This window comes from Stegodyphus dumicola, chromosome 10 (genome assembly GCF_044657685.1).
Source record: "Stegodyphus dumicola isolate Sdum_Otavi_A_Nest chromosome 10, ASM4465768v1".
NCBI lineage: Eukaryota > Metazoa > Arthropoda > Arachnida > Araneae > Eresidae > Stegodyphus > Stegodyphus dumicola.
Window position 1 is genome coordinate 151,840,103 of NC_140777.1, and position 121,896 is coordinate 151,961,998.

Sequence of the window (121,896 nt, forward strand, 5' to 3'; positions counted from 1 at the left end):
TGAGTTTAAGGACATTCCATTACCTCAGTTTGGGGTAACTGTAAAAAAAGCGTTTGCTTCAGTCAAAAAAAAAAAAAAAAAAAAAAAAAAAAAAATTATGAAAATTTTTATACCATTTGCTACAATATTATATGAGTGAACGAATTTGTTCTCCCAGTCATAATTTAAAGAGATTATCACTGAAGAATTTTGATCATGAATTGGGAGTAACTCTTTCGATAATCTAACGGTAGATCTAGGTATAATATTAGATTAAGTTATTTGAATGTGGTAAAACAAATAAGGGTTTTATCTGCCCAGGAGAAGGGACGCTTTCGTGGCGGACTTTCTAAGGGAAACTAGCTTGTATTCAAGTTAAATATTGGGAAAATCGTAAAAATCAGGTAGTCTGTTTGCTTGGTTTTCAACAGGGAACGAGATGCAGTATTCAGTAATCTTTAACTGTTTAGTCACTAGTTAGGTAGATCCGGCTATAGAACCCCAAGGTATTTATCTCGCTGAAGTCAAAAATGTGTTATCCCGTTTACCATGGAAGTTGGCTGCCATTGAACCATTTAAATTGACGAAAATAGCACCAAAGTGTCATTCTGTTGGAACCGACGCCTGTTTATTTAATAAACTATCAGTATTCGATCCGCTTCGTTTCTAGGCTTTGTAAAAAGGCTTTCGTCATTTTCTACTATTTTGTCAAGGCCTCCCATTTTACAGAAAATGATGTTTAGAACTATATGAGCACGAACTTCCTGCCCGATTATTCTTTCAGACCATTACTGTTTTGTCGGCTATACTCAGCTGATCATATCGTGTCCATTAATATACACTTTCTTTGTTAATAGGATTCTATAATTCTGAATATAATCCACTGCTTGCTGTTCTCTAGAAAGCAGATCCAAAATTTTAATCATTTATTTCAAAATGCAAGAAAAAATATAGTTACAACAATTAATTTACATCCTTCTTCATAAAAACTTAACTTAGTTAATATAAAATCAGTCGGCTTTATACCAAACGCAAGCACATATTTATGATTGTGTTGGGATGTCACACTTATCAATAACTGGAGCTAAATTGAGCTGGAGGCATTTTCACTGTCGACGGAATAATACGTAAGTACCTAAAAACATAATAAATCCTTCTGCGTAGCAAAGGAATATTGTAAATATCTGTATTAATACTTAAAATATTCATTTTGTCCTTATATTTATCTTATTATATTATAATGATAATTGGCTGTCGATAGACGAATGGGAACCGGCAGTTGATCGTTATAATCAAGATGCCACTGATATTAGGAAATTTGTGCATAGCAGTAATTCTTTTCTGTGTAAGTAATTTTGCTTTTGTATTTTACATCATAATTTTACAAAATAAGTGTTCTGAAGTCAAAGTTTCACTCCGTCGAGTCTGACAATTTATTTCATGGATGCGATATAAAACTACATCAGCTATCAGTCACTGAGCATATATGGATTAGGTATCTTCCTTCCATTTGTTTCGTATTTATGACTGCATAAGAAGCCTTACCTGAAATGAATGTCTAGCTGGAAAATGTTTACATTATAATGCAAAAATATTTCTAAGAAGGATCTTATTAATCGGACCCTTGGTATGAAACAGAACGATAATCATGTTAATAGAAAATATAATTTTCTGTTAACATGTGTCGTCATATTATTTATGCTTATTTGTGCTTGATATTATTTTATTTAGGCTTCATAATGTGTCGTGATATTATTTATGTTTGTAAGGTGTGCTGTGGTGGGAAACATGTGGGAAAGCAACTGTTCTAATTAAAACGAAAGTGATTTTTAAATATTTAACATTCGAGAGTGAGACAATTATAATTCTTGTAGTGGAAAATAACTGACTATTCAAACCATCGGCTAAATACGAAGAGTTATCTCTACTTGTTTGCAAATTATCGCCCTTAAGTATTATTTGACTGTCAACCCAAAATGCAAGTGAAATTCATGTAGCCCTTTCTGTTATAATTGAAACTTAATTGGCCACAGTTTCCCTTACTACCAAATCCTTACTAGCAGCACTGCAATTACCTAAGATTTAGAGCAAGGGTTCCCAACGTAGTCGGTATTGACTCTCTGGGGGTCGATGAAATTTTTGAGAGGGTCAATAATAATTGGCTGTCAATAGACGAATGGGAACCGGCAGTTGATCGTTATAATCAAGATGCCACTGATATTAGAAAAAAATATTAACTAAATTGATAATTATTTATTTATTCATAGAAAGCTACATCATGCAAATTCTTGTTTAAAACACATAGGTGCACTAAATTTTGGAATATAAAAGTCATTCCAGAGAACCGAAACAACGTTGCTGACTTTTCCCTCTTCTTCAACTAGTATGTAGAAACAGAGTTTAGTTAATAATTTACTATGGAAAACAAATACAAGTAAAATATTTTCATCAGGGTGATGTAAGACTTAAATTAGGCAATATTATGCCAAATATTAAAAATATTACATCAATACATCAAAGGCAACCATCGCATTAAAGTCGAACTTTTGTGCAATTAGAGTATGTGATTTTATTTCCGGAAACATGTTTATATTTGTAAATTTTAAAAATATAATAATACAAAAATTATAAAACATAAATTTAAGAAACCTTTTTTTTTTCCAAACCTTTTTCTCATATTCTCAGTACAGTTGTTATCTGTAAGTTGTTGCATGGAATTATTGGCTCGTATTATGATTATGTTGTAGGCTGCATATTATAGAGGAAACGTATAAGGGGTCGATGAAGAAAACCATCCTTTTGAAAAGGGCACATGCAACAAAAGGGTTTGGAATCTTTGCTTTAGACATTCAAAAATACAACAAAAACTAATTCTGAGATTCAGCGGCTACCTCGCGAACGTTCCAATAAGCCTCTTAAGATTAAACTCTTACTTTTACTATGCTAAGTGCCATTAAATTCGCACAAGTTTTGTTGTGAGCGACTATTATGACAGGAGTTAGAAGGGATAGGATAGGATTTAACTGATATCTAATCGTAGTAAAATTGGGAAGTATGATCATGATGCACTGAGTTTCGCTTTAGACGGAAATAATTGAAATTTTAGTGCCCAATCACTACGCTAAGACTTATTTAAAAAAAGAAAATAATAACTCAGAAAAAGTATACAATACAAAAATAAGGTATGTCTAATACAAAAATAAGGAACAGAGCATGTCATAGCCTCAACGATCTGTCGGAACTGAAATCTATTGCTTCGAATATAAGGAAACCCCTCAAAAATTCGAAATTTACATTGATTCTATATAATAAGTAACACTATGAACTATACCAACAATTTTATTTACCTTAAAAATTAAAGTTCAGCAAATAAATCTGCAAAGAATATCAAATAAATAAGTAATCTTTAGTAACTAAATAAGTAATCTTTGGTAAATTTGCAAATAAAGAATATCAGCAAATTTACTAAAGTTGAAATAGTAGATTACGTAAACGAAATATAACTATTTGGATTTTCTCATTTACACGAACTGCACAAAGTACCTGGTTCTAAAACAATGGATTTATGGATCGAAAATGGTATTAAAATTGAATTAGAAGTATTTATATTATGACTAAGTACTCGTAATCTATTTGGTTGAAAGAGATGAATTCCTTTGTGGAAGAATTTTTAAGGGAAACCGGTACGCATTCACGTTACACATGGAGAAGTCACGAAAGCTTCATGAATTTGTACAGGTGATTGCACTTTATTTGCCGTTCATTTTCACTTGAACAAAAGTGTAACAACCAGTGTTCAGTTGTTTTACCGGTCAGCCGTTAGTGAGAGGCAGTATTTCGAAATAATAAAGAATGAAATTTGGTAACGAAGGGAATAAAGCTTTGTAAAGGAGGATGTACAATTTGTGCTCAATTAGATTCACTGTAAGCGTTTCGTTTTCAAAAATAATTCAAATTATGTCACCGAAAAAATTTGCCGGTCCTTTCTAATCATCAGCACCCCACTTTATGAATTTGTGGAAAACAAAACGGTTATTTAGCTGCATTTAGCTTACTGCTCTGCTCATAAAGAATAATAAGAGATGCATTTTATAAAGCAAAAGAAAATTTTGAGAAAATAAAAAAGCCAAAAACCGATATAGCAAATACTTACATTTTCAAAGCCAGTGACTGTACTTCATCAACAGAATCTGCTATAATCTACCATGTACCAAGCACGTGAGTGATATACTCAATCGCAGATTGTCTATTACCGTGTGTATGCTCGAAAATACGCCCACAGCACTCTACTTACGTTTAAACCCGGGGTGCGGATAATCATATAAAGTACAAATGTTTCTAAATTACAACAAAGATATTTGAAATTATTTTATGCATCATTTCACCATAATTCACATGAATTGAAATATTAATTTAAAATTACTCATAACTGTGTAACACATGTTTCAAAATAAGCCTTAGCACCCTAATATTTTTTATATATTTATTTACATATTCGAGTGTATCAGTTGCATTAAGATCGAATAGATAAGACACTCCGCACGAGCTATTCGATTTAAATTATTAATTTTTAACCAAAGCAATGTCAATTTCGGATGTTAAATTCATTTCATCTGTAACTGATCAACATTATCATATGTTTACTATGATTTAGCTGCCGAGAATATTTAAAGAAAAGTTGCTGTTCACATGAAGTTTTTTTCACCGTGTTATTTAACTTCCTCGTTATCAAAGTTAACAGAAATAAAAAATATCGTTCTTCATCAAGGTAAAACTTGCGAGAAATCAAGGACATTTTCTAGACAAGAATATGGTAAACTAAATTAAGCAAAAATTGTAAATAGGCTGATTGCAATTTTAACACTGTTTTGGTCAAAAAGAAATCACCATAAGTAGCATTTCACTTGTAGGTTGAAAACTGAAGGATGCGCACAGAACATGCAATAGGTTTTGAAGGTCATTTTCTCTGAAGCGGATGTCGATTAAACAAGATGTGAAATATTCAACAGACGTTAAAACAGCTGGTGAACAAACAGCAATTATATACGTACGGCAACGAAAGGAATTAATCGTGAATTTCTCATCAGCTGAACAATAGAATGTCCTCTAGAAGTACTTTTAAACAGAGCGTATTTTCCTCCTACGATAGAATATTTTAATGCAGAATCTTTTCAGACTATTCTTAAACTTATAATGAAACATAATCGTTACATACATCTTAAAATATGTTTATTAGATGTTACAGACATATTTTAAGCTATATTTAACGATCAAAAGTCGATTTAAGTAATGATATCAAGTAAAAAGTTTAAATATGAACATTTGAATAGTTTGTTTGCTAATTTTAATTAAACAAACCGCGAAAACGGACACGCTGGCAGTTATTTCTTCTTTCGCGGTCTTCTAAGTACCCACTCACCTAGCTTTTGTTTGTACGAATTGTAAACTTATGAATATACATAAAAGTCTGGAATTGTATTTTCTGTTATTTTGCATAAGAACTTCAATTTTTCTTCAGAGAATACCAAGGAGCTTAGAATAGAAGGAAGGAAAGTTCAACTCAACTGAATCCTCGGCGGCCATATTTCTCCCACATATATAATTCATCATGTTAATATATATATATATATAGATACATTAATTTTTAAAGAATCGAATATTGCGTTGCATGTGGATGCATGAATAGAACGCCTAAAGAGATCCCTAGGACTATTTTTTTATGTAATTTAGTAAACATATTTTAAAATATACCATGTCATGTATTCGCTATTCCAAGTAAAAAAAAAATCTGATGTGGAACACCACATGACATTATCAGGGTCAATGTTCCTTCTAACTTTCTTCGGGAACATACAAGGACCTGACTCGGAACAGAGAGCTTACTAAAGCTATGTTCACTAATTGTGGTAAGTAGACAGGATACAGACGAAGGGTATACAAAACCCTTTATTTTTCTCTATATACAATAACTTCCGTACTTTGGAATACACTGACCCGCCACTTGGGGTCTAACCTAAAAGTATAAAAATAAAACTAAACTCTAATTTAACTTTAGAATAATACACGTGGAAGATTGGCCTTATAATAACAGGAAGCGTATGTAGCACAGAGACTGTGAACACTACAATACGTTTAATTTATCAAGAGGATTAAAACCTCTGGCCTGGAAGGCAAACAGCAACTGCGTAACTTCTAAGGTAAGCGGCCTGCTTTGACTCAACTGCTTCCTCTCTCTCGCTTGGCAAAAAGCCACAACTTAAATACTTGACGTTCGCCAGACAACTTTGCATAAAAACCTTCACGCTTATAATTCTGGCCGGAAGTAGAAAATAAGAAGTGATAGTAAAGATTTAAAATAAAATAAACGTTAGTAAAACTTAAGATCCTTACATACTTCCCGCAAGAGTTAATTAGTTTGAAACTGAGGTCTAAAACGACCTTGTTGAAAACTTTTAGCTCTAGAATCTAACGCGAGGCCAATCCTTTACAAACATACTTCGCTAGAAACTAGAAATTTAAAAGAAAGAAATTTGTTACAATAGCAGCTCCCAGGATATACAACAATCTTTTTTCATCTGTACTGCATCTAAACAGGAGCTTTTATTCAATTCTGGTTCCTTCCAGAGATCTGGAAGGAAAACTAGTTTAATGAAATTTTACACAATGAAATGCAAGTAACATATACAATTATACTTCTCTTAACATTCTTATTTCATTCATGACTATTTTAATTATCTCTCCCCGTGCTCTCTGACATGTGTTGTAAAAGAACACCAAACACGAATGTGTTTCTGTCTACGTGTGCCACACTTCCTCCTACAATCAAAACACTAACGTGTTAAAATTCAACATAACGAGACCTCTTAACACACCCTAATTTCAACTCTAAACCCTGAGGTACTACTCTAAAAGTGGCTAACTCTAAAGTGTAGCGTCAGAGAGCCTAACTACATCATTCAACCTTTAACACATATTCACCATGATCTAGACTTTTTACAGTCACACCAATAAAAAAAATTTTTAACATTCACTTTTACAATATCACGGTATTTCTTAACATTTAAAATAACAGTTCACATTGTATATAAGAACATATCAACATGCCGTTAATTTTACACATTTGAAAACATACATTAGTAGTACATTGTTAACTTCTATTCTTTTCAAAGCAAGTGCCAATTCTTTCTACATTGAAATAATACATTTCAAAAAGTCTTTCAGACTAAAACTTCTCTCTTGCTAGAATGTTTTAAATAAAATTTATACAATAACTTTTTACAATATTTAAGTCTTTACACAACGCTATTATACATCAAGTTTAGTTTTACGCGCAAGTAATTGAAAAACATAATAAGAAAATCGGTCACAACTCATTTCTCGCCCTTTTGGCGATAAAGGTAGACCTCGCATGAGGTAAAACTTCTTGAAATCTGCCACTTGCAGTAAGAATGAAAGATTAACTTAAGTTTGCAAAGTAACATAAAATTTTACTTATCTTTGTAATATTCGGACATCCTTTTCTGGGCCCAGTCCTTAAAGGTATTGCAGATAGTCGTTTGATTTATCCTCCTTCTTGTACGAGCTCGCCCTTCAGTGCCTTCCTCTGGAAGCTTCCTTTTTTCACCAGTTCGGTCACCCTTGAATACCTTCTTTTTCTCCTCTGCTTGTGGTCTTGGCCGTTTGATGGCAGCTGGTCTTGGCGGAACCGGGAAACTTCTGTCGTGTTCCTGCTTGGACCTCGTTGTTGGCCGTTCAAACTTTCCTTGTAACTTTTCCTCCGCCGCTGATGGCCCTTCCGCAGGTCGGCTACATTTACTGCGGAGAGTCCTGTCGGATGAGTAGATCTTCCGTTTTAGAGCCGGGTTATAGTTGCCGTCATTTCTCCTGGTTCTCTTCACATACGTCGTCCTTCTCCCTTCTTCATTCTGGGGGTGTTCGTGAACTCTCTTTTCTGGACGGTGGAACGGCTTCTTTTTCTTGTTACCTTTAATTTTTCCGCGGGGAAATTTTCTTTTCACTTGCTCCTGCCTCTTATTGGCTTGCCCTTGTACTTGTCGTTTTTCCACCTCTGGAGCATGTTCCCGCGGTGTCTGCCGTGCCGGATCCTGCAAAAGATCTGAAAAGATTTGCATTTTATTACGATCGAAGTAGGGCTTGATTTGATCAATGTTTGCGGAACAGGTTTCACCATTTCTGGCTTTTAACACTACTACAGCGTGAGTTATTTTTTCTATAACATATGGTCCTTCAAATCGTGGAAAAAATTTGGCAGTTTTATCTTCTGGTGCTGAAGAAAGTGAATGCTTAATTTTTAAAACTTCATCCCCTACTTTATAAGTTACTCCCCGTCGTTTCAAATCATAATATAGCTTCTGTTTTCTTTGTGCTACTTCCGTATTCTTTTTTGCTTCTTTTATTAGTTTTTCTATATCACCCATTTTAAATTCTGGGGCTCTTTGCTGCACATAAAATAATTTATCTAACGGTGTTATAATCTTTCTTCCTAGAAATAACTCAGCAGGAGTTTTGCCCGTTGTATCATGTTTTGCGGTCCTAAGGGCGAAAGCAAATTCATTGACATAGTTATCCCAGCTTTTATGAAAATTTTTAACATAACTACGGATAATTTTCACTATATTTCTATTTACCCGTTCCGCTATATTTGATTGCGGCCGATACGGGACCATTTTTAAATGACGTATGCCCAGTTTTTGGCACATGTCTTCAAATATATTACTTACAAATTGAGGACCATTATCCGATATAACTTTTAGGGGCGCCCCGTATTTTAAAATATATTTATTTAAAATAGAATCAGTAACTAATTTTGCGGATCTCGTTTTAAGGTAACAATTTCGGTCCATTTACTAAAATGATCAACCATAACAAGGAGATAGCCAGTTTTATTTAACTGACTTTTTGGGAAAGGGCCCAATAAATCGATGCCAATTATTTCATTTGGAAATTCGGATTTAATACTATTTAGAAACCCGGCCGGGCGGAAATTAATATAATTAACTGCTTGACATGTTGGGCAGGACTGGACATACGCCCTTGTTAACTTTTGCAGTTCAGGAAAGTAGACTGCCTCGCGTACGCGTTGGATAGTTTTTCGAATACCAGCATGAGAAGCTAAAGGGCTGTCATGGAGCTCCTGCAGGATATTTAATCTAAGACTAGCTGGGATAACAGGTCGAAATTCGTTGTTGGAATTCGTAGTTTTTGTATAGAATAATAGACCATCTATTAGTTCGTAATGGGCCGCCCTATTTCTTATCGCCACAATATCTTGCTGGCTAAAATTTTCAGGATCCTTTAAATACTCATAAATGCTTCCAAACTCAGGATCCTTACCCAGTTCGGTTATTACAGTTTCTCGGGAATTTATTGTACATGCTGTGAGCATTGCCACCTTTGCGGTATTACCTTGTTCATCTATTTTAATTCTTGATAGGTCATCTGCTACGATATTTTCCTTTCCGGGGGTATGCTTGATTACCAGATTATATTCTTGTAGCTTGAGTGCCCATCTTATTAACCTTGGGGATAAATTTTTCCCTGAGTACAATCTAGTTACCGCCGCATGATCAGAGTACACTGTTATCGGCGCCTTTCCAAAATAGACTCGGAACTTTTGCACTGCTAACATAACTGCAAGTGCCTCTCTCTCGGTCGCGGAATAGTTTCTTTGTGTTTGATTTAAAGTTCGGCTAAAAAATGACACGTGCTGCTTATTTTGCGAAAGTACCGCTCCTACCGCATAATCCGAAGCATACGCTGAAATTTCTAAATTTTCATCCTTTTCAGGAAATTTCAACACAGGGGCTTGTGTTAATGCTTGTTTTAATTTTTCGAAAGCACTATTGGCTTCGGCCGTCCACGAGAATCTTGCCTTTTTCCTTTTTAATTTTAACAATGGTTCAGCAATAGCTGCAAAATTTTTTATAAAGGTCCTATAATATGAACAAAGTCCTAGAAAAGAAGAGAGCTTCTTTGCCGTGTTTGGAGTCGGATACTTTTGTACAGCGATTATTTTTGATTCATCTGTCTCGATCCCTTTTTGAGATATTTTGTAACCTAAATATTTTAATTCAGGGGCTGCAAATTTGCACTTTTCGACATTAACTTTTAGACCGGCCTCATTTAATAAAGAAAACACCTGTCTTGAATCCTGTACATGTTGGTCGAGATTATCACTAGTAATAATGATATCGTCTAAATAGATAAATGTGGACTTTCCAAGAACAGGTCTTAACACAATGTCCATGCATCGCTGAAATGTTGCCGGGGCCCCTGAAAGGCCAAACGGCATACGCAAAAATGCATAAGTGCCAGACTTGGTTATAAAGGCACGTCCTCAGGCCTCACCCCTATTTGAAAATAACCAGTCGTTAAGTCTAAAGTCGTCATAAATTTGGTTGATTTTATGTTCCTTAAAATTTCTTCTATGATCGGTAACGGATATACCGGATATTTAGTTATGGAGTTTAATTTACGGTAATCAATAGCGAATCTCCACCTTTTTGGATGCGTCAAAGGATAGTCATTATTTTTCTTACATAAAACCACTGGGCTAGCATAACTACTTGAGATGGGCGCTATGATCTTTTTACGTAGCATATCGGTAATATGCCATTCTATAATTTTTTCCTTATTCTTATCATACCGGTATGATTTTTGGCGAACTGGCATTGCATCTCCGGTGTCAATACTATGGTTAGTAACCTGAGTAAATCCTGGAATATCACTAAATAACGAAGCAAATTCACTTACCACTTGTCGGATTCTATCTTGCTCGTCATTAGGCAGGTGGTCAAATTTTAACATCGGCGGTTCAGCTTTTTCAGTACGAACTGGTTTCATTGTCAACTTAAGGGACGCTTCATTAAAATCCAGCGTAGCTTGGGCTTCTGAAAGAAAATCTATTCCTAAAATTAAATGTGCTTGCAGATTCTTTACTATAAAAAACATCACCTTTATTTGTTCGTCCTTGATACGGATATACAAAGGTACTTTACCTACGCACTTACATTTTTCTCCTTGCGCCGCTAACACTGTCGTATTATCCGCATTATATATGCGGTATTTGCGAAAATACTTCCTAAAAAACTCTTCTGCCACACAGGAACACTGCGCGCCGGTATCTAGGAGTGCGGTGGCTGGGATATTATTCACCAAGACTTCAATCTTCGGAAGAGTCAAATTTTTCACCATTACTGTATTTAACTTGTAGGAAGAGGGGTTTTCGTGGCCTTCGGATTTCCGCACACTCTCGTCAGCAGAAATCCGTTTTAGTTTAAATTATTTTTCCTTTCCGTGCTTTCCTTCTTTTTCCACTGGCCTTGAGACTTTTTTCCTGGGTTGCTATTGAACTGTCGACGTTCGCCGGCTGTTTTTGAATGCTCGGGTTTCCTTGCCCACTGATTCGCTTTTTCTCCGTAGCCATGTGCTTGAGTTTGCTGTAGTCTTGGCGTACCAAATTAGTTTCGCTGTTGATATTGGCGTCTTCTTTCGACGTCCGCCGTTCTTCTACTTTCAAACTGGATTGCTAGCTCAAATAACTTTTCCAGTGTAGTCGGATTTCTCAATTCAATAAAGTCTTGCACTTGGGGTAGTAACCTTGGAAAAATCACTTGAATTATTTCAGGATCCGGACGGTTTCCATACAAGAGCTTGAAAACGTGAATTTTTCTTAAAATAAAGCTCGAGAGGTTTTCGATTCTTTGTTGATATATACTAAAAAGTTCCTTTTCTAATTTCGCACGATCCCTTACAACTGGGAAGGCTTTTAGTAGGGCAGTCTTGAAATTTTCGTAAGTATAGGTGGGACTTCCTGCTTGACCCAAAAGACTTCTGCCTATACATTTGAACCAGTTAAGCGCTTGGCCCCTCAAAGCGCTGGTAGCTAAGGTAACTTTTTGAAACTCGTGCACGGGGTAGAGCATGAAGTGGTCATCCAATTTTTCCAAAAAAACTGGTTACCGGTGAGTTTCCATTAAATGTTGCTTCTGGTTTCATCGAAGCGCGCATGGTCTGGACGATATAACCAAATCCTTCCAGGGCGGCAGCTGGCATTTCTGGATTCTGAGCCGTTTCTGCAGGCAGCACAGGTTCTTCTTGAAACTCGGCCATGGTTATTCTTCTTCGTTGGGCGCCACTATCAGGTTCAATGTTCCTTCTAACCTTCTTCGGGAACATACAAGGACCTGACTCGGAACAGAGAGCTTACTAAAGCTATGTTCACTAATTGTGGTAAGTAGACAGGATACAGACGAAGGGTATACAAAACCCTTTATTTTTCTCTATATACAATAACTTCCGTACTTCGGAATACACTGACCCGCCACTTGGGGTCTAACCTAAAAGTATAAAAATAAAATTAAACTCTAATTTAACTTTAGAATAATACACGTGGAAGATTGGCCTTATAATAACAGGAAGCGTATGTATCACGGAGACTTTGAACGCTACAATACGTTTAATTTATCAAGAGGATTAAAACCTCTGGCCTGGAAGGCAAACAGCAACTGCGTAACTTCTAAGGTAAGCGGCCTGCTTCGACTCACTGCTTCCTCTCTCTCGCTTGGCAAAAAGCCACAACTTAAATACTTGGCGTTCGCCAGACAAACTTTGCATAAAAACCTTCACGCTTATAATTCTGGCCGGAAGTAGAAAATAAGAAGTGATAGTAAAGATTTAAAATAAAATAAACGTTAGTAAAACTTAAGATCCTTACAACATATTACATTATACACGCATGTATGGCCTATCGAATTATACACATTTTTGCTGTATTTCATTTAAACTTATTTCTTCGAATTTCATTAGAGATATATTTCAAATTCAATTACTTCAGTTCTTACTTCGCGGCAAAGCAAAAATACATAAAGACACAAAACATCTTGTTCAAACATCAAATCTCAAACAAAAATTGTAGAATACAGAAAAACATGAAACATAAAATGCACTTAAAATAGTTAAAAAATCAATTTTGACAATTAAAATTAGAATTTCTACACAAAACAAGCAACTTGGCCAGTTGATTACAACCAGTTGAGGCAAGAAAGCAGAATTTTTTTGGCGCGTAAAATTGAAATTTTACTTTTGACCCCAATCGGCTAAAAGACATTGATAGTGCAGAAACTGACTTAATTCACTATTCTGCTGAGTTTCAAATATAAACAAATGGCGGTTCGTTAGGCTTAACTCGCCATCTAAAGTTTTAAATTCTTGATAAATCTACAACATTGCATGCAAATTAACTAAAGTCATAAAAACCTTAACCAGAACGTAAAAACTACATAATTCAATCACTTTTCAAACAAAAAATGCACAATTTATCAACATATAAGAATAAAAAAATAAGCTCACCGAGCCGAGTAACAGAATGGGAATATATATATATAATATAACTTTATATACGATTTGCGCAGCTGAATCCAAGGAACAAGGGATGTGCACAGCTACATATTATAGCAGTCCCATATACGAAATTTCAACCTTCTACGGCTGCTCGCTTTCGAGGTATGCTAGATACCTACATAGGTAAGTACGTCTTTACATACGTCTGACGTCGCCTGTCGTACGACCATACGTATGTATGTACAGATGTCAAGAAAAATTTCTTCTGAAACCATTTTACAATAATTTTTTGCAAAAACATACCTTTATTCTGAGATGTTACGCAAAAACATCGTTAAATGGTTTCGAGAGCGGTTAAAATGGATATTTTCACTGAAATATGATAGCTGAAATTTTTCACGATAACAATACTTCCTTTACTTCGTACACGGAAGTAAAAAATGACTAATCAAATTATATTAAACACATTTTTCTGTTTCTAATTACAATTAATATCGCTGTTTCAACATGCAATGATATATGCTAGGATTTAAACTGTGCTATTTGAACGCTTTGAAGAATTTGTGGATTATGTTCATGAAAAGCAAGAAATTAATTTTTACTTTGTAGAGACATTAGGTATTTTTTGGAAGCAGGCAAGATGAAAAATGAGCAACAGCTTGGTCGGGAATCAAACCACGGACCTCTGGAATACACGCGACTAGCGTGCAGACCACTACACAGCGAAGACATGCTAAGAAAGCGGGAGAAATACCTTACATACTCCCCCTTTTAAAGGGCAACTGGGGTTTTCAGGGGACCCATTCGCCAAATCCTGGGTGAGGAGAATCATCACCCAACACCCTTTTAGTTCGGGCGCCACTGTAGAGACATTAGGATTATTTTTGGAAGCATGCAAGATAAAAAATTAGCAACGTCTTCTGCGGGAATCGAACCACGGAATACAAGCCCAGCGTACAGACCACCACACTTAGTAGGCATGCCAAGAAAGTAGGAGAAATACCTTATAACTTATTTTATGAATCGTAAATATACTAACTATACTAATTTTTATTTTTATGTATTACTTACTATTCAGTTTTATTTACTGAACTATCATAAATGTAATTTGTGCTTTTATTCAAGATTAACTATCTTACAACAAATACCAAAAACTTAAAAATAGGGTAGATTTTATTGTAAATTAAATATATTTTTAATTTAAGAATATATGAATAGAACATCCCAGAAACAAATGTATATGCATCAATGTTTTTATCATCAATGTTTATCATCAATGCATCAATGTTATGTTAAACATGGCCGCAGTTTGTTAAGCAAGGTTTTGAACAGTAGAAGGAGCTGAGAGCCCTACCTGTTTCTATTCTAACATCCTTGGAGAATTTAAGCAAGAAGAAAAAATTCTACGCTACTCAGATATGAATACAACGGTGTCCCAGTGTGAGCGTATAGGTTCTACCCCCGCCGCACACACACATAAAGGTTACTGATCCGAATGGGCGCCATTTCAAAATGAAAAATAATTGCAAACTTTTATCCAGTGCTTTAATTATCGCATTTAAGGTACCCAAGACCTTGATCAATGATAGGTGCAACCACCTTCCTTCTTAACAGCAATGAATTCATGAACCTGATCTACGCATTCATGATGATATGATATGGCCACCGTCACCCACCTGATCAGGACAATTAATCGTAACAACAATAACAGCAGTCAATTTTATTTTCAAATATCAAAACTTCCCAAGCAACATATTTCACTACGCAAACAATCCACGATGTGCAAGGAAAATTAAAGAATTTCACAGCAGGGGAAATCCCATATAATGAAGTTCCACGATATCGGGAAGAGAGATTGGACTGAATTATTTAATTACGTAAAATTACAAAATAGCTATCTACCTAACAAGATTGATGATTTCATGGAGGACTTTATAAAGGAAAGTGGTTCAATATACTACGAAAGTTCTTCTGCAGTCAGAGATGAGTGGGCCACTGACACCACCAGTGTTCTGGTTTAAAGGCGAGTGGATACTAATATTTCTATCCGGGTCCGAATCCCGAAAAACGGGCTGACTTATATGAAATTTTGTAGCTTTCTCCATCGATACCAGCCACTTTTCTTTTTAAAAAGTCCTCCACGAAAGTATCCTTCTTCATAGATAGTGCCCCAATTGTTTTCCATTGATCAGTTAAACCTTTCCAGCACGCTACCTTTTAAAGTAGGAGTTTTGATTAAAAAAAGGTAAGCAGTCTAATTAGGCGTAGAGGAGTACACAAGTAAAATTTTGTGAAGTTAGCACTTATCTTTTAATTGTGTGGGTGTGCTCACAGTGGGCCCACTGATTGAATAGAGCTTCGAAAAGAATGCTGAAACGAGCATCGTTGTCAATGAACTGACCCATGAGATGCGGAGAAACAAAGAATACAGGCTCTCAACTGTCCTAGATGATCGGTGAGCCTGGTCTGGGCACACCTAAGGTTCGCTGTTTGATTTTAGGCAAGACTTCAAGGTAAAAATTTAAAACTAATATAGAATAAGGGGATTAGCATACAGCCAAAAAATAACATTGAAATTTCTTTTCAAAAACAACTTTTATACCCTAAAAAAATCCGGCAGATTTATTTGAAAAATGAGGGTCTTAAAAAACTGAACATGTCTAAAATATATGGACTGGTTTGTGTTGAGCTGCCATCTACTATAAATAAAGAAGGTTCAGAGTAACCTATAAATCCTTTTTCATTCAATTTTTCTGTGCGTACAGGAAATTTTTAGGTGTGTTCAGACCGAACACACTGTGCCGCAAAGGGTTAAAATGAAGCAAGTCGAACTATCAGTATTCTGCAGTCTGTCCACCACTGGTGAACTCGATGAGATCGGAATATATTAAGTAGCGAAGCAACTATTCCTCAGTAGGAGTCGAGGAGAAAATTAAGTGAGATGTGCTTTGGGCAAAATGGCTAATTATAATCAGTCTATGAATTAGATGAGACGCATAATGAAAAACTTGTTCACGAATGTTGAATACAAAGGTGTTTTGCAAGAAAAAAATGACTTTTCAGAAAAATGGGTTTGAATGATATTAGAATATTTCGCAATTATATAAATTGTTTTGCAAACTGAGTACTTGAATTACGAAATTAAAAAGCATTAATTAAATGTTGTCGGTCTAAGTGCTTTTAAAAGAGCCTGGAAATGTCACAATTAATTGTTTTGATATTAGCAGCAATTGTTAAGAAGAAATGTCACCTGATACTTGTTTTGATTTTCTTTGAAGATAACTGCACAATCTACGGGAATAGTTTCCTTAAAAGATATTTGACCATTTCTTAGTTCTATGTACATTGTCGCAGATGTAGAACTTGAAATACATGTTTGACAAATTGCTAAAGGAGCACGTTTTATGAGCACGTGGATTTTTTAAAGTTATTTGGATATAGATCATTTTAAAGTTCTATTGATATATATCTGTGCTAGAAATTTTCTAATATATTTTAAATATGACATAATATTAACCTATCATGAATTTATTATCCTCGTGCTTTGGAAAATACTGTCATTGCGGCAAACATTAACTGTTTAACTGCCTGCCACTCCGCCTCGCAAACGATCAATTTCCGAATGCTGCCATTCAGTAAAGGGTAAGATTTTTATCTTTCATATTATATCAAACTGTAAATGCTTTAAAAAAAACTGAGCAATAGAAACTTAAAAAATGTGCTTAATAATTTGATTTAGAAATATCTTAAATCCTTCATATTTTGAACTTAGAAACATGAGGTGTTTTTTTTTTTTCCTCAAAACGTAAGATCTCTCACCTGTTTTCCAGATAACATTTCGAGTGACACAAGATGTTTAATTTACTTCATACGTTGTAGCTGCTTGACATAATGAGCGATTTTAATAATCTGATTTATCTTTTTTTAATAATTAACACAATATATGAAATTTAAAATATTTTAATTTACAGTATATTCCGCTGATAATCACGAATAAGTGCAGCATTATGTTTACTGAGTATTCATGATATTCACGATTCATGAGGATTCATAGAGACGACTCAGGAGTGATGAGATGCTGAACGTGTAGTACGTTTTTGGATATGCTCTGATACTTGAGTTTTTGCTGACCCAGTCAAGTAGGCGGTCAGCATTTTTCTGTTATTTTCTTTGCTAGTGTAGTTATTCTGTACAGTACTGAAATATATATACTGCGGCTGTGCCTTCGGGTACATTAAAAATGTCCTTTTTTAGAGCTCCGACTGAGGATGAAATGAGTGAGAAGGACTCGTTAAGATCTTTTATTTCGACGGAATCGCAACCGCTCTCGAGCCGAAAAGAAGATTTTCTGAGATCCCAAAGGAAAAAAGAAAAAGGCTAAACAGACTTGCAGACTCTGGATGCCGTATCGCAAGAAAACAGACCTGGTGGTACTCTCTCGGATGAAAACCTTCGTGCACTCATTGCTACTTTAGCACCGGATAAAATTATGGAGGACTTTGGTGTGTCTGGAACCCATCCAGATGCAGAAGCAGAATGACCGGCGATCTGAGGTGCTTCCCCAAAACGGTGGCGATCAAGCAAAGAAAAAGTTAAAACCTGATGAAGAACTTACAATGAAAACTGACGATCCTGACGAGAAATGGAAAAAACCCAGGAATCTTACCAAACAGCTAGAAATTCCTGAACCCATGGATGTACCGCAAACGAACAAATTCGAAACGCTGGTAGCAGGAGATCCCGGGCGGAGCAAGTGCAGTAGAAACACACCCTCCCTTAGTATTCCCAAGCGAAGTGACTGTTTGGATGCAAGCGTGAAAAACAGGAGCATTCACGTTGATGTCAAGAACTCAACGGATTAGAAGAATGTTGTGAAAGTGTTGCGCGATAAATCTATACTCTTCCATACGTACCTACTTCAAAGCGAAAGGAATATTCGCGCAATTTTAAAGCACTTACCGTCCTCTTTGAAGGAAAAGGCAATTTACAGTGATCTTGTGAGCAAGAAGTTTCCTGTTGTTAAGGTAAAACAGTTTGTCAGATCCAGAAGAGGGGTACAGGAAAAGCTGGCCACATTCTTTCTCGAACTAATGCGAAACGAGGAAGGTAATCAGATATTTCAGTTCAATGACATGTTTAGTTTTCAAGTATGCGTGGAAAAATACAACTCTAAACGGCCAACGCAGTGCTTTCGTTGCCAGGCGTACGGACATTCGCAACATTTGTGCAACAATCCGGAAAGGTGTGTCAAGTGAGGAGGCTTATATCTCAGCAACATATGTTTAAAGAAACCAGAGGATAATCCCTGCTGTATTTTCTGCAGTAGGGAACACGTCAGTAGCTTTCGTGGTTGTGCAGTTTACAAAGCGAGATACGAGCAGAGGAGGCAGGAAGCACAGCGACCACCAGCTCCTGAAGCATCGCTTGCTAACTTCCCAGAACTTGCAAAAGTGGACGACCAGCCAGCACAGAATTCCGGCAGACCTCGCTACAGCGATAAAGGGAAAGTCCAGAGCTCCCCCCCCCCCAGTGCTTTAGAGGAGATAATTTCATGGATCTTCGGTACTAAAATTCAGGAACTTTTTTAAACTGTTTTAGAAATTTTTAGGTTTTTCCAGAGCACCAACTTCGTAGAAAAAGCGAGTTCCAGCCTTCAAGCTATCCAGAAACTTATGTAATGTGCTGGAAGAGATTAAATTCCGGAGATAATGACAGTTATTTTTGTCACTCTCCAGCTCCACAGCCTCTGAGCTAGCAGTTTTTCGTTCTTTCTTTACCAATAATAGTTAAAATTTCAAGTTATCTTTTAATTTACCTTAAAATTTTTATTTCAGTCAAAATTTACTTAATTATTTAAAACATGTTGTTCGAGATATCAGCAAGTTATTTTTGACTCAAAATTCGCAATCACATATTTCTTCTACACGGGGTAGTGCATTTGGCACGGGCACCCAGATGTATTAAACACCGTTCTACTGAAGGATTATTTTTAACTGATAAAAGGTGTTTCTAATTCCATATATTTGTATCTTAATACAAATTCGTTTAATTTTAGTCGATATTATTTTAAATGATTTAATTTGGGATATATCCAATTAGTAATTTTGTGGACATTTTCAGCAATTAATAAAACTTGTTTCTAAAACCATACGTTATGTACCTCTGTCTGTTTTTTTTAAAATTTATTTTGAATATAATCTCACCTTTGAAATTTTCCATAACTTATAGTGGTGGTTAGGTATATTAAAGTATTTCCATTATATCTTCATTTAAGTATAGCCAAACTGTAAGTGTAGGATCAAATTATTCTAAAGAGAATCTCGCGCATCTAACGAATGCTTAACAGCTGTAGAATAGTTTAAATAAATCACTAAGAGATCTATTATGGATTAAATAATATTTAATTAATAACAAAAGAAATTATACTCGTAAAGAGCTAGAAATCAATATTCCTGCGTCGTATGATCGCGCCCACAATCAAAGGGAGAAAAAAGCAAAAGTTCTCTTCAGTTCACTTCTTTCACACTACTCGAAATGAATTCACTAATCGCTTCACTTCAAATCCAGTGGAATAGTGAGGCTCGTTTTTAACTGCAAGTTGAAGCTAAATTAAATGAACATAAATATCAATTGATCCATAATTCGACATAAAAGTCTTTAGTATAAATATGCATATTAGTAATCTTAATCATATTAGTAATCTAAATGAAGCAGAAATTAATGTGTATGCTGATGTACATTTTAGAAATATTTGAGCTTATTTGATTGTATTTTGTTTTTTGTGTACTTAAAATGTTATGCATTATTTTTATTTATTTTTTATTTGGGATATTTACATAGTTATTTTAGCGTGCATTTTTAAATTAGTGTGTGAATCCGTGGCTGTTTTTGAATCCGTAAGTATTCGTTTCGCAAACCTCCAAGTTTTCGCATATTATGTTACAGATCTTGTACCTGTGAATCATCGACGTTTCAGTTGTGAAGGTAGCTCAGTTAACCTCTTAATGCACTAATGATTTACAGCAAAATTGTTTCCACGCACACGAGTAAATGCGTTCAACAATTTTTTTTTTCTAGATATACAACAGAATATGTGTGTGTGTGTGTGTGATTATGGCAAAGCCTCGAGGGCTATCTGCCTTAGAGGAGGGATACCTTCGTGGAGGACTTTCTAAGGGAAACTGGCTCGTATACACGTTACACATGTATACGAGCCAACATGTATACGTTACACATGTATTTTGGGGAAAACCACGAAAACGCCCATGCAGCCAGCCCGTTCGCGGGATTCGAACCTCGGACCGAACTACCAGTGTTCAGCGACTTTACCGCTCGGCCGCTAGTGGGCCAACAGAATATACCGCTACAGTTTTGAAATAAATAAAATAAAGAAAAATGTTAAAATAGTTTGAGCTAAAATAAAGAATATAACAAAATTAGCCGAAAAAAAGAACACTTTAGTGTTTTTTTTTTTTTGGGGGGGGGTGCATTAAGTCAAGACATAAGTAAGCATTCTCCTTACAGGACTTTGATAACATTTTTCGTCGCCAAGTTAAAATATGTTTGAGATTTCTCGCTAATCTGAGGATATTTAGAAAGTTTCCACAAAATATTATTTCAAAATCTTCAGAAAGATTTTTGCCGAAGCTTCCAGAACCTCTAGACAACAATAAACATACGTTTGCGTTGAAACAGAGAGTCAATTCAGTTTCATAACAATTAGTAGAGTAATTTAGTTCAGATTGGTCGTTCACTGCATTAGAATTTACTCTGTGAAAGTTATCGGCAATCTACGAGATTTTTCGCGCGTTAAAGAGATAATGTCTGTTTTTCTCCTTGAGGTATTTATGGCTGCTTACTTGTCGGCGAGCTTTTATTTCTTTGAATAAAGTTTGAAAGTTAAAAATTTGAAATAGAAACTGATTCGATATCCACTAAGGCCTTCTCTTCCTTTATACAGTTAGCCCTTGCGTTATTTGCCATAATGAAAGAAACCAAAAACCAAATCAAAACTAAAAAACGATATAAATATCTTACATGACCAAAACATCCAGATTATTGCTAGAGTTCCGAATGATACGCGTGTCCAAAACTGGGAGAATTGTGACAAACTATTGCCGCCGAAAAGAGCCTTTTTTTCTACAAAGCTTTTACCCCAACTTTTCAAAAGGAAGTGCGGTCGAGCGGTAAAGACGCTGAACACTGGTAGTTCGGTCCGAGGTTCGAATCCCGCGCACGGGCTGGCTGCATGGGCGTTTTCGTAGTTTTCGCCATGTGTAACGTGTATACGAGCCATTTCCCTTAGAACGTCCTCCACGAAGGCATCCCTCCTTTAGGCAGATAGCCCTCATGTGCTTTGCCATGATTAAATAATCCAATCCAATCAAATGGAAGCTGAAGTTATAATGGCACTTACTTTCATCTCATTTGATATTTCTAGCTGAATTTGACTCTCAGTAATTCGTAATTTTGGCGATATACGACTATATACCGATAAGAATTCGTTCCAAAAGGTTCTCCATCCGTTTATGCTATATCGCCAATTTCGTCACCAAATATCACCAAATGGGCGATTTCTGGCCAAATGTGGAAACCATAAACCCGCTTTGCGGGGAAGCTAACTTACCGCGGCGGGCATTTCGTAAAAATAGATATTTATCATAATGAGAAACGTTATCATGCTTCTGTATGTACCTAATATTGTATGAAAATTGAAGTAGTATTGTAAGTTTCCGGAATTTTAACCGTGTGATTGTACCACTATATATGCAGCAGTAATTTTCGATGAACGAATAGGAAAGCTGAATTTTAATAAAGGTTATCCGTCCGTTGTGGCGCAAGAAATGATATGAAGTCCAAGCAGGGCCATAAATCCAGGCAGCGTGGCTCCAAAAATCTGCGTATAATATTAGGAATAAAATCTTACAATTAAATTATGCAATCAACCGTATATCTCTATACTTTCAGAAGCAAGCTACCTGAAAAGGGTGAACGAAAAGTAACGTTCATAATAAAAAAATATTTTACTGAAAAAATCTAAAAACGAATCAAACTAAAAATATGAACTAAATTCACAGAAAGACTATGAGATTATGAGAAATAATAACGAGAAAACTTTAAGCATCACCAGCTTAAAGTTCAAGTGAGCTTTTCCTCGAATACAGGCACGAAAGCGTTTCAGGCCTTTTTCTTCAAGGTGCAAACGCTTTTTCACTTCCTTGTACGAAGTACGAGTAAAGGAAATAAAGGAGCATTCAATTTCTAATAAAAATTAAGTTCAAACTTCAAAGTTTAATTGAAATCCACAATTTAAAAACTTTTTTAAAATAGCATCTTTTTCCTCTAAAAGAGATTTTATCTAATATCAGCTTACATAACGCCCTATACATTGAAAAAAGTTCTAAACTTCAGCTTTTAGATGAAAATATTTTCTTGTGTTGCCAGTTCGTGAATGATAATATCAAAATTAAATTATTGATAGAGAAAAATAAAAATACTCTGATTTACATAACACTCCTTCCCCCATTTCGATTCCCACTTTTGATTATAGAGCTCATAATCAAAACAAACATACAGTTATACTTATATAAAATTTAACGTCAGCAATAAATCAAAAATCTACAATTTAGAAAGTTACTGGATAATTTTCTAATTTTCAGATACGTAAATGTAAGTTTTAAAACAATTGCTGTCCACAGTAAGGTTCTTTGAACTAATCTTAAGTATCTCTAAACTTTGCTGGTCATCTAATAGTTCTGCCACTTCTGGTGGTTCTTTTCTGATGGCAGATTCTTTTTTAATCATCTTGAGTACGCTCTATACTTCAAGTTTCGCTAGAACTCAAATCTGTAGAGTGAGAGCTAATTCTCCAAGGATAAATTCTTTTGGCTGGCCGTATTAATCACATCTTTTGAAGTCTTTAAACGCACAACACAAATGTTCTCATTTTTCCTGGATATATTTCAACTTTTGTTAGATGCCAGAGAATTCTCTTTGAATCACTTTCTGTGAAAACATTACCTACGTTTAAATTTCAGTAATTATCTCTTTTCTGAGGTTGATTTAAAATACCTGAAAACTCGGATCGAAATCTCTTTCTTGATGTTCTCTCAGAGTCTGTTGATATGTACCCCCCTTTTTTTATATCAATGGTCCAAATGATCAAGATCGGGAACTCTCATCGTCTGATTATTCTGTATAAACATTGCAAGGGTTAACGGAATAAAAACATCTGGCTCCTCGGACAAGTAAGTCGATGGTCTTGAATTTATCAAAGCCTCACAATCGTAAATGATGCTATTCATTTCCTCATGTAAGCTATATTTTAATTTTATTACAGTCATTTTAATTCTGAAACCGTTTCCTATTAGTTCTTGTTTCCACTTACAACTACCGACCAGAATGTGTCTTAAAATCGCGTTGAATGCAAATGAGTTAGAAGAAGAATTTAAGGAAGGCTCAACAAACTTCGCTAGAGAGTGCTAGGAGTCCTTAGCGGCCCGTGTTTGCCTTTTAGCGAAGTCACTTGACCGTATTGTTCGTGCCTATTGATATTCGCCAGCTAGTTTAATTTAAGGACAATTTCGTTAGATATTTGTGTCTAGTTATATTGTAGTTTAGTGGGTTTTTTTTTCCCCGAGTTAAAACTAGAGTAGAGGCTTTTCTGTAAGCCCTTGAAGGGGCCGACTGTTATTCATATTTGAGTGAATAAAAGAGCATTTTAACCCGAGTCGTAGTTGTTCTGAACTCAACGATAAGTCTCTGCATAGTTTACTAGGTTTCTCGACATTTTATCTTAGGCAAACGGCGAGGAATCCTACATCATAAAATGGAAGCATTTCCTAAAACGCGTTGAAGGAGTTGCTTAGTCTTTTGAACCATACGCTCTCAAAATCCATCCCTCCATGAAGCAGAAGGATTCCAACCCTATCAAGCTCTTGCCGTTATCATCATGCATTATATAATCATAAACATCTTTTAAAACAGATTCATCTCAAGGTCAACAAAATGCTTTGGTGATTTAAGGAAGCAAAAGTGTGCTTATGCAACCCTGAGACAACTGCATACATTATATAATCATAAATATCTCTTACGTCAATCACACATTCAACGCAAGGCCCAGAAAAATGCGTCTCTTTGACAATTTACGCAAGCAAAATTACTCTTATACGCTGCTGAGAACAATGTCAGTCCACTGCACGTTCCTCCGAATCAGATCTGTGCATTTTCAACAGTTCAGAGAACAGATCTACAGGGAAACTAAAATCGTTATACAGGGTGGATCCATTCACTGGCAGCTTTTTTCAATTTCAACACAATTATCTTGACCCAGACAGTTCAATAACTCAACTCAATGGCCAATAGAAATAGTCTAAGTTTCTTGTTATCAAAATTTAGTGACCCATAGTTCAAGACAAAGTATTAATTGACGTACTTGGTCACTAAAAACCTGTGGTTTCACTTTCGCCAAAATCATTTTTTTCTTCATACATTTCAATATCTGCATATTCTTCTTCTCCTTTAATTCCATTTAAAATCTCATTACCTATTTTTAAAGCCTTTGAAATTGAACTTCCAATGTGGCCCATCCGATTAATGCAAGTGAAAGAGATGTAAAAGTACTATTACACCTTGCATTAATTCTAGTTACACTTGATCTAAACTCTAGATAACCTTTGCACGCTGTTAAAAAGAACTGTCGCTTTTTCTTTCACTTAGAATCCAATAATAGAAAGTTGTAATAACAATCCTAAAATCAACTAAAAAATTTATTTATCGTTCTGCTTGAAATAACAAACAATAAAATTTTAATATCTTCGAACTGATAATACAACAGAATTTTAATTGTTTACAAAACAAAATATCAAATGAAAGACTAAGAACTTAGCTACTGTGCTAAACCAACATCTGAGATAACTTCAGCACAGCGCAAGTTACCACTATTTTCTAAGTTTAGATTTTTCTAGATATTGAAGCTAACTCCTTTAATTTGCATTTCTGGTACAGTTGAGGGAAAAAAAGAAGGGCAGGAAATTAGTAATGTAAAAAAAAGCAACAAGGTGTTAATTGAAATCAACATTATACAGAGAACACAATTTCAAGAGAACTGATTGATTACATTTAAAGGAAAAGAGCAATATTTTCACATTAAACAATTAATCGTATCGAATCCCAATCTCTTTAAATATAAACAGCGATAAAAAAAGATGTTTCTGGAACGACCTACTGTTCATTAATGGATTAAAATTAAAGTTTGTAACTGCTCCCAAAATTTATGCTTTAATTATACGCTTTACTTTAAAAGTATAACAAACGTAGTGTTATTACAAAATCATGTTTTTCACATTCATTTATAATTAAAGTAATGCGATAACTTTCGCTTTTCTAGTTCAAATTTTACGGGTTTGTAAATAACCTTGGCATTTTAAGGTATAAGCCTTGGCAACACTTGTTGCAGTATCCACGCTTTTGATTTTAAACAACTGAAATAAAATATCATTGGTTTGAGACGATAAGAGATTACAAAAGTAATTTTTTTGGAATATATCAAATTATAGATAAAAAATTCATTTCACAGCATGAATACACGCGCTTATATTTTTTTCTTTAATTTATTAATTTGAAGCACTGACCTTGCTCTTCATTTAAGGGTCAACAGATAGCGTTAATGATCACTCTTTCTAAAAACAGTATAATTTATTTTAAAATCGAATGAATTTTAAGTTCATTATTGTTCAAGGAGTAAAATCAAAATCTCAATTTTTTTTACAAAATTATAATTTACGAACGAAAATGATCAAATCGCGATTTCCACAGTCATTTTTTTCTGTGACAATCTCTAGCATAAATAACTAAGCCCTTAGAGTGATGATCAATAAAGGAATGACTATTAAAATATCATTAATTTTAGACAAAAAAATTCTTACAAATTCTTATTTGTCGCAATTCTGTTTCCGTAGGGTACAGATTTTATTGAATTAAAAATAATCTCAAGCCTTCAACTGTTTTAATTTCATCATTATAATAAAAACGTTATTGTTTCATTTCTGGTCGATAAAAACAATTAGTTTTTGAAATTTCGAAAATTATATTAATAGAAAACAATCTTAAAGTGCATTATAAAAAAAATTAAAATTCGGAACTTCTCAATAGAATTGCAGAAAAATATCTACAACTTTTAAAATTATTTTAAATTAGGCAAATTTCAATATTCTAACTGACACTGCTTAAAAAAATTCCATACATTTCAACAAAGATTGGCACAGATTTCTTTCTTGAAAGAGCAAAAGATACTTTTCTTCCGTCAAGAGCCCACTAGCGGCCGAGAGGTAAAATCGCTGAACACTGGTAGTTCGGTCCGAGGTTCGAATCCCACGAACGGGCTGGCTGCATGGGCGTTTTCGTGGTTTTTCCCATGTGTAACGTGTATACGAGCCAGTTTCCCTTAGAAAGTCCTCCACTTAGACGAAGGCATCCCTCCTCTTAGACAGATAGTCCTCGAGGCTTTGCCATAATCACACGCACACACACAAACTCTTCCGTCAAGAAAGGGAACCCCATTCAATTTTCACTCAGTATATGTATTTTCTGTAAAACCAGCATTAATTTAAAGTTGAATTTTCCCTAACACTAAAGCTCAAGTTGCATGTTCTGACCTATCCTTGTTTCTAGCAGGGTGCTTCATATTAAAGCACTGAAAATTAAGTTTCCTCAATTTTTTCAGCCTAAGGATTAAAATTAATTTTAAGAGTTTAATACTTAATACAGTTAGATTTCTACGCCAATGATACAAATTGTAGTTAATGATTATCAAAACCCCCCCTCTTCTGGTGCCTTTATTCCCAGCAGCACAACAAATTCATTTTCCCAGATTTTCAAAAGAGCTTGGCAAAATGAAAAGAAACCCAAGCGTGGTCGAAATTTTGGAGAAAATATCCGTTTTTTATTACCTGACATTCATCTGTTCTATACTAACAAAACATTATTTTAGATTCAAAGCATATACATGTTTCTTTTTTTTCTTCTTCTTGTAAATGCAATTAATGTTTGCAAAGGATCAAAATATGTAGTGAATTTTAAGGAATCCTGTAATTTTTCGAAACCATTACCCTAACAATAAGAAGGTAAAAACCAAAGAGAGAAACGCCTTATCGTAATATTAAATTTTTTAATTAAAATATTAATTTTTTTAATTAATCGCTGAGGAAATAATGAAAAATTTGATACCTGCTTTTAACAAAAAGCTGTTTGAGAATGGAGGTAATAAAATAAATCTAAATTTGTTAAGAAAAAACGAAAATTTTAACGAAAGAAGTATTTAATTAAACTCTTGAATGAGGTTTTTTTTTACTGTTTTGTTTATTAAGTCCTCTTTGTTTGAAGTTCAAGACAGAAGTCTGAGACTGTAAGAAAATATGGTTCTGAATATTTCTGTTAAGAATTTTCGTTATCAGAAAGTGAGCCAAAATATATACTTCCGTACATTATTTGTCAAGGCACTTTTGCTAACAACTTAACTGATGCCATTTCTAGTACCAAATCATGAGAATTGGAAAATAAACGTCTGATATTTTTAAAAGACAGGAAACTGAATTTAAAACTGGTAAAAATGTCTGGCTCTTTCGTCTGTGGGACAGTCAAAGCACCTTGAAGCACTGTCTAAAATTACTTTAAGGTTATGAAAATGTAAATACTAAATTTGAATTTATAAGATAACAGCAAAGTTCATTAGAGCTACCTGCCCTAGCTTAGGGAAGCCATCTTGAAGAATTTTCCTAAAGGAAACTGGGTAGTATTTGCATTACACATAAGGAAAACCACGAAAACGACCATGCAACAAGCATGTTTCCAGACTTAAACTACAAGTGTTCAACTATCTTAATCGCTCGGCTAGTGGACTCCACAAAGTTTAAAAACTTCACTTTGATCTAAGTCACATTCAATGCCTAGGAATAAAGAATAGGTGTCAATATGATAGGCAAGTATAGAGCAAGTACAACGTTAAAGAACAATATGGGATTGTTCTACAGACGAAATTCAACCTCTTCAATTACGGCCCCAACAGTAGCCGAGTTATTAAGACCACGGAACACTGCAAGTTTGATACCAGGTGAATAAGCTGTCTGCATAAATTGGCTTTGGGATTTTCACCAACGTGAATAGGAACCTGTTTTTCTTAGGAAGTCTTCCACGATGTCATCCCTTCCCTCAGACAGATAGCCCTCGTGCTTTTTGCCATATTTTTTTAAAACACATATAATCCCTCCGTGCACCACAGATGTACAACACGGGGCTCACAAAAGTAAGTTAACTGAAACATTAAATATTACATGCATAAATAAGACGAAGAAAAACAGAGAAGAGAAGTCTGAACTTCACGAAAACAGATAAGTTCAATGGTCAAGTCACACTGAACTTTTCCAAATCGTTCTGCAAGCATAATCTAGGGTCATCGAAGTTAGGGCAGGAAAAAATTTAATGTTCCACATCTCGAGGTACTTTTTTTAACACGCACATAAATTAATTGATCTTAGATGGAATCGAAACAGGTAATTTGCAAATTTATGATCAGATAAAAACTGAGTTACTTTAAAATTAATAGAGAGGAAAGACTCGGAATGCAGTCTATGGTAAATAAAAGGAAAGAACGTTTTGTTGCCCTCAGCATTACAAGATGAAATATATTGATCGTTCTACTTAGCTAAAAGCTTCTTATAACAATAGCTCTTTGGAATGCTGGGTAAATTTAAGGCATATTTAGCTAAGGAATCAGCTCTTTCATTTCCATGGAATCCAGAATGAGCACGCACATAAGCAAAATGGATATCAATTCTCTATTTTTCTCAGCGAACAACACAGTTAATAGAACTTTGATTACTAATTTTTCGCTGCTGGTAGTACTGTTCAAAAGGTGAAGAGAGAAAAGAGAATCAGAACCAATAAGGTACCTTGAGGGGCTTCTCCCATTATTCTTGATCCATTTGACGGCAAGAAAAATACACAGAAGTCCTGCTTGGAAAACTGCACTTTCATTCTGTATACGGTGTTTAAAATAACAAACCTCGGAATGGCCTTCAAAAAGAACAAATGCAAGGCCAATCTTGTTGTTAATTTTGCTGCCATCTGTAAAGAAACCTCATGTAAAAACTCATTTCAGTAGTCTCTTTATAATCTCAACTCAAACTCCAAGTATCGCTATATGCCGCGATTAGCTTACATTATGCAAACTGCTTTCCGGCTGTCTTAATATATTGTCCTTCTATGAGAGCTTGATGTAGATTCGTCTCTGAGCGTAAATCCAGAAGAACAGCTTGTAGGTGAGAAAAGGGGGTGACCATGTGCAGAGACGTCCTCGCCCAGCTCTACAGCTCTTCCACGAAGAGGCTCTTGTTCTAGGCTGTAGTTCTCGTCTCGGAATTTCTGAAAATAATCATTGACACTGGCTTATGCTTATTGTCCGATCTCCGTATACCTCATTAATATTACTATTGATAATTCTTTAACTTAACTTAACTTTATGGAGCATTTGTTGAATATGAATATGTTGAATATCCTTCTTATGATTTCCATTCAGCTTTGAAAAAATAACTATTAAAATCAAATTGCACTCTTCAAAACTTGAATTAAGAATATGAGCAAGGTAAAATTACTGTATACTTTCAGTGACATGATTCGAATAGTTAATTCCATCTGCCTTCGACTTACCGTTCAAATTGAAAAACAAAATAAGTAAAAAAAACAATAATGATCAAAAGCTAACAAAATAACTGAAAGCTTTCAAATTTTATACTACGCTCAAAGGAGCTTTTTTTTTCACGTTTTGTGTAGTTCCTTTATTTATTAAATATCATATTCTTCGCCTTTAAACCACACAAAATTCAATTCAACAGCAATATCACAAAATATTTAAAAACAGCATATTTTCAGAATTTCTGATATGCAGTCTAGCGCGCTGAAGATAAAAATGTTTTTTCCATACAGTGTTACCACTGCTCGGTTTGAACTTTTGAGATTTTAAATCAAAAATTCATTAAAGTTTTACAAAATATGAAATAGGACAAGAAAGTCCAAATTCGTGCATTCAGGTGCCCATGTTCGGGTGGAGGGCTGCGTTATTTAAAATCTGATTACTCTAGGTTCCGTCGTTTTTTCACAATGCGAGAAACACTCATAAATTCATACAGATTCTTCATCATTTAATTTCTTTAAATATAATACAGGGTGATAATATTTGGTGGCAATAATTTGAAAAGTGATACATCGCATTTAAGTGATTTGATGCCGTTTCACAAAATGCCGTTTCGAGACTAATAGCCCTTCTGGGCTAACGACCCTTAAGCCCGGGTAACGACCCGGCTTAAAAAACCATATTATTTATGGATTTACCCAATAATCTGATAGTTTTGTTAATAAGAACAGGAACATTTGTCAATTGCAAGAGTTAAAATATTATTTTGTTATCAGAAACAGTAAATTTAGCATTTTTGAAAATTTTTAATTGTCTTTAATTTTCCATTAGATGAAAATGAACAACAACCAAAAATCTTTTATCGCAATTTTCCTTGTTTTTTCGATGAAGATAGAGGAAGAGAGGTATGCGACCCTCTCATTTCATTCTGAAGGAAACCTCCTACCCATATTTGGATAGAACTCAACCAGAAGCTTTTGTGCACTTTGCCTGAAACAATAATAATAATCTAACGCATCTCTTTAACAATGGTAAATTGATCCTTTTTGTTAAAATCAATTATAACTTAATGTTATTTACAGATACTTTATTTCTGTTTCTCGAATGATGTTGATAAAGAGTCCTACAAAGTATTTTGTTTCATTCATTTGCCTGAACAAAATATGATGAATACTACGGATTTTATCTGTTTCCTGTAACTAAATAATGAATAATCTGTAATATGTATGTATGCATGTCAGTGTCACAAAATCGCTGACTCGGACATTTGAAAGCTAGGATGCTTAGTCAATTTTTAATTTCTTTAGGTTTGTTTTTGTTTTTCGTTTTATTTATAGGGAGAAGAATATAAAAATGTTTTATTATTATATTAATTATTTATAATTACTATTATTCATTATATTTTTTACTATTAGTAATGTTTTGTTATTATTTTTAATTTGCTTTGTTACTATCTTATTTATTTATTTATATTTTATCAAAAACGTTGAATGAACTGATTAATTTCTTTTAAAATTAATACACTACTTTTCTTTTAAAAAACATTTAAAAATAAATTAAAAACTGTAATTTTCTCAAAATGCCGCAAGTGGGTAAATGGTCCAAACTTCCATGGAGCATTTGGTTTCAGTTTGGACTTGTTTGCCCATTTTCGCCATTTTGTCTTTTTCTTCGCCATTCCAAGTGACTGCTGGAATCCTTTATAATTGTCTCGGTTAAACTTGCACAAAATTAGGAATTTTACCTCTTTTATTGTTGATTTTCTTTAATATGTGCAGTTATTGAATATAAAATAATATATATATTCATATTCAGAATTTGTTGACTTAACTTGAATAATTAAAATAGAAATTTAAAACCTTTTAATTGAAACTGTCACATTTACTTTACAATAAATATTTGCAGATTACAAATTAAAAATTACAATTTTTGCCACTCTTTGCCTTGAGATAAGTTTAAAAGGGTTTGAAATTTATTCATCACCCGTTAAAATAAAGTATTCGCAAATACTTTTTGCAAACTTATTTTATTTCATTATAATTATAGAATTTCCATGAAAAGCAAACAAATAAATATTTAATCCGGTTTGATTTCTTTTATTCGACTAAGGCAAAGCACTTGAAGGCTATCTGCCTTCGTGGAGGGCTTTCTAAGTAGTTTGTAGGGTGTTATTTATTTTTACTAATAGTTATTTTAATTTTGTGAGACTTTCCTGATTTCTCTTATTCCAATGGCGTTTCCTCGCCATTGGAAGATGTAAATGAGTTAGGGTGAACGAGAGTATTTAAACTGTTGGAAAGAAAAGAGTCAGAGCGTGATTTTGTTATTATGAGCGCATGTTACAGTTTTCTTCCAAATGTTAATCTTAATATCGGCCACACATTCTTGCCGCCGAGTTATTATTCTGCTGGTGGTCTGAATCAGCCTGTTAGTTTAAATTGAATTGTGCAGGCTTGCACTACTCTTTACCTTTAAATTTAATGTTATATTATTAAGTTCTCACCGCAGGTATTGATATTTGCAAGCATGTAAGTCCGTACCGTCTGTAATTTATATTGTGTTCGACTAAAAGGGTCTTTTACATCCTTTCCTTTTTAGTTGTGTTTATCTACAAGCCTACGCGAGAATTCGCAAGGATCAACACTTAGGTAGATTAGACATTTTATGATAGCAAAGAAGACTAGATCTTATTAATTAACCTGGACCATGGATCTAAAAACAGGCTGTTAAACACTGTCCTGTTAATAACAATGATGTATATTCCTGGAATAATTCAGAGATTTAAAAGTGAACACTATTCGAAACATAGCAGACGCCATTTCCAGAGCGCCAGACGTTTACTACTCGCAAACTGTTAAGTTACTTATTTATCTTTCAATTTTAATCAGTAAACTCGACTAGTTCTGTTGCCACTGCCTTAAAAAATATTTTTATCTTCCATGAGCCAGTATGCAGGCATTCGGTAATGTAAGTCAAATGTAAGTCTATTAGTGAGTCTATTAGTGAGTAACAAACAAAGCGGTTTAAAAGCAGCAAACATAGTTGTTAAGAATATTTCTTCTACTTCTTTTTAATCTGACCCGGTGATATGTAATTAGAAATATTAAACATTATTATGAAATTACGTTAGTTGGATCAAGATTTTAAAAATATATATATAAATATATTTTTTACAGTAACTATTTTAGAGGCTAGTCCTTTTTTAAAAGATTTCAAATCTTTGTACATAAACTTTGTTTATTATTGACGCAGACTTATTTCAAAAATTGCAGTTTCTTTTTTTAGCGGGTGTGGGTGAGTGTGTGGTCCGATTTATTTTAAGAGTCCAGAGATATGGTTTCCGTAAGTGCGTACTCCTGTGAGATACTCTTCAGGCTGTTGACTCGTCAAATAATTCTTTTGTAACATTTTCGGAGTCCTTTTTCGTTTCTTTATTTTTTATTCATTTATTGGAAGCATTCTACAAATGTGTAAACAGTACATGTTTGTGCTGACTGAAAACTAAAAACATGAGAATGACCTTTCTTTTATCATACAAGGATTTCTTGCCGTAACTCCACTCAGAATCTAATTAAAGAGGCTTTTCAAATTTTTTCTTTTAACTTATAATCTACAATGACCCAGATAAAATTTTATCTACCTAATATAGAAGAGCTATTAGAATGCATGTGTTTTTACAATATTTACAGAAGCTTTCTGAAAAAAATGTTTTACATGTTGGATCAATTTATGAAATTCTACTAAATTTTTAATAAGTAGCCTAAATTTTTAAAAAATCAAATGAAATTATAAATATTAGCTTTCCCTTTTTATTGCATTGCTAACTGAAATAGCTCGTCAAGGGTTACAAGCAGCACTACAAGACTGGATGAAATGATATTACACACATGTCATGGCAATCAAAAATTGAGAAAGCATAGCAATACTACGTTGAGAGGAATGTACATAAGTATAAAATAAAATTACTTAGCTAAATATGCTTCTAACGTGAAATTCTGTAATTTTTAACCCAACATTCTGCCTTCAAATAACACTGCAATGAAGCTCCTAATCAAGTAATAAAATTTCTATTAAAAATCCTTTAACCATCGAAAATTTTCAGAGTATTATTGAAAAGTGTCGCTATTATTTCAAATGACCGGACACTTGCAGCTTCCTCTATTCATCGGAAATAGCCGATACCCGTAGGTCATTTAACTGTCCTCTCACCAATAAGGTCCTCCAAGGTCCATAACAGAGGGAGACTTATTTTACACTTACGAAGACTGGGAAGTTCTCTCCCAATTTTAATTGAGAGCATCCCGCGGAACGCATTTCCAAGTGTCTCCCACCCCTCCTTCTCTACCACCAAATAAACCTCTCAAAAGACCTTCGGTCCACCATTATTTTAAGTGCCTCCATGCGGCACAGATATTATACGCTGACAACATCCAAACCTTCTATAAGATTCAATCCCAGGAATAAACATACGGCTGCCATCAGCACCAACAACTATACCTATCAGGGCGACTTATTGAGAAGCGTAATAGTTTCTAATTTGCTGTCTCTGCTATACTGATGAACTATGTGCTGTTATAATTTCAGTAGATGAAGGACGGGTCCAACCGGCAGAAAGGCACACCGATTCTTTCCAAAAGTTGGGGAAAGCCTGCTAGCAACAAATGGAAAGCTCACTCAGTTCTTCACAGGACATGGCCAGTTCATGACATATCTACATAGATTTGGTTTAAGCGAAACAGATAATTGTAGATGTGGAGAGGTGGGGGACCGGACCATTATGTTTTCACTGATACAAGTTCTCTACATCAAAAGCAGTCAAGCACACAATATTAGTCACAGTGGTCGGACATTATATTGAAAAATAAAATAACCAGCGCAAAGCTGAGGGTATTAGTTAAACATTGGGCAGTTGTGAACTCCGCTATCAGTAATGGAAAAGTAAGATTACAAACATCCAACAAGAATCAATAATTGAGAGTTTAATAAATGGACAACTAGGGTATCAGTGTACAGCCCTACTACTAATGGCATTGTTCTTTATAAATTAAATTCCTCACAGTACTATGAAACTACATGTTTGCTAGGTTACAGTAATTTTTATTTTGTTACAAAGCAATATGCAATTAGCAGTACAGCTGGCCTTGTGCAGCTTATGGTAAATTAACAATCTATGAACTCCAGAACGGTTGCAATAATTTAGCGATGCAATAAGACGTAGTAATTGTACTTTTTTAGCTCGCGTTGCGAGATTGTAAGAGACTGTACGCCTGCAACAGCAATTAGCAATTTTTTAGGATTAAAATTACTATTGTACTGAATTTAGTAAAAGTATCACTAGGATATTGATCAGTGTGCTGTCTGGTATTCTTCCGTCTGTTTGGCATTATGTTCAATACTATTTTGATATCCATTAAGAAATCGCTTTAATTCCAGTTCTGTTTATACTGGTATTAACCAGGCATTGTATCCTCATATATACTTACTCTTTTTGTTGCTGTAAGACATGTGTTTCTGTAAAGATAATAAATGCACCTGTTCATAACTGTATGACGAAAGGGTGTAAGTACCAATTTATATATAGAAGTGTATAAGTGATTGAATTATTATTCAGTAATTGAAGGTTTTGGTTGCTATCTCCAGTCTAGATTTATGTTGTCTGTACATAGTTAATTTAGGTAATTCTTTATGTATATTCTTAGTGTTTATCCAGAAAGCGCTAAGGTGTATGCAATTTTGGGTATTTGTCTTGTAAATACTTGGTTTAACATACGTATTCTGTAATAATTATTTCTGGATTGCATCAAATTTTTCTGAGATTGCAACACCACTTGTGCTACATCTTAGCAAAATATGTAGTTGTACTATATTCAATTTCCATTCCTTGCCAGTGATTATTAAGTTGGTCACTGTACATTATTAACTATACATCATGCTCAACATAGGCAACAAGAATGCATGTGTTTGCACTACATTCCATTTACTATATGTACATTGTACTGTATGTACTGTATGTACATTGTACTGTACATATGTTCCATTACTGTCCTGTTCCATTGTATTAGATTCTATTCCATATGTAATTGCACTATATTCCATTCAAATTCCTTGCCAGTGATTATTAAGTTGGTCATTGTACATTGTAAAATATACATCATGCTCAACATAGTCAACAAGAATATTATGGTGCATGTGCCATAAATGCACTTGGGTGTAACACAGGCATTCTATAATGACCACATTTTGAATGTATCCGGGTATAACATTTCGTAGTTAAAAAATAGGCTTCTAATATAACTTTCAACGTAAGCGTTAATATATGTTTTAGGTAGTATGACTGTAAAGTTTTGCATGCAGCTTTATGCAAAAGTGTCACATTGGAAGGCGGGTGCTACACTTGTACAGTAGTCTTACTATCTATTTTGCATTTTTCTGTATTCAATATTGCATAAAATTAGGTGCTAATGTTAGTAGATTCTATAAAACTTGCCCTTTGCATATTCTGTAAGGTGTAACTAATTTGTATTTAAAATAAGTAGTAAATTCTTAGTATGTCCTTATGTAACCAAGTCTTCAAAGTAGCAGGAGCAATTTATTAACATTGTAAGCAAGAGTAGTTATATTTATTCAGGTAGGATAATCGTATGTACTTTTTTTTGTCAATGTAGTTTTTTATGGATGTTAACTGTAGGTAGAACAATTGTGAACTAGGGCTGATCGTTTCATGGATTAGTTTCTTCTTGGCTATTTATGACATAGGACTTGCAGCTCATACTTAGGCCACAGTAAATTGCATGTAACTGTCTCTTTACATAGCCTGGAATTGTGCAAGTACATATTACTTGTAAATTGTAACAAAGTTGCATGTTTAAAGTATGTAGTAATATTGTATATGTATTAATGTAACTAAATCTGCAAACATAGTAGGTGCTACCTATTAATAATGAATACTGAATACAGCAATTATTTGCATGTAGGTAGGATAATTTTATATATTTGATTTGTCAATGCATTTTGATATGTAAGTTATCTGTAGGTAACACCAATGTATACTGGGGCACTTAGTCTCATGGAATAATATCTGCATGGTTCATTACACCATAGGGCATGTAGCTGTACCCATACCACATTGTGCAAAATTGACTTAGTATCCAGCGACTCTCAGCACCTTCCTTTCTCTCTTTTTTTAAGCAATTTGTACATTTCTCTTCCCAGTAATTTTGTTTTTAATTACCATTTTAACTTCGATTTCACATTTAGAATTTGTAGTGTGCACAGACAGTGATTCCTTTAGTGATGACGTTACTTTTATAACTTTGTGCTCTTTTTTTTCCATAGCTTCAGTGATGTTTGTTCTGTGGGACCTCCTGCAGTGGCGGCGCAACAGTAATAGATGACAACTGCAGAGAGGATGGTAATGTTGTAAGGCTAATTATAGCTACAGGGACAGCAGTCGTCTTTTGCAGTGTAACTGCATCTGTTATAATTTCAAACACAACTTAAAAGTATTCATCCTGTACCTGAAAATGGTCCCAATTTCAAATATCTTAATTACCTATTTTCAATACCCTAACAAATAATTTTTTCGATTACTACTGGAGTTGAACTGATATTAAAGCTATATGCTTTAAAAAACAACATATTATTAAATTAAAATTTATGTGTACTTTAAATTTCTTGATTTGTAAATAACAGAAATTAAAAATTTCAAAGGTAAGGATTTCCTCAGAAGTATTTTTAAAATCGAATTTGTATTATTATTATATTGATGGAGGAAAGTGATTATATTATATTGATGGAGAAAATTATATTGATGGAGGAAAGTGAAAAATATGCAGTGTCCTTGATGGAACTCCAACTTTAAGCCTCCCGCATACGCGTCGAGCGTGCTTCCAGTTACACCACGAAGGCATGAGGAAAGGAAGAAGTAATACCTTAAACACTGCCCACGTAGAAAATGCAACATCATGAAAGATTTGGTAGAATGGGATGTCAATTGATACGCAGACAGAGCATGCATATGTAAATAAATTGTGCTTTTATAGAAAGACAAATTTTTACAGTGCTAAAATATACGTGGGAATCAGTAAAATATATGACCACCACTGGCGGCTATGCAAACTGTAACACTACGAGGTACAGATAGTTAATGCGCGGATACTGTCCTGAGGGATGGAAGCCAATATGCTCTGAACCCTTCTCCAGTGTTCGTCCTCTGATAACGGCTGGTGCCGACAAACGACGGCCAGTTATATCTCAGATATGCTAGATCGGGGAAAGAGGTCATCACAGCAAGCCTAAAAAGCAATCGGACTGGCAAGACTTGTCGGCTAACAAATGCTTGTGCGGTATCGCGTTGTGCTGCTCGAAAATACCATTTGCAGTCGCTGAAGGTAAAGTATCACAACCGGCCACTGCACCTCATCAGCGTATCGTCGTGCCGTCAGTGTGCCTCTGATGTGTAACAGGTATAATCTGCTATCATAACTGATTGCACCCCAAACCATTATGCCGCGCTGAAGAGCAGTGTGGCGTTCAGCAATAGTAGTCGGATTGGCTTTATCTTCCCCACGCTTCCAATCTCTTAACCGGTGACTATTATCCGACAAACAAAACCGAGACACATCGCTGAATAGCACATTGTGTCATTCAGATGTCCAAGTGACACGTTGACGACACCATCGCAGTCTTTCGCGTCGATGGTTTGGTGTTAATGGTAGCTTGGGCGTAAACCGCTTTCAGGAAAACGTCAAGAAACCTCTCTCCCAGATATTGAAGCATCCAAAGCTCCCTACACATTTCGCAAAATATTCATGGTAATCAATTGGGTGGGGAGGGGGCCGCAACCGCTTATCTTCGTATGCGTCGATCTGTGCGTTCTGAATTACGTCTAGTTGAACCTGGTCTTTAGCGACAATTTACATTTAATTCATTGACCCATCTAGTCCAAATTCTGTGCACAATGGATATACCTACGTGTGTGTTTCAGCAGCGATATAACAGTAAAACCAACCAGCCATACGTAAGTCTACAATTTGATCCTTCGTAAAATCGTCCGTTTGCCGGAACTGTCTACGTTGTCGTTGTCCACGCATCTCTTCATTCATATGTGTCTTCTGGACGTTAAACTTCTCGAAATTCTGGATTCCATAAGCAGCAAAGAGTAGCGACTGTTGGTTCAGCCGCCGTTTCTGTCTCTTTTACCTTGCCTTATAATTACGTAAAAAACTTGTATCTTACATCATCTGCATGGCTTGTCCGCTACGTGTTCTCCTAAATTTTCATATTTATACGATCAAATGTTCGTGGTGTTGCATTTTCTATGTCGAGCAGTGCATACTTCCCCTTTTAAAGGATAACTGAGAATTAGTAGATCCAGTCGCCAAATCCTGGTAATGACAGCTTATCGTTTTACCTCCTTTTAGTTCGGAAGCAGCTTGTAGAGACTTCTTTAAAATTTTGAAGGGGCAAAATTTTTTCGAATTCCGGCGAGGGCATTGCGTATTTTAAAAAAATACGCAATGCCCTCGCCGGAATTCGAACTCCGGACTTCCCGAATACTCTTCGAATGTGCTTCCAGTTACATAACGGAGACATGAGGTAAAAAATACCTTATAAGTTTTTGTCCGATTTCTTGCTGATCAGCATACTATAAACTTACCAGTTATTGTTTGACTATTCTGATAATCTCTTTGATGTGGAAATAAACGTTCAGAAAACTGTATTCCACCAAGAGAAACAAAAATGTATCCAATGAATATGGATAGTGTATCTGAACAAATCTTTCAATGGCGTAGTACTCCCGGGTCATTATACTGAGCAATTTAAAGCAAAATTTCCCCAAATTTTTCACCTAAAAAACCCCTCTAATCAATTAGAATGTTTTGCGGACCACCTTACTCTTGTCCCCTTCTTGATTTTTACATATGTCACTACCGGTATACTTTTATTTTTTAAATACAATCCATGAAAGTTCGTTTAATTTCCCATTAGCATTAAGTCCGTAAACTGGGAGAAGAAAATTTATATTTGTTTTTAATAATTCAAGCGTTTCGATAGTCTTTATAACTAGAAAATAAATAAATATTGGTACTCACAATTAATGAGATGCCTGGCGATTCTTGCATAGCTGTTCTAGATTTGAATGTGTTCTGGTAAGGAGTATCACAGTCAAAGTGCTTTAGTTCTCTCTTTTGTTGCTACAGTGTGAAGTCCCTAGGTAGGATAACCGGTCATGAATTTCCTAAAATTATATAATAAATAATTAAATATGTGATTGTAATGTGTAATTTCCAAATTATGAGATTTTCAGCCATGATGTGATATACGCAGTTAATTGAATTTTATATTATATATCTATTTATTTATTCGTCTTTTTTGTTTTATTTAGAAGGACCACAAGCATAGACTTGTTGTTGTTGTTGTTACTTATGCTCACTTGTCTGACGTAGTTAACTCAAGCCCACGAAATTCCTCGTGGCAAGGAGCGCTAGATTACGTCTGCCGTTGGCAACAGCCTTGAGCAAACAGCTTGACAATGCGATTTAGCTCAGTTCCGCCCCCAATTTTTACATCACAACACCTGGGGGATGACAGGTCTGAGAATCTCCCACCTCTCTCCCCTTCCACCAAACCACATGAGAGGACTTTCGGCTCGTCGCATGGTTAGAGTGCCGCTATGTCGCACCGACACTGCACATTTACAGACATCCATGTCTTCTCCGGGTTTCAAACCCGGGCCCTTCGGCACAGCAGCGACGCTAACCACTGTACCAGTTGGGTGGCACAAGCACAGGCTTAAAGGACCACCTTGTAATCTGCAGGCCACAGACTGAGAAACTTTGATTTAAAATATCTGGGTGTGTCTAGATTCAGAAATCGTGAGAATTGAATGAGTTATAAATTGAAAACATTAAGCGGCTTGCGGATTGGTATTTTTGAAGCCAAAATCACCCTTTCCTGTTTTTATAGCCTCTAAGCAATTTATTTGGCCTTTTGGTATTTTCTTAGTTTTTACTGCTTAATATTATTAACATAAAAATTGCACCCATTTTTACTTCTTTATACGAAGTAAAGAAAATATTCCAATCGCGAAAAATTTCAGATATCTTCAACGGAAGTACTCATTTTGACCGTTCCCGAATCCATTTGGACAACTTTTTTGCATGACATCTATGTACGGACAGACTAAAGATCTCTTTTTTCCAAAACCAATTGTCAACTGGATTTAAAATGGATTCAGAAGGGAATTTTTTCGTAATATCTGCACGTACACACGTGCGTATCGCAAATCGCATATCGCAAAAAAGAATAAACCGTAGAGCGTTGGAATTTTGTATTATGGGACTGTTATAATATTTTGATGTGCACCGCACCTTTTTTTTCTACTGCAATCACAGTACCAAACATATATACACACACATACATTTTACTCGGCCTTTATTTTCGCAATCGTTGGTCGTAGTTATATCTTGCCAATAACAAAAGTGTTTTAAATGACGAAAATATTCATGTTTTGTCAATATCAAATTTTTAAAAAATTAATTTTCGTCAAGTAATGAAATCTAACCAATGAGTAGCAACAGTTTACATTGGTAGCTTGTCTAACAATATTTAATATCAGTTTACTGTTTTAAATATCTAAGAGCATTTAATATCAGTTTATAGTTGTTGCACTTTGATTCTAAACTAATAAGTGGACTGTATAGCAAAAGAACTAACTAATTTATTTACAGTAATTAACTATTCAGATCTAATACATGCTCTGGCATGATGCTTAGCCGAATCCAGATGGCCAAGTGAGAGTTTCTCTACTTATCCAATAGGTGGCGCTGTATTTTAACTTAACATGCCGCCGCCCGTTGAAATTACAAATTTCAACATACAAATTACTAACATACATACAATTTAACAATCAAGAAAACTAATTCTCCAATACAATATGAAAACTAATAGATAATCTTTCATCATGAATATAATATAAAATATTATAAGCATTTAAGAACATTAACATTCACTATGCTACAATCGAACTTATTCTTTAAAACAGTTCCATTTTTATGTAAATCACAATTTCAATAAGAACATAATAATGTAAACTAAGCATTATTATCCTGGATAGGTAATAAACAAATTTTACTAATACATCGAATATACACACCATTTGATGTTTTCACTTTAACAACTCTGGCCTTATTATCTTTACCAGGTAAAACTTCTAGAATTCTAGCTAAAGACCATTTAAATGGGGGAAGATTATCTTCCTTTAACACAACTAACATACCTGCCTTTAAATTTTCTTTATTAATAAACCATTTGGTGCGTTGTTGTAGATGATTTAAATAATCAGTTTGCCAACGTTTCCAAATAACTTGAATGAATTTGGTAATAACTTGCCATTTAGAAAGTCTATTATCTGTAAGATGAGACAAATCTGGTTCAGGATATGAAGTAATGGAATGTCCAATTAAAAAATGACCTGGCGTTAAGGCTTCAAAGTCATTCGCGTCTGTTGATAAACATAAAATTGGACGAGAATTGAGAATACCTTCAGTCTGTGTGACAACAGACCAAAATTCTTCTAAAGTTAATTTATAACTGCTAATTGTACGCTGAAGATGGTATTTAAATGACTTAATACCTGCTTCCCATAAGCCACTGAAATTTGGTGCTCTAGGTGGAATTAGTTTCCAATTTATACCTTCAGATGTTAAGAAATCTGCTATATCAGAATTAGATTTAAGGACTAAGCTATGCAATTTTTTCAGTTCTGATTTTGCACCAACCATATTAGTACCGTTATCTGACATAATGGTATTACATTTTCCACGTCTAGCAATAAATCTTTTAATAGTAGCAAGTAATGAATCTGTGGTTAAATCAGTTACTACCTCTAAATGTACTGCTTTAGTAGCTAAACATATGAATATAGCAACGTAGACTTTTGCATAATTACCCTTTCTCTGATTTTTATACTTGATGAGGAATGGACCAGAAAAATCGAGTCCACAAGTATTAAATACAAACCCTGGGTTAACTCTTTCACCAGGTAAATTTCCCATAAGTTGTTCACATACAATTGGTTTAACCTTAAAACATCTTACACATTCATGTACAACCTTTCGAGCTATATCTCGACCATTAATAACCCAAAATTTACTACGAACCTGATGCAATAGTGCTTGAGCACCAAGATGTAAATATTTAACATGGTAATACTGAAAAATTAATCTAGTAACTACATGATCTTTTGGCATTACATAAGGAAACTTTTGGTTGTAATTAAGATTACTATTGGCAAGTCTGCCTCCTAATCTCAGAAGAGAATCATTATCTAGAAATGGACATAAAAATTTTAACTTACTTTTGGAAGAAACACAATTCTTATTTTTTAAAGATAGAATATCCTTGCTCAAATGTTGTAACTGTACATACCTGATCATGATTTTCTCAGCGTCATCCAATTCTTTAACTGTTAGAGAACCTATTAAATTTTTTCGCTTACAATTGGCTATAAATCTACAAACAAAACTTAATACACGAATAATACGAATATAGTTATTACTAATGTTAAGAATATGATCTAAAACAAGGGAATTAGAGTTCACATTTAGATTAACTAAGTCATTATCCTTAAGTTTGAGTTCTTTGACATATTCCACATTATCCATATCAGATGAAATTAATTCACAAGGATTAGTCAAAAACCTCTCCTTAGTCAAGAAAGTTGATCCATACCACCATAAATCATTATGAAGAAGATCTTTAGGTTCAGCTCCACGTGATATCAAATCAGCTGGATTATTGTGAGTGCTAATATGGTACCACTCATGAACAGCAGTCATACTTCGAATAACAGATACTCTATTAGCAACAAATGTCTTTAGTTGATACGGTTCCTTCTTAATCCATGCTAACACTATTGACGAATCAGTGAAGTAATACACCTTCACTATAGGCAGCTGAATGGCCTCTAGTATTCTTTTCATTAGTTTTACCAACAGAACTGCACCACAAAGTTCCAAACGAGGAATGGTAATTGACTTCAGAGGTGACACACGAGACTTGCTGCACAGAAGTCTTGATGAACATTCATTTGAAGATGACATACATTTCACATAAATTGCAGCACCATAGGCTTTCTGACTAGCATCACAGAATCCTATAATTTTTATTTGTTGTAATCCATTGGTTAGAACAAATCTAGGGATGCGATAATCGTTGACTATTTTGAGACTATGCAGAAATGCCTTCCATTCTTCAGAGTAATTTTTAGGAAGAGGTGTATTCCAATTTAATTTTAGAAGCCAAAGTTTTTGTAGAAATATTTTAGCTTTTGTCGTAACAGATCCAATTAAACCTAACGGATCAAACAGGCGACCTATCGTTGATAAGACATCTCTTTTCGTGCCTGTTTCTTCAAAGTCAGGTATCTTTAGATCGTAAGAAAAACAGTCTGTAGACGTATTCCATGACATTCCTAAGGCTTTTGTAATCTGAGGCTTATCCGTAACTTGAAAGGAGTAATCCTGAGTAGCACTTTCTTTATTCTTCAATAGTTCTGGATTGTTTGAACATCATTTGTGTAACTGCACTCCACCACGTTCTAGAAGACAGGTTAACTGTGCCTGCAAATCCTTGGCTCCTTGCATCGTATTAGCTCCAGTAATAATGTCGTCCACGTAACAGTGCTTCAGTATGGCTCTTAAGGCATGAGGAAAGTCTGTCGCTTCATCCATTGCTAACTGCTTCAGGACCCTTGTTGCAAGGAATGGTGCACTTGCTGTTCCGTATGTTACAGTCCTTAGACGGTAAGTCTGCACAGGACTACCAACTGATTCCTTCCACAAGATCAACTGCAGGTTTCGTTGAGATGGTTCAATAAGTATTTGTCTGTACATCTTCTGAACATCAGCTCCTAATGCATAGTTGTACTTTCGAAATCTAATAATAATAGAGAATAAATCTTCTTGAGGTATTTGCCCTTTCATTAATATTGAGTTCAGTGACTTTCCATTGCTAGTAGCCGCGGATGCATTAAACACAACGCGAAGCTTGGTAGAGGCTTTCTCTGGCCGATAAACTCCATGATGACTAAGATAATTGCAAGTCGATGTTTCAATTTCTTGAACTTCTTCCATGTGATTTAGATCTTTATATTCTTTAATAAAATTCTTATATAATGTTTTCATATTCGAATCCCTTTCTAGTCGATTCCACACTTGATGCAATCTTTTCTCAGCCAGCGTTTTCGATTCTCCTAATTCTACACCTTCCCTTATGGGTAACTGAACTACGTATCTTCCATCATTTTGTCTATAGTGAGTACGCTTGAAATGTTCTTCACAGTATTTTTCTTCTTCACTCAAAGCATCCTCGATATTTTCAATGGATTCAACTTCCCAAAATCTTTGCAAAATTTCTTCAACTCTTTCTTCACTATTTAGAACTAAACCACAATAATTTACTTCTGCGTTACTCTTGCATGCACCAGAGGCGATATATCCAAAAACTGTTTCTTGAAATATCAACTGTTGATTTTCTAATTGAAATTTTCCTTCTTTTAAAATCTCAAAGAACAAATCGACTCCTAATAACATATCTATTTTGTTAGGTGTTCCAAATTGCGGATCCGCTAATTCATTATCAATGGGAATATTTAATGACTGTACATCTATACACCTTGATGGAGTTACATTGGTTATTTTAGAAATAACTAAACAATTAACTGATCTTACATATGTTAAATCCTTATTCGAAATCTGTACATCTAGTTGATAATTAATATTTATAACGTTCTCATTAATTCCGGATACAGATGTATAAATTCTTTCTTTCCTTATATTTAACAAATTAGCAACTCCTTCACACAAGAAACAACTCATGCTGCCGTTATCAAGTATTGCGCGAACTGGGATTCTTTTTCCTTCGGAATTGCAAATATATATTATTGCAGTCGCCAATAAGACGTTTTTTATGCGTGTCAAAAGACAACTTGATTGATTTTTATTAGAGACATCTGCGTTCTTGTTTATAATTTCGTCACTCGTTGCTTCCGTTTTTGTTTTGTCTAATTTATGTTCGATGGCTCTATTTCTGAGCAGGCGATGAATGGTGTTTTTTATGGCATTCCGAACACCTGAACTTAGAATTGCATTTTGCGATTAAATGTTCGTTACTGAGACAGTTTAGACACAGTTTATGTCTTTTAACTATTTCATATCTTTGATTTGGATTTAATTTTAAAAATGAATCACATTTATGCAGTGGATGATTATTATTTTTACATATAACACAAATCGAAACACTATCGGTTTTAACCATCAGAGCCTTTGATTTCGAATTTTTTTCTAACGGATATTTCATTTTATTAGCATTACGGTTAATGTTATCCAATAACTGACATCTTTTCTCTAAAAACGAAATTAATTCATCAAACGTAGGAACTTCCGTAGCTTTAATGTTGAGTTCAAATTGTTTGCGCGTTTCAAAATCTAGTTTCTGAAGTACAATATTTAATAACAGAATATCCGATAAATTATTTTTCTCATATTTTAAAACATTCAAAGCCCTAGCGTTTTTAGTAACATTATCTATTACATACCTTATTCCTTTAGACGATTCGAGTGTTAAAGTACGTAAATCCATTATTGACTTTATATGCGTCTCAACTAATATTCTTTTATTTTCATACCTATTATGAAGAGCTTTAAATAGAGAATTAAAAGTATCATCAACAGTTTCAAGATTTTTTGCTTCATCAGTTAATGCAGCCTTTAAATAGTAGAGTTTCTGAACTTCTGTCAGTTGCATGTTATTCGCTATGATGTTTTCGAATTGAAGCTTAAAATTATTCCATTCGGTATATTTACCAGAAAACTTAGGAATTGGTAATTCTGGCAAACGTATTTGTACTTTAGGATCAATTTTATTACAATCATTTTCATTTTCAGAATGTGCGATAGATGATAGAATTTCCATAATTCTTACATCCAGAACTTCAGTTCTATCTTCCATTTCGGCGATTTCTTCATCAATAGCTGTGACATCTTTTTCATCAACGCTTTCGAAATATCTATTCCTCAAGTTTCTAATATCCATTTGAATGCTTTGAAGGGATCTATACTTTATTTGAATTTCATTCTTATTCGAACTATCATCATATTCCTTCACTACATTTTCTAACCTAGTTAGTTTCGCTTTTAACGAAGTTTTGTTTCTATCTAATGCCAGCATTTTGTTCATTTCTCCGGCTCGACGGACCATGTATCATATTTTAAAACTAATAAGTGGACTGTATAGCAAAAGAACTAACTAATTTATTTACAGTAATTAACTATTCAGATCTAATACATGCTCTGGCATGATGCTTAGCCGAATCCAGATGGCCAAGTGAGAGTTTCTCTACTTATCCAATAGATGGCGCTGTATTCTAACTTAACAGTTGTTCTAAAAAGAATATTTAACAAGCCGTACAAGGAAGTCATGTGGTGTATATGTCAGTTTTTTTATTCTTCTTCTTATTATTATTTCCATCAACAATTTAATTTTTCGTCTTTTAAATAAAAGTTTTCTCTAAAACGAAGTGTTTTCAGCTTTATAATGTTTGCTGCTTAAATAATAAAAAGGAGGACTTCGTTACAGAGTACCTTGAAACGCGCAGATTTTTTTCATGAAACCGAATTCAAACTAAAGTTGGGTACGCCTAGATTTCAAAATTTGAACTGACAGTATTTTAAATGCTGACTGCCATATCATTTTGCCCAAGTTCGAATCCCGTGAACGCATGGCTGTTTTTAAGTGTATAGTGCCTTTGCGGTATAGAGGCACTCAAAATACAAATAAGCCGAAAAACCAGCTAAGTAGTTTGGCAGTAGGCGAAGAGAGGTGGAAGAACCTTGGATCCAACATATTCTCTTTAAACAATGGGCAGAGCTGCACAGTAACTGCGGTGGGCCTATATCTGTACGACCAACGGTAAAATTCTGGTGTTTCGCCCTCTGCTGTCTGTATTTGAATCCATAAATTTCTACAAACTGCATAAAAATTAAATACTTATTAAAGCTATGAACTTCACAATAACATGAATTGTATTTGCTATTCAACTTAAAAATTTAAATCAAGATTTAATGAAATTACGAGTTATTTGAATTCGAAAATAAATATTCCAACAAGAAAAATAATCATGGTAATAAATAATGAACTTATAAATTTTAAATATAAATTTTAATAAAAATTAAAGTAATAAATAAAATAATTCAGAAGTCATTGAGTGCTTTTGCTTTCACTTCTTTCTTAATAGTGCGTCCCCAGATTTTGTTTGTTTTGGACTTCGTTCAGACATAAATTCAAAAAAAAAAAAAAAAATGTTTTTATAAGAGTACCACAAATAAATATATATCTGAATTTGATCCCTTTAATCAAAGCTCAAAGTCTGTTCGCAACATTAGCATTCAGCATAGAAATCGTTGATAAAGGGGGCAAGTGATTTAAAACAGATACAGAAGCACGGACTTAACTATAACCAATCATTCTAATTGGATTTCTGTTGCTATGTGGAATCGGATCGGATGCGCGCTGCTTTCGCAATTCTTAAAAAAAAGTACTCTGTTTTGCCACTAGATGGCAATAGCAACAATTTATGACGTTTTTATGACGTAGGGCAGAGAGTGGAGCATGTTTAACTGAACGGAACCGTCTTCCTTTTTGCCTTGAGCTGCACAATTCAAAATGATCTTGAAACTATGATGTCTTCCAGAATGGCTCCAAAATTTTTATATTTTACCTTTTGCGTTGACCAGCGTTGACTGACGTTTTGTTTACTTATTTTTATTGTATTATTATTATTTTTTTTTAATTCAAGTGTTCTTCCTTACAATGACATATGACATGTCTGAGATTTTGGATCTCCATTTGAAACATTTAGTAAAAGTTAAAGTGAAATTCATCAAAGTAAGTTTTACTTTTTTTCCTCTTAACATTATTCTTAATTCCTTAAACTTTACTTTTATATTAAATTCAAATAATTTTGCCTTATGTTTTGCAACTAAAAGAATGCCTTTTGAGTTCCTGATATGCCGGCTTTTTCAATTACCGGTAAAAACATAAGGCGATTTAGAAATTTTTCATGGAATCATTGCAAAAAAAAAAAAATAATAATAATAATAATTTAAAAACTGTTATTGATAATGTAGCAATTCTACGTAGCGTTAGAATTTTTTTCCTCTGTGTTTTGTTTTATTTTTATCCATGTATTTTCCAAGCATATTAAAATTTTCCGAAATATAGATTTTCATTTTGAATAAGAAACAAAAAATCTGATTGATATTTCAAACTAAAATCCCATCAATATAACTATATCAATAATCTGACGAAAATGTTGTTTCGGTAGAAGATTTAATATATTTTGCACATCGTAATTTCTTCCAGATTTTTATTCAGTTTTATGTATTTATAACAAGCGATTTTCATAACAAGCTTTGTGAATTTAAAATGTAAACATAAAATGCAATATGTAGTTAAAATGTATTCTGAATACAATCCGAAAAATGTAGCATTTGAAATGAATATCATTACCAAATAGTTGGAATTATCAATTTTATTAAAGCATTTTCTAAAATCTAAAATTAATCGCGTGTTTTCGAAGAATAGAGTTAAGTTTGATAGTTTTAATAACCTTAAGATACATTTCGCATTTATTCGAAAGCTGGAAGTCAACTTAAAAGACGTGCGATAGAAGTTTCGAAACTGATCTTTAATTCAAATTATAGCAGTGCTTTTTGAGATTGTATGAAAGGCTCTTAAAAACTGTATTTTTTAAATATATTTTTTAAAAATATATATATATATATTTCTTTTTTATTTGATGGAGATAAACATATTTCAGAATTTTGTCACAAAAGAATTTATTACATGGCTAGCCACGATTTTGATGAAATAATGTAGTGATAAATATTCCAGTAAAGAATTTTTAAACTTTGTGTAACACTTTTCTAACAAGTAAAATTTTAAGTAATTTGCAGAAGGATTTTGTAAAACGATTGTATGTTATAAGGTTAATGAAAAACAACAAATGAAAATTCAACAAATGTTTCAGTAAATTCAAATTTTAAACGTTTTCATTTTACTTTATGAAAAAATAATATATAACAATGATTTAAAATTTTCACTGACATGTTGTCTATGATAGTATTAAATAAAATGATGAAACAATTAGTCACTGTTGTTAAATGAAAGGAATATTTATTTCTATTCATATAACAATTTCTTCAGCCTTGTAAATGAATATCTATATTTTGTAGATTATAAGGTTAAACACTTTTTTAAAGTGGGTTGTTATAAAACCTTAAATAGACAAAATGCAGGTGTTTTGTAGATCAAACGTAATTTAGTTTTATTGCTCATTTTCTGATGTTAATGAAGAATAAGTTACAAATGCTTTTAAAGTTTACTGATTAGTACATTACTAATGCTTTTATATAATTATGTTATGCTTTGCATTTTATAGCTAGCAACAATATGAAAATCAGTTTATATGGGCCTTTAATTTTATAACGCTTAGCAACTTTTATAGGCAGCATTATCTGGCTTTTTCATTTGAAAATACATGCATGATAATTTTTTTTATCTACCAAAATCTCTTTAGATTTAAACGTTATTGGTTGCGTGAATCACTTAAGTGATAATAATAATCTCTACGACTGTAGTTTTATTAATTCAATTATCGTATTCGGCTAATACGTGAAATCATCCTCTTCAATTACGCTTATCTAAATTTAATCGGCACTAATTGTATTGTAATTTACTTAATAAATTAAATATAGACAGCATGAAAACGAACGAGTTTCAAGTATTTTTAAATCATGTGAAGACTATTAGGTAATTTATTATGATAAAATAATAATTATATTCTTTTGTGAAAACAGAAGTTTACTTGAAACATTTGGTTTGTATTACATTATATGCTAGATTATTGAATATGATTTTGTTATTTGAATATGGCGAAGCACACAAGGAGAATTTTCTGAGGGAAACTGGCTTATATTGACTTTATTGATGGGGAAAACCCTCAAAACTAACTATGCAGCCAGCCCGTTAGCCTGGAAATCCAATGCGTGCTGAACTCCCAGTACTCAGCGGTTAACCAATCGGCCATTGAGCCTAGAATAAAATATAGCATATGAAATATATGCTAGGATGAACTACAGCTTTCTCACGGCATACGATAAAATAAATTGATAAATTGAATTGCAATATGTTAAGTATACTGATAGTATTCTTACGCAGCCATCCTACAGAGCAGTAAGTTTCAGTAGATTTTAGATTTATACATGCTTAAAAAGTATCTCTTAACAATGACTTCATGTAAGACTTATTTTTATCATGCTTCGGTATGATTTAATTATTCAATGGATAAAATAATCCCTCCCCCCCCCTTTTTTTTTTTTTTTTTTTTTTTGTTAATTTAAAAATGTGCCAACTTCGCGTTTTTCTCTAGTATATTGAACTTGCAAATTACAGGAAAATGAAATGCATGGTTAGGTTTCATTACAAATCTTTGCTCTGTATATATTTATTAAATTAATAAATATAATAATGGAACGAAAGATTATATTTTATAAGTTAACGTAAGTACTCGATGCCAGTACTAAGTTAGATTGAGAGTAATGTGTCTAACAACAAAGACAACGATCCCATTATAATCCTTCTCTAATAACGATGCAAAAAATACGATTCGTAGTCATACACTTTTCAGTCTGATGCGATATGGAACCCACATTAATTTTTTTGTAGGAAAACGAACTAATTCTCTCTCATTATATCAGCAACAATGGCACGTAGATTCTAATGATTTTCGTCTTGGTTCAAATGGTCGTAAAAGCTCAAGTTCCATCCAATATTTCACGTATATTCAATTTTAGTCGATTATATGTGGCAAAACATTAATCATAATTTATCAGAAATTGTTAACAAAAACAAATACACAGACAGACATTCTTTTTTACATGTACAGATTGTATAAAACTTAGAAATTTTCGATTAGCAAATTCTACGATTTGAAAGCGAGCAGTAGCAACGCTTTTCGAAATAAAGAATTTTTATCCCCAACGCGCGAGATTGTGTCCACTCGGAAAAATAAGTGCGAAAATTAGTGTTTTCAGAGGTTTTAATTAATATCTCGGCTGATTAAAGTCGTACGAAGATGAGAACAGCCGAATGACTTCCCACAAATTTTTGGAAACGGGTATAAGGTATTTAATGTTTGGCAATGCTAATTTTCTTTCACTGTAAAACTTAGAAATTTTTATTTACAAACTCTACGATTTGAAAGCAAGCAGTGGCAGCAAGCAGTTTCGAGAAATTTACACTTCTCGAAAGCAGAATTTTATCTCCAGCGTGGGAGACTGTTGCCACTCGGAAAACTGAGGGCGAAAGAAAATTACGTTCAGAGTTTTTAATTAATATCTCTGATTTGGGCTTTTTCTTTTTTTTTTTTTTTTTTTTTTTTTTTTTGAAAAAAGTGGACGTTGACCTTTTTCAGAACCCAGAAAAAAAATTGTAGAAAGTTTGTTGACGATAGCTTATAATAGTGACTGAGTTAATCGCGAAAAAACACGCATTCTTTTTTATATACATAGAGAGAGAGATTGTTTTACTATGTACTTATAAATCAATTAATTTTCTTAGAATATATGATTATTTCCGAATTTTTTCATAATTCACCAAAGCGAAATTATTTTAGCTTATGTCATGGACATAACATACGTTGTATACCATATACATATAATACAAATTACAACAACTTGTGTCATGTTGTAGCATATTGCGGCTTTCTTCAGATGCGCATGTACAGTAGAACGAAAACTCAATAATAATTAAAGTATTTTAAATTATCTATATAAAACTTTAAGGACTTTTTTATATTCTGCGCTTATTAATTACTGAGAAAATATTCATTTTGCAACCAAAATCAGCAGTGACGAGTGAAACCAAGACCGATGAAACCTGGTAATCCGGCTTCGTTCATAAGCCTGCGAAAGGGTGACTAAGTGGCTATTTTCGTGATTTTTATCCCATACCTAACGTTAACATAAAGCAAGGAAAGTTGGAAGATATGCACAGCTCTTACGGTTTTTTGATGCGTCCAACTGAAGTATTCAAAAACTACCTTAATATTGTTTGCTTCGTAAAAAACTGTTGACCGACCTGTGTCAAAATAAATATGACCATTAAAAACCAACACTCTGTGTTCACATTTACCCCAGATTGGCTTCTCATTAGAGGAATGCGCTGATCGCATGGCTCCTCCCCCAAATATAATGTTAATGCGAGCCAGTTTCCCACGGATGTATCCCTTTTAATGCAGCTGACCGCGACCGAGCGGTAAAGTAGCTAAACACCACTAGCTCGATTCGTCTTCGAATCCCGGTGAACAGGACTGCATTCCAGAGTTTCATAAGATTGTACACGGAAGTTTTCATGTTTCAGATATAATGCGGGATACAAGACAGTTTCTCTTAAAATGCTCTTCACGAAGCATCCCTTCCCAAAAGCAGATAGCCTTCAACTTGCTTTGCCTTAATCAATTATCCTACTCTTTTAATGCAGATAATACTGAAAGTTTTTAATTCTGTAATAAGTGAGCCTTCGAAAAGGGACTACCTTTACATACAGTCCAACAACTGGATAAGACCACTGAACACTGGTAGCTTGATCGGTTCGCATTTCAGCAAGCAGATTGACTGCATAGGCATTTCCATAGTTTTCTTTGCGTGTAACGACGAAGGCATCCCTCCCTTAGGCAGATAGCCTTAGTGTGCTTTGCCGTAATCTCAATAAACCAAACCAAACCTTGCGTGTAATGTGAATACGAGCCAGTTTCCTAAGAAATTACGTATTCTGTATGAAGACATACCTTTCCCTAAATTACCAACCTAGTTTTGCTATAATCTAATAATTTAATCCAGTCCTTCTTTAAAGTATGCGCAAGAATACATAGTGCCCCCCAGAAGTGTAAAAAAAGAATAATTTTGAATTAAGAGAGATGTCGGGTATAAATAACCTATTCTTAATTTTACTGCCTATTTTTAAATTAACGACATGAGTTATCTCGAAATTTTCCGCTCGGCAGTGCAGTTGTATCAAATTGACGCAAATGCTGAACACAACCCAAAAATATCTAATCTACAAAGAAGCTGCAAATGCGTTTGATTAGGGCTTTCACATCACATCGAACATTCACGTTTAAATACTTTGTATCTCATTCTTTCTTTGGATATAGAACAGAAATATTAACTTTTTATCATTTGAAGTTTTATTTTCATACGTTAATGTCCATTTCATATTTGTAATCAAGGATTCTATGACAGTTTTATTTATCACGAGTTTTGTAACTTTTCAGCCTGACTAGCTGCTGAGTAAGACTGCTGAATACTGAGAGTTCGATCCGGTTTACGTTAGGTTATTTGAATACGGCATAACACAAAAGGGCTATTTGCCTAAGGATGCTGCTACTTAACATATTATCGCAAAACTCTAGCAATCATGCGCGTAACAGTTCGGAAATCGCAGTTGGAAAATTCAACGAATTCCCTTTATTTCTGTAAAAAATCGCCAGATTGCGCCAAGGCGGTTGCGCCAATACTTAAAAACCAAGATGCTTTCGTGAAGAACTTTTTAAAGAAAAGTGACTCGTATTCTACTAAACATGGAGAAAACAGTAAAACCCCAGCCTGTTTGCCTGAGTTTGAAGCTAGGACGAACTACCAGTGTTCGGCAGTCTCTAACTTCTTGGCTGCTGGTTGCACTCGACGCGGTTTTGATCCCAGGCAGACGGGCTGGATGCGTGGTGGATTTTCGAGGCTTTCATCATGTTTAACGACCATATTCAAGAGACCTAACCTGTATAAATTTTCACGCTAAGTAAATATTATGAACAATAAATATTTCGTTTTATAAAAGTGATCCTATAATTTTTAGGTTTGGATGTTATTAAATCACGAGTGGCTAACTGGTCAGATGCGCTGAAGGATCATTTCACAAATTCATTGCAACATTCCGGAATTATGTAAAAACCAAACTTTATTTCACCGGTCCATTTGACTCTGCGAGCGTTATACACATGTATTTTTAAATAACTTAAGATATTTAGTAAAATTATTAGTAACAAGCGATTGCTGCGATAATTATGTTTTAAGAGTGAAGGAAAACAGCTACTGTAAATCTGTATAAAATTTTGTTAAATTTAAAATCCATGTTAAGAGTTGGAGTTAATTTTTCAGTTTCATAGTTTGATTTCCATGTATTAGACAATAATAGTGGGAATCAAATATTTTATCTAAAATAAGCATAACCCTTCGTTGCAATATTCTAGTTGTCGAATCTTAAAATGAAATTAACAGTTGAAAAATAATAATAACCGTTCCCTCCCCCCCCCAAAAAAAAAGAAATAAAGGTAATTGTAAAATATATACAATTTACCATCATACATATAATTTATTACCAAAAGAATGGGGAAACGAAAACTTAATTCTGATAACTTTTTATGGTTAATATTATAATGGTAGTCATACTTAAGTTTGCTTTACCATTTCTCTTTATATATTACGAACATATATTTATTTCATGTCGATGATATAGCTAATAATTTTATTTCCAAGTTCAGGTAAGGTTATTTGTCAAGGCAGCACATACGAACTTTATAGAAGATGGCTTCTTATAGTGTTTTCTTAGAATAACAGAACGTGGAAAGGCTTGTTCTGTGATCTTTATCCATTCAACTAATAGTGAATGTTATCAGACCCAAAATGAATTGCAGAACTCATGTTCATGTGAACATTTCTTGCATTTGAAGAAAAATTTCGAGTGCTTACCGAATTTTTGATAATATCTTGATGAATGCAATAATTAACTTTAAAATGTATCAAAATTATTATTGATTCTCCATAATTATAGGTAAGTGAGTGAGATAATTTGATAGCAACGGATATCTAAATTGCGGCATTTTTGTCACTTAATTACTACATTCAGTTAAAAGTAATTTCACATAAAGAGGTAAAAACAAGCAATTGTTGTAGACTGTCGAAATGGAGCAACGAAAGAGAGCAAATAAGATCCAGGTCAAAAGTGCAATTATGTTTTCCAATTTCGAGTAAAACCCTCGAAGTGAAAGTATATGCAGGACACTCTTTCATGCCATCTTAAACCCACGAAAACATAATGCCTCGTCTTTCAAGATGCATGCTTCGGAATTTGTTGCATAAAGTCCGCATCAAATTTGCATTCTTTGTTCTCTGTTAATTATTAACTTGAATTTTTGCATTAAATGTTAAATTCCACAGTAATGACTGCATCGAGTTTTAGCACTTTTCTGTTTTTTCTGTGTTCATATGAGCTCGCCTACAAAGAAATTCTGAAGCATGGATTTGGCTTTGTTTATTTGATGACGGCAAAACACTCTAAGGCTATCTACCTAAGGGGGCTTTCCTTCGTGGAAGACTTTATAAAGGAAACTGGTTCGTATCCACGCTTCATACATGGGGAAAACCATGAACATGCAACTAATTCGTTTACCGGAAATCCAACTCATGTCGAATTACCAGTGTTCAGAGACTTTACCGCTGAAATATCATGCGTGGAAGGATAACCTTGATTCAAGTAAAACTTTCATATCGTCTATATTTTTTAAGGTCTACCATTGGCTGAGTGGATAGAATTACTGAACCTTAGTAATTCGTATTGCGGTCGGTTTTACACTAAACAGACTACTTGTATTAGGTTTTTCGTCATTTCTTCATGTATAGCATGAATACGAAACGGCTTTCCTCGAAAATTTCTGCACGAAAGTATCTCTCCTGAGGTTGAGTCCTCGCGTGTTTTGTCGTAACATACAATCAGTCTTTCTATGCTTTTCAACTATTGAATTAATTTTCTGTTAATTTTGAAACTTTAATAGTAAAATTTGATATTTTGTAATTCCACTCGGGACTAAATGATTAAATCCCAAAAAGTTAATAGTTTTGCCCCAGGATCGTTTCAAAATGGCAGAATGGGCTATCGTAATGAATATTTCAATAGTTTTACATGTATATCTTTCTCTTATGAAATTCTCCATGAAAATATCCAGCTTCTTAAGCCGCTAGAACTTCAAGATCTTTACCCTAAGTAGTTATATTATGATAAAGAACCGCGCCCAGCAGTGGCCGAGAGTAGTAAAATCGCTGAACATTAGTAGTTCGATTTCATGCGAACGGGCTGGCTGCATGAGCGTTTTCATAGTTTTCTCTATGTGTAACGTGTACATGATCCAGTTTCCTTAGAAAAATCCTTCATGACGGCATCTCTACCCTTAGGCAGATAGTCCTCGAATGCTTTGCCATAATCATATAAACTAAGCCAATCTGTTCGTCTCCTGTTGGATCCCACCTCCGGTCGAGGGTTAAAATCTCTGAAATCTCATTTCGACCTATGTTCAGTTGGACAAGCGGGCTGGCTGCATGGGCGTTTTATGGGTTTTTTTCATACCTGACGGGAATACGAGCGAGTATCCCTTAGAAAAGCGTCCCCTCCCTTACCCAGGTACTCTCATGTGCTTTTCTATAAGGAAATAAACCAGACCAGTCGTCTTCATCTAATGAAGTAACATCTTTGAACGCTAGTGATTCGATCTTGCTGGACGGTCATTAGTGAACAAAATCCTCAAATGATGGTGAAAAATTAAGTTGCAAAACTTCTTTGGTGATTTTCCTCATGTGCGATGTGAGTAAGAATCACTTTCCCGTAGGGTGCCCTCTATCATGGCATCCATTCTAGCCTTAGGTTGATAGTTCTTACGTGCTTTGCTATAATCAATGTAATGTTTGCATCCATTTGTTTACTGGTGAACCTATGTATTTGAAATACGTGGAGAAATGTTTTATTTTTCGGTATTATATTAATTACGCAAATATTGAAATTATTATCCGTTTTAGTTACTTTATCAATGCAAAAGATACGCTTTCATGCAGAAGGGAATTGAATAAGCTAACGTTTACCAATATATTGACTGTTTAATTAACTAGAGACCTTAGTTTTAATATTTTTAATGGAATAAAATTCACTAAAGCATAAGTCTCATCTTTCAATTCTGAAATATTTTATTTGAAATTTAATTCTTCCATATAAAACATAAATAAATACTGACAGAAATACTAAGATTGTGGTAAAGGACACTTAAGAATTATTGTTTCAACTGAATGAAAATATTTATTATTTCAAAGAAAATATTGAATCCAAGGAAGGTATTTTATCCTAGCAACCATATTCATTTTTCTGCACGTGCCAAACATTTTTACGGTATCGTACGATCGGTGCATCTTACGCATCTTTGTTGACTCAGTCATTGTTAGGAGACATTCGAAAAGTGCCCAGCAAGTTTCGTTTATTCAGCTGATGAGACTATAGGCAGGTGGATGCGATGAGAAAGAGGAAATTTATGGTTTATTTTTATTACGATCATTCTAGAGAGGAAAATTAATTGTACAGATGTCGGTAACACTATAATTTTCGTCTTAATGATTTAACAAAAATTCTAAATCATAGCGGATTATAAGATCACTTCTAAAATTTATTTTGAATTGTGTAAAAAAACTATTAAGCGCAAAACAAACATTGCATCGAATATGCTCAATGTTGAACATTTAAATAATAATTTGCATACTGTGGTCGAAATAGCGCTACACATCAGTAATCCAAACTAAATTTTTTAATTAGCAAACGTTTAATTTCTGTGGGTTGTAAGATAGCTATCAAGGAAAACATCCAAAAGGAGTTAAGGTAACTTCTGTCTGAGCAATTTTACGATGCTTAAGTTGGACTCCGCTCTATTTGACTTCCGCTCATATGAAGTATTTCTTGATTCCAGTTTATTGGATAGTTTCTGTTGTACGAGAAGAAGGATGCTATGCTAACACTGGGCTGAGTCTGATGCAAGAGAAAGTCAAAAATTATCCGCTCTTTTACTGTGATACATCATAAGGTTTATCACACTACCTTCTGTACACGTATGCTTAATTTATACTGCGTTGGTCACGTAACAAAACTTTACCTTGATCGTGTCATTTTTCTTGCTGTTGTGGTAGTGTAAACATGACCTCTCAGCTACCATTACGCATCAAAAAAAAAACAAAGATCAATGATCCAAACTGTCAGGTCAGAAGGTGCGTCGAGCGGAAATCCATCCGTCGGAAACTTTCAGTATAATAGAGATAGTTCTGTTCTTAGTAAAAATGCGTACAAGAAGCGTAAAATGCAAATGGATCAAGAAGTTCAAAAGTGTGGAACAAATGGCGCAGGAAGAGGAAGCAGAATACTCATCATCTCCACCACCGATCAGAAGAGTCTTTAAGCACGAGAGATGGATGGTACGGGCGAACCGGTGAGTTACAAGTGATGAGCTAATGCATTTTCTGCAGATTATTTGTGAATGTCCATCAGTCATACACAACGGGCTCAAATTCCATAATATGTGTCCAAGATGGGTATTAAGACAGCTTTCCGCAGAGCACAAGATCTTGGCAGACCGCTGAAACCAATAACCACTTGAGTTTCGAAGTGCTGGAAATCTCTCCCTTCCCTGATAATCATCTCTTTGAATCACTTGAACATACTTTACAAGATCATCGATTTATCTGAACAAAGAAGCAGTGTGTGCAATGCCAGCAGGGACAAAAAGTTACGCGATAAATCGAAAACCTTATTCTTAGTGGCAATACGCAAACTTGTAGACCGCCAGCCAGAAAAATGGAAAATGTAGGGGAAAAGTGGCAGACTTGTTGCATTTTTGCCGTTTGAATCAATTGCAAAAATAAGAGTCCGTATAATGGTTTTCTTCTCTTGTGATATTCATAAGCATTAAGCTTCGTGACTAGCGTTTCAGAAAATCTGTGCTTGCATGATGGTGTGCTGTATAGTAAGAGAATTAAGTAAGCTGTTTGATGCTGAGCATAGTGTTCTGCAGTGGAATGAGATGCACAGTTACATGTACTGCATTGTTACATAGCACTATGTTACGTGCAATAATAAGATATAGTATAGCATTTGTCGGAAAACATCACGGCAGCAGGTTCGCCTGATTGACTCTGCATAATAGTATAATGATATGCATAACAAAAGGGGAAACTATCGCAAATACAGTTTTCTGCTACATGCACAAAAATGCATGGACTATGTTATATGCACAAAGATGTATGTACTATGTATAGAAAAAAAATCATACGAGCATATTAAACAATTATAACAAGACAAAATTAGAACAAGCATGACTAGAATATAATGTGCATACCGGAAGACATAGATTAGAAATAGAAATTTAATAGAAGAAGGTGCATGTTGCAAATTAGGAAATATATCACATATACAGCAAGCACTCACTGAGAGGCTACTTGGCGGCATACTACGTATGCTTTTGTCAGACTACACTATTGGGGTTTCGTGACATCATTGTCTGTTCCTAACATGACATTTGAAATATGTATCTTTCGCTTCTCGTTTTGAATTCCGCATTTTAGATTTTCTCAGATTAAAACTTCCTTTCTTATTCAATACGTACTGTAGCAAAACATTAATGCGCTTAATAGTTTTAAATTTACATATGAAAGCTTATTTTTACGTGAGCAAAAAGAATTTTTCAATCGACCATCATGCCTGTGCATGCTTTCTTGCACTCTCAAAACTTCATAAAAAAGATTTATCTACTTCATCATTTTTATATCGTTACTTCAAAACAAAAATACTAGGTAGAATGATATCTAAGCATGAATTCGTTTTATACATTGGACTTCTTGTTGAAGGTTATTGAACTCTTGACAGCAGTGACGTAAATAAGGGTATGCAAAGAATGCCGTCGCATAAGGGCCCGAAGGCTTAGGGGGCCATATAACTTCAACTGAATACATAGCAGAAAAGCTATATGTTTTTATTTTGATTCCCTTGTCGAGGAGAGCTTTCGCCGTCCAACCGGCATAGTGCTTAGCGTGGTCCAGTTTCGAATCCCGGAGATGGGAAGGCATGGATGTTTGTAGCGTCCGTGCGGCATGGCGGCAGTCTAAATATGCGGCGAGCCGAATGTCATCTCGTGTGGTTTGACAGAAAGGAAAACCTTCGGAACATAAGAATTAAAAATGTACCAGAAAATATTTCGATGTGAAATCATTGAAGAAGGCGAACTATCGGAAAATAGGTGACGAAAGGTCAGACAATATTCCAATCGCTCTTAGATATGTAAAAAATGAAAGATATTCATCCGATTTTGGTCTTTGTCCAGAAATACTTAAAAAGAATAAGAACGGATTTATTTTAAATTTTGGTTTTTGTAGGCCAAAAGATATCGATTTTCCCCAAAATAAAGACAGCAGATCATTTTCTTCTGTTCATTATACAGTGATTAATAACTCCGTTTTAGAGACAGATTTATTCACTTGAACTTAACAAAGACTATTGCGAACCATTATTTGAACCATTTCAAATAAGGACAGATGTATGTGGTCGACAGAAATACAGCACTCGCAAACGTTACCCATAAGAAAAAAAAAAAAAAAAGCGGGAGAGAAGTTCTCATCATATTGCAAGCTGTATTGAAAAGAAAAATTGGGAAGCAAATGACTGTATTGCTCGAATACGAAAAAAATCTGTAAAAGATGAAATCAATTTTAGTTAGTTTAAGAGAGATTAAATCCAGATAACTTTAGTAAAAAGTAACAATGGTTACATACATAGCTAATTTTTTACCTGATGTCAAATTATTGGAAGAATATGACATTTTGATAAATGACGTTGTAGAGACATTGTGTTTTTTGAAAGCAGGATAGATGACAAATGAGAAAAGCCCTCGCCGCGACTCGAACCACGGTTTACTCGAATACGCGTTGAGCGTGCTGATCATTACACCACGTAGGCATGCCAAGAAGGCGGGAGAAAGACCTTAGATACCCCCTTTTAAAGGGCGACTGGAGGTTAGGGGACCCAATCACCAAGTCCTGGTGGTGGAGAATCATCATCCACCGCCATTTTAGTTCGGGCGCCACTGTAGAGACATTAGTTTTTTTTTTTTTTTTTTTTTTTTTTTTTTGTTTGTTTGTTTGTTTGTTTGAAAGCGGGAGAGATGAAAGATGAGCAATGCCCTCGCCGGAACTGAAACCACGAACCTCTCGATGTGCGCTGAATGTGCTGACCACTACATCACAAAGGCATGCCAAGAAGGCGGAAGAAATACCATACAACGTTAAAAAATGCTCTTAAGCACTGTTAAATATTTGAATTCTGCTACATAAAATTAGTTAATTAATTGTTTAAGTAATATTTGTTTGAAAACAAAGCTTTTGGATGAAATTAAAAATTCTCTTTTTATTTCTTTGTACGAATATCGCGTACAAAGTAATGGTAATTACGATAAACTTCGGTTATCATATTTCAACGGAAATATCCATTTTGACCGTTCCCGAATCCATCTGGGTCCCACCAGCGACCGAGCAGTAAAGTCGCTAAACACTGGTAGTTCGGTGCGAGGTTCGAATTCCCCGAACGGCCTAACTGCATGGGCCTTCGTAGTTTCACCATGTGTAATGTGTATACGAACCAGTTTTCCTTAGAAAGACCTCCACGAAGGCATCCCTTTCCCTAGAAAGGTGACCCTCGAGGCTTTGTCGTAATCACATAAACCAAACCGAATCCATTTTGTGGGGGGCGGGTTACATTTGTACGTACAGACAAAATATTTTTTTTTCCAAAATGGATTCAAAAGGGATTTTTTTCTCGACACTTGTATGTTCGCATGTACGTACGTATGTATGCACATATAGGTATATATGCATCGCCTAATTCAAAAACGATTAGCCGTACGACGTTAAAATTTTGCACATGGGGGCTGCTATAATATCCATTTGCGAACTTCTCTTTTTTATTGCAATTGACAGTGTACATCTACATACAATATACTCGTATATCACCCCATTACCCGGGCCTTTATTTTCACAATCGTTGGTCGTAGTCATATTTGCCCATTACAGAAGTGTTTTAAATAACGAAAAATGTTTTGGCTATGTCAAATTAAAAAAATAATAATTTTCGACAAATAACGGAATTTAGCTTTTCATTCGGTCTTCCGGTTCCTATACTTATAATAGGGAAAGTTTTTTACTCGTTATGAAAAAATAAATTAGAAGAAGTTTGACACCCGTGCGACAAAAACTGACCGGGATATTTAATTCAAAATTTGCAATTTTTGATCTCATTTTCAACTTTGCTTTGAGGGATCGAATAATTAAGTTAAAATTATTCGAGGAAATAAACTTTAAATGAAATGCAGCAAAAAGTGTGTATAATGTAATAAGCGATACAAGGAAGACATGTGTTCCCATATCAGATTTTTAACTATTAATCCTAATCTTATAAAAATCATTATCAAAATGTTGGCTCCTGGAAACCTCGATTTGGGGGGGATTGTTAGTACTGTAAATTTATTAGAGGGCCAAGATTTTTTTTTTTTCATAGGAGCCCTAGAGTTCTAGTCACGCCACTGCTTGACAAGGCTCACACTTTTCTTTGAGATCAGTTCTGCGCATCATTGATGTAGCCAAGTCTGCTTGCCAAATTTGGGAAAGAATAATGATTTTTTATGGACATAAACTAATCATTGTTTCATGCGCATCAAAAGGAAATAAAGGAAATTAACATTCATATTTAATAAGATGTAAATAGAAGGATATGGAATTACTTATTTAACCATGATACAGCATACAAGGACATTTAGGAGAGAGGGTAGTTTCTTGAAGTGTCTAAGAGAAATTTTTACGTGCTTCTACTACAAATGCATAAAACCACCAAATTTCCGTGCAATTTTCAACGACCATAAGTTGAATACTGAATAAACATACTACTGTTCCACGTCTTTAACAATTCGGTCGCTTATGGATCATGAGCAGAAAAGGTAGTTCAACTCCGTCTGTAAGAAGCAATGAACAACAACTGTCTGACTGAAACATCTGTAGTACGCATGCAATTTACATAACAAGCATTATAAAAGTAATAGTTATGTATAACTGATTTTTTTTTTCATTACTCTTTGACTTTGGGATAATGTAATCTGAAATAAATTCACTTTTTTGCAGATTATGATTTGTCATACAGAAGTTTTGAAGGAAATCTCAAAAATATTTACGAATCATTGGATTCTGGACTATCGCAGTTATCCAAACTTAAGAGATCTTACATAAGTGTAAATGATTTTTTTCCTTTGAGGTGTACCCCGCTTGGAGCCGAGTAGTTAAAGACTGCTGACTCAAGTTCTGATATTTCGACCCAGGTTCGAGACCAGGCGAGCGGACCGAGTGCATGGTTGGTTTTCGTGTTTTTCCTATGTGCAACGGCAGTACGAGTCGGTTTTTCTTTTAGAAACTCCTCTACAAAGGCATCACTTCCCTTAGACAAACAGCCCTCATATTATTTACCAATTCAAATAATCTAACCTGACCTCCTTTGTGGGGTATAGTGAAACTTTTTTCTAAACTCGGAGTTTAAAATAGCTTTCAAATATTAAATCAAATTAACAATTCAAACTTCCTCATTCTTTGAAACAAATTTGGTATTAACGTATTTCTTTTTGTTCAATCTTCGAAAGAACTGCCTTTTTTTTTTACTGGAAGGGAGGCAGAATAATCTCAAACTTAACCACCTATTAATAAATATTAGCTGCAGTGGCTTTTATTTACTTTCTATTAATTTCAATGTAATTTCCGAAAGTTTTAGCTGTTTTTTATCACTTACCTGTAATAACTTCAAAGGAATTTCGGAGATTTCTGAGGTTATCTGCATATCTGACAAATTGCATATCTAACAAATTGCAAATGAATAGCTTGAAGAGATCATGCATTTAAATTTAAAAAAAAAAAGTAGATTTCGGAATTTGAACTCCGAAATGCTTTTGTTCTAAACTTATTTATAAAGACGTTTGCCACCTCAATAAGATTATCTACCGCTCGAGTTGGTTTTAAATACTGAATCAAATAAATTGGAGATGATTGGTTTTCATCAACACATACAAGATTTCCTTTAGACAAATGTTAAGTGACTTCACGGTATCTTGGAAAGAACGCTACAACGGGTTCGTACTCTAGCAAAGGGCTCGATTATGCGAAAAAGCTGGGGGGGGGGGGGGACAGCTAAACTGTAAAACTTTCTTTAGAGAATAAAATACTACACTGGTACTGTAATTTCCAATAGTTGCTGAAAAGGATGCCGGTAGATCTTTTCATCTAGTACTGTGTCTCAGAAAATGGTTAGTTTGTTGAATATGTCAAAGCATACATGAGCTATCTGTGTAAGTAGAGGTATATGCTTTGGTGGAGAACTTTCTAAGGAAATTGGCTCATATTCTTGTTACACATGGAGAAAACCACAAAAATCTATTATCCAGCCCATTCGCGTGGATTCGAACCGAGAACGAACTACCAGTATTCAGCACACTTTAACCACTCGGCCATTGATTGAGGATGGCTTAAGAAATGTAGAATTTCTTAAGTATGAGGTCTGTTTTATTGCAAAGCAGGTAGTATTTCTATGATTTTTTTTCTTATATTTGGCTCTCAAGCAAGCAATGAATTTCATTTTTAAAACAAATTATGCTCATGAATTCCAAAAAAGCACCTTATTTACTGTTAAAAATATGATATTGTAGAAAATGAAGAGAATATATATAAGAATTTTTATGTTATTTTTCCCTGTTTTTAGCTGATTTTCATTTGTGTGAAAATAAAAATTGTGTTTTTATGATATATATCTCAATATCATACCTTCTTATCCGCCTTTTGTGAGTCATCAAGTCTCAATATCAGGAAGAAAGAAAATTCCAATTTCGATAAATATTCTTTGCAAACGCAGTTATGTTTGAACTTGTGAAAACAGCAGATGTTTCTCAAATCACACCACCTTAACAGATATGTTATTCGAAACCTTTTGTAAACAACGAGAGATTCAGTCGGCTAAGAATTTTTTATAGTCTATGGAATTCTATTTTTGGCGTGAGAAATTTCTAATCTGCTCCCCAAGATGTTAAGTAATTCAAGAAAACTTCGGCAAGTATATTTTTAATTAATAACTTAAAATCTTATATAGATACTTTCTAATTCCTCTCTCAGTACATAGCAGCAACAAATCTAAGGTTTTGTACGGAAAGTTTTTTCAGTTATGCGAAACATTAAAAACATTAAGCTGTTCAATCAACGCATGTTTCATTATTTGTTCGTATCCCTTGTCAAATGAAAGGGTGTTGCTTCCAAATATTATTGCATTTATTATTTTTGAAGAAATAATATAGTGAATATAAAAAAAATAGTGTAAGTCAACACTTAACCTCTTTCGGGAATTCTAAAAATATGCTTTTTTTTAATATTTTGTGTTTTTTCTGTTGATTTTTTGGGGGGAGTGGGAGAATGTAATGTTTAATAAATACAATAAGTTAATAATAGTAAGACAAAAAAAAAGCTATATAAGTCATCTGATTAAGAAAATTGAGCATTGATGTAATAAACTGAGAAAAGACCAAAATAAAATTAGTAGCAATACTTAGTAGGTACTGTATCGGGAATTCTAAACGTAACTGCTTTAAATAATTTTGTGATTTTGCTGTTGAAATTTATGTGGCATAAGCGTTAAAAAAAGATGTTTGTTAATAAAGTTAAAAAGTTCTGTTTTATTGTTTAAAAAACAAAACATCTAACGGATTTCTAAAAACTTGTTGCATTAAAACATTTCTGATTTTACTGTGTAATATTCATGCCGCAAGTGCGAAGAAACTGATGTCTTAAAGTTAAAAAGGCCCAAAAAAAGTAACGTTAGAAAGAGTATGTCCAAGAGCAAACTGATAGACCATAAGTTCAAAATTAGATTTGCATTCATGAAACAACAGCAAAGTACGCGAATTTTGTCTGCCTAAGATTGAACTTTTTATAGGAAATTGGATGATGTGTACGTTTTATGTTGGAGAAAACAGTGGAAACCCATGTAACCAGCCCAGGGGCTCTGATCGGTATTTTGGTTAGCGAGGTTGGCTGCCTTATCGATGGGTCCGGCTTCGAATTCTGGGGAAGTCATGGATGTTTGTAAATGTTATGGATCTTTGCGGCATGGGATCACTTAAAATACTCGCTAGCGGAAAGTCCTCTCAAGTAATTTTTTTAGTGGGAGAAGAGGGGTTAGAGACTCTCGAAAAGTCCTCCAGGGTGTTCTCGATCAAAATATTAGCGTAGCTGCACAGTTTGTGAGGTGAGACACCTGTACAATAAATGGTGAAATTCTGTACCTGTGCAGCCATTACTGAGCTCTTGTCATAACTGATTTTCTGCTGTGATTTAGTAGAAACATATTGTTATATAGTCATAAATTGCCTGTATCTTTATTTAGTGACAGTATTCTTGCTAAATATTTGTTAATAAGTCAAAAAATTCAATGCCGATGATAAGTAATTAATTAGTCTTTTGAAAATATTTATGAATAAATGGGAATTAGAAAACGCTTGATAAAATCACCGGACATTAAAGATACATTAATTTTTCTTTCTCCCATGTGTGTATACCGACTTTTCCTTTCCTCCGATACTAATTCTCATACTTGAAATGAGGTAAAATTCACAACTATACATTTTCAATGTGTGTGTATGAATTTGCCGAATAATTAAAGTTTCTTCCTAGCTATTGAACTACTGAAAATGCTTTAACTCTACTGAGTTTTCAGATCTACTAATTCTCATGTCGAGTGTTATGTATTCTGGCATGCCATAGTAAAACCATCGATAGATACGTTTGCCTTATTACTTTAAATAGACTTCCGTTTTTGGTAATATGGTGTTTAGTCCTTTAACACGGTAATCTCAAATTCTCAGCTCGCGAGCAATTTGCGACCCATGAAGGAATTTTATAAGACTCGTTAATAAATTTTAGTAATGCATTTGTTGCAAATTTGGTGCTTATAGCAGTTTTAGTGGCATCAAGATACTAATTGTGTCTATATGCGCGACTACTTGTTTGTATGTCACGCCATATAACAAGAGTAATGTGAGAGAATTTCTCATGTTGGTACAGTCAGTAAATTTAGTTTGCCAGGCGACAGCTGGTGGCGCAACAGTATTCTGAAGTTATTTATGAATTCATTCAACATGCTAGAATTACCTGAAATAAATATTTGCCTAAAATTTAATATTTAACTGTCGCATCTAAATTACAAAGTATATTTAATAGAAATCCCTTGCAGGTACCAACCTTTAGACGAAAGACAGAAAATAAATTTTAATTTTCCCCTTTGTTATAATTATTATTATTATTTATTCATATTTTGATAAATATTCAGTAAGTGAAATTTAAAATGTTTTGCTTTGTCAAAAATGTTTTTGGACTTTGTTAGAAACGTGTTCTAGCTGGTAAGTTGTTTTGAGACTGAGCATTCGACCTGCCTGTAATTTGAATGCGACACCACTGTTCTTAATATATACGTATTTTTTTACCAATCAGCATTTAGCAGTGACGATTGAATGCAAAATTACTATGAGTTCTGAGTTTTGATGCTAACGAGCTGTTCTTAGTACTCTGTGATTCTTGTCAAATCCACTAAAAAATAAGGAATCTAAATAAAAAAACAAAAAAAAAAAAAAAAGCATTTTCTCTGAACTAACCCATAAAACGTGTTCTCCTTCGAATTATGATGTAATTTGTAAATTTTAAGAAATTCACCTTTGGATCTCCCTCTTTATCTATCTATCTATATATATATATATATATATATATATATATATATATATATATAATAATTTATTTCCTAAACAGTATTGATTAATTGATATATATATATATATACATACATTACATACACATGTCTGTGTGCATCTTTATATATGTAATATTTCGGGAACATAGAAGAGTAATTAGCTTGCAGTAATCGTGGCTGGGAGTGTAAAGGCGATATCCAATGACGACAAAGAGGAATCCAACCTTTGGCATCCGAAGTCTGTGCGTTGTTTGGCGGAGTGGGCTACAGCAGAAATGATGACACAGAAAAATTTAAATTTATAGCTCCATATCTTTATTCAATGCAAATAGCAGATCATTATTCTTTTATGTGAAATTATCTAAATTAGATAGCCAATAATGGTTTAAATTAAAATAAGGTTAAATTTAGGATTTTGACGTTATAAACTATTTTTAACAAACGGAAGAGTAATGAGAAAAGTCTTATAGCAGCGGCAATAGGAAGCAGACTGACAAAAAAGGGCGCGAACTCTACGTTTAATAGTGGCGGTTACATAACATACCAGAATGTTCTCGAAAGTACTTGTATAGGGAGAAGATCCTGAAATTACCGAAAGTTAATTAGAGATTGCCTGTTCGCGTAGAGCAAAGCCATCGTATTTTTTATATTTGACATATACATACATACACACATATATTTATTAACTTAAATAGTAAGTTTAAAAAAATTCAAATTAAGCTCTACGAACTGCACAAAAAATGGTGGCAGTAATTAAATTAAAAGCAAATTCGAATAACGCCCTCATTTGGTTTAAAAAAATATGCCAACACGTCTATTTTTACCAAACTGAGTGTGATATTTGAATTTAATTATACATACTTATACATTCACTTCGCAACACCACGCGCAACTGGAGTCACGCATTTGATGGTTGGTGTAAATTTCTTTAATAAAGAGGAATATGGAACCTCGGAAGCTTTCTTGCGATTACAAGCGATAATAATGTAAAACTGTGATGTGTTCAGTGGAATGTTATTGTAACAGTACCAAGAGATACCAATGTAATCCTGTTTAAAATCGTATTAGTTCTCGCAAAAGCACAAAGCTCTTGCTGACCTTCCTCTACTCGATTCGCGGAGGTTGAATGGCGGTGGTTGCATGAATTTCCGTGGTTTTTAGCCAGAAGGGATATTAATTTCGTCTTGGCATTTTGCGTCGAAAACATTAAAAGTTTGAATCACTTTTCAGATTGTTGCCACCAAATATTATCGCCCTGCATTATATTAAAGAAATTAAATAATGAAGAATCTGCATAACTGTACGTATGTTTCCCACATTGTGATAAAACAACAGTACCTAGAACCATCAAATTTTGAATAACATACCTCTCCACCCGAATATGGGCATGTGGAAGCCCAGATTTAATTTGTTTTATTATTTATTACATATTTTTTAAAGCATTTATGAGTTTTTGATCAAGAAATTCGACGATTTCAAAGCTAGCAATGGCAACACTGTACGAAAAAAAAATTTTTTTTTATCTCCAGAGCGCGACGTGTATCGGAAATTCTAAAGATATGCTGTCAGAGTCGTAGCTAGGGTTTTCAGCGCCCAGGGACAACTGAAGATTTCGCGCCCCTACTGCTTGCCAAGGATGGAAAGCATTTAATTCTAAAATGTCGTAACATCAGTTTGGCGCCCCTTGGATTCTGCGCCCGGGGACAGATGCCCCCTCTTGCCCCACTCTAGCTACGCCCCTGTATGCTGTTTTTAAATTATTTTGCGATATTGCTGTTGAATTGAATTTTATGGTTTAAGTACGAAGAACATGATATTTAATATATAAAGGTAGAACACAAAACGTTAAAAAAGTCCCTTCGGGCGTAATAATGAAATATGAAAACTTTCAGTTTCAGTTTTTGTTTTTTCCGTGATTCGAGCAACTGTCATCCAAGAAAGCAATCCTCCTCCGGTAGATAACTCTCGAGTGTTTTGATTTAATAACCTATCTGTTCCATAAATCCTGATGGACTAACTGCAAACTTGTATGTAAAATATTGTATGGCATTAATTCTATTTATTAAATTATTTTAGAAGAATAGGATTATTTCATTACTAAGACAAAGCACAATAGGACTATATGACTAAGAGGTCTCTTCACAGATTTTCCTAAAGGAAAATAACTCCCGTTATACATATTGGGAGAATTACGAGACTTCCCATGCAGCAAGCCTGCTCAGTAAGATTCGAACCCACGACGAGTTACCAATGTTCAATCGTCTTAACCATTGGAGGGCTTTGCCTTTTGAAAGATCTGCTTTAGGTTTATTTGGTTATAGCAAAGAATTCGAGAGCTATAGGCTTAAAGGGAGGGATACCTTCGTGGAAGGCTTTCCAAGAATAACTGGCTCGTATACACGTCACACATGAGGAAAATCACGAAAACGCCCATGCAGCCAAGTCGTTCGCTGGTATTCGAACCCCCGGACCGAATTACCAATATACAATAACTTCCAAAAAAATGTTATGCAGTTAAACGTTATGTGGAAAAATAGAAGTCATATTTTTTTAATTTTTCTAATATCATATTTGTGTAATAAAATTAAATTTGTATGCATAAGAGGAAAAACGTCGTGTTGTTTATACCAAGTTTCCGTTTCACTCTTTTGGATTCGTTAGTAGTTGAGTGTTTACGTATAGTTTGATTACGGTAAAGTACGCGAAAGCTATCTGCCTAAGGGAAGGAATACTTTCAGGAAGGACTCTCTAAGGAAAACTAGCTCGTATTCACGTTACTCGTGCGGAAAACCGTAAGAGCGAATATACCGCCAGCCAGTTAATCGGGATTTGAAACCGCTTGAACTACCAGTATTCAGCGAAGCTGAGTGTTAAGACTGCTTGAACGCTGGTACGAGGTTTCTAATAGCTGCATGAAGGAAAAACTGCAAATGATATAGGCTGTTATATATAAATGGCGATAATTATAAATGTGGAAACATTCTCCCTTTTAAAAATTTTATAAAACTTTAAAAATGCATTTTTCAAGAAGGGAGAAAGGGGAAAAAATTAGCTTTCGAATTTATATATATAGGCTAGAGACAGATAATTTAAAAATTAAATTCACACTGCTTCCAATCAAAATAATAAATCGGAGAATTAAATAAAACGAACCCATTCTTGTGATATGAATACATCAGAGCCTGAACAAATCGAATCTTATTAAATATTTAGAATGACCATACCATTGCATATTAAAAACGTTTTAATTCATTAATAATTGAAAACAGTGAACAGGCTTTTAAACTCTAATTTGGCTTCCTCGTGCCAGAGTATAAACGATTGGGAAAATGTATGTAATCGTCGAAGGTGTTTGTTATATTATCAGTTTTAATTTATTTTGTGCATTTGTCTTGCCAGTTTTTTTGCACTATCATTACGATAATTTCATGGGAAAACTGGAGAGAGTTTCATTTTTCGTCACAGAAAAAAACAATTTTTTATACCCGCCACGTGTCTATTTCTCACTCTCATTGGTTAAACAAAAACAGTATACATTATTCTTAGATTAGCAAATTAAAAATACATGAATATTCTTAGCGTAGGTCATTCAAAGGATATCATTATATCAAAATATCGAAAGGAATTGATAAGAGGAACATGGTTTAAAAAAACTGCATTAAAGTAAAAAAGAAACAGGAAAGTTCTTTTCAATCAGTTATCTGTCCTAAAAACAGATAAGGAAATCATACGAAACATCCCTTCAGATACCCTCATCCCAAAGTACTTTAGTCAAAATGCTACCGATAAAATCCGCAAGAGGGTGCATCGATCGATCTCGAGGATTTGATGCGTGCACGAATTCTAGAAACATTTAAAACGATTAAACTCCGAAGCTGAAACTAAGATGGCAAACTAAAAAATACAGACGGGCAGTGACTTGTGTACTTTTTCATTCAATTTAGATTCTTGTATAAAACATTTTCTTACCTGTTGTGTGGTGTGCTTGATTACGGCAAAGTACTCGAGCACTATTTGCATAAGGAGAGAGACGCCTTCGTGCAGGACTTTTTAAGGGGAACTGGCTCATAACCACGTTACACATGGAGAAAACCACGAAAATGCCCATGCAGTCAGCCCGTTCGTCTAGAATTGAAACCAAGTCGAACTGCCAGTGATGAGAGAATTTACCGCTTGGCCGCTGGTAGGCTCTTAACTTACCTTCTATGATTTATTTCGAATTAATAAATTAACTTTTCTTCAAACTTTCCAGGTTAAGGTTATCAGTTACATAATAACAATGCTTTATATTGATAACTAAAAAGGTTTTATTCAAAAATTTTATTAAGTAGTGAAAATGCTTTTTATAGACATAAATTGTAACCCCCACTAAGCCGTAAATACAGATCAGTTTCTTTCATTGCATTTTTAGTTACCCTGTAGTCCAATGGCTAAACCATACAACGCTGAGAGATCATCTTGAGTTCTTACTTCGACGGTAAAAGGACTGGTTGTACGAGATTTCCGTCGTTTTCCTCATGTAACGCAACTCTGAGACAGTCGTTCGTTTAGAAAGGCGTAGCTTCTAGAGAAGCTATTGTGTTCTTTGCTTTTATCTAATAAACCAATGTAATCTTTTTCATAGGTATGCAAAGTATCTCTTAAGGTGGACAACTGTCTTGTTATCTGCTGTGATCCAGAATCATTAAGAAAAAATTGCTTTTGTCTTCGGATATAAGAAATTTCTCTCGTTTGTGTTAATTTTTGTGTCAGTATGCTGTGTTTTGTCGAGGGCTTTATGTGTCGTGAGTCAGGTGTCGAAGTTTGCCATGAACTCATTAATTCTGGAGTTCTGTTTTTATTATCAAAAGTGGTGCTAAGCAATGCGTATATATTAGAAATAAAGCGCTTTTTGTTGTCCCTACGCTTTTATTATTCGTGATATAAAACTGTCCTTGTTCCCAAGGAATTGTATGATAAATTTTTCTACTTTGAGTTCATTAATTATTTTGCAGGGAGTTTTGAATAAAATCGTTTTTTGAAAAAACCTTTTTTTTTTTTTAAATTTAAATGTCAAATTTATGTTGGTATTCATCTTTTTCATGCACTGATTCACATTCCACCAGTCATCTCTCAACTCTTGGTATTTTCCTGTGTTGAAAAATTATCTAATTACCCTGAAAGTTGCCTTGATCTTGCACTTCTTTACAAACATTACACTTTAATTAAATCTGCATCACTGAAAAATAAGGTGATTCAGCTCGGTTTTGCTTTAAGCACATATCGAAATATTTAATTTAATCTGCTGAAGAACGGATGAATGAATTTCAGAAACATCTGTTATAATAGATGAGGGAGAGAGATTCCAATTTACATAATAAATATGTAACATTTCTTTGTGTCATAAAACTTGGAAAGAGAAAAGGCATTTTGTATTCAGTGCACGATCGTTAAATGTAGTGTTTCACCTTTTTTGCGCAATAATGTTCTTAACCATTTACGAGAACGTATAAGAATCAGACATATTGCTTCAGAGAAGGCGCCACTGATGATAATCGCATATGTCATTAAAGCAACTCTTTAACAGCTGGAGCGTCTTTGACCTCCTTCGGGAAATTTAAAAATTGGTGGTCACCATACATGGTTAGGTCACTTACTGCATTTAATATGAATCCTAGGGGCGCTTTTGCGCAACGTTAAGACACACTCTTCCATAACATACAATCCATTGGATAGATTGACGAACTAGATCGAACACTATATCGAACGATTTTGTATTCCTCTGCTGCTTTTTTATAGTAATCGTATGATATTTTGCGAGTCTTATCAAAATTCATATCTGAGTGATACATTAAATGTTCGTTGATAGCGAAGACATTAAACTTATTTTTTTGCTTCGTCTTATAACGGAAATTTGAATAAGATTTGGAAATTAAAATGGAAATTACATTCATTGTTCTCGTATCATTTCATTGACTTTAGCCCTTATAACCACGTACACGATCTCTTCTTCGAATAAAATATAATTGCGCAACAAGCAGTGTAAAATAAGCTAAATGCTTAGTGTAAAATAAGCTAATCATCTTTATTGAAACTTTCATGAGTATTTTTATCTATCCAAGGGCGTTTTAACCAGTTTCACATTTAAATAGTCTAAAAAGGGTTTTCTAAATGCTGACATATAAATCCGCAGTTATATGTCTCCCTCACTGGTGGGCACATTGCGCAAAATTAAATATTCTAACTTTCACGTATGGAACGCAACTGTAGGCTATAATTAAAAGCCTTTTAATACTGCATTTTTAATACTTAAGATTACACCTTAGAACATCTTTCTACGTAAGATGTGATGTAAAAATACATGTCTGAGATTCAATTAGATTCAAAAATCAGAAGAAAAATTCATCGCATCTTAAACCATCAGCCCACGCCAAACCCATGAACGTGAAGAATTTTCTTTGAAGGAAAATGTATTTGGAGGTTGTCAGATTTGGAGAAAATTTTTAATTTTGGCTTTTGATAATTCTTGTCTTCCGATTAATAAAGCGAAAGTTATTAATGCGCATAAGAATTTCGATTGAATCTTCGGATAAGGCATGAACGTTTCTGACTGAACTCTTGAGGTGGAAGCACTTTAGCACGGAAGTTTTCTTCTGGGTGGTGTGTGGTGTATTTAATTACGGCAAAGCACACGAGGGCTATCTGCCTAAGGGCAGGGATGCCTTCGTGAAGGACTTTCTAAGGGAAACTGGCTCGTATACACGTTACACATGAGGAAAACCACGAAAATTCCCATGCAGCCAGCTCGTTCGCGAGATTCGAACCTCGGACCGAACTGACTTCAGCGACTTTACCGCTCGGCCGCTGGAAGGCTCTTTTCTTCTGGGAGTAAAGAAAGCGGAGCGTAAGGATTAAGAAACTTCATCCTTCAGGGTTCTGTCGAACAAAAGGGGGAGGAGCTGGGCAGTTCAGATTATTACCGATGATGTTAAAGGTAAGTAATCTGCCTTTGCCTGGTGAACGCGCAGATTCACTAAGCGTGATTGTTCATGAAGTATGTTCGTATGACAATGCTGGGAATCTGGATAAGCAACAACAATAACATAATTCTTTTTATACGAATGTTATAGAATGTTCATTTTTCTATTTTGTTTTTCAATCCGCAGTGTAAAGCATCGAGAAACAGCCTCGAAGTGTATTTGCATACTTTGTTTAAAAATGTATTTAAATTTAAAAGGGAAAAATATACAGATTCATGTTTTCGGCATGGTGCAAAAAATATTTTTTAAAAATTGGCCAAAAAAGGCAAAAGGCTGAGTATATGCAACACTTAAATAATGTATGAGTCCTGTTACATTGAACTATTAATGTATTATTGTGAGTTTAGTAGCACAAATTAAATTATCAAAGTCTTCAATGTTTACATTGCATTACCGGGCAAAATGATTTATTCTTGAATGTAGAATATTTAATGCATTTCCGCCTTGTAATTTGAATCATCACAGATAGCATCATCCTATTTTCTTTATCTAAGCATGTGCTCTTTAACCCTTCTATCTGTTTACGAAGGTGGATGAAACAATACTGTGATTCAATTGCTTATGTTTGGGGAGAATTTTAATTTCGTCTTGTAAAAGAAACTTGTTTAATCGCGAAAAAAGTATAAGCCATAAATTATTTATATCAATACTGTTTTCATAAAATATGATTATGAATTACACAATTAAACAATATTCTAAAAGCAAGCAATACTGCATAAAGCAATGCATTTAATGTGTCGATCGGAAAAGCACTTTACTAGTTAAATTATTAGCTTTCGTTGAGAATATAGAAGTTGACTTGATTGTCTTTTTATGGACAATATGGAATTGCATTCAACAATGATAATAGTTTGAAATAATTTCTGCATGGATATTTGAAAGTGTGTATTATTTTATTTAATATATTATGTTAAATTTAGTAGTATGAATTTAGTCGAATTTATTTTGCACTTAGACGTGTATATATACTCTTAATTAATTTCTGTTTGTAGAAAATGATATGGCGATTACATTTCCAACTAAACTTCAGAAAGGTATACTCTGAACAATCTTATTGAGAAGTTAGATTATTTAATGTAAGGCTATTTTCTATATTTTGATAATACGCTTAGGAGAAAAAATTCATTCGAGTATTAAGATATCCGATTATGGCATAATACGGAAGGAATAGCTTTGCGATACCTTAGTTTAGAGGAATACTTTTGCGAAGTACTTTCGAAGGAAAAACTAGTTTTATTCATATTACATATGGGTGGAAAGATTCGAGTTCTAAATAGTTGACCAATTACTTTAGTTTTGTTTAATTCGAATCCTAAATAGACGATAATTAATTCACTGTAGAGGTTACAAAAATTGTAATCTTTCGGTCAGTGATGCAATTTTATGCCAAAATTCATAATTCTTATGTAAAAATGTGTTATTTGAAATTCTAATACAGATTTTTCTTGTTGAAAATTCACTAACATATTGGGTTTCCAAAACAATTGAAATATTTACCGTACTTGCTCGATGTAAGAGATGACCTTTTTCTTCTGAAGTAACCATCTGAAAATTTATAATCATGTCCAAATAACAGCCATATTTCCTGTCCCTTTTATCCGCTTAAAGGATCCATTTTACTATGTATCCGCTACGCCCAGCTTTTCTTAAAGTTTGCGTCATAAAAGACTTGCTATTTCTTGCACTCAGTTCTGTGGAAAGCGATAGTTTCGAATTTTAATTTTTTTTAAATAAAACTGTTTACGACTTATAAAGCATTTAGTTTTACAATTATAAATTCTTGAATAAATTTATTATATTTATTATATTTATTATATTATTATATAATAAGTTATTGTAACGATTTTAAATAAATTTTGCTGTATATCAATGTTTCTTTGTATCAGGGTAAGCGAACTTTTTGGATTTAGGTCTGCTTTACAAGCTCTGTCTTTAGTCCTCCACGAAACTGGTGCGTTATTATATTTGCATATTTAAGTTATTTGCCTTCAAAATCATAATCCTAATAGCATCCAGAGTGTTCTTCGAAATACTACATTGTTTGCTTGACATCAGAATTTTAGAATCAGATTACAGATAAATAACACAGCCACCTGTGACCTGAAGCTGGAAAACGTGTTGCAATTCTCCCACGTGTTTAATCTGGGGATTAATGCAATATTTCAACATTCGCTTTCCGAGAGCGCAGAAAATGAAAGGACCGAGGCTTCATTTTTCCGAAATCTAGCGCCAGAAGTTAAACGACCTCTAGTAACAGGACATCCCAGCTGGAATTTCAATAAAATAAAACTCACTCTCACTTGCCCTCACAGACAAGGCTATTTATCTTCCGGGAGGAGAACTCCTTCCAAAACAACGCTGAGTGCAATAACCGTAGCTCAGTACGAACTGGTTCTCATACTTATTTCTTCACTATTTAGGCTGGGTGAGAGTACCGCTGGTAAATGATATGGTACAACTGGTATAATAATTTGTAACGCTATCTGGGATATCACCATACAAGATGACCTGTGCTTTTAAATTAATTCTCAAACGTGCACGTGTTGGGAAACGTGAATGTGTCTGTTTACGATACAGATCATCTGCCTGATCCAGTGGTGTTTTTCTGCTTCATCCATGGGCGCAATCGGGAATGAGGGAAATTTTCCGATGAGCCGGCGGCCTTGGCTCCGCCTTTTACCTGATATCCAGGATTTGAAAAGGGATGAAATTCAGATCAGTAACATTCATGCAGCAGAAAACAATAAGCTGTTAGATAAATAACCTCACCTTGTTAATCGGGTCGTCGTTAGCTCGACATAAATTCATAAACATTCATAAAAGCAAGTAATTTTCATATCCCGCCATTCACGATTTCATAGCGTTGCCCCGTCGCTAAAACGCTGGCATCTTTATGCGAATCCCGACTGTTTGCCAAGACAACGCAACCTTCATATGAGCGTCCCAGCAATTTGATGAAGGTTGCTTTCTTTGAGTTATAAACTTTACTTTATAATAAAAGTGCTGGAATTCTTGTTTCTTATCGAATAGTGGTCAGCTGACTTCAAGGTGACAGCACCTTTCTACCTTTACGATCAGCGTCATTCAGACCAACCTTGGGACCGTCATTCAGACCGCCCTTGGGGGTGAAACATTCATCCAACCTCCGTAATCTGCTGCAGGAATATTTGCAACAAAATTATTTGTATAAATTATTTTTTCATTGAAACACAGTTATTGGAAAAAAGGTATATCTATGTATGAACAAACTCACTTGTTCAAGAGCGAAATTCATTCCGCTGATGAATTTTTGTAGAAAGATCGATAATACAATTGAGTATAAATATTGGATAGATTTTCAGAAAAGTATGCAAATTTTCTCTCTAATGTCTCTAATATATTTATTTCGATTGTTTATTACTAACTAAACATTCACGTTACTCCTTTATTTTGATTGATTATCTGCATTACTTCTCATTGTGTACAACTGATATAAACTCTTACGGGCTCACAAGCGGCCGAGCGGTAAAGTCGCTGAACACTGGTAGTCCGGTCCGGGGTTCGAATCCAAGCAAACGGGCTGGCTGCATGAGCATTTTCGTGGTTTTCCCATGTGTAATGTGGATACGAGCCGCTTTCCCTTAAAATGTTCTCTATTAAGGCAACCCTCCCTTTAGGCAGATAGCCCTCGATTGCTTTGCCATACCTAAAATAAAACAAATCAAACTAATCAGCTCTTAAGGACCTCTAATTATATTATACTTCTCCACCAAGACCTTTTTCGACATATGATGAACGCAAAAATTAATAGTAATTTTACTCTAAAATGTCATAAGCTGTTAGTATGGCCACTACTGTCTCAGAGGCTAGAGCATATGTACACTGTTAGTTCTTACCGGGTTATTTTTCTAGCGAAAGAGTTATGGGCGGGGTTTCATAATTTTTCTTAGGTATAACGTTGATATGAAAGCATTTTCCTTGAAATGGCCTGTGTGAAGACATCCCTAGTTTGTCAAAAGCTATCGCACACTTTTATTTACCTATAAAACGTCACTAAATGAAATGTGATGTTGGAATCAATCCCATTATTAACGTACCAGTTAAAAACCATAGTAGTTACCGTTTAAAATCACTTATAGTAAGCACATTGCGTGTTAAAAGATGAAATAAATAATTTGCATTCATAAAAAAACATGATTAGTTTAAAAACGAAACTGTTGCGAGCTCTTTAAAGAAAAACTTGCATTAAAACGTATTTTTTATAATTTACAAAATAGGATAAAAATAGAAAATGACTCTTGAATATTGCTGTCTTTTTTATGGTTCGTACTTTACCGGGATAAAATTAATTTCTACAAATAAAAATGGCAATTTATTCACATCTTTAATGATATAAATCTAAATCAATAATAGGATAATGTAAGTCATCTATTGTTCAGAGAAATATGTATTTACAACGACACTTTCTCACATATACACATGTATGAAATCTTTTGCAAGAACTGCTAGAGTGTATGAGAATTGTCAATATTGATATTTACAGCAAAGAGTTTGCCAAAAAGAGTTTTATTTTGAACACTTATTTATTAGTTCTTTAAAGCTATATCACTTAAGTAACTGTGTATCTAAGCAATCAAGTACTTAAAAAAAATCTTATCTCTGTAGTACAGAGAAGATTTCAAAAAGATTATCAAAGTTTACGGAACGTACATTTATTGATAACCACTAAAGAATTCTTTGAGGGTAAGGGGGGGGATATCATATAAGCTTGGCAAACTTCTTGAGAGTCACGCTTTACTCCTAACCTTGAGCCCATTCAAAAATGGTAAGCGATGGGAAATAACCATTATCTCAGCCTCACGTGTAACAAGCAACAGGTTTATGCTTCAGAGTAAAGGAGATCCTATCAATCTCGCAGAATCTCATGAGAGGCGTCACACGCGCTCTCCTTCTATTCAAATTCGTCATTCTTTTATGAATAGATATCGCCATTTCTCGAAATTTAAAATAACAAATGACTGTCAAATTATCTCTTCAAAGATATCTTGTACTGTGTTGGCTCGTGGTCTCATGTATAAAAGATCTTGTAAAAGTTGAGAAAATGCATGAAGTAAAAATGAACTGGGTAAAGCCCATATTGGTGTTATAGGCGATGAGAGGGCCGATATGCTGTCCAAAGAGGCTGCTACGGGTAATGCCGGGGATGCGGTCGATATTCAGGCATAAAAAAGAATCGTTATGGATAAAATCGAGGATTTCTATTGTGATTGCCGGAAAGAGAAATGGAACATTTCGGGAAAAAGGAAAGATCATTTATTGAACTTTTGAAGTTTCTAAAAATATGAGAATAATATGTGATTTTGGTTATAATCAAATAACTTCTGGACACGGGCGCTTACCCCGGCGTACCTGAAAAGATTTAATTTTTGCAAAATAATAATAGTAATTTTTGTAGTGCTAAAGGCAATGCACGACATTTCGTCGAAGACTGCATATTATTGCGGCATGTTAGGGAAAAACATGGTAGCATAAAGGAAATCTATTGCCACAAGAAAGAGTTTAAATTTGCAAAGGATTTGCCGAACTTTATAAATGACAATAGAACAGTATCGGGAATTTTGATTAGATGTTGTTAACTTTATTTTTGTTTTAATCTGTGTTGGGTGTGCTGCGTTAACCATAAGACCGGTTATTATTGGCCAGGAGGACCACACTCACATATTATATTAATTATTAGGGTCATATTGGCTCGAATATGACACTGTGTTTTTCAGTTCCTTCTGCAAATCACTCTCGTCTTACACCAAAGTATTAGAAATAAATGACTAGATAAAACATAAGTTTCTCAAGTTGATTAGTGATTCCGTTGTGAGTGAAAATTTTCTCTTTATGAACCCATTGCCTGCAGTGATCCTTATTTAAGTATTTTTCGCTCGCGCTTACCTGGTGAGGTCATGTTTGTTTCCTGTACATATGCTGCAGTAAAAACTGTTAAAACTCTTTACTTGAACTTAATTCTTTAGGGTAGTTTCTTACCTGGATGAGTGGACCTGGCAATTCATTTATTATGAAAGAAAGGCAATAAAATGCGCCTTGAAAGGAAAGGAAAAAAATAGTAATCAGTGCATTAAATGCAATCTTGGACTGCATGTAAATTACTCTGTAGCATGGTATAAAAATAGTTTTGCCATGATCTCCTAAGAGGGATCTGTCAAAAAAAATACACCATTGCTGACAATAATTTCCTTTTTAAATAAAACTATCCCAATCATGCTTTTATGATGTAAAAGGAACCTATCTTTAAGATAAAATTTAATATAAAAATTTTGTCAGTTAACGGATTAGCTTTATTAGCTGGCTTTCTTCAACTATTAATTATATCTGCGAATTTTAAATGGAAAGATATTGATTTTATTATAAATTATCTTGTCTAGTTCATTTTGTATCAGTTATAATTAATCTTATCTATTTGGTTTAATCTTATCAAAATATAATGAATATTTTATCAGGGTCAATGTTCCTTCTAACCTTCTTCGGGAACATGCAAGGACCTGACTCGGAACAGAGAGCTTACTAAAGCTATGTTCAAAACTGTGGGAAGTAAACAGGATACACAAGAAGGGTATACAAAACCCTTTATTTTTCTCTATTTACAATGACTTCCGTACTTCGGAATACACCGACCCGCTACTTGGGGTCAAAACGTAAAAGTATAAAAATAAAACTAAACTCTAATTTAATTTTAGAATAATAAACGTGGAAGATTGGCCTTATAATAACAGGAAGCGTATGTAGTACAGAGAACTGTGAACACTACAATACGTTTAAATTTATCAAGAGGATTAAAACCTCTGGCCTGGAAGGCAAACAGCAACTGCATAACTTCTAAGGTAAGCGGCCTGCTTCGACTCACTGCTTCCTCTCTCTCGCTTGGCAAAAAGCCACAACTTAAATACTTGGCGTTCGCCAGACAAACTTTGCATAAAAACCTTAACGCATATAATTCTGGAAGGAAGTAGAAAATAAGAAGTGATAGTAAAGATTTAAAATAAAATAAACGTTAGTAAAACTTAAGATCCTTACATACTTCCCGCCAGAGTTAATTAGTTTGAAACTGAGGTCTAAAACGACCTTGTTGAAAACTTTTAGCTCTAGAATCTAACGCGAGGCCAATCTTTTACAAATATTTTTCGCTAGAAACTAGAAATTTAAAAGAAAGAAATTTGTTTTTACAATAGCAGCTCCCAGGATACACAATTTTTTTTCATCTGTACTGCATCTAAACAGGAGCTTTTATTCAATTCTGGTTCCTTTCAGAGATCTGGAAGGAAAACTAGTTTAATGAAATGTTACACAATGAAATGGCAAGTAACATATATAAGTATACTTCTCTTAACATTCTTATTTCATTCATGACTATTTTAATTATCTCTCCCCGTGCTCTCTGACATGTGTTGTAAAAGAACACCAACCACGAATGTGTTTCTGTCTACGTGTTCCACACTTCCTCCTACAATCAAAACACTAACGTGTTAAAATTCAACATAACAAGACCTCTTAACACACCCTAATTTCAACTCTAAACCCTGAGGTACTATTCTGAAAGTGTCTAACTCTGAAGTGTAGCGTCAGAGAGGCTAACTACATCATTCAACCTTTAACACATATTCACCATGATCTAGACTTTTTACAGTCACACCAATAAAAAAAAATTTTAACATTCACTTTTACAATATCACGGTATTTCTTAACATTTAAAATAACAGTTCACATTGTATATAAGAACATATCAACATGCCGTTAATTTTACACATTTGAAAACATACATTAGTAGTACATTGTTAACTTCTATTCTTTTCAAAGCAAGTGCCAATTCTTTCTGCATTGAAATACTACATTTCAAAAAGTCTTTCAGACTAAAACTTCTTTCTTGCTAGAATGTTTTAAATAAAATTTATACAATAACTTTTTACAATATTTAAGTCTTTACACAACGCTATTATACATCAACTTTAGTTTTACGCGCGAGTAATTGAAAAACATAATACCAAAATCGGTAACAACTCATTTCTCGCCCTTTTGGCGATAAAGGTAGACCTCGCATGAGGTAAAACTTCTTGAAATCTGCCACTTGCAGTAAGAATGAAAGATTAACTTAAGTTTGCAAAGTAACATAAAATTTTACTTATCTTTGTGATATTCGGACATCCTTTTCTGGGCCCAGTCCTTAAAGGTATTGCAGATAGTCGTTTGATTTATCCTCCTTCTTGTACGAGCTCGCCCTTCAGTGCCTTCCTCTGGAAGCTTCCTTTTTTCACCAGTTCGGTCACCCTTGAATACCTTCTTTTTCTCCTCTGCTTGTGGTCTTGGCCGTTTGATGGCAGCTGGTCTTGGCGGAACCGGGAAACTTCTTTCGTGTGCCTGCTTGGACCTCGTTGCTGACCGTTCAAATTTTTCTTGTAACTTTTCCTCCGCCGCTGATGGCCCTTCCGCAGTTCGGCGACATTTGCTGCGGAGAGTCCTGTCGGATGAGTAGATCTTCCGTTTTAGAGCCGGGTTATAGTTGCCGTCATTTCTCCTGGTTCTCTTCACATACGTCGTCCTTCTCTCTTCTTCATTCTGGGGGTGTTCGTGAACTCTCTTTTCTGGACGGTGGAACGGCTTCTTTTTCTTGTTACCTTCAATTTTTCCGCGGGGAAATTTTCTTTTCACTTGCTCCTGCCTCTTAATGGCTTGCCCTTGTACTTGTCGTTTTTCCACCTCTGGAGCTTGTGCCTGCGGTGTCTGCCGTGCCGGATCCTGCAAAAGATCTGAAAATATTTGCATTTTATTACGATCGAAGTAGGGTTTGATTTGATCAATTTTTGCGGAGCAGGTTTCACCATTTCTGGCTTTTAACACTACTACAGCGTGAGTTATTTTTTCTATAACATATGGTCCTTCAAATCGTGGAAACAATTTGGCAGTTTTATCTTCTGGTGCTGAAGAAAGTGAATGCTTAATTTTTAAAACTTCATCCCCTACTTTATAAGTTACTCCCCGTCGTTTGAAACCATAATAGAGCTTCTGTTTTCTTTGTGCTGCTTCCGTATTCTTCTTTGCTTCCTTAATTAGTTTTTCTATATCACCCATTTTAAATTCTGGGGCTCTTTGTTGCACATAAAATAATTTATCTAACGGCGTTATAATCTTTCTGCCTAGAAATAACTCAGCAGGAGTTTTGCCCGTTGTATCATGTTTTGCGGTCCTAAGGGCGAAAGTAAATTCATTGACATAGTTATCCCAGCTTTTATGAAAATTTTTAACATAACTACGGATAATTTTCACTATATTTCTATTGACCCGTTCCGCTATATTTGATTGCGGCCGATACGGGACCATTTTTAAATGACGTATGTCCAGTTTTTGGCACATGTCTTCAAATATATTACTTACAAATTGAGGACCATTATCCGATATAACTTTTAGGGGCGCCCCGTATTTTAAAATATATTTATTTAAAATAGAATCAGTAACTAATTTCGCGGAGGCTCGTTTTAAGGGAACAATTTCGGTCCATTTACTAAAATGATCAACCATAACAAGGAGATAGCCACTTTTATTTAACTGACTTTTTGGGAAAGGGCCCAATAAATCGATGCCAATTATTTCATTTGGAAATTCGGATTTAATACTATTTAGAAACCCGGCCGGGCGGAAATTAATATAATTAACTGCTTGACATGTTGGGCAGGACTGGACATACGCCCTTGTTAACTTTTGCAGTTCAGGAAAGTAGACTGCCTCGCGTACGCGTTGGATAGTTTTTCGAATACCAGCATGAGAAGCTAAAGGGCTGTCATGGAGCTCCTGCAGGATATTTAATCTAAGACTAGCTGGGATAACAGGTCGAAATTCGTTGTTGGAATTCGTAGTTTTTGTATAGAATAATAGACCATCTATTAGTTCGTAATGGGCCGCCCTATTTCTTATCGCCACAATATCTTGCTGGCTAAAATTTTCAGGATCCTTTAAATACTCATAAATGCTTCCAAACTCAGGATCCTTACCCAGTTCGGTTATTACAGTTTCTCGGGAATTTATTGTACATGCTGTGAGCATTGCCACCTTTGCGGTATTACCTTGTTCATCTATTTTAATTCTTGATAGGTCATCTGCTACGATATTTTCCTTTCCGGGGGTATGCTTGATTACCAGATTATATTCTTGTAGCTTGAGTGCCCATCTTATTAACCTTGGGGATAAATTTTTCCCTGAGTACAATCTAGTTACCGCCGCATGATCAGAGTACACTGTTATCGGCGCCTTTCCAAAATAGACTCGGAACTTTTGCACTGCTAACAGAACTGCAAGTGCCTCTCTCTCGGTCGCGGAATAGTTTCTTTCTGTTTGATTTAAAGTTCGGCTAAAAAATGCCACGGGCTGCTGATTTTGCGAAAGTACCGCTCCCACCGCATAATCCGAAGCATCCGTGGAAATTTCTAAATTCTTATCCTTTTCAGGAAATTTCAACACAGGGGCTTGCGTTAATGCTTGTTTTAATTTTTCGAAAGCACTATTGGCTTCGGCCGTCCACGAGAATCTTGCCTTTTTCCTTTTTAATTTTAACAATGGCTCAGCGATAGCCGCAAAATCTTTTATAAAGGACCTATAATATGAACAAAGTCCTAGAAAAGAAGAGAGCTTCTTTGCCGTGTTTGGAGTCGGATACTTTTGTACAGCGATTATTTTTGATTCATCTGTCTCGATTCCTTTTTGAGATATTTTGTAACCTAAATATTTTAATTCAGGGGCTGCAAATTTGCACTTTTCAACATTAACTTTTAGACCGGCCTCATTTAATAAAGAAAACACCTGTCTTAAATCCTGTACATGTTGGTCGAGATTATCACTAGTAATAATGATATCGTCTAAATAGATAAATGTGGACTTTCCAAGAACAGGTCTTAACACAATGTCCATGCATCGCTGAAATGTTGCCGGGGTCCCTGAAAGGCCAAACGGCATACGCAAAAATGCATAAGTGCCAGACTTGGTTATAAAAGCAGTCTTAGGCACGTCCTCAGGCCTAACCCCTATTTGAAAATAACCAGTCGTTAAGTCTAAAGTCGTCATAAATTTGGTTGATTTTATGTTCCTTAGAATTTCTTCAATAATCGGTAACGGATATACCGGATATTTAGTTATGGAGTTTAATTTACGGTAATCAATAGCGAATCTCCACCTTTTTGGATGCGTCAAAGGATAGTCATTATTTTTCTTACATAAAACCACTGGGCTAGCATAACTACTTGAGATGGGCGCTATGATCTTTTTACGTAGCATATCGGTAATATGCCATTCTATAATTTTTTCCTTATTCTTATCATACCGGTATGGTTTTTGGCGAACTGGCATTGCATCTCCGGTGTCAATACCATGGTTAGTAACCTGAGTAAATCCTGGAATATCACTAAATAACGAAGCAAATTCACTTACCACTTGTCGGATTCTTCCTTGCTCGTCATTAGGGAGGTGGTCAAGTTTTAACATCGGCGGTTCAGCCTTTTCTGCAAGAACTTGTTTCATTGTCACCTTAAGGGACGCTTCATTAAAATCCAGTGTTGCTTGTGCGTCTGAAAGAAAATCTATTCCTAAGATTAAATGTGCTTGCAGATTCTTTACTATAAAAAACATCACCTTTACTTGTTCGTCCTTGATACGGATATACAAAGGTACTTTACCTATGCACTTACATTTTTCTCCTTGCGCAGCTAACACTGTCGTATTATCCGAATTATATATGCGATATTTACGAAAATACTTCCTAAAAAAATCTTCTGCCACACAGGAACATTGCGCGCCTGTATCCAGGAGTGCGGTGGCTGGGATATTATTCACCAACACTTCAATCTTCGGAAGAGTCAAATTTTTCACCATTACTGTATTTAACTTGTAGGAAGAGGGGTTTTTTGGCCTTCGGATTTCCGCACCCTCCCGTCAGCAGAAATCCGTTTTAGTTTAAATTATTTTTCATTTCCGTGCTTTCCTTCTTTTTCCCCTGACCTTGAGACTTTTTTCCTGGGTTGCTATTGAACTGTCGACGTTCGCCGGCTGTTTTTGAATGCTCGGGTTTCCTTGCCCACTGATTCGCTTTGCCTCCGTAGCCGTGTGCTTGAGTTTGCTGTAGTCTTGGCGTACCAAATTGGTTTCGCTGTTGATATTGGCGTCTTCTTTCGACGTCCGCCGTTCTTCTACTTTCAAACTGGATTGCTAGCTCAAATAACTTTTCCAGTGTAGTCGGATTTCTTAATTCAATAAAGTCTTGCACTTGGGGCAGTAACCTCGGCAAAATCACTTGAATTATTTCAGGATCCGGACGGTTTCCGTACAAGAGTTTGAAGACGTGAATTTTTCTTAAAATAAAGCTTGAGAGGTTTTCGATTCTTTGTTGATATATACTGAAAAGTTCCGTTTCTAATTTCGCACGATCCCTTACAACAGGGAATTCTTTTAGTAAAGCAGTCTTGAAATTCTCGTAAGTATAAGTGGGACTTCCTGCTTGACCCAAGAGACTTCTGCCTATACATTTGAACCAGTTAAGTGCTTGGTCCCTCAAAGCGCTGGTAGCTAAGGTAACTTTTTGAAGCTCGTGCACGGGGTAGAGCATGAAGTGGTCATCCAATTTTTCCAAAAAACTGGTTACCGGTGAGTTTCCATTAAATGTTGCTTCTGGTTTCATCGAAGCGCGCATGGTCTGGATGATGTAACCAAATCCTTCCAAAGCGGCAGCTGGCATTTCTGGATTCTGAGCCGTTTCTGCAGGCAGCACAGGTTCTTCTTGAAACTCGGCCATGGTTATTCTTCTTCGTTGGGCGCCACTATCAGGTTCAATGTTCCTTCTAACCTTCTTCGGGAACATGCAAGGACCTGACTCGGAACAGAGAGCTTACTAAAGCTATGTTTAAAACTGTGGGAAGTAAACAGGATACACAAGAAACCCTTTATTTTTCTCTATTTACAATGACTTCCGTACTTCGGAAGACACCGACCCGCTACTTGGGGTCAAAACGTAAAAGTATAAAAATAAAACTAAACTCCAATTTAACTTTAGAATAATAAACGTGGAAGATTGGCCTTATAATAACAGGAAGCGTATGTAGTACAGAGAACTGTGAACACTACAATACGTTTAAATTTATCAAGAGGATTAAAACCTCTGGCCTGGAAGGCAAACAGCAACTGCGTAACTTCTAAGGTAAGCGACCTGCTTCGACTCACTGCTTCCTCTCTCTCGCTTGGCAAAAAGCCACAACTTAAATACTTGGCGTTCGCCAGACAAACTTTGCATAAAAACCTTAACGCATATAATTCTGGCCGGAAGTAGAAAATAAAAAGTGATAGTAAAGATTTAAAATAAACGTTAGTAAAATTTAAGATCCTTAAAATTTTAATATCGGACTCTTTTCTGTGCGAAAATTACATAAACAAATTTTTAAATTGAACTGTTATATTGCTGACGAAATTGTTTTCATGAAATCCACTCTTTTCTTTTGGAAAACTTATGACTGAAAGTATTAGTCAAAGATGAGTATTTTGGGAAATAAAGCTTTTTAAGTATATGCCGTGTATGAATCCTACCGTTTAAAACATATTTTTAAGATAATTTAGTGCTTATCCTTTAATGTCGTATTAAAAGAAAGCATTTTCTTACTCTTAATCTTTAGATTTGAGTATTTAGGATATTTATCTTCTTTAATACAGTATGTTTAGCTTATCAGTTTCATTTATGTAATGTCTTCTCATTCGCATACCTTATCTTTTAATTTCTAAAGCATTTTCAAAAATGTAACTTTCTACTATATATGTATGAAATCCTATTCTCTATGAGCCAATACGGCACATTTTGTACGATGAAATATTCCAAAATCTGACATATGCAAACTTTAAATATTACTCTAATTGACACTGTTATCGCTTTTTGTATGCTTTAGCCAGCTAAAAAAAACCATTCCTAGAGCTGTGATTAAGCAATACTTGATTTTCTAAACACTCTCCTTTCAGCGTTTTATTATTGGATATAAAATTAGCCACAGATACATCCTCTCCCTTTTTTTAAACTTCTGAAAGACAATTTTGTTATTCCTTTCATTTCATTCAGATACATTTCTTGAAAACAAAGTCCAAAAAACCGCACGTAAAGTGCTTAAAGCCAAATGGCATAAAATCTTTATCAGTGCAATAAAAAGAATTGGTTTATAAACAATATATGCTGTAATATTTATCATATTATAGGCCAGTAACACGGCAAATAAACGCACAAATTTAGTGGTTTTAACTGAAATTATGTGAGCTATTATTTGTAATTTTCAATGCTATCTTGGCTTGAAACGAAGGACTTTTCGATGTCTGCAGCATACGACAATACACAATACTGAAAGTTCAATTCATCTGCTAGCGAAATTATACTTGTTCTTCATTGTTCAGTGTATAAAACCAACTGTTATTGAATGTAATATTCAGCTTTGTTACTTTGGAGTTTTCCCACCTGTGATGGTAATAGAACACTAATTGGTTCATGTCCATGATGGAAACCATCACAGCGGTGTACTCACTCACTCGCTGAACAATATTAGGCCGACCCGAGCTCAAACTTATCGAACGGGCTGACTGACCTTTCCCCCTTCTCTCATGTGTCGAATGAATATGAGCCAATTTCCTTCAGAAAATCCTTCTTGAAGACAGAATTTTCTTTAGGCAGATAGCCATAATGTACCTTCCCATGATTAAATAATTCCTTCGAATCCAAAATAAAATTTACAAATGTCTTGGGGTGTAACTTTTTCTTAACTTAAAATCCATTTGTTAACATTTTTTAAATCTTTGTTACATTTTTTAAATCTTTATGATATTGCGTTTCAGATCTTTAAGAAACAATGGCTTTATGAGTCACAGTTTTAGGTATTAATAAAAATTAATAAGAAATGTAAAAATTCGTTTAATAAGAAAAGTTATAAGCTATTTTTATATCAAAGATGCTGATGCTGCTATTGATAAAAAAAAGAATAATTGCCAGAACTTAGGGAAAATATCAAGTAGTAGAGTTAATATCATTATTATAATTATACGTTTTTGGTGGTCGTGTGTGCTTAATGCATGATATAATTAAAGAAAATAAGAGTAGACAATCTCCTATAACAAAAGAATATATTAAGTACTAAATTATTTAAATTACATTGCAGAGATCAACACAGAGCTCGGAACACAGTTCATGCTACCTTCGCGTACAGTTGTGTGTGGAGAAGTCTGAATGAGGAAAAAATGTCGCTTTGATGCTCCGATTAAGAACTGGATTTTACACGTGGCGCCATCTCATGAATAGAAGTTGAAGTATCTGTCGGAACGCCACAGTACTCCCCCCAAGTACCATCGGTACGTTATAAGTACTTTGGGTTAAATTTAACCTTTCTTCCAGATCTGGTAGTTTTAGGTTGCTCTTTAACGGGATGTAAGCTTTCTTCCGGGAGTGATGTTTGATGAGGAAGTTGTTGGATCTTGCATTAAAAATGCTGGTTTGAGACGATCGATTCCAATCACTGATTGTTTGCCATTGCAGATGATGGTGAAATGTTTCGGTGTTTGTTTGACAACTTTGAATGGACCATCATATGAAGGTGTTAAAGTTGGCTTAATTGCATCGTTGCGCACGAATACGTGCGAAGATGTCTCAAGCGCAGGATGTACAAAATAGCTTGGCTGGTTATGCGAAGATGCTGGGGTTGGCGAGATATTGCTCATGGTCTCACGTAAACGTTGAAGGAATGTTGGAGGGTCGATAACTGGAGTAGATTCTGGGTGAAAGAATTCGCCTGTCAGACGGAGGGTTGCACCATATAACATTTCAGCACAAGTGCTACCAATGTCTTCTTTGAATGCTGTGCGAAGACCAAGCAAGACTAGGGGTAAGGCTTCTGTCCAGTGTGTGCTACTGTGGCACTTCAGACCTTGTTTGAGAGATCGGTGAAAGCGTTCCACCATCCCATTTCCAGATGGATGGTATGGTGTTGTGCGAATATGGCGAATGCCAAGAAGAGAGGTGATGGATGCGAACAAGTGACATTGAAATTGTCGGCCTTGGTCAGTAGTGATGGTGGTAGGCATGCCAAATCTTGAAAGCCACTGGGAGATGAATGCTCGACCTACAGTTTCAGCGGATATATTTTCAATAGGAATGGCTTCAGGCCATCTTGTGTACCGATCAATACAAGTGAGGATGTAAGTGTAACCATTTGAAGGAGGCAATGGGCCAACCAAGTCTAAGTGCACATGATCAAAGCGTCTTGCTGGAAGGTTAAATTGTTGAATGCGGCTGTGAATGTGACGGGATACTTTACACCGTTGACATCTAATACATGAACGAGTCCATTCTGTGATGTCTTGATTCATTGCTGGCCACACAAATCTGTCTGCGATCAGCTTTTTGGTGGCACGGATTCCAGGATGTGCCAAATTGTGCAAGGCATTAAACACTTCACGTCTAAAATTGACAGGAATATAGGGACGTATTCTATTGTTCTCTATGTCACAGTAAATTTTAAGCGTTGGATCAATGTGCAGCGGTTGTAACTGAAGGGAGGTTTGTGGATTTGAGATTAGGTTCTTGAGTTCCTCATCATGCAATTGAGCTTTTGAAATTTCAGAGAAATCTGGGGTAGTGAGGTTGATATTGTTTACCCGAGACAAGGCATCAGCGACACAATTATCAGTACCAGAGACATATCTGATATCTGTACTAAACTGGGCGATGAAATCCAGATGTCGAAGCTGACGAGGAGAACATGAGTCAGAGTTTTTTCTAAAAGCGAAGGTTAATGGTCGATGATCAGTGAAAATGATGAAGTCGTGTCCTTCCAAGTTGTGCCGGAAGTATTTAACAGCACAGTACACAGCAAGTAGCTCTCTGTCATATGTGCTGTATTTCCTTTCTGCAGTAGTGAGTTTTCTGGAAAAGAATGCCATTGGGGAAAGTCCTTTAGTGGTATGGGCTTGAAGCACTGCTCCTATGGCCGTGTCAGATGCATCTACCATTATAGAGAGCTGATCACTAGGTGAGTGATAAGAAAGTGTGGCTGCATTTGCCAGATCGTGTTTGCATTGCACGAATGCTGCAGATGCAGATTCAGTCCAAGGGACAGCTCGTTGATCGTTTTTTTTTTTGCTATTCTTCAGAAACTCATGTAGGCAGGCTTGTGTTTTTGCGGCATTTGGCAGAAAGCGTCGGTAGAAATTTAACATTGCTAGAAAACGCTTCAGTTCAGAGATGGTTTTGGGCTGGGGTAGGTCGTTAATTGCTTTGACTCTTTCCGGTAAAGGTTTGACTCCATTCTGGGTAATAAGACATCCAAGAAAGGAAACTGAGGGTTGACCAAGTACACATTTGGATAGATTTAGTTTTAATCCATGATCTTTAAGGCGAGTGAAAATATGACGCAGATATTTAAAATGTTCTTCCGCATCTGTAGATGCAACCAGGATATCATCAAAATATGGGATGCAGAAATCGAGACCAGACAGTACTTGGTGTATGAAACGCTGAAATGTTTGGCCAGCATTGCGAAGGCCAAATGGCATATATAAGTACTCAAAGAGAGCAAATGGTGTAGTCACTGCGGTCTTAGGCACATCTTCAGCATGCACTGGGATCTGATGATATGCTCTGGCAAGATCGAGGGTAGAAAATATGTTTGTTCCATGAAAAAGATGGGTACAGTCTTGGATATGTGGGACTGGATATCTGTCAGGGACTGTGATGGCATTAAGTCGACGATAATCTCCACACGGCCGCCAGTCATCATTAGACTTTTTAACCATGTGAAGTGGACTGGCCCATGGACTTTTAGATGGGCGAATGGTTCTCTGTGCTAGCATGAATTCAAATTCTTTGCGAGCAGCTTTTAGCATCTCTGGAGAAAGACGACGAGGCTTGGAAAATACAGGTGGGCCATGTGTTTCAATGTGATGATACACTTCTGGCTGATGAGTATGCTGCCCTGATTTGGATGGGTTTAAAATGTCAGGGAATTCTGCTAATAACCGATGAAACCGTGTGCTGCCCGATAAAACACTTATGTTGGTAGGTACGTTTGATATGTGAGAAGCTTGGCCCTGTGATGTCAGCTGAGTTGTAGCATCAATTAAGCAATTATTCTTGACATCCACTAGAAGGTGGAAATGTGTCAAGAAGTCGACACCAATAATTGCTTAAGTTATATCTGCAATAATAAAAGGCCAGTTGAAAGTCCGGCGCAAGTTTAAATCAAGTGTCAATAGTTTGGTGCCGTAGGTTGCAATTTGGGTACCATTGGCTGCATACAGTACAAGTTTATTAAGTTGGTGAGCATTTGTTTTAGTTCTCGGGAGCACTGATATGTCAGCTCCAGTATCTACTAGAAAACATAACTGAGTTGAACGATCAGCCAGTACTATTCTGTCGATGTGGCGGACATTCTGTTGGCCAGCAGAAGACCGCCTATTTAGTTTCCGCTTGTACAAAATTGCATGGAGGGGCACACTTGCGAGCTTGATCTCCAAAATTCATATGATAAAAACATATGCCACTTGTGGGTTCTTTGTACTGCGTTCGAGTATTAAGACGAGATGGACTCCTGCTTCGGGCACGAAATTTATTACGTGGGCCCTGATTTGATCGATTGTATCTCTGTGAAGCATTAAGACTTGTAGAGAGTTCAGATACTTTTTTGGTCAATTCAGCCACTTTTTGTCCGAGGGATGAACTGGAAGGTGCAGCATTAGCAGCACTGACATAAGCTGGAGTAACAAGTTCATTAATTTTGTCAGCCATTGCTGCTAAACGGGTTAGATCTTCATTGGAAGCAGCAAGAATTATTTGTATGTTATTAGGGAGACGCGAAAGCCATAGTGACTTCAACAAGTCGTCACTAAAATGGCTTCCTGCCAGATCACGCATTCGTGACAGCAAGTATGAAGGTCGCTGATCTCCAAGTTCAAGTCCTTGTAGTAAAGTACGTATTTTTGAAGATTCACTTTCTGAATAGATTTCAATGAGCCGCTGTTTCAGTTTGGAGTATTTATCACAATCAGGTGGTTTGAGAATTAAGTCATGCGCTGAATTCAGAATATCAGACTCAATTGCTGCAACTACGTGGTTGAATTTTGTAGAATCCTCACTAATGCGAGCGATAGAAAATTGTGCTTCGATCTGAGCGAACCACAATGAAGGATTATTTTTCCAGAAAGGCGGTGGCTTCACCGCAACGCGTGTGATTTGTGGCTCTGGTGGAATATCGTCGGGCATACTGATAGATAATTTTCACTTTAAATAATAAACACTTAACAGCACAAATATTGTAGCATGAAGATACACTATTGATATTTTACCATGATAACAATAAATATTTTAACCATGCATAAAAAATTTACGTAATGATACACACACAAATAATACAGGGTCAGCAATTACACACACAAATAATATTTTACCGAAATGCATTTGAAAAGAAACCCCTATTTGAGAAAAAATGATGCGTTAATTTTGTATTGCGCACGCACAAAATCACCACTTCACACTGCTAAGGCACTTTCGAAGGAAAAAGGAAATCACTCCTGTAGCACATGGGAAAACAATTCACTACTTTCGAACACTGAGAAAAGAATTTTGCCGTAGCACGTTGCACAAAAGTTACTGATGTGGCACATTTAGCGAAAATCACTGTTGTAGCACATTTGTCGTTGAATGATCGAAGAATTATTGCACGACTGGCGAAGTCAGCGGAACGGAACAGATCACATTGATGATTTGCTGAAGCTCCTTGCGATGATATGCACGACTTTGAAAAAACACAAGCAATATATATCAATAGCTTGAACCCAATTGAAGGGGTACTTTGTAGCATACGTTTAATGTCCATATTCGTTGTTATTTTTAGTCAGTTCTTCAGAATGCCTTGGATGCACGTGGCTTAGGGTCGTTGAAAATCCATTCTCAGTAGCGTGCTCAGTCAAAAGGTCACCACTTTTGGTGGTCGTGTGTGCTTAATGCATGATATAATTAAAGAAAATAAGAGTAGACAATCTCCTATAACAAAAGAATATATTAAGTACTAAATTATTTAAATTACATTGCAGAGATCAACACAGAGCTCGGAACACAGTTCATGCTACCTTCGCGTACAGTTGTGTGTGGAGAAGTCTGAGTGAGTAAAGATATCGCTTTGCTGCTCCGATTAAGAACTGGATTTTACACGTGGCGCCATCTCATGAATAGAAGTTGAAGTATCTGTCGGAACGCCACATGTTTGTTAAATTAATCATTTTGATGCTTTTAGGATTTAAATTAAACCCTACGTCTTCAAAGAGTAATTCAAACGTAAATTAGCCCTGAAAAACTTTTCAAATTCAGTATCAATTTGTGTCTGAATTTTGCGCAATTTTAAAATTTGCTTTAATATGCTGCTCTACATCTATTTATAGATCGTAGTAAAATGTCGTATATTAAGCAAACTACACTTAGATCTGAGTGGAAACAGGATGATTTTGGATAATAAATTTTCATCATATTAAAGAAGACCGTTTCAATAAAACTATTTATTAGAGAGCATTACATTATTTATGTTGATTTAATAGCAATTTATTTCCACGCATTAGATATTCCGGTATTATATTCTTAAACTAAACCACAGCGAAAAAAATGTAATACCCGTAGTTATTAGGTTTCCCATTATAATCCACATTTAATGAATTTTTTATTTAGTATTTGGTACTTTCTGATTATCCGCCTACTCATGAAAAGTAGCCAATTCATTTGTCGATTTTGTGAATTAGCTAAAAATGTTTGCTTGGCTGACAGCTCATAGGTACTATTCCATTCTTAAAACAATAGCTAAAAGAAGCATTTTAAAAGAAGCAAGAAATTTTATGAGAAAGGGGAAAAAATGTATATGGCATTGATGCTTACCTCGGTGATATAACGGTTAAATGTGAAATATAAATCCTCAAGAGTTCAAACATGTGTGAGTTATGCACCTTCGTTGGCTGTCATCTGTTGGCTTACTTTCGGAAATACGCCAAAAATATTACTGTTTTGTTACCGAATATTGATGTTGGAGTAGCAAATAATCAGAAAATACCAACAGGTTTAACATTCGATTATTACTAACTTATAACTGAAAGGACAGATCTTTTGCACTTACAATCTGTTTCGAGGAATGTTATGCTTAGGAAACGTATGTTTTTGTCTATGGCCAAAGAAAGAAGCAGACTGTATAAAAGGTGCAGATTTAGAATATTCGAATAACAGAGGAGAAGGCAAAGTAGGATAAGTAAATAAATATAGAAATAGACATTACGAGAAGTCTTGGAAATCCTATAACCAAATTATCGAATCCTAAGAGAAAAACGATCGAGAGATTTTGAAAAATTTCGCAACTTTCAGAAATACACATATAAATCCTTTCACTTTCAAATTCTAAAAATCAAAAGTATGAATGTGTTTAGAGCAAAAGATTCATTGGCAGAACATATTTGCAACATAATAGGTTTAAGAGATAAAAAAAAATACATATTATGATAATGACAATCACACATAACCTCATTTAGCATGTTATCGGACACGGGTTGAACTTTCGACTGTAAACACTTGGGGAAAAAATTCAAATATTGAAAAAATTTAAATGAATTATTTGTAACCCACTTTTTAGCCCTTATAGTCATTTTATCGCGTTAATTGTTTGGTATGGAAAAAAACTGTTTTACTACTATGCAAATATGCTGATTAGATATTCAGTGCCCCAAATTTAATATTAATCAAATCTACGCACTTAAGTTGACAGTCAGTATTGTTTAAAAGTGTTATCCTTTTTCTAAAGAAAGAACACTAGTGTGAATAACAATAGTTGGTTAATAATAGAATTTTTAAATGTTCTGTTGATTTCTTATGGAAATGAATTCAGAATATTCTCCTTCCAATAGCACCAAGTCTCCGTATAAAAATGGATAAAAACATAGAAAACGGATAAGACTCCTCTTTTAATTCTCACTGGCGGAACAGGCTGGTTTTATGAATGTTTTCTTGCGTTTCTCGCATATATAACTTCAAAATAGACAGTGCCGCTGAGAAATTTCTCCGGGAAGGCTTTGCCCACTATCAGGCAAAAATATTTGAAGTACTTACCTCATAATTTATCAAAAGCTCAATCACCAAAAAATGAAGAAAAGTCAGCCTCAGGTCGAAATGTTTATTCCTTATTTCTTATATCCCTATTGAAATATGTCTGTAAAGTATTTGAAATCAAAGCCAAAATAAGTCTCAATTTTATTTGTTTTTAAAGAACACTATATTTATATTTTATTGCATTACTATGTTAAGTAATAAAATTTCAGTTTAATACACAATGAAACTTTAAGTCAAACTAAAAAATTTTGTAGATAATTTGTAGAAATAATTCTCATTAAAAATTAACATATACACAATGTAAAACAATATCTCTTATACACATAATATATAACAATTTTCATTCAGGCATAGGTAAAACAAAGATTTTGGAAATACATCTTTTGAATACACCTGCTTTAGTTTTAATTTTAACAACCCGAATTTTTTTATCACCACCATAATACACATCAATTATTCGACCTACAACCCATTTGTGAGTTGGTGCATTATCCTCTACCAATAACACTAAGTCTCCTATGTGAATATTATCTTTTTCAAATCTTCATTTATTTCGTTGTTGCAGTACATTTAAGTAACTATGGTGCCATTTTTTCCAAATCAACTGCACGATTCTTTTTATTCTCTGTCATTTCTTATGTCGATTTTCATTTAAATTGGTTAAATCAGGTTCAATAACTGAATTTATTGATCTATTTATCAAAACATGCACAGGAGTTAAAACTCCAAAATCATCTTCGTTAGCTGTTAACGGGCATAGAGGTCTTGAATTTAAAATTCCCCCAATCTGTATGATTACTCTTAAAAACTCCTCATATGCTAAATTTGCGCTGCCTACAGCTCTTTTAAAATGGTATTTAAATGACTTAATTGCAGCTTCCCAAAGGCCTCCGAAATTGGGTGCCCCGGGTGGTATGAATTTCTATCCAATATTCTTGGCAGACAAATAATTAGCTAAAGTTTCATCTGGGATTTTAATTAGATTACGAAGTCTTTTTTTATTTCTTTGTTGGCACCAGCGAAATTTGTGGCATTGTCCAAATATAATTTTGAGCATTTACCCCTACGAGATATAAATCTCTTTAACGCAGCTATAAAGGCTTCGGAAGTTAGATCCGTCACCATTTCGATATGCACTGCCTTTGACACAAAACATACAAATATGCAAACATAAATTTTATGTAAAATTCCTTTTCTTTGGTTACGATATCTTATAAAAAATGGACCATAGAAGTCCACTCCACTCCAGTACAATTAAAAGGATAATCTGGTAAAAGATTTTCCATTATTTGTTTACACACAACTGGCTTGTTTTTAAAACATACAATACAATCATGTACAACTTTACGACAAATAGATCGACCATTTAATGGCCAGAACTTTTCGCGCACATGACTCAATAATGGGTTGCACCCACATGCAAAAATCTTTTGTGACAATGTTCAATAACTAATAAAGTAAATTTGTGAACTTTAGGTAATATTGCCGGATGTTTAGCAAAATAAGTAAGATTTGTCTTACCTAAACGGCCTCCTACTCTGAGAACTAAATCAGAATCCAGGAAGGGATTCAGATTCTTTAACTTACTTTTATGTAAGACAGTTCCGTGCCTTATTAAATGGCGGATATCTTCGCCAAAGCATTCACTTTGAGTTACTCTTATCAGGAACAATTCTTCTTTGGTTATTTCCTGCACACTAATTGGTCCTGACAATCTGTCTAAGGGCTTTCTCAAATTATTCACGAACCTGAAAATATAACTAACAACACGTAAAATAGTTAGATAATTATTAATCAATTTAAGTAAATTATGTAAAAAATTATTTACAGTCACATTCAACACTGGTAAAGTGTCTTTAGAGTCTTTATGGTATGGGGTTTTGAGTTCAGCACTGAACTCCTCACTTTTATCCGAGATAGTTACTGTCCGAGTTGGATAGTCTTTGTCCACCAGAAACGCTGGACCACACCACCACAATTTATGATGCATTAGCTTATCAGAATCTACACCCCGTGATAGGAGATTCGCCAGATTCTGATCCGATGCCGCATGATGCCACTGTTGAACAGAAGAAAGTTCTTGAATTTCGGCCACTCTATACTGAACAAACGTCTTAAGGTCCATAGGTTCCTTATGTATCCATACGAGAACTATCCATAAGTAGACTTGAGTCACTTCTAATGTCAAGGCAATAAGGACTTTTTTCACCAACTTTGATAATAAGACAGCTGCACATAGCTCAAGCCTGGGAATCGTTAGGCTTTTAAGAGGAGCAACTCTTGATATACTCGAGATTAATTTTACCAATGTTCTCCCAGAAGAATCGATGGACTTGCAATAAACTGCTGCTCCGAAACAACATTCAGAAGCGTCTGCAAAACCATGGATCTCAACTGTTTTTGCTTGATCAATCACTATACGTCTGTCAATATCGATACTGTTTATGCTCTCTAGTGTAATCAGAAATTGATGCCATTCCCGATTTTCAGCAATAGGAATTCTATCACTCCAATCAATTTTAAGACACCACAGCTTCTGCATGAAAATCTTTTCTTTGGCTATAACTGGACTAAGAATACCCAAAGGATCAAATATTCTGGCAATTGACGATAAGACACATCTCTTAGTATATGATACACTAGGCTCTACTTTAACTCTGAAGGAAAAGCAATCCGTTATTGGATTCCGTGACACGCCCAAGGTTTTCGTTTCAGTTGGATCGGAGAAATTGTATTCTTCCCGGTTTAGAGAAAGTTCCGAATGATTCACGCACCATTTATGCAACTGCATGCCTGCACTTTGCAAAATCGATATGAGCTGCCGTTGTAACTCCTTAGCCTCTTTTAACGTCGGAGCTCCGCATAACACATCATCCATATAGAAATTTTCACGTAACACAGGTGCTGCCAAAGGAAAATTACGCTCTTCGTCTAACGAAAGCTGTTTCAATGTCCTCACTGCTAAGAAGGGAGCACTGACCGTACCATACGTAACGGTTACCAGTTCATAGGTCTTTGGTGGCTCATTAGCACTATCACTCCATAGGATTCTTTGAAGGCTGTGTTGACTTTCATCTATCAAAATCATCCTATACATTTTTATCACATCGGCCGTTAAGGCATATACGTGAATTCGAAATCCGATCATTATCGAAAATAAATCTTTTTGTATAACTCCACCGTTATACTGGAGAGAGTTGAGTGAAATACCGTTAGTTGTTAAACTTGAACAGTTAAATACAACTCTTAATTTAGTACTAGTTTTTTCTGGTTTATATATTCCGTGATGTGTTGCAAAATATGCCACTTCAGGCTCTTTCTCTTCTTTAACTTCAGCTCTAGTGTAGAATTGGGTGCCCCTTCGATTAGAGACAATTTGTTTCTTAATTTTGGCGATGAAACCTCACTTCTGGTTACCATGATAGTTTTAACTTCATTTTAGCTTCCTGATTTTATTTAAATGAAAATAGATTGATGTGTACATGGACAAATTTAAGACAGTGCACAATGCCTAGTTTGTGCAATTCTAGGATGTTTTTTTAAGTGAAAACAGATCGATGTGTACATGGACACACAGTTTGCGCAACTCTTTAACTTCTTATTTTGGTTTTGTGTAGCGGCCATTTTGAAATTGTGCCGTCCTGGCGTCGATCTTGGCGTCAAAAAAGAATCGCCAAGAAATAAGAGGCACCAGATTGTAAACTTTTCTTAACTTCCTTCACATGTCTTAGTTAAGTATACTCATGAAGTCACGATATAGAGAGAGATAATTTGGATCTCTCGACAAGCGAGTCCATAGCGATCTGAGTTTTTTAAGAGCAATGTCCCTAGACTGACCTAAACACGAAGGATCATCTTTAAGGGGCATTTTTACCACGTATCTACTTTCCTCATTTCTTCAGCGCGTTCGCACAAAATGTTCCTCACATATAGAATTTTCTTTACTTTTGCTTAATTCTAAATCTACATTTTCAATTTCCCAAAACCCTTTTAATGTTTTATTTAAATCCTCTTCATGTATCAATCCGCAATGCATCTTAGATTCATTTCCCTGATCGACACTTCCACTGGCGACATAGCCAAACACTGTATTTTGTAAAAGCAATTTTGAATTTTGTGCATAAATCTGTCCCGGTCTCAATAATTCATAAAATATCTCTGCACCTAACAATATACCAATGTTCCCTGGAATTTTAAAACTGTAATCAGCTAACGGTACTAAGTATGAAACCTCAATATTTACATTAAGTACCTGATGTGGTACAAGATCTGTAATTTTTTTTATTACAAGCAAATTTATCTCTTTCTCAAAACTCCTATTTTTATTTGCGATTGTTGTCGTAACGCGTCCTTTCACTACCATTGACGAATCATTTAAACACGAGATTAATGTATTTATTTTTTCGCTTTTTAATCCTAAGCGCTTCATACAGTGTTCACTTAATAAACATGTCTGAGAGCCTGAGTCTAATATACACCGCACCTCCTCCCACTGCGAACAGTTATTTTTAATTAATGCGCGAACTGTACTCGGTAGAACATTCTTGGTGTTAGCTTTCCCAAAACTAGTAAAGACGACAGATTTATTCACGTTTGACTCATTGCGTGGTGGGGAAAACTGCACCTTCACCAATTTGATTTCCGGTCTGCAGTTCAAGGAAATTCGATGAAGTCTTACAATTGGGCTTATTTTTATTTTGTCTGAAAAAATGAATTAATTTATTGTATGGTTTGTCACAGAAGCAATCTCTGGCTGAGCAATTTCTTGCACTACATTTAGGGGACAAACATTTGAAACATGTCTTATTCATTTTAATAACTTCTACTCTTTCAGGAACCGAAAGTTTTTTAAATTGCGGACAAAAGTTTAAAGCGTGGACTTCATTATTTTTACATAAATTACATTTAACACCTTTTGCTTCCGATAAAAACACATTCGAGACCTTTTTTTGGAAATGCGAGTTCTGAAACTTTTGCTGGTTGTGACCTTCATGCCGTTTAATTTCGTTTCCGTTATAAGGTTTCGTAAATGCATTATATTCACTTTTACCTTTACCCTTTGAAGTTAAATAAATGTCGCACTCTCGTCCTAGCTGTTGTGGGTTAAAATATGATTCTCCTTGTTTAATTGCAATATGTGTCATCAAATCGCGATCAAGTAAACCGAATATTTTATCTGATACAATTAATTCACATAATGATTTAAAATCGCTCATTTTACGCATCTGACAATAATACTCAAATGTAGCACTTAATCTTGAAGCAAATTGTACATAACTCTCTGAATGTAAATTTTGCGCTCTTTGAAAATTGTTTAAACACTCTTGTGGCGTTGGTTGAAATTATTTCAACACTATTGTCTTAAGCTTATCATAACTGCGCAAGTCTTCCTCAGTCAAATAAAGCATTAAATTATTCGCTCTATCACCCAGAATATTTAAAAGAATTTCCGCTTTTAGCTCATCGGGCACACTTTTGGTTTCAAACGCTTTCTCAAGGGGGAAAAAAGGTTAAATGACTCTACTCTCGTAGGCACTGGGACACACAGCGTTTTAATACTTTGAATTAAATTTTGTAAACTGTCCTTTGACGGTTCTGCTGTCAAACACGACATATTCTGAGACAACTCCTTTCGCATATTCGCGATTTCAAGTTCTTTCTCCAATTGCGCTAGTTTGATTTTCTTTAGCTTTGTTTCGTTTTCGAGTTTTTGTAACGCGATTTTTGACTCGGTTTCGGCTTTATGTTTTCTCGATTCATTCCTCAAGCGCATAATCAACTACGCTTTTAACTAACTCAGGATCGGTTTTGAAAACTTTACTACTATCTATCAAATTTTTTAAATAAACAATTTTCGCGTCTTCCGCAACGGTTAGACCTAACTCTGCCGCGACCAGCCTTAACTCGTCTTTCCTTAATTTAGCAATCAAAGACATCCTTTAACGATAAGTAAAGCTAAATAAGGTAATTGCTCTTACCTCAAATCACTGGGATCGCTCACTCGCTAAATGCCCTCGATGGAAATCACCGTCACTCATACGCACTTCGTAATCTAACAATTTTTCACATCATCCACAGGTCTCCGGCTTCTCCATGACGGACCATGTTAAGTATACTCTTGCACAAAATAATCACGTCTACTCTTTCACAGCTATAATTGTTTATTGATAACTTCTGAGTTCACATATCATTCACATAGCGGTTCTCCGCATTCTCTTCATCTCATCTCTTCCGCTCTCCGCTCGAGGGCGCTGCTGTTGCTACAGCATGCGCAAACACTTACTTTTATTTAATCTGGTTTATTAATAAATTACTCGGGGAAATCGAATGACCCCCACGTGACTACCACTGTCCAATCTGTGTTTTACAACAAGGATGAATTTGAATATTTTGTTTAGCTAATTTGTTGCACTTAGTTGTGCCATTTGTCTTCATTTAGATCGCGATATTAGTTTAATTATTCCAATCTGGATAACCTGTTTCAAAACTTGATAATTATTAATATATCCAATATTTCTCATTGCATGCGTAAGCTGCTTTGCTCGGAGTCTGAACTTGGGTGGGTGACCACCCACGTGACAGGCTCCTGCCAATCATCTCCCTCCACTCCACCTACATTTCACAAAATTTGACAAGTTTCGCCTAGTTGGCGCGGCGTAAATCGCCTTAATTAAAACTTAAGTACCAACGCCTTAGGGCAATTTACCAACAGAGACGGTTAAAGTAGCGGTTGGCTACTAATTGCCGCCTAGCCATTGACTCGATTTCCAATTCTCATCAGATTTCCACCTACGTTGAGCCTGTCCTGTTTTCAGTGCTCGTCATTGCTTTTTCTCTGTCCTGTGACGCCAGTCACCCCCTCCCAACATCTCCATACTCCTGCAACCCGTCCGGACATTTCCATGTTTTGCGCCCATGTTGGCACATTTGTCCAGAGCCGGCGACGTCGCGTATTTAACAGCGACAGTCCGGCATAAAAGATATTGATTGAAATCGAATTTAGGAAATGCTTGAAGCGATTTCTTGATTCTTGAATTTATATGCGTTATTCTACTCAATTTAGTTGCAGTTTTTTCTTTCTAGATCTGAATGTTCTGTCTTCAGCTAAATTGTATAGCTTAAAGATTTAGTTTCTCAGAATGTGTCTATCAATGTATAAATCTAAATAACTCTGATACTTGCACATTAAAAATGCAAAAATAGCCTTAAATAAATTCATTTCCTTCGAATTTTCAAGACTTCTGGTTAATTGTTCTAAAATTTCTGCCACTCATTAACGTAATCGGGAGGGAGCGAGTTGTTTTATTAAAGGCTTTGTATTTGTGTTAATTTTTTAATCTAATATTCGTGCTTTAAAGAAAAGGCTTGTTCAAAGCAGTAGCATATCAACTTTAAAAGACCCCCCCCCAAAGAAGTTATTCACCAATTTTTACAATAATCCACAATTTATGAAGCAAGTGTATATTGGTGTATTTTCGGTTTGGGTTTAATGAACCCATTATAAGATCGCTGTAATGTAATGCATACAACTTCCTCATTTCAGCAAGTTTCTGGAGAATTTACAGTTAACATACATCTACAGATTGCTGCATGGGTTTATATTAATTGGAAATTACGTGAAACTTTCGTCTTACAGTTTTATGAGCAGCGACTGTTCGCATCGTAATAGGGTGACAGTCTGACGGTTAAAAGGTAAGATTTTTCATTTCCAAAGAAAATGTCTTTTAAAATGAAATTTTTATATTTACTAAACTAGTAATATTTCGTGAAACCGCGCACTTTCGGTGTCACAAAACTAGACGACTTAGAAACTTCATCCCCATTTTGAGTTTTTATGCAGCTCTTATGTTTAATTTCGAGATTTAAAAATTCAAATTATTTAAGAGACTAAAACTTCTTGAGGAGAATATTTTGTTCACGTTCTATTGCCGATTTATTACTGCAACAAAGAAAGCTGATAACCTTATCAGTTATATTTTGATATTTCTTAATTATGATCATTTTGTTGATTATATGTTATCTGGAACAGCCAATTTGTGTATTTTAATAATCCAGAATCACTTTGAAATCAAGTAACAAAATTAATTTATTAAGAGCGTCCCTATTTCTGCTGTAATTAACGCATATAAATGAAAGCAAGTTAGACGTTTTCGTTTATATTATATTGTTAAAACACTTTTTTTATTGTTTTTGCTTTCTCTCCTTCAGATAGTGAATTTGATTTAATTTTTTACATTTTGTTAAATTGCTTTAATCGCTTTTGTTAATTTCGTTAAATTACTGTAATTGCTCACTTTAATTTCTTAAGTTGCTTATATTTTGTTAAGGTATTGCAATTAGTTCTTTCAAATACATACAAAGAAATCAAATCAAAGAGATGACGCTGTCTTAATTTAATGTAAATTAAAACTAGTCTAGCGTAAATTAGACTCTGTATCAAAGTGGGTAAGAGTGTGAGTAAAGTAGGTATTTATTTTATTATTTGTGAATGAAATTATTTTCTCTATAGATAGCTATGAATGTTCTGTACATTTTACTTCTATTGTACATATTTTTTAAGTACTGTTGAATGAAAATTGTATCATATATATACCTCTTATTTTTTAAGAATTTTTGAGAAAGAACTAATGTTTCTTTTCTTTTCTTTTTTTTTTTTTTTTTTTTCTTTTTTCTTTTTTTTTTTTTTTTTTTATAGGATCATACAGGAGAGAAACCTTTCAATGAAAGTTTTACCATAAATCCTCAAACTGCTAACTATTTATTTCTAAGAAACTTGTTGGCGCGCATTTTCCACATCGAAGGGTAAGTGAATTTTATCGTATTTGGTACGATGGTTTATAATGCATAGAATAAGATGCATCTGTGTTTGTCATTTCATTGTTTCTTTAAATGTCTTTATTTAAATAAAACTGCTGGAAAATCATGCGAGGTCGTATAAGAGGAAGTGTATATCTTGCTAAAACTCCCTACATTCATCGAGCAACCTTGTTGCATTAACACCTGTGCATCTGAAATTGACTCATATTCTAATAAAACACAGCTCTAATTTACACAGGTTGTTGGTATCCATCCTATATTGGCAGATGGCACAATGCATGCATCTTCGTTTTCCTTTGAAATTCGCTTTTCTCTCTAATTTTTTATAAATGTTTGGTTACTTCCTATTACGTAAATGAACAGCTGTTCCCTTTATAATCTTTCACCAAAAAAAAAAAAAAAAAAAAGCCACCAGAAAATTTACCCAATCCAGTAATGCTCTGTAAAATGATTTCGTCATCATGTACTTGGAATAAGCTATTGTTCTTGCATTTTAAAAATTATATTCAGTTGTCTAAGGGTGATCGAAGTCCAATATTTTATTCCAGCTTCTGAGTTGATATAATAAGTTATTTAGACTTTTACGAGTATATTTCCGATTCCTATACTTCATTCCAAGCATAATGAATTTTATAAACTTGGAAGTGACGGAGTCCTATGGATGAATGAAGAAAAATAAAGTAATTCAGACAAATAAGAAACTATAAATTAATTAATAAATTAATAACGATTCAATAAAATAAAATACCGGAACCCATCTGAGGCTCTAGCTAGAGCTACAGTTTCACCTCAAAATTGAAAAATATCAGAGCAAGACTCCGGTGGACTGGCGCTGAATGTAGATCCAGTATTATTTGCTACTTCAAGGAATGGTAGAACATTAGTTCTTTTTTAACACACCAATGATGAAAAGTAAATCGGTTAAAGCGTTGCTAATGATTTAAAGAGAATACTAGAAAGAAAATTTGAACGGAGAAGCGTCGATACAAAAATAAATACAGAGAAATCAAATACTTTCTGACCACGATCTCCTGTCAATATGATTACAGTTTTCAGGCAGAATAGAATGTGTGACAAAGAAAAGTTGCCTCGAATCTAAGACTTAATCTTTAAATAGAAAATAAACGTAAGTGACCATTTTCATCAGACATGTTTAGTTACGTCCGTCCGGAAGGTTTTTAAATTTGAATACAAGCCGACCTCCAAACTTCAGTCGTAAAAAAATTTACTAAAAATTATTGTCTTAATACCCGGAAATACACGGTAAGTGTTTAAAGCTTGATATGCTAGCACGGTAGCAGTTTAATGCGATAAGTAGAATAAAACCATATTCTATTCTAAAACTTTTCTACTTCTTTAATCATTCAAATTTGATAGCTCCATTGTTTAATCCACACAATGAAAGTTGTCTGATGTAGCATTACATCTTTTACAATAATTAGAATTGAAATGTTTTAATAGTGATATTGTAATTAATCACCTTAGTAATATGATGATGTGATTTTTTTTTTCAGCGAATTCACAGTTAATTTCAAAAAAGGCAAGGAATACCTTCCTTTGACTTCGGACTGGGATTTAGATGGTGCCATAGCCGAAGCTTCTAAACCTTATCTGTCGCTTGCGATTGAGCTACAACCTATAGACAAAGGTAACTACACTCATTTTTTCTAACTTTAGATTTAATTGTAAAAACAGATAAATCGAAGCATTTATAGTTAAAATTGTTACAATTTTACGTAATATAGAGGCCACCTACACAATTTTTATCAAATTTTCAATTTACAAATGTTTTTACCTTGCATCTAAAAATGCAGTTTAATTCTTACTGCCGAAGCCTATAAGGGAATTACTAATGAAGTATTCTTAAAAATTGAGTAAATGAAACATTTATAATTCCTCTTAGGTGAAAAAAAGGTTTTCTGCTATTACAGGTTAGTTCGCACATACCAAATATCATATACGTTTATCATCGACTTAATAGAATAGAAACAATGTACTGAAAATCGATATGATCCGTTGACATGCTGTACTCGATAGCTTTAATCCTTTAGTATCAATATCATTCGATTTATAATGTTGCAGACAAAAAAATGAAAATTTATAAACTGAAATTGATGACAAAAGTATTGATATTTTTTTTTTCCATCATAGAGACAAAAAATCCTCAAGTTTTATTTTTTTAATTTTTACTTATATTTTTATTTTACTTATTTTTTGGTGAAATTTAAAATTGTAATTAAGATTATGATTTTATTACTACAAAAATGGAGATACTTCAAAACTCTCTATGAATTTCCATAACAATATGTAAAATAATTCAGAGAAACTGCTGTAAGAATCTAAGTAGTTTGACTGAAATAGTTGTCGATGTGTTATGATAGATAAGATATTCATTCAAAAACTGGGCAGCTAAGTAAGGAAACGTTTCGGTGCGATTATGAGAAAACCGAAACAGGTGATTCAAAATTTGGTAACGTAACCTATTTCATAATAATTTATTTTTATAGAAGTAGAGAGAGTCTAACACTCATATTTTGAAGCACTGAATAAATATTTAAATTTAACATTTCTATTAGTTCGTATCAAAAATATTTACAGAAGATCTATTTATTTTTAGCCTATGATGAATGGGATATTATCTGTCCTGTTGATATTCCTTTTGCTGAACAACATATTACCCGCTGTTCTGAAGAAAGGAAAAGTTTAGCTGGTTCTATTATCAGTCAGGTAAGATCACACAATATAATATTTCCTAAAGAATAGTATGTAATTTAAATCCTCAAGCATTTTTAATATTTGAAGTAAATTCATTTGGTTTCAGGTATGATGAAGCTGTGATTATTTTGATTGTACGGAACAAATAAAATTATACAGGTCGATCAAAACGTAACGCACAAACTACTGTAGCTCGGAAGTGGTAAGCAAAAGAGAAATTAAATTTTTAGTGGAAGCATTGTTCCTTTGGAATCATCTTTCAATTATGATCCGTTTGTTTTACTAAGCCATTTTTGCTTCTATGACATGAATTCATGCTCATTCTATCGACTACCTTTTGGTTTCCGAAGTGAAATAAAACAACCTGGTTTCATTATATTTGATGATTAGATGAAAACATTCTGAGTTGCCCCGGAGAAAATTTGCACAAGATCATTCATTGCTCACCTTCTTCCTAATTTGAGTTATGTCTTCTGTCAAGAGCCGTGGAACCCAGTGAGCACAGATTTTCTGTGTCCCAATCTTTATAATCCCCATCCAACGTTGGCATAAAATGATCTGTGTGAAATGTTCGATAAATGTGTTAAAACTAATCCAACGGTTAATACTGTTAACACAGATCCTTTTGCCGTACTTGTATGCTGCATGATCTGCCTCTTGATGACGCAGCTGTCATTTTGGGCGAGTTCCCGAACCTGTTTTCATCGGTTGTGATAGTTAACGATCTACATGAATGGGGCTAATCCTGGGTATTGCAACCCGAAACACCTGGAGCCATTGATACCCATTACTTCGATACACTGTGCTGTCCATATAGACTGGCATCAGCTTGCTCTGAATCACATTTTTTTTTTTTATTATTTTTTATACAGGATTTGTAAAGGAATTCGATGACTGTACGTTGGGTCTGTCATTGATCATCGGCCATGGCTTACTTGAAACAACAAGAAATAAAAATTGGGTATAAATTAGGTAGTAAAGGACAGATGCTTCCTACAAAATTTCGTTCATCTAGGGCTTACCGTTACCGAACTATAAGGGATAGTGCTTTACTTTTTAACAGACTTAGGTAATTCATCTATAAGTTTTTTAATTTTATTTTTAAATTTTTAAACTTGTAAATCTTTAAAGAAAAATTTAATAATTAGCAGTAGTACCGCACTTGCAACTTAAATTGCGTAAAATACTTTTCCTTTGCTTAATTTTTATTTTTATTTCTGAAAGTATTACTTTTTATTTATTAGTTTAATTTCAAGGTATCTCTTGCTAGAGTGCTCAAATTCTGTTCATAAAATATATTTATCTATAAATATATTTTTGACATGAAATAACAGTAATCTGACCTCTGGTACAAAGTAACCCATAAAAAAATCACCTAACTCAAAATTCTACCAATAGCTTTTTTTAGAATTTCTATTTATAATTTTTTTAATCATGGCTGCTTCAAGATAGCATATTCGATAAAAAAAAAATTCATGCATTAATTTTTAATTTGCGCCTGCCATAAACTACTAAAGAAGCTGCTGAAATAGTTTAATTAAAACATTTACTTTTTGATATAATAAAATTATTTAAATAATCAGACTGCTTGTTTCAAATTTGCAGCAGCACCATTTAGAATTAATCATGTAGAGATCTTTTAATCTACTTATTGTAATGACAGTTCTGTGTTTTTGTAGAACAAAAGTTCCTTTAATGCAAAAATTAGAAATCTTAGCACAAATACATGCACTTTATTTATATAACTAATGCATCATTTAACAATAAGAATTATTATGCACACGCGTTCATAATTCTTAAGGCCAAGTTTCGCAACTGCATTCCTTCATATGCAAAAGCCTAAATGTATTCCGAAGTATCAGGATGCTAGAAGGGTCACATAATGACTGGCAGCATTACTTTATCACACAAAGTGCTAAAACTGTAACTCGATCTGCTAGACATAATGGTAACAAAATTTAAATTCTGCGGTAGAGAAAAGACAGAAAACTTAAGTTTTCTTTCTCGAAATATGTAAGAAGTAAGAACTCTGAATGCTTGAATAAGTTAATATTTGCTGTGAATGTCAAAATGATAGCCAGCAGTGAATAAACTGTGTTTTGACCAAAGGAAGATCTGAGAATTGTTAACGAGTGTCGGACAGACGTTACAAGATCAATTACAAAAAGATAGACATGAACAATACAATTAAATCAAGAGCAAGTGAGCAATATGCAATAAAGCATAAAAAGTATCAGTGTAAATATGATACAGTAAATAATAATACGATGCAATTCAGTCAGTAACATAAGTCCCTATCGAAGAAAAAGGAATTATCTATAACTTAAAGGAGGAAATATCTGTAAACTACAGTAGAGCAGGTGTAATGTAAGGAATTAGCTGTAAACTACAGTAGAGCTTCAGTAAGTTGAATTAAAAATGTCGAAACATCCAGTCAAAATGCATCTATTGAATTTTCGATTAATTGATAACTTTTCTCTGACTCGTTCAATTTTGGCTTATCAAAATTTGACAGTACGTGCTATATTTCTTAACAAATGAAATGCGATAGGGAAACAGTGAGCTAAGAAATAAAGCAATGACGAAATTTAGATTATAATTTATCTTATTAAAGATTAAATACTACAATTGATTAAATTTATCGATTTCCTTTTTAGGTGGAAATAGCTATGTTGAAAGTGCAGAGAGCTTTCAGTTTTGAGTCGTACAGCGACGAGCGGGAAAGGCCCCCTCTGGACGAAATAGGGTACAATAGTCTCTTAGATCAAGAAGGACGAGTCGTAAATCATCGAGAACTGCACATGGCTGTCTATAAAGGTGGGGTCGAACCAGCTATGCGACCCACGGTCTGGAAACATTTACTTAATGTTTTTCCACACGGTATGACTTTGGAAGAAAGAAACAGTTACTTAAATTCCAAATCGGAAGAATACTACAGACTGAGATACCGTTGGCAGCATTTAATTCAATCTGGTAAGTTATGTCGCTGTAACTGCAAAAATTACTTTTCACATATGCCAGAATGAGGTGAATCCAACTAGCTGAAGCACAGTTTTCAAAGCGCCGCGCTCCTGATCAGATATTTTTAAATTTCACTTCTTCCTCTGATAAGAAACGTGTTCAGGAGTGCTTAAGTATTCAAGTATCTTATTTCCTAAATTATTTATATTTCGCTAGTGTTTTAAGCACTTCACTCAGCACACTATGTTTTCAAACATAATTAGGTGAACGAAAACATAATTAGGTGATAGGAGTTATTCAATTTACGAAGAACTATTTATTGCATATCCCGAAACATTAACATTATTCTGGCCCTTAAAATTGCTATAACAGGAAGGAAAGCAAATAGCAGAATCTTCTTTATTACGCATAAGCAGTACTACAGAAAAAAGATAGGAAGTTTAGAGCACACACCATGCAAAATTCAGTGCGCAAAGCTGATATATTTGTCAGCAACAACGGCTTTACTCCGGTTGGACATCGAGTGTGAATTTGAATAACAGATACTTGTACTTCATTCCAGGCGGCTTCACGTCTGTTCCACAGTTCACCAATTCTAATGGATAGGGAGTGGATACCAGTTTAGTCGCAACCTTTGTGAGCAGATATTCTCAGTGGAAGAGAGATCTGTAGAATGTACTAACGAGGCTAAAAATTGATCGTCCTTCTCTATCGAGGAAGGTCAGAACAGCAAGGTCAACATGCGGTCGGTATTATATATTTTAAACATGGCGTCATTCAGACTTTAAATAGACGGCAGAGCTGCGGGCTTTAACAGTCAGATACGCAACGGCGGCTGTCTATATTATTAGTTAATAATGTTTGTATACGTGCTCCGTCATTGACACTACACGATCTGGCTCCAATGAAAGACCCTCATATCATACAAGTGGCTGGATCGCCACATATTGTTTCCTGAGAGGTTTAGAAATAGACGCTTATCATGCTACCACCCCGGGCTCCCTAGTCGGGAGTGGCAGGCTATAAAATTGGTCTCCACTACCACGGCTATCTCCTGGGCCCGCGCGGTCACTACTCCCGGTTTCACCACGGCATGGAACATGCACACTTTGAGATTTGACTGGCCGTTAAAAATGCTACCTGCCAGTACTATGCGGGCTCCACTTCACATCACGCTAGATGCTGTGCCCGCATGACGATGACGAATGCAAGCTGGCAACGTTCATTCTCTACACATAAATATATCCGCTGTGATACTTCACATAATTGTCTGTAAAAGTGACGTGATGCCACTCCTGTGTCCAATATTGTAATTCATTGCACCACTGTAAGCGCGCCTGTCTTCGCTGCAACATCAAGGGAAACCGTAAAAGTGGCCATCGTGCTAGTCCTTAATGTTGCAGACGTCGTCCTGCACACGAACCAAATTTAAAATAACCGACATGGCTGTACGTTTTCGAAAGGCTGAAACATGTCTGTTTTGTCTGGCGGCAATGGCCCGGGGCCGCTGAGATCCTGCATATGGCGTTCAGTGCGGTCCTCTTGGACCCATCGATTCACGAAATCCTGACCAATATGCATAGCAGTATGAGGTAACGACAAACCACAGTCCCGACAGACCACGATCCTGACGCAGTCGAATTCCGGCACATGCTGGTAGAAGTTTTTCCTTCTTAGACGAGGCACACAACACGACCTTTATATAGAAAACATTCAAATGCAATTCCGAATGAGAAATCCACTGCACAATCTTCCCATTTATACACAATGTAGATGATCTTATTCAAACCTGCTTTTTGCTCATGCGCTGAATGCTAACCATTTGTATATCCAAGGATGTAATAATTTATATGCAAATTTGACGTTTGTTTCATACCGCTTTCATAGTATAGCAATTTTAATAGCCAGGAGTCTGGGTTTGCTTACTTCTCAATTCTCTTCCTTTATCACCTTTATCCGACTCCTCCGTAATTAGTTTTTTAACATAGTCTAAGCTTTCCTGTTTTCTCTTTTCTTTTAAACCCACTTTTTTATCTCACCCTTAAAAACTCGAATATTCCAAATGCAGCGAAATTATTTTTATTTTCAAACAAAAATTGTCTTTCTATTTGCCTTAACTTCGCACTTATGATTGATTTTTGGCCCTGCTGGCAGAAAGATTTACTGGATGCAAAATAAGATGTATTTATTTTGTCTGGACTGGGTCAATCATCCTGCACTTTTATGTTTGTAGATGTTTGAAAGCCGTGTTGAAGACTATCATATTTGTAATTTTGTCACTGAGACACGAAAATTAAGAAGTGCTTTTATTACATAACGAAACCTATTCAGTCTTGTAAGTAGTGTTAAAGATTGTAGTTCCTGCGAATGCATGATAATGTCAAAAAACTGTATTTGATGCAGCATTCCATCTCAAAATCTAAAATAATGCAGTGCTAGGATAAGCAGTCTGTTACTCTGCAAACGTTCTTAAAAGCATAAGCGATGCAAAAATTTGAATTAGAAAATTAATATTTTTGAATTGTGTTCTGTAAGATAAAAGATATTTATGCTTTTTGTACTTTAAAAAACAATTGTTACTCAGCTTCTATACGGAATAGTAAAAGCAAATGCAAGGAATGCCTGAAAATTTTTGATTTTTATATTTGTATTGATTTATAGCCTGTTTTTTTAATATCTGAAACCAAGTATTAATATTTACAATATACAAAAGAAATTGCACTATGTCAAAATAAATAATGTAATAATCCTTGTTTTGAACTTTTTATTATACAAATATAAACTAATTAAGACTTTCCTCAGTTCCTTTAACATTTTCCCCAATCTCTGTTTATTGACAAGCTTTCAAAATGGTGCTATATATAAAATCCAAATTTTCAGCAGAAATTTGGATCTGACGTGGGAAATACATAAATTTTTGTACACATTACTTCAAATATATTTAAAAATAAAGTTTGGAACCCATTCTAAAAATTTTTGTAATTTGCTAGACTCATTTTTATACATAAATAACAGTATTTAATTGAAGTATAGCTGTAATTAAAAATGTAAATATTTGATTTGGGGAATATTAAGCAATAAATGTATTTTCTGTACAGGTACCGTACCAGATGTCTTACAAGATATTACGAACTTGGTGCGAAAGGACGTCAGAAGGACTGATCGCACAGAAAAATTTTATTCCGGTTCTGATGACAACGAGAATGTGCGAGCACTTTTCAACATACTTACAACTTATGCTGTCAATCATCCGAGTGTGTCATACTGCCAAGGTATGAGTGATTTATTGTCTCCCATTCTATATGTCATGAAGAAAGAGTCGCATGCATATATTTGCTTTTGCGGTCTCATGAAGAGAGCACAAACGAACTTCAAGTTAGATGGGCGTTCTATGAAGATAAAATTCCGTCATCTACAAAAGATGCTTAAGTTTTATGACAGAGAACTTTACTGTTACATGAAAGAACAAGGTGCTTTAGATTTATTATTTTGCTATCGGTGGATTTTATTAGATCTGAAGCGAGAATTTCCCTATAACGAAATGTTGAGTATGATGGAAGTGCTATGGGGATCACTACCTCCCAAACCACCGCATAAAGAACTCGATTTGTATGAAGTAAAATTTCCAACCGCTGCTATTTGCAATTCTCTTAAAGAAAGAACGAACTCTTTAGATTATTTCAGATTCTGTGAAGATCATTTTGGTAATTCGCATGATACAAGTTCTCTTTCCCACTCTACATCGAACACTGCCACATCTCAGGCTTTAAAGAAATGGGCCTTGCGCGTAAGACGGGAATCCATCGCCAGAAACATTGAATCGCACGAAAGCTCTAGTGAGGAAGAAATAAAGCTGCCTCTTCATTACAGGAAACGAAAGTTTCGTTCGTATATAACAGGCAAATTAGGCAGACTCAATAATAACAGACAAATTCCAGCACCAGAATGGCCTGTCAGATCGTGCAGAGTCCCAAAAAGAAGAAACTCTCTTGTACCAGAGATTTGCCAAAGTTGGTCATGTGGTGAAGTTTTCGAAGAAAAACCAGAAATAACTGACGCACTTTACGATGCTAGAGATTTCTTGCGTAATCAGTGGTGCTATTCGAATACTGTGAACGAAATCCAACTCAATAATTGGTTAAACGGCCGGCATTTTGGTATTAAAGAGTGTGCAGTAGGTAGCAAAGATGATGATTCTATAATTAGTGAAAGTAATAGTCGCCAACGACATGGAAGCAGTGATTCCAACTACAGCACTATTTCCGAAGAGTTTTCGGATGCTGAAGATGAAAATTTGGAGAAAGATACTTCACCAAGAACACGACGGAGTAGAAGTGAAGGTTACAGTTCGGATATTGATTCAAAAGAAGCATCTACGCTGGCTGATGATGACGATTATGACTCTGAAGAAGATGAGTTTGAAGATTATTCTGACGATGAATTTATAGATTCTATGGACGGCAGACAGTTTGAAGAAGTTGAGTCGTATTTCGATCGGAAAAAAGAAATGTTGCCACCTCCTCATATTCTTGGTGATGGTAATCCGTTCTTGCTCTTTCTTTGCATCACAATGATCATGCAACACAAAACTGAAATTCTAAATCGTAAATTAGATTTCAACGAGCTCGCAATATACTTCGATAAGCTAGTTAGAAAGCACAGATTATGCAAAGTACTACGTAAAGCTCAGAAGCTTTTTAAAGATTATTTAAACATGGGTTGGGATGCTGAAGACAAGGATGATGGCGAAGAATCGGAGCCGTAGATCATTTCACATGTCGACATTATGAGAAAATAATCTGTGATGCAATATCTGACTCCCTTTCCAAAGGAAAGATGATTCATTTGCTAAGCTGAAGGCAATCAACTGAGGCAGTAAATAAGGCTGACTAAATTTTTGTTTGTAGTTCAAAAGACTAGAAAAGTTTAGACGTTTCGAAATGTATTGGTAAGGTATTCCTGAATTCTGCAAGGCACAGATTGTGGTACCATCTACAAGTTTTTTGAAACGATGGACCAAACTTCTCTGTAGAAACAGTGTTGAAAAGCTTTTCTCTCCAGTTTTACCGTGCATTCATCAGTTTTTGTATCAGAAGTTGTGATAATTTTTGTACATATGATTTGTAAATATCTCGATACTTTTTAACATTCCAGATGTATAGTAGTGCCTCCTTATTCTCGATTAATACATATCGAAATTTGTTGCAGATAACAGCAAACGCTGTGTATAATACGGTATTCAAATAACATACACAAATAGAATGGAATTTAATTGATGAAATTATTTAATAAACTATTATTAACGCTAAATAAAACGCAGTAATAAAGTAAATTTGCATTGTAAATTATCAGTATATTCTCCTTTCTCGTAAGTATGAAAGTAAAGAATACTGATATTTTCTACTAACTTTTAGGAGATGATTATGATAATGAAAATATACTGATATCCTAAAATGATGTTACTCTGTCATAAATATGTTGTATATAAGTACAATAGCAATATTTTCTCTAGTATTCTAACTCCCATTAAACTGTACGTGATATCAGTGTCAAAAGATAGCAGAACAGTGAAATTCATGCCAGTTCTTCAGAATACGATTTGCACTAAAATATTAGTTCGAACTTTGCTTGCGTAGTCTGTTGGTATAATAACAATGTAAAGAAGCGCTTAGATAATGTTTCTTAACGGCGTACGTGTGCACCTGCGCACTAATTTAAAAAAAAATGCACGTTAAATAAATATCTTATTCCCCGCGTACGCAGATTTCAGAACGTCAGCATACGAAACAATTATTGTAATCTATGCAACGTACCAATCTGATAAAAGAAAAATTTATGAGAATTGCAGATTCTGTAATTTCAAAATTGTCCATTTTTTACTCCACCCCTGAGAATAAAAAACCACGGATAATGTGCTAAATTATCGGATATGGAGACACGACTGTACTGAATATTTTATTTACATACCCGTGTAATATATATTAACAAATTTTTGTATTTAAAGATCTTCATCAGAAACTGTTCCCATATATAATTGTTTAATAAGTGCTGTAATATGGATTGAGTTATGAATGAAGGATGCTAATTATGATATTTATTTTTAAAATCGACATGTTTGAAATGGATAGTTGCTAGTTATTAAAATACATTGTAGAACAATGTAAGAAAACAGTTTTTCATTTAAAATAATGCATTTCATTTTAATATTTCATAGATTTATAAAATGTAGAATGTCTTGTATTTTTTCTGTAGTGAGATAAATCTGTGAAAATGAATTCACGTGTTAAATGCGTAATTTTATTCTTTATGTATTCTGCTGTGCAGAAAATGATACTTGTTAAAGGAGTTTTATGTATTTAAATTGTCCACTATGTTTTTAGAAGTTGGTACGCATTTTGTGTGAATGGTTGTATGAAAGTGTGCCATTTGTATTTTAAAGTAAACGACTAAATGAAAGAAATAAAATAATTTCGAAACGAAATATGGCTTGTTCTATCTATCTACTTACGTTTTGCGAAAGCAATGAAATTTTGATGATTTTGTATATGAATGCAAGCCCCCAATAGCAGACTCAGTATACCAAGACTGAGTCTGCTATTGGGGGCTTAAACTTCTTTCCTCGAATTTCATTAGAGACAGTTCTTATTCAATTGACTCAGTTCTCAGTTTGCGGCAAGGCAAAAAAATAAATAAATAAAAGTAACTCAAAACATCTTTATTAAAAATTGTAAAATACAGAAAAATCTAATACAATTTAAAAACAAATTTTACAGTTAAAATTAGTTTGTACGCAAAAAACAAGCAATTCGTGAAACGGACAGGAAGACAATATTTTCTGTGCACAAAACTGAAAGTTAACCTTTGCTCCCATACAGAAAAATCTAATACAATTTAAAAACAAATTTTACAGTTAAAATTAGTTTGTACGCAAAAAACAAGCAATTCGTGAAACGGACAGGAAGACAATATTTTCTGTGCACAAAACTGAAAGTTAACCTTTGCTCCCATTAGGTAAAAAGACAATGAACCTGGTGCAACAACTGACTTAATTCACTATTCTACTAAGTTTCAATCTAAACAACCTCGTCAGGCCTAGCACCGCTTTTAAATTGTTGATCATTCTACAACTATTGCATGCAGATTAACTAAAGGCATAAAAACTTTCACCGGAGCATAAGAACAACATAATTCAATCACTTTTAAAGGAAAAATTGCACAATTTACCAATATATAAGATTAAAAAAAGTCCAATAACAAATATATATATATACGATTGGTTTGGCCGATTTCAATGAAAAAGGGAGATGCCAAATTACATGATATAGAAGAACCATAATACAAAATTTCAACGTTCTACGGCTAGTCATTTTTGAGTTATGCGAGATACATAGGTACGTACGCACTGACGTCATAAAAAAGAACTCTTCTGAATCCATTTTAAAATCTGTTTTGGGGGGGGAAAAAAAAAAAAAATTATTGGGACCGCACGTACAGATGTCAAGCAAAAACATCATTCAAATGGTTTCCAACGCTGTCAAAATGGATATTTTCGTTGAAATACGATACCCGAAATTTTTCACGGTTACAATAATTCCTTACTTCCTTTAGGAAGTGAAAAAAACGTTTATAACCTCTTCACATCTGTTTTACCATCAGCATTTTAAGAAATTATTTTCGAGTTTCGTTTCGCTCACGTTTTCGTCAATAGATTGCACGAATTGCTTTACTTTTCTATCCTTTACCTGAAATTTCCAATATTTGCTTCGCTGTTGCTTAAGTGCATGCTTCTTTGTCGTTATTGTTTTTAAATGCAAATTTCTTTGTCTTTAATGTAAAATAAAATTCGCTCCAAGAAATCTACATGATATCAATTAAAAATTGATAGGCCGCATTGCGTTCGCTTAATTAGAAATACGGGAGAACAACAAATCACTATTATCCGACATTGTTTAAAATTTGCATAATTTAGTGCTTGAGAGTATGAGTATATACATTAACTCTTTTACGATATAGACATGGCCCAACAAAGATAACATATTAACTCCTACGGCCACAGAGCCATTTTCCTCCCCGGTGGTGAATATCGGCATAATTTATTCTCTTAAATTGAAATCATCCGATTTCAATTTAAGAGATGGTCTTCTGAAAAGACTACATCAAATTTGACTTGTTTGGCCCAGAGCTGGAGCATTAAGCAAAATAAGGACGTGCATAGAGCATGGAGGAAAGGGGCACCACAAAAAAGGTTCTCGGAACTCAAGGAAAGGATGAACCACACAAATTTCTCATTACCGAATTTGCTAAAGAATATAATGCAGCTAAATCAAGAGCGAGAACGATATAATGGCGAAAATGTACAGTGGATGGACAAAAATATGGAAACACCTTGTGAAATGCATGTTTGAAAAGAAAGATTGATTTTAATGAAATATGTAGGTGGCGCTGGCGTTTTTGACCACTGACACCACCTATACAACTTCGTAAATGTGCTAAACAGTTCATTTGTCGTCGGAGTACTGTTATGTGAGGTTGTCATTGCATTATGTCAGAGTTAACAGACTTGGAACGTGGGCAAATTGTTGGAGCACGTATGGTAGGTGCTACCGTAAGCAAGGTAGCCGAGGTGTTTAGTGTTTCAAGAGGTACTGTATCGAAGATTTATTCCGCATATTTGAAAAGCGGAAAAACATCATCTGCTAAATCACAGCTTGGACGAAAGTGTGTCCTGAGTGATCGTGACAGACGATCATTAAGGGAAATTGTGACGAAAAATAAGAAGACCACAGCTGAAAAAGTTACTGCTGAAATGAATGTTGTGTTACCGAACCCTGTGAGTACCAAAACAATTAGAAGGGAGCTTCATAAACAGGGAATTGCTGGCCGTGCTGCAATTGAGAAGCCACTCATCAGTGATGCTAATGCCTGTAACAGGAAAAGGGGGTGTTTAAGTCATAAAGCCTGGACTATGGAGCACTGGAAGCGAGTAATATGGTCTGACGAGTCTTCTTTCAGATTGTTTCCCACTTCTGGCCGAGTTTACGTTTGGAGAACGCCATCTCAAGCCTATAATACAGACTGCTTGTTGCCAAGAATGAAACATGGCGGGGTTTCTGTTATGGTTTGGACAGCCATATCGTGGTTCTCTGCTAGCCCCATGATAAATGTGTCAGGGCACATGACTGCCAAGACTTATGTGAACATTTTGGCCGATCAAGTTCATTCCATGGTACAAACTTTGTTCCCCGATGGTGATGGTGTCTTCCAAGAAGACAAAGCCCCTGTTCACACAGCTCACATTGTCCAGGACTGGTTTTCTGAACACGAGGATGAGTTGTCCCATCTCCCTTGGCCACCACAGTCACCAGACCTGAATATTATCGAACCTTTGTGGTCTACATTGGAAC

At 34.7% G+C, this 121,896-nt stretch overlaps 1 protein-coding gene across 1 annotated transcript; it reads left to right on the forward strand.

The window, feature by feature from the left end:
• The first annotated feature begins 48,718 nt into the window (after positions 1-48,718).
• On the forward strand, positions 48,719-118,973 carry LOC118201758 (uncharacterized). The gene is made up of 6 exons (XM_085825711.1): positions 48,719-48,976; positions 106,695-106,801; positions 108,331-108,464; positions 109,434-109,543; positions 112,189-112,504; positions 115,591-118,973. The coding sequence occupies exons 1-6, from the start codon at positions 48,902-48,904 to the stop codon at positions 117,255-117,257; spliced, it is 2,409 nt and encodes an 802-aa protein (XP_085681837.1). The 5' UTR covers positions 48,719-48,901; the 3' UTR covers positions 117,258-118,973.
• The last annotated feature ends 2,923 nt before the right edge of the window (positions 118,974-121,896 follow it).

What these genes read in the sequence shown, in the direction of transcription:
- LOC118201758 (XM_085825711.1), top strand. Translation starts at nt 48,902, where the DNA reads ATGACATATGACATGTCTGAGATTTTGGATCTCCATTTGAAACATTTA. An exon ending in CTGGTTCTATTATCAGTCAG is followed by an intron (nt 109,544 to 112,188) that starts GTAAGATCACAC and finishes TTTCCTTTTTAG; the next exon opens with GTGGAAATAGCTATGTTGAA. An exon ending in GCAGCATTTAATTCAATCTG is followed by an intron (nt 112,505 to 115,590) that starts GTAAGTTATGTC and finishes TTTTCTGTACAG; the next exon opens with GTACCGTACCAGATGTCTTA.